Here is a 129,195-nt window from a genome sequence, read left to right on the forward strand (position 1 = left end):
CGCTGCCCGCGGGCGGGGGCGCCCGGGCGGCCGGGACGATGCGCGGTCCCTGGCCCCGGGAGGCGGCCGCCCTGGGGGTGAGTGTTGGGGCGCGCGGGCGGCGCGGGGACGGGGGCACACGGGCAGGGGGCTCGCCTGCCGCGGCTCGGCCTGTTGGTCTGCCCGGGCTCCGCGGCTCCCAGCTGGGGGTGGGGGGCGGACAAGGGCTGGGGCCCGAGGCGACGCGCGATCCCCATTCTGGGGCGAGGGGTGAGGACGTGTGCCCCACATGCTGTGGGCTCGGGGAACCCCCCGAAATCACCAGTGAGCCGTGGAAGGAGGGCACGTTTTGAAAGGCCAGAAAATTCAGCTCCTTTCCCCGCCTCCCACCTCCCCCACCCCTTCCCTTCCAAGCCCGGGGAAAGGCGCAGAACCCGGAGTTATAAAAAGCCATCGCAGGAGAGGAGCGAGGAGGAGGAGGAGGAGGAGGAGGAGGAGGAGGAGGAGGAGCAGCAGCTAGGGGAGGATGGAGCAGGCGGATTCCGAGCACTCCTCGTGCCCCTCCTGCGGTGGGGTAGGGGGCGCAGAGGGAGGGGCGGAACCCCGCAAGAGGCTTGGCTTTGCGTCTTTCGGGCCCACCCAGTCGCCCGAGCGACCTCCCGAGGTGCCCCGGTGATATGTGCAGAGGGGTCGCTCCGGGGCAGAGGGACAGGTGAACACGCTGCCCACGGTGACCTCTGACAGGTGGGCATCTGGAAGTCCCCAGAATCTCCCCGAGATCTTTAAAGATTTAGAAAAAGCAAACCCACTGCCATTCCCCTGCCCCCATCCTGGTTATCTCCAGCAAAGGAAGGTGGAAGATGAGAAGTCATTTTAAAAAGGAAGGAAGGAAGGAACAAAGTTTTTCATGCTGTTCCCCTCCCTCCACATTGCGGGGCCAGGTTCGGGACTCAAACGAGAGACCCACAGGGAAGGGAGTTTCAGCACTCGACGGGGCGGACAGCGCCCCGAGTGGCTAGGTCGCTCCAGGGCCGCGGAAGCCCAGGGTAGGGCTTCCGGGGGTCCAGGGGCTCCTTCTGGGGCTCTCTCCCCGCCCCAAGGGCGGCCCCTCCCTCCATCCATGGGGTGGGGCGGACTTCAGCACCGGCGGGAGGGACAGCGTCCAGCCGTCCTACCCCCTTGAGCCGCTTAAACCTCGAAGGTCAAGGTCTGCGGGGACCCCAGCGGAAAGGCGGGGAGGAGCCATGCCCAGCTCCGGGTTTGCTGACCCGCGTCCGCTTTCGCTTTCTGCCTTGCAGCCGTCGGGATGGAGGTGAGAAGGCGGCCGTGACGCCCGCCCGCGCGAACCCCTGCACCCCAGCAGCCCACAGCGCTCCCTGCCCCCCTCCCCCGCGGCAGAGGGCCTTGCCGTCCAGTGACAGCGGCCTGGGGGGGCAGGGGGGGCGGGGGCGGCCGGACCAGCGATGCCGGCGGGCATGACGAAGCATGGCTCCCGCTCCACCAGCTCGCTGCCGCCCGAGCCCATGGAGATCGTGCGGAGCAAGGCGTGCTCGCGGCGCGTCCGCCTCAACGTCGGGGGGCTGGCGCACGAGGTGCTCTGGCGCACCCTGGACCGCCTGCCCCGCACGCGGCTGGGCAAGCTCCGGGACTGCAACACCCACGACTCGCTGCTGGAGGTGTGCGACGACTACAGCCTCGACGACAACGAGTACTTCTTCGACCGCCACCCGGGCGCCTTCACCTCCATCCTCAACTTCTACCGCACCGGGCGGCTGCACATGATGGAGGAGATGTGCGCGCTGAGCTTCAGCCAGGAGCTGGACTACTGGGGCATCGACGAGATCTACCTGGAGTCCTGCTGCCAGGCCCGCTACCACCAGAAGAAGGAGCAGATGAACGAGGAGCTCAAGCGGGAGGCCGAGACGCTGCGCGAGCGCGAGGGCGAGGAGTTCGACAACACGTGCTGCGCCGAGAAGAGGAAGAAGCTCTGGGACCTGCTGGAGAAGCCCAACTCCTCCGTGGCGGCCAAGGTGAGGCCGGGGTCCGGGGCTGGGGGCCTGGGCGCTCAACCCAGGCCAGGGCCATGACTGGGGACTCCGCGGCATTCGCCACGATGAAGCCCAGTAAGAGAGGGGCTCTGGCCGCGCCCCAGGGGTGAGGACCAACACCCTCTGACTCCTCCTAAGGGCGCGGATGGCCTGACCTTTGATGTTTCAGTGCTGTGTCGGCCCACCTTGTTGGGGGAAGTGATTCACAGGGTTTACAAAGAGCCACAGCCAGAAAGCCGGGGCGGAAGGAAATGGAGCTTGCTGGGCCGGGGCAGAGCTGGGTCTGGTTCCCTGAAGTCCCAAGCCCAGGCTGGAGAGGGCAGCTCTGGGCAACCCCTCTTGCCCCAGGAAGAAATAAAAGCAGCTGCCAGGTGTGTTAGAGGGTGCCGAGATTCTGCCGGGTAGTCTCAGCAGAAGTAAGGAAAACGCGGCAAAGGGACACTGAGGGGTGGGTGGACGATACCGTGCCCGCCGCTGGCGTGGGCCTGTGGACAGGGCTGCTGGCTCTTTCTTCATTTCTGGGTTGGGTGAGTTTCTTCCCGTAGTGGTTTGATGCAGCGTGTAAAGGTGCCTTGGCTGCTGGAGGAGGGGGCTGCCTGGTGACGGTGGAAGTCGAAGGAACTGGGAATGGCGGGGGCAGGGGCAGGAGCCAGGGCAGGGCATGTGGTGACCGGCTGCTGGGCAGCTCATCTGAGTCTGGCGGGGATTCAGGGTGCCTGGAGAATTGGGGCCTGTCCTCATGTGGCCGGCGGGCTGGGCGTAGGGGTAGATGATCACAGTGTGCTCATGACTACGGGGGTCCAGGAGAGAGAGAGGTTGATGGTGAGATCCAGCAGGGTTGGTTTGGGAGAAGATGATGCACTCCTGGGGGGGGGGGCAGGAAAACAGATTCATGGCACAAGGAAAGGGGGAGGGGACGTCCTGCGTTCAGCTGTGACTTATGAGCTGGGGGGCCATCCAGCCTAGGCTCTCAGCCTGGGGTCACTCAGCGCCTCACTGGCCCCTGGTCTGAAGGGGACTGTGTAGGTCCTTTCCCAGGTCTGGCTGCCCCAGGAGACACCGTGGGAGAGGGCGGCCCCTAGGAAGGCGGAAGGAGCCTTGCCCATGGACCCTAAAAAGGACAGGGAGGTTCCCAGACCTGGCTTCCCCCCGGAAGCTGTGGGCGGCCGCTGGCCATAATCCTGCCCCCGGGTTTCGTGTCCAGAAAGCCTCCCTCTGAGCACAGAGGCCCCGGCCCCTAACCGGCTTAGGATCAACAGACTTATTTTGCTATTTCCAGGCCTGACACAGGTCCCACCACTGCACATCCTGGAGGTGCCAGCACGCGCTCCCTCCTCCCCGCTGTCCCAAGACGGGAGATCAAGGGGCAGGAAATGGGCGGTGCCCTCCCTCTTGTGAAGAAGCAGGCAAAGGGCACGTTGGTGTGGCCATCTGGCAGGGCGCAGGCGCTCCGGCTTCAGGAGGCAATGTTTGGGTACAGGCAGCCTCTCCTCTCCCTCGGGTTAATCCGCTCACCACGGGGACGAGCTCTGTGACCTCTCCATGATCCCAGACTGGGCTGTCAGTTCACATTCCTGGCAGATGGACCGTCTAGGATTTTCTGCAGCCAGGGCTGAAGTAAGGAAGGTGGACAGGCTCACTGTCTCTAGTGTAGGTTCCTGACTGCCATTGAGCAAATACCTAACACATAGTGGGGCTCAGAAAGACGAAGTAACTTGCCTAAGGTCACACAGCAGGCTAAGAGGAGTAACCAGAAATTCAAACCCAAGTGTGACTTTGAACACCCTGTTCCTTCCACACGATTAAGTACCTCAGCCTCCTCCCCGGTTTCCCTGCTTCCCCGTTTGCCCCCTGCAAGCCATTCCCCACACAACCACCAAAGTGAACTTTTCAAAATGTAAATTGGATCACATTATTCATCTATTTAAAATCCTCCCGAGGTTTCCCAGCTATTCAGAATAAAATCGAGACTCCGTCACGGCATTCGAGGGCCTATAGAGTCTGCTCCTCGGGACCTTTCTGAGCTCATGTCCTCCATTCTCCTCTAGTCCATTCAATTCTGGTCCCACTGACCTCCTTGCTGTTCCCACCCAGGCCAGGCCTTATCCTACCTCAGGGCCTTTGCACCTGCTGCTCCCGCTGCCTGTGATGCGCTGCCCCAGCCTGTCCCACAGCCAGCTGTTGGCCCTCATTCCCCACTTGAGCAGTGGCCACAGAAGGCCTTTCTTGACTCCTGTCCATCGAGGCCCCTCCCCTCACTCGGCCGCACCATGCTGTGTCTTTCCTGCCTGGGCCTTGTGCACCTTTGAATCGTGTTTGCTTCCCGTGTGTCTGTTTCACACTCACAGGAGTGTGAGCGCCGTGGAGTCCATGCACCGCCTGGTTCCCAGCGGGCGTCGCGGTGCCTGGCCCAGAGGTGCTCCAAAGAGCTGCTCCAAGGAGCTGCCTGGGAGTGAGTGAGTGAGTGAGCGAATGGTGGGGAGTGCACAGATGGCCGCCGCCGTCTCGGGTCTGGGAACCTGCCGACCTCACTGCCCGCCTGTGGGCGAGCGTGTCCTCTGGGCCTTTGGCCTCCACGGTCATCGGCATTTGGCCTGCCTCAGCCCCCCAGGTGGGACGCCTGGCCTGTCACAACAGGGAGGACCACGGCCTTTCTCAGAGGCCACAAAGGGAGACGACAAGTGGGGGGTCATTCCCAGGGGGCTGTGAGGTGCAGACGTGGCCACATGTCCCAGTTGAAGGACAAGGACAGACCCTCTCTCTAGGCCAGCTCCGCCATCTCCCCAGCCTCGGACCTTGGGCGGTTTCTTCAACCCTCTCAGCCCCCCCCCCGCCCCCACCCCCAACCCCCACCTTCCCCTCCCCCACCCACCTTCCCTCCCCCTTCCCCTCCCCCACCTCACCTACCTTCCCCCCACCCCCCACCTGTGAAGTGGAGGCCCAGCTCGCAGCCTCTACACTGTCGAGGTTCAGCTCAGCACCTGGCAGAGCAGGTGGTGTTGGGGTGAGGAGAGCAGAGTCCTTCTGGGCCCGGTGGGCTGGGTGGCCCCAGACCCACTCCTTCTGCCCGCAGGACCAGGAAGGCAGAGCCGAGCGTTAATAATTGATGGGATGTTCTGGCAACTCGAGCAAACAAGAGCACAGGCCTCCGCTGCTCTGTCAGGGGAGCAAAAATCAAAACCCATTAGGCAGAAGGCGGCTTGACTGGTTCCTGTGTGGAGGGGGTCAGCCCCACCCGGTGTCCCTGTAGAGGTGCTGGGCCGCCATTGGACTTGGGCTTTCTGGGAGAACTGTAGGCTTCTCTCGGTGGAGCGAGGGGCACCCCTGGACTGGCCCTGAGTGTCTGCCTTCTCTGGAAGGCCCAGGTTTCTAGAGTAGCTTCTGTTGATGGTGCCGGGCTCGGTCAGGGGACTTCGTGTGCGCTGTCTCACCGAAATCCTTCCAGCGAGCTGATCAGGTGCTTTGTCCAGCAGGGCTGCTCTGGGCTGTAAGTAACAGAATGGAAAAGTCCAGGCGGCTTCCATAGGAAAGAGGAGGTGAACCATCCCATCCCGTGTAGCCCACTTTCCAGGGTGACTGGGGTAGGGCGGAGTTGTTGGCTCCACGATGCCCTCAGGGTTCTAGACTCTACTCCAACCCCTGCCAATGACTTGGTCCTCAGCTGGAAGCCTCACATCACAAGATGGCTGCCCAGTTCTAGTCCTCAAATGGAGACCCAATGATGTCCTACCCAGGAAGAGGGGCATTTTCTCCACTGTTTTTCCTTGGGGGGAGATCTTTCCCCGGAGCATCCTAGCAGACTTTCGTGACAATCCTGTTGACCAGGATCAGGCCGCAGGCTCGTGCTTTAGCTGTAGGGGAAACTGGGAAAGCAGGCCTCGAGCTCTTCCAGGCAAGGGAAGGCAGAGTTTGATCCGTGATGCCAAGACCCTTCTGCAGGAGAGGAAACGGCGGCTCCGGGAGCGGAGGCCACTCGCCCGGCTCGCTCAGCTCAGCGGTCAGTAAACGCTCATCAGAGAGTGCGAGCGGCAAAGCCGGGTGTGTCCACGTCCCTCTGGTCCCCAAGCCTGTGCTCCTGAGCCCTGGAAACTGGGGCAGGGCGTTTAAGCTCCCTGAGCTCATGCCCTGAGCCCCTGCCACCTCGGGGCTGCGGGGACGGGGCACTGAGATTTCAGACGTGAGTGGAACTTGGAACTAGGGAGCGCCTGGGTCGGAACCTCTGTTGTTCTACTTAAAGGTGGGAGTCGTGCTCAGGGACGGTGTCCTGTGGTGGCCTGGGTCCACCCACATCAGCTCTGAGGACAACTCCTCTTCCCAGGAGGGTGACTTTGGACAAGTCCCTCTCCTCCTCTGCGTCTCAGTTTCCTACCCGTGAAGTGGGAATTAGAGAGGCAGCCACTGGGGCCATTTAGAGAAAAAAAGTCCACCTAAAGCCGTTCCCCCGGGGCCTGGCCCTCGGGAGCCCTCGCGGGCCGCAGCGTGCTCGCAGGTCCTCCCCAACTCCTCTTGGCAGCCGACGTGCCCTGGTGCCGACTGTGGGGTCACTGTCCGTGGTCCTTTGGGGTTCTCTGCTTCTTGTAAGGCTGCGGCCTCCTTGGCCTGAGCCGGGGGTTCATGCATGATTCTCAGGAAAAATGAGGGGACCCTGGGGCTCTGAGTCATCCAGCCGAGGCTCTTGCTGGCCCCGCACGTCCCAGATGGCTGTTTGTGTTTGGGGGACGATCTGGCAGACATTCAGAAGGCTGGCTGTGGGTCACCCAGCCCTGGGAGAGATGTAAACGGGAGAGATGACAAACCCGCCCCCAGGGCTGTCCCAAGGGTGACTTGGGATGGCCTGTGGGGGTTTTGAAGCCAGGCTCCATAAACCCATTATGTCATTTGATCAGGGACACCCGGAGGCCCCAGGTGCTTCCGTGACCTACCTGGGTCACATGGCAAATCAGTGAAAGGTCCAGGGCTCGCCCTAGGCCTTTCTGACCCCTAGTACCACCCCACAGAGGCTTAGGGGTCTCCGTCCCCCCAGGACACTTGGCCAGGACGTGCGTTGACAGTTGGTCTCTCAGGGGCTTGGAGAAGCCCCAGCGCCCGGGCAGGAAGCCGTGGAAATGCTTGGGAAGCGAAAAACGGGCCAGGGAGCGGCTCGCCAGAGCTTAATTAACTGGAAGAGAACAAGCACGCATTAGGCACCAACTGCCTACCCAGCCCTGGGTGTCCTGTGCACACTCATGACGTCCTGCGTGGGAGCCCTGAGGTCAGAGCTGGACGGCCCAGGTTCGGGGTTGGCTCTTCTGTTCCCTGACTGCGTGGCTCAGGGGAAACTGTCGCAGCTCCCTGTGCGGCTCCTCAGGCACTGCAGGCCGAGGGTGGTGGCCGGCCCCACAGAGGTAAAGGCCTCAATGTGCACCAAGCCCTGGGAGAGAGCTGGCTTCTCCCAGGACCTCGGGGACTGCAAGGTTGTGTTGTTGTTGTTAATTCTCATTTTATTTGATCCTCCTGACAGTCGTGCAAGATAAACAAGCTCCTTTGCAAAATATGATTATTCTTATAAAACGACACGTGCTATTGCCAGCCTAGAGCCTTCCTCTGGCCACTGCAGTCCAGTCAAGGCAGCGGCCCACTGCCCCCGGCAGCTCCTGACTGACGGAGGAGTGTGTGAGTGCCCCAGCTCCGCCCGGGGGTGCCACCAGGAGGCCGCTCCAGGGTTCCCCAGCAGGACAAGGTTCTCGCTGTCCCCAGCAGTTATGCGCCTGGTGACATGCCCCATTCACCCTCTCCTGCCCGCTCTCCTACCAAGGTTTTCGGGGATCACTTCCCATAGAATCTACTCAGGTCCTTGTGTTAGGATCCGGTTCTGGAAAACCAACCAGTGACCCGTCCCCTGGGCCACGGAGACCTCTTACCCCCGATGTGCTCTCGGGATTGTCTTAAAGGCAGGGGCTGCAGGGCCGGCTGGGCCCCGTCAGCTCGTCTCCTGGTAAACACAGCAGCTGCGACAGCTCGGCTCTGGTCCCGGCCCTGGCCTGGCGCGGTGAGAAGGACGTTCAACGCCACTTTCAATCCAGCTCCCTCAGTCACCCTGGTAGGGAAGGGCATGGTCCTCGTGGCATAGCTGTGGAAACCGAGGCTGGACCAGGGTCACGCGGCTGTGGGGGCTGGCACAGAGCCCACCGGGGACTCCCTGACTTTGACCTCTGGGCTGTGCCAGTGACCTTCAGGAAATGAGATGTCATCTCCTGGACGCAGCCCTAGCGTCCCAGCTTCACGTGGAGAAGTGGGGGAGATGAGAGGTTTGTCAGTGTCCCCCGCCTCAGGAATACCAGAGTATTCCTGGTCCCAGGTCGAGAATGACCTTGTCCCCAAAGACCACCAGATGGGACTACTAGGGACACAGGTTAGCATCAAGCATCGTTTAGTGGATGATGGAGACGATAGGTCCCCTGTCCCTCTGTGGGTGTCATGATTGTGGCGCCTCCGATCAGAGTGGATGTGGCCAGGTGGGGCTCAGGGCAGGCAGCACCCGGCCTCCACATGGGGTGGGTGGGATGGGGGCCAGGACTCGCAGGCCGATATCCAGGGTGCCCATTCTTAAGTTCTGGTGACACAGGTCACAAAGAGGACATGAGGTCGTGTGAGCCCCACACTCAAGAGCTGGGTTAATCCCACCCCCTGGCAATGGGAGCCCCCCGCACCTCACTCCTCTGAGAGTGGGGAGCGGGTGCCATGGGGCCCAGCGTGGAGCCTGCTCCTCCCGGGTGCACCCGGGGCCACCTGGGCCTTGGGAGACTCGCCAGGCCAAGGCCAAATGCCACCCCCAGGGACTCTCCCCAAAATTGTGGCAAAATACAGTGACACGAGATTTGCTGTCCTAATTGCCCTTGAGCGTACGGCCCAGCACCATCACCGGCTCCGGAACCTTCCATCTTACAAAACCGAAGGCCTTGCTCATGGACGACAGCTGCCTGGCCCTCAGCCCGCGGCTTCCGCCTCTGGGAGACGCCTGGGGCCTGACTGTGCTCCTTGGTGGCTTTTCACTTAGCGCAGTGTCCTCAGGGCCTCTGTGCTGCGAGTCCGAGCGTCCCTCACCCACCCCACATCGTGTTGGTCATTTTGGTCACCTGTGGGCCCTTGTGGCTTCCACCTGTTGGGCTGGTGTGACCCATGCTGCTGGGGACACGGGCACACCAGTGGCTCCATGCTTGGGTTCTTCCTGGTGTGTTCCGGGAGTGGCACGTGTGATTCTGTCATTAGTTCTTCGGGGACCCGCCACGCTGTCCCCGCATCCTCGTCAGCAGCCTCCTGCTCACAAGCGGAGTCTCCTGTGCTTTTAATTAGAAACCCGACTGGCGAGGAGCCTCTTCAGCTGCTCGCGGTCCTTTGCGTCTTATTTGTTCTCTGTTGAACCGGCCTCAGTGGGCCTTGCTGTCACTGCGCCTTCACATGTGACCACGTGTCTGAATCACACCTGGTTTCAAACACCAGATCACACGTGGTCTGCAGAGACCTCCTCGAGTTCTTCAGGTGGCTTGGGGCCTGTTGTGTGGCCTTTGAGGCACAGTAGCTTTAGTGTTCTCTGCTCCCCGGGCTGGGGACGGCGCCCGGGCCTCCCAGCCGGACTCAGTTCTGTCAAGTCAGCTCATCGATTTCTCTCTCCTGACCTGAGCCAAGGAATCACGGCCAAAGCCAGTGGTTTGGCTTCCCCCAGGTTCTCTTCTGAGGGTTTTGTAGTTTGGGTCGTACGTCAGGCCTCTGCACCGTGTGAGGAAGGGCTGATTCCATCCTGTGCACGTGGCCATCCCGTTCCCAGGGCCACTTGTCCTGGGTGAGTCTGAGGCATTGGACGGGCCGCGAAGCCCAGCCTGGGAGGACGACCCGGATGGTGAGGTCGGGGGTGCTAGCACAGTGCGGAACCCTGTGCACGGTGCTGGGCAGGCAGGAAGGGGCCATAGCCAGCTGCTGTGGACGTCACTGGTGACCACCCAGCACAGCCTCACCACCTCTCTCCCACCCGTGAAAGCCTGGTGGGGTAAGAGCAGGGAGTGAAGTGTGTGAGTGACAGGTGTCCGGAATGTGGCCGCTTCTCACCACACACCGCTGCCCTGCCGCCCCTCTGCTGCCTGAACCACTGCAGAGGCCGCCTCCCACTGCCATCTCTCCTCCACCCAGCCGCTCACTCTCTTGTCAAAACCTTCCGTGGCTCCGTCTCAGATGCGGAAAAACCAAGTCCTCACCAGCATCTACCCACAGGGCCCGTGGCCCGGCGTGTCCCAGCCCCTTCCCCCCCAGTTTCCCACTCCATCACTTGGTTCCTCCCGTGCTGGTCTCCTCACCTGGTCTCCTCACCGGGGCTCAGGCACACCAGGCACCCTCCTGCCCCAGGGCCTTTGCACAGGCTCCTTCTCTGCCTGGGACTGTTTTCCCACAGAAGCTGCAACACTCGCTTCCCCCATCCATCAAGCCCAGCCCCACTGCCATCTCCTCAGGGGGACACTCCATTTAAAAGACCCCCTGCACTGTCCACTGCCCTCACCTGCTGTTCGTCTTCCTCTGACGGGTTCCTCCACTCTCACCTCTCAGTGCCTGCCGCAGAGTAGGACCCTGGGCAGCGGGACAGCGTGACTGAAGGAGCCACACCGTCCTGGAGGAGACAGAGTGCCACCACCTGACGAGAAGAAGGGGTCTGGTGGCCGCAGGACCTGCCCTGCCATTGCTCGTTCGCTGCTGGAAGCCTGGTCCTCAGCCCACCCTGGAGGCCTGGAGCCTCCACCGGAGCCCAGCTGCCCGGCCCCAGCACCGCCGCATCTGGGGCCCGATGGCCTCCGCGGTGCGCGAGCGTGTTTTGCAGCCTCCCTGGCCTCTGCTCGCTGGATGCTGGTGGAGAGGCCCGCGGGGCCAGGAGGGGCCAGGAGGGGCCAGAGGGCGAGAGCTGCCGGCAGGGCAGGGGGCCGGGGTGGGGTGCTTGTAGAGGCGCAGGGGCCTGGGAGCCCGGCTGTCCCTGGTCCCGGCCGAGGCTCGGCTTCCTCCTCTGTACAGTGGCCTGACGACCCCGGGGCCACGCGGAACTGCAGGAACCAGATGGTCACCGTAACAAAGGCCCGCAGAGTCGGCCACGAGCCATTGGGTTGCGACCAGTTGTGTCCAGGCGTTCAGTGAGCTTTATTATGCTCCTGCTGCATGCTGGGCACTGGGCGGGCAGAGAACAGAGGTGCTAGCGCCCACCGAGCGGCTACTGCAGTCGGGGAGCAGCGAGCAGAGCAGGCCCAGGCAGAGCCGCCGTGCGACTGAGTATTTCTGGATGAAATGACAAGACTGAACCAATCTGTGTATTTTGGGGGGTACCAGGGATTGAACTCGGGGGCTCTCGACCCCTGAGCCAGGTCCCCAGCCCTAGTTTGTGTTTGACTTAGAGCCAGGGTCTCACTGAGCTCCTTAGGACTTGCTAAGTGGCTGAGGCTGCTCTGAACTCGCGACCCTCCTGCCTCAGCCTCCGTCCGAGCCACAGCATTCCAGGCGTGTGCCACCGTGCCTGACCTCAATCAGTATATTTGGGGGCACTTTGGGAAAAGGCTGCAGGGCGGGGACAGTGCTTAGGCAGGGCTTGGCCATGGGGCTCAGGAAAGGCCCCACCCAGAAGGTGCCAGTTAAGCAGAGACCCGTGGGGAGGGAGGGAGGAGGGTGCTCAGACACTTGAGGGGGAGTGTCGTGTGCAGAGAACAGCAGGTGCTAAGGCCCTGGGGTGCCCACGGCCCTCTTGGACATTCAAGTGGCTGTTGTGGCTGGAGCCCTGAGGAAGCAGGAAGTAGGAGCAGGTGAGACCAGAGAGAGGACCTCACGGTCACCACGGAATTCTGACCTCTCCTCTGATCCCTGAGCCTTCACCCTGGCCTCCCTGCCTCCACTTTTCCCCAACCAGTGCCTCCTTGGAGAGCAGCCAGGTGGTCGTGCTGACCATCCCATCCAAAGCCCCTCTGCTGCCCACAGAGCCCCAACTCCTTGCCTGCTCTTCAGGCCCAGCCAAGCCTTCTACCCTCACCTCCTCCCCAGGCCCCAGAGACCACTGTCCTCAACTTTGCAGCCCCTGACTCTCCTTCCTTCCTGAGGGCTGCACCCAACTTCCCAAGCTGATCCCTCCTCTGCCTTGCGCCCCTTTCTTCCTCTCTCTCACCCTCAAGGCCAGGCTTCCCCCCAGCCTCCTCTGGGACACCTTCTTAACCCTCCCTGTGACACCCGCAGCCCCCTCCAGCAGCGTGGACGGCTCCCCCGCTGTGCTCTGGAAGCCTGGCGTTCATACCATTGGGAGGACGGAGAGCAGGCCCGGCCTAGAGGCACCAAGGCTCACAAACCCAGGCTGTGCCGCCCCTTTGTCTGGTTCAAATCCCTGCTCAGCCCCATGGGCGCTGTGTGCTCTTTCAGGAATGACTTAACTTCTCTGGGCTTCAGTTTCCTAACTTATAATTTGGGGAGCTTCACAGCAACCAGGGCTGCTGTATGAAGCACCCGGCGAGTGTCCTCGCGGTCACCACTGCTGCTGTTAAATGTCAGTGGAGGTTTGTTGAGCACAGAAGTGAACAAATGCACTTGACCTTGTGGTGACCCATCGGAGGGATCTCACTACAAGGCAAGGGTCACCCAGGCCCACCCGTTTCCTTCCTGTCTCTACCTGCCTTTTCCCTGTCCCCCTCATGCTCCCTGGGCAGGGACAGGTGGCCTTTCCCTCATCACAGAGAAGAGGCAGAACTGACTTAGACACTTGAGGTGTCCCCGCCCCTCTCAGTTCCACTTTCCTGCAGAGAGCCCTCGTTGTGCTCTGGGGCCGGCGGCCGAACCTGACATTGAGGGTGAGATGTCACCTACAGCGGTCCCACATCTGCCAGGTGACGGACCTGGGACCAAGCAGCTTCTGAGAACAGCCGAGGTGTCCACTGATGGCTCCCCAGGGCCCAGATGATCCTCGGGCCTTGGCCTTGGCCAGCCCTGCCTTGGCATCTCCACAGAGCCAGGTGTACCCAAGAGGCAGCCCAGGGTCCCCGGGCAGCCGCCTGTGGGGAGCAGAGACGCAGGTGGAGGTACGAGGGGTGGCCCAGCCCGCGAGTGCTCTCCGCCGTCAGAACCCCCACTGCCCTGCGGCGAGCAGAGCAGGCCCGGGCAGAGCCGCTGTGCAATAGCGTTTTCAAAATCTTGACCTTTTAGACACATACTAAGTATTTCTGGATGAAATGACAAGACTGAATCAATCTGTGTATTGACGGCTCCAGGACTCCATCTCCTCCCTGTGGACAGGATTGCACATCCTTCATGTCCCTTGAAACAGTGACTGCAACTTGGTTCAGTCCCCTCCCATTCCCAGGGCAATCCTTGCAGCCTCAAAGTAGGCTTCCCCTCCAGGCCTCTCTGGTCCTTCTCCCTTTCTGTGGGTGTGTGCGCCTGTTTCAGGGTCGCCTAGGATTAGTGCGGCCGACGCTAGTGCCAGGCACTTGAGAAGCCTTTGTGTACCTTCTAGGATTCTTCCGCTTGCAGCAGACAGAAATGCAGCTCAAATGGGCTTTTAAAAGCCCTGAGTTAGGTAAGGCTTCAGGCAAGACTGGATCCAGGGGCTGAAATATGTCATCAGGACCTAAGTGCTGCTCTTCTGTGTTGGTTTCTCAGTAGGCTGCGCCAATGTGGTTGGAAAGACGGCCTCTTGCAACCCCAGGCTTCCTTCCTGGGGAGAAGCAGGTCTCTTTCTCAATGGTCTCAGCAAAATCGAGGCTGATTTTCATCGGTCCATCCCTGAACCCGTCATTAGCCAGGTCTGGGTCACATGTCAATGCCAGGAGCTGACATTTTCAAGAGACTGAGAATGGGAAAGAGATGGTTCCTCCAAAGACGGGTTGAAGAGAGAGACGGGGGATAAGTAAATAAGTAACCCACGTCGCCCTGGAGCTCCAGCCTCCAGAAGGAGGTGGGCACTGAACACCAGAGGAGAAGCAAGGTGTGTTGATAGAGAGCAGCAGGCCCCGTCAGAAAGGGCCTCGGGCCGTGTTGGAGGCCTTGGCCGTGAACCTGAACTTGACTTCTGCCCCACACTGCAGAAGTGAGCTTTCCTCTGCAGGCCTCCGTCCACCTCCCCGGTGCCGTCCACACCCCCTCCTGTATTCTGCTTTCTTCTGAGCTGGCGTCATCTCCCCCCATGAAGCAGGACATTTCAGAGGACCGTTCCCTACTGGCGTCTGGATCCTGCAGCGGGTGGGGGCGGGGAGGCAGTTTTATGGGAATGTGCGCGGCTGCTTCCAGATGTGAGGCCCAAAGCCTCACATGCACGATTTCCCAGCCCTGTCCAGGAACTCTGTGCCGATCCGTGTTCTGAAGTCACCTGGGGCCTGGTGCAGAGGAGGGGGACTCCAAGGGACGTGAGAGAGGGAGGGAAGGAGGGCCAAGCAGCTCTGTGTCTCTGGTTTCCGGGGTGCGTGGGAGAGGGCTGGTCTGGGTGCACAATTGGGATGCTGTGGCACGAGATCAGGGGAGACCCATTTCCTCCCCTGTCCTCACCCATGCGGCAGGTGGTACAGGCCGGGCCCAGCGCCCAGGTGCCTGCAGGTCCTTCCTTCTCAAGGTCTGCCCCAGACCTCGCCGCCCCCTTCCCCACTGATGTCCTCCATGGCGGGGACTCTTGGGTCTCTTCACGCACCAAGGCATGGCTGCAGGCCAGACGCTCCCTTGGCCTCCCCCATGGCCATCCCCCCTGGCCATCCCACTCCCCCACACTTTGAGGGACAAATGGCGCATTCTCCACTGGCCAGGAAACTATGCACAGTACCCCGGGGAGTCCCTTGTTCTCTCTCCTCTCCTCCAGGAAGCTGCCCCAAGTCCCCCTTGTAAGAAAGTCCCTTGCTGATCTCTTGCTGAGAGAATTGGCCCATCCCAAGGGGTGTCCACCACAGACTGGGACAGGCCTGGGATGGGGTGTGCGGGGTCCGGGCCGACTTCCCCAGGGCCCCAGCGGCAGGGCCAGCTGACGGAATCTGCAGGACGCCAACGAAAAACGTGCCTCTTGGTCACAAATCAGTGGGCGTCGATGATGGCCACACAGAGTCCCAAGCCAGGGGCTCCCTACTCAGCGGGGGCCTGCGCCCTGGAGCCAGCCCTGCCCTGGATGGCCAGGAGGACCCCTCGGCTCCAGAGAATCCCTCAAAGGAAAAGCAGGTCCCTGCCGAGGGGCACACATGGGGCTTCTGTTAACCCAGCAGGAGGACAGGAGGCCCCGGCAGGCCCCAGGGGGCCAGTTCACACAGCCTCTGCCCCAGAGGGCAGCAGGGAGCAGCAGGTCTGTGGTCAGCTCTCCCAAGTTTTTAATGTTGGGAAGTAATTTTAAAACATTAAACACTCTTGGGGGACATGCCCGGCCCCACATACAGGCTTTGGGGCTTCACTGTTTTGTCTTTCTGTGGCGCTGGGATTAAACCCAGGGCCTTCTGCACGCGAGGCAAGCACTTCACCACGGAGCTACACCCCGCCCCCAGCCCTTCTTATTTTGAGACACAGTCTTGCTAAATTGCTGAGGCTGGCCTCTTAACTCGTGGTCCTCCAGCCTCAGCCTCTCGGGTTGCTGGGATTACAGGCATGTGCCACCATGCCTGGCCCCGGGGCTTCTGGTTTTGATCCCTGCAATAGACTGGAAATGGAGGGGGGATGGTTTCTTGCCTCTGAATCCTTCCACCTGAGGGATGAGAGGGGATGGGGTGTGGGAGTCAGATCAGGTCCTCTGTTAAAGTTCACCAGAGACATAGAAGCAGTAAGAGAGATATGCACATGCGATTTATTGTGAGGAACTATGGGGGCTGAGAAGTCCCCTGGTGTGGGAACCCAGGGCAGCTGGTGGTGTCATTCAGTCCAAGTCCTGAAGTCTGAGCCCCCAGGGACGCCCTGGGTGGAAATCCCCATCCTGGGGCAGGAGGACACCCACATCCCGGCTGCTGGGGCGCAACAGCAACGGGACGGCGCAACCTTCTGGCCAACGTCATCCAGAAGACTCATAGACACTCACAGACCCTGGAGATGTTGGACCTGGACGCCCTGTGGCACGGCCGGGTTGACACAAAATCAGTCCTCACATCCTGGCCCTCTTCTTACACCTGGCCACAGCACAGCCCAGGGTGCAGGTCCCACCCAGCTGGGACAGGTGACATCCCACCCAGCTGGAGGAGGCTCCCAAGCTCAAGGCGGCTCATGCCCTGGTGGATGTCAAGCAAGTCGCAAGTCGGGAAATTCTCAGGTGAATCCGGAACATACCAGCCAATGAGGGGCGGCAGCCACTGACCCAGTGGCCGGAGGAGGGCTGCCTGTTGAGCCAGCAAACTGGGCCGCCTCTGAGCCTGGGAATTCGAGGCTGTGAACTGGGAATGACAAGCTCCGGTGTGGTCCAGAGGACTGCATGGGACAGGGATGTGGAGCACAAAGCCAAGCTCCTGGCACACACACCCTCGTGCCAGGATTCACTGCTGTTTTTTACCATCTCCATCGTCATCGGAGCAACTGGCTTATCCCACAGCAGGAACTGCGGAGGCTTCCCCGTGGACTTCGGTGTTCGCGCCTCGTGGGTCAGGGCAGCGCAGCTCTTCCCAACGGGGACCTTGGGTGTTGGAGACAATCAGTGGACACCAAGGTGCCCGGCCCTGGAGGTCCGGACTGGAATCCTGTGTCAGGTTGGAATTCTGCAGCTTGGTGCGCTGCTGTGCTGTTATGGAACACCACCATTCAAGGTCACAACTCTGGGGTTCGAGGTCAGGACACCGCCATCCTGCCAGGCCCCTCAATCCACAGTTGGCCCAAGGAGTGGGCGGGAGCCTTGCCATTCATGATTGACGCCCCCGCGGGCGACGTCCGAACCTGTCCAGGGCCGCAATTCTGAGGTTCAAAGTCAGGGTGCTTCGTGGTGCTCGGGACCAGAATCCTGGCAGATGCCATCAGATGCCGTGTTGGGGGCTGCGCTCTTGTTCCCTGCTTGTCACCTGGTGAGGCTGGTCCCTCCTGCGGTCGCTGGGCCTCATCACCCCTGCCCCTGGCAGCAGTTCCCGAAGATCAAACCACAGAGGGCTCCCAGACCTCCGCCACTCGGCCAGCCCCTCCTCCCCAGGTGCAGGACCCCGGAGGACCCTGGAGCCGTGCTCTCTGCGCGACGCCTCCCTGGAGCAGGCCGTGGGGGCGGCCCTGCCAACGGTGGGGCCTGGGGAGCTCACCGCAGTCCCCCAGAGAAGGGCAGACGCGTGGGGCAGGGGTCAAAGGGAGATCCCGGGGCTGTGGCTACCGGCTGCGGGAGGGTTGCTGGTGGCTGTGGTCACCACAAATGCACTGTCAGGAGCCAGCGGAGGGGGCGGGAAACCATCTCTCAGCTCTCCACAGTGAGCAAGCTCCGGGCTGTCGCGCAAGGGGTTTGGCAAGAGCCACGGCTGGATCCTTCCGCTGGCACCGGGCTCAGACCCACCCCCACCGCCGCGCCTTCACCGCCTGGTCTTTCCCTGGCTGTCACCGCCTGGGACAGTCTGTGCCTCTCTGGTTCTAGGGCCTCAACCCTGTGCGTCCTCAGCTTCGCAGAGAGGGGCTCCGTCAGGCTGTGCGCTGCCTCCCCGGCGTCCAGAGCCGAGCCGAGCACACAGTGGGTGCTGCTAGGTTCTTGTTTCAGGAATGGCTGGCTCCCCTCTGCAGGGGTCTTCCTATTCCCAGCTCCAGGTCATTTCGGAGTCCATCTCTGATTCCATACAGACATCTTGGGGGTGAGGGAACACAACAGAACAGAGGCAGGAACCCCGCGGTGGCTTCTTGCTGCTCTCAGGAGAACTTCCAAGATCCTTCTCTGGCCAACAAGGTCCTGTAAGAACCAGCACCTCCTCTCCGTCCTCCATTCACATCTCACTTCTGCCTTTCGTTCTCTTAGCTACACTGGAAATTCTCTCAGGCCCTTGGCAGGCTGCTCTGGGTTGTACCCCAGGGCCTTTGCTCATGTGGCCTGGCTGGCTAGAACACCTTGTAGCCACTGGCCTGGCCTCTGTGACATCTCTTACTCATCCTTTAGGGCTCTGCCTAACCACCACTCCCCTGACTTCCCTGAATAGATGCCATCCATTCCCTGCATGATGGCGCTGGTCTGTTTCCTGAGAATTTATCATGAGATGTTCTTGGTTCTGATTTTGGATTCCTAGGTTCGTCACTTTGGATTATCTTCCCTGAACTGGGGGTTCCTCACAAGAGAAGTGCCTTTTGAAACAACCTCAATCGTATGGATGTTTTGTATTTTTGAAACTGCAAAAACCAGGGCAGTGGATTTTTCCATATCCTCATGGCACAAGGCAGCAGGGGGGGGGAATGGACGCTCTCCTTTGGTTTGCCCCGGTGGCTGGTGCTCCAAGTCCTTGGGAGACTGAGGCGGCTCTCACCTCCCTGCTCACCTCCCGCCTCCTGCTCCTGGCTCGGGTTCTGGCCCCACTGATCTCACACGTACCAGTTTCCCTGCCCTGGGCTTTGGCATATGCTTTTCCTCTCTTCTCCACCCACGTGTTTGCCTCCCTGTCCTGGAGCATCCAGATCCAATGCCACCTTCTCCCAGAAGCCTTCCCAACCTCCAAAAAGCTCCAATCCCCCAGATATGGGTTGTCCGGCTTCTGTGTGCCCCTCTAGGCCACCTCTCTTGCTGGCCTCTGTCCCACTGTGACCTGATCTCTGCCTGCCCCTCCCTCTGCGCTGGGAGCGCCCAGGACTGGGGTTTGGTCCCGGGTACCCCTGCCTCTCTGCGCCCAGCACTGCCTACCCCTCATCTACCCCGAGACCTTGTCGAGTGAGTGCACAGATGACTGAATTCGGAGGTTGGTCGAAGTTGGCCAATATGGCGCCCCTCGGGATGGCGAGTGGTGAGCCGGCGGGAATGCCCAGCCGCCACTCCAGCCAGGGGGTCTTCATCCTCTGAAAGGACCTGGCGCCAAGTTCTTTCTTTTTCCTTCCTCCTTTCTCTGCTGGCAGTGCTGGGAGGGAACGCGGGAGCCTGCTGGGCACGTCTGTGCTCTACTGTTGAGCCCACTCCCACCCCTGGGCACCAAGTCCCTTCCCACGGCCAGGTGCCCCCTCTGGCCTCTGTGCTGGTGGCCCCTGCAGCTGTGCGAAGGCCCCCACTTGGGCTGCTTTGTGGGTTCTCTAGAATTTTACCCAAGCACACTTCCCATACGCAGCCTCTAAACCTAGGAAGGAGAACTCCTGAGGGAGATTTTAGATGCCGGATCCCAGAGAAGTCACCAGAACCGTGGTTTAGTTGGAAGCTGTGCCATTTTGCTTGTGGGTGTGTGGGTCAAACCCAGGGCCGTCCTTCCCCCTGGGGCCAGGGACAGACAGGTCTGACCTCCTCCAAGACCTGCCTCCAGACTCCCTCCCCCCACATGAAGGCCAGGGAGGGAACCTCTCTCAGCTCTTCCAGCACAAACCCCAGGTTGGCTCCTGTCTGACACACCTGGGTCCTATGATCACCGGTGGCCAGAGGAGGACAAGAGCTAGGGGACCCGCTTGGGCTCAGGCCACCGTTAGGTCCAATAAATCCCCAAAATAGGATATGGGTAATGCTCGTCTTTAAATTAATTCCTTTATCTTAGTGAAATCAAGCTGTTTCAAAAGGAAATCTGATGTCACAAAGAATTGGTACCGGTTCCCATAAATCCTGCTGTGAAATTCCAGCGGGGCCATGGGGCCTGACACCTGCCCTCTTTGGGTCAAAGACCCATTAGCCTCATCCTGGGACTGCCCCTGGAGGACTGGAGGGGATGGCACCTTCTGGCTCCCAGTCAACGTTGCATCCCCAGGTCACCTACCAGCTGAGGGGCAGGCGAGCATCACTGAGGAGCTTTGGAACTCCTCAGACCCATTAAATCCCAATCTCTGGGGCTGGACCCAGGGTCTGGTGCTTTGCGAAGCTCCCAAGTGATTCCACCGTGTGGCCGAGATTGACAATCCAGACTTCAGAGCCTCAGACGCGTCTCACGTGGACACACGCAGGGCCTCAGCGAGCCCACGGAGCTGCAGGACAGGCCAACTAGGAGGCTGAGGCTCCTTGGGAGGTCAGGGGTGTCACAGAGAGCAGGGGTGTCACAGATTCCTCCAAGGAATCAGCTGAACAGGGCCTGGGGAGGGTGGCTTAACACTCATGAGTTGGAAGGAAACTCGTCCATCTCCAAGTCCAGACGGGTTAGAGTCCTGCATTGAAATTCCACTCACCTGTCCCTCCCCAGCTCAGCCAGCCTCGGTCACCTGAGCCAGCTGTGTGGATTCAGTCCTCTCGGGCTCCCCATTGGTTTCCCCATAGCCGGGCTGTGTGATCTCCAGCAGGGGACCTGTGAGTCTCCTGCAGGGGGACAGCCACAGTCTTCCTAACCAGGCTCCCCAGCCCTGGGTCAGGGCCTCTCAAGCCCCGGGCAGTTCAGATGGCCACCTCCCCCCAAGACCCCAGAGTCGAAGTCCCCACCTGCCTTCCTGACGCAGACCTCAGTCCCTCCTGATGGAGGCGTCCTCAGGAGGCAGTGCAAGCAGGCTGCCTGTGCCTTGGGGTTCACCACAAACCCCCTGCTCCAGGGACCTCCCAGCCGATGCCTTTCAGCAGGTGGGGACAGTGAGGCCCAGAGAGGCCAAGTCCTTTGCCCAAGACAGAGCTGAGCCTGCAGCTCCGAACTGGGTGATCTTGCCCTGACTGTCCACGTGACTGACGCTCCTCAAACCTGACATGTCCAAATAAGCTGGTCTGCCCACTGCAAGCCCGTGCTACCCAGTGCCCCCGTTCAGCATCTCCAGGGGGAGCAGAGGTCAAAACTCAGAGCCGTGCTCGCTCCAGCCCCACTCGCCGTGCCAACCCTGCGCCCTGCCTGCAAGGCCTCCCCGCCTCCCTCCTCCTCTCATCGCCCCATTAACACCCCGACCAGGAGTTGGACGGCTCTTTCTTAAAGAGCCAGAGAGTAAACAATCTAAGTTTGCTGCCCAGAGGCAAACCGAGGCTCCCGCGGAGGGACTTACATAATCCCTGAAAGTGGGACCATCTGAAACCGTGAAATCTGTTCTCGGCTTGCATTTTGGGCAAACAGGTGGCGGCTGCATTTGTCCTGGGAGCCGTAGTTGGCTGATCCCTGTGCCAGGCCAGAATTGTCACCCGGGGGTGATTTTGCCCCCAGGGGACATTTGGCAATGCCTGGAGACAGTTTTGGTTGTCACGACAGAGGCGAGGGTGCTACTGCAACTGGTGGGCAGACGTCCTCCAGGCACTAGTGAGGCCAGCCCCACAACAAAGCGTGTTCCAGCCCCAATTTTAAAATTGTCGCCAGGGCCAAGTTGAGAAGCCCCACTGCAGACCCAGCTGCTGCCCTCACTGCCCTGGACTGTCACAGTCCTGTCCTCGTTGCCACCTGCTTGCACAGTTGTCCCCCCTGAGTCCTTTCCCCCACTTCACGCATTGCTAAAGCAAAATCCATACAGTGTCCACGAGGCCCTGCAGTTGGTCCCGCCCCCCGTCCTCTCTGACCAGGTCTCCCCACCTCCCATCACAAACCTACCTCTGGCCTCTACAGAGGCTGGTCCTGTTGTCATCTGCACGCCTTGTTCTGTCACCGGCTGCTTCCACCTCATCCCCTCCCTGCTGGATTACTCTGTCCCATGGCAACGTTGAGCTCCTACCCCACCCACCCGGCCCCCCCAGAACCTGTGCTCTGAGAGACGGGGTTCTGCTCGTTTCTGGAAGTCTTCCGGCACTGGGATTAAGGGCTGGCACGTAGTAGGTGCTTAGTCAACATCTCCTAATGAGTGCAGGCTGTGTGGCCTTCAGGCTCTGACTCACCACCTCACAGTGCTGAGCTAGTGGTCTGCTCACTGTAGAGTGCTGTGCCCAGGCGGGGGGTGGAGCTGGCCGGGGTGAAGTTGAAGAGTGTTCCTCTCTGGCCCTGCGGGGCTGAGTCTCCAGCGCCTCTTGTAGCCGGGATGGGGGCTGCAGGCCAGGCCTTACCTCCCCAGGACCCTCTGCCTTGTCTGGTCCCCTGGCCTGTCATGCCTCCTTCCCCATCCTCTGTGTCTCAGGTAGGTGAGGCCCCTCGAGGCCACCATGCCTCTCTTCCCCTTGTAACCTCACCTGCCCAGCTCCGTCCTCCAGCCAGCGCGTCCTGTCCTCCATCAGAGGCCCCCAGCGGGCCTGTCAGCCTAGGAAACCTGTTCTGAAGGTCTCCCCTTGGGTCTTGCACAGTCTAGACTCTGCAGATCTCAGAGGCACAGCTCGCGTGGGGCCAGCCAGGTGTGCAAACAGTGGCTTTTGCACTGAATGCCAGGTGCAGTGGCCTGCACGAGGGAGGTGGCAGGCCTTCCCCTTTCCTCCGAGGCTGGCTCCGGCCTGGGGAGGCAGCATTGAATTTGCACAGGAAGGAGGTGCCTGTGGGGTGGACACTGGAGGTGCCTGGTCCGCACCCTGCTCACAGCTGGTGCCGCCACACCCTGGCTGCTCTGAGTCGGCTGCTGAGAGCCCCCAACTGCCCCCACAACTGCCCTGGGCCCCTGGGACCTGCCTGCCCACACTGTCTGCAGCAGCCCTCCTCTCCTCTCCCCAGACGGCCACCAGCCAGCGATTGCCGAGCCAGGGGAGGACACTGACCCTCTTACTTCCCAAATGCTCCACTGTGCACAGTGGTTCCCAGAGCTCCCAGGGTCCAGCAGGAGACCAGACTGCAGCAAGCCTGCGCCCTGGCCGACCCTGCCCTGCCCGCCTGCTTCCCTCCCTCTCTCTCCTAAAGGCACATTCTCAATGACAGAAACCCTCCTGTCCCAGCCTCTGCCCAGGGGCCACCTGCCAGTCATCAAGGGAGGGGAGCAGTGTTTCCAACTGACATCTGTGTCCCAGTGCTGGACCTGACAACTAAGGGTGGCCCTCGGGCTGGGGGGACACTCCCCATGTCACCATCGCGCGGGCTCTCATTGACCCCACACCCAGGAGCACAGACCCCAGGCCCCTATCCACGGTCCCTGTTGGAGGTTTTGCTGCTTCTGCTGACATGGTGGGGACACAGGCCAGAGGGGCTGCGTTCCAAGTGTTTGTTCGTGAAGGGCTTTTAAGGGCTGGCCGGGCCTCCCCCACTGCCGGCTGCCAGGAAGCCTCCCTCCCGGCTGCAGCCCCGCAGGAGCCCTGGCAGGTTGGGCCTCCTGTCCCTCCACCGGCTTTTCTGAGGTTTGGCTTGGCAGCCTCTGCCGGCCCTGGATGGCTTTATGAAGTCGAGTGGCTTGGTGCCAGCTGCCCATTAACATGGCCCCAGGGCTCCCGAACCTTTTGGCTGCTCCTGTCAGGAGGGGGAGAGGTGAGCAGGCAGGGGAGAAAGTCACAGGCTCGCCAGCGCCAAGGTGCCCTGTGACCTTGGGCATGTCACACCCCCTCTAGGGCTTAGGACCCCCAGCTGTAAAGGGGGAGCTGGGCAGAGTGGTTCCTCCCAGCTCCCTCCGACCTATTCACTGGGGGAAACACTGAATGCCAAGGCGTGGGGCACTCGTCAGGGTTCTGGGACATGACTGTCAACAAAAGAGACCAAGTTCCTGCCTCGTGGAATAGAACGTCCCGGTGGAGGATGCAAAGACGGGATCTGGAATCAGAAGATCTGGAGCTCTCACCGCTGACATTTTTAAAATTCATTTTTGAAGTGTCATTTGAGACATAACAGTTGCGCACAGGAAAGGGTAATGGTGGTGCTCCGGTACACGCGTGCACTGCGTACTGGCTCAATCGGGGTGACCAGCATATCCGTCACCCCAAACACCATTTCTCTGAGATGAGAACACTCAAAATCCTCTCTCCTAGCTCTTTTGAAATACACAATATATTTTGTGAACTAATCACCCCGCTGTGCCGTGGCCACTTGAGCCTGATCCTCCCACCCCACTGGAACTTTGTACCCACAACCCACCTCTCCGCACCCCTCCCCGGTCTCTGGTGGCCACACTTCTGCTCTCTGCTCCTAGGAGAACACTTGTAGGTTTCACATAGAGTGACACTGTGCCGTGTCTCTTTCTGTGCCTGGATTGTTTCACTTAGTGTGCCCAGGGTCATCCATGGTGTCACAAATGGCAGGATTCCAATCTTCTTCAGGACTGGACAGTATTCCACTGTGCTCTGGACCAAGCGTCCGTTGGTGGTTCCTTCATGGGTGGCCACTGAGGCTGTGTGCATGGTGCTGCGCAGACCTGATGTGCCACCGTCTCTCAGCCTCTGGCTTCACTGCCTTTGGAGGTGCGCCCCGGAGTGTGGTTGCTGGATCACGGGCAGCTTAATTTCTTATTTTTTGAGGGACCTGCGCTGTTTTCCGGAATGGCTGTGCTGATTCCTGTCCCCAGTGGTGCGCAAGGGCTCCTTTCCCTACATTTCTCCAGTACTTGTTGTTGTCTCTTTCATAACAGCCGTTCTAACCCTGCTGAGCTGGCTGGGCTCGGTCTCTTCCTCTGTAAGATGGGTTATTCTGAGGCACCCATGCATCGGGGATTAAGTGCTCCTGGAAGTAACCACTTCTGACATTTAGTAAGCGCCTACCGTGTTGCAGGCAGGAATGCAGGCGACCACCTCCAGTCTTCACCAGGACGGAGGCCGAGCTGCAATGGGGCATATCCTCACTGCCACTTCTTACTGTGTGTGCTTGGACATGCTGCTGGACTTCTCTGTGCCTCAGGTTCCTTGCCCATTCAGGGGTAACACCTGTGCCTGGACCTGGGGTTGCTGGGAGGACGGAGTGGGTTAGGACTTGCACAGCCTTCACGGCACTCAGTGCTGGGAGGTTACGAGAAGGGCGTTCATCAGGCCTCCCATCAGAGAGGAGAAGGCTGAGGTCTTAATACCTGCCAAAGGTCACCCAGGCAGGGGAGCTCAAGGGAAGTGGAAGGAGCCTCCCGCAGTCTGGACCTGGGGCCAGGGGACGCCCCACCACCCTTAGCCACCTGTCCCAGGGAGGACAGGTCCCCACAATGCAAACTGAGGCCAGGGGACTTACCGTTTGGAATGCCCCCTCCTGAGGGTGTCTGACTGTGCAACGGTGCACATGGGTGTAGGCGCGAGGCTGCGCATGTGTGCTGCACACATCTGAGCGAGTCTGTTCACTGAGCTTCAGGAAGAGGCGAAACTCAACTGCAGGGAGAGGAACCAGAAGAGCAGTTGCCTCTGCCCCTGGGGCAGCGAAGGGCCCCAGGGACCTCTCCAGGTGATGGAAATGCTCTGTACCTTAAATGGGGTGGTGGTTACGCAGGGGCATCCACTTATCCGAAGGCGCTCAACACTGGGAACCTGTATGTTTTAGTTTGTATAAACCACGCCTCGATGTATAAAAGCCCTGGGGAAAATCATCCATGAGAGAGCTCGTTTATTGCTCTGCCGTCGCTCTTGGAGTACTCCGGGGGCCTTCCTGCAAGTGCACTGCACTGATCTGTGCCTATGGTGTCCACAGAGTGCCATGCACATGGGGACCCCGAATCCTCCCTGGGGCTGAGCAGGTAGGCGTAGGGGTGCACATGTGTCCACAGCCCTGGCAGCTGTGTGCCAGCACCAGACTGCTCTGCCAGGGAGTGTTGACTGCCCGCCTTCCACGCACGGGCCGGTGGCTGGACACTAGAGCGCTTGGGCCTGGTGTAGACAGATCAAGCCCTGTTATCAGGAAATAATGGCAGGGGACGACTGCCAGCAGCCTGTTCCAGGGAGGGTGGAGTTGCACGGGCATTGGGCAATTAGCATCTCTAAGGGTGCCTCAGCTGAATGGTGGCTAATTTGCCTCATCAGACAAGCACAGCAGTGGCAGAGTAGAGAATGGCAGGCCTCCCGAGGATTTGTGAATGGGCCCTGCCTTGGCTCCATGTTTTCCCCTGGGGGGAGCTCGCACTTGAAAGAGGGGTAGCCCTCCTTAAGAGTGGGAACAAGTCCTCCCGGCCCCACCATCCCTGCTTCTGACTTCTCTGTCTCCTCTGAGGATGGGTGACCTTGTGAGGTGGGGAAGGTGTAGAGGCTCAGAGAGGATAAGCAACTCATCCAGGGTGAAACAGCGAGTCATCCACCAACTTGGGAATTGGGCTCGGGTTTACAGACCTGCAGATATTGCCTCCTTAACCATGGCTCGCTCACATGCAGCCATCGTGGTTTTTGCCATAGCTTTTCAGCAAGGTACTTTATCTTCTTAGTATTTTTCCCTGAAATGTTCACTTTAAAACGGATTTTTTTTCTTTTTTTGGAACTGGGGGTTGAATTCAGGGCTTCCTACATTCCAGGCAAGCACTTTACCTCTGAGCCATATCCCAGCCCTCTACAGTTTTATTTTGAGACAAGGTCTCACCAAGTTGCCTGGAACTTGCAGTTTTCCTGATTCAGGCTCCCGAGTTGCTGGGGTTACAGGTGAGCGCACCAGCTTCGCTGGTTAAAATTGCATGTTTATTTTAAGAGGAACTTGCCATTTGAAAGCCATTACCTGACACTCACAAACTGAAGCGGGGTGACTTAGCAGCCCTGTCTCCACGCGGAGGAGTCTGAGGTGGTTCCTAGAGGCGGAACTTCAACTTAAAATCGGGACGAGGCTGGCGAGCCAAGTTGAGTTGGTCACCCTAAGTTAGGGCAAGTTGAAAAGCCAACACCAACAGCCCCTGCTCGGGCTAACCTCCCCGCAGGGTCCAGGGTTCGCTCGGATTGGCCGGATCTGGGTCATGTGTCCAAACTGAGCCAATTGATGTTTGCCAAAGGAGTGCGCAGTTCTGATTGGCCAGGCCTGGGTGGGCGGAGACGGAGGCGGGGCCGGCCTCACCTGAGACCCCAGGAGGGAGGGTCCCCTGCTGGCGGGAACCAGCAGAGGACCCCTCAGCCTTGGAAGAGCCATCTCCTCCTGTCCCAGGCCTGGCTCCCGCGCTGCTGCCTCCTGCTCCCTGTGTCCCTTTCCTCTGTGGCCCTCAGTCTCCCCATCTGTGAAGCGGATTGAGCTGAACGACCTCTGAGCACCTTCCAGGCTTGACGTCAGGGGTCCGTCTTTCCTGGGACAATCATGACTGGCTTTCGGTGGTGGCTGTCATATATTGGCTTTCTCTGTCTCCGTAGCCCAGAGCTAAGTGAGAAAGGCCGTTCACAGAGCGCCAAGAAAAGGGGTGCACACCCCTGCCGGCGCTCTCGGGCTCTGTGGTTTTGGATGAGTCATCGCACGTCTCTGAGCCTTGGTTTCTGAACAGTCTTATCTATTTAGAAGGCTCATGATGAAGATTAAAATTGGCCAAAGGTTTGGTCCAGGGGTGGGAGGGTCATCATGTTATGGCAGGGTCAGTGACCTTCTCTGCCATGTCCCCTGGAGTCAGCTTGGTTCTGGGGTTGGGCCCCTCACGGGAGCCCCAGACTGAGCACCTGCAGGCTCCAGGGTCAGGGCACCGTGGCATCCTGCAGGGCAGAGAGCCCCGGGTTCCCCGCCTAAGGCTCAGGGCTCAGTCTTGACCTGTGGCTTTTCCCTGGCAGGTGGGGAGGATGGACTTCCTCAGAACCACTGGGGGCCCCAGCAGAGCAGGGAGGGGCTGGGAAAGGAAAGTGCATGTGAGAGGGATATTGAGATTGCAAGGACCCTGGCACTGGCATGTCCCCAATCTCCTTCTAGTGGAAACTATATTTTACATGGGGGAGGGGCAACGAAGCTCAGATTGAAAGGGTTGGGTCCTGGTGGTGCTGCTCGAAAATGGGGTCCCAGACCTGCCTTGGGGTTGCTACCACTGCCCCTCCCTGTGAGATGATAATGACGCTTTCAGAGGAAGGACTAAAATGTGGTGCACACCTACTATGGGCTGGACTTTCGGCTTCCATCCTTATCATCTAGTCCCTTAGTCCCAGTGGGTTCCCTCGGGGCTCTGGGTTCAGAGATGCACGACATGAGTCCGAGACCCCTGCACCCTGACTAGGGTCGTGCTACGAAGCAGTACAGCAGATGTGACACTGGCTCCAGCCTCCCATCGGGACATCTGCACTCAGTGTGCACCTACTGTGTGCCAGGTGCTTCTGCGTGGCCTGTGGGTCTGCCAGAGGAGGGGCACGTTGTTTCTGGGGGACATCCAGGGTCTCTTCTTGTCACTAGAAACAGTCGGTTTGCACGTCGCCCCTGCGGTGGGGCCTCGGATTCTTCTCTGGTCTCTGTAACCTGCCTCTCCCCTGAACCTTCCCTGCCCAGCAGCTCCGTGCTGGGAGCCCAGAATCTTCCAGGTTCTGGAAGCGGATGAGGCCGTTTTGCTGAGAGCCAGGTCTTGGCTTCTCTGGGCGCAGGGCTCAGGCCGCCCAGCTGCCCCTGCGGCCCTCCCAGCGCTGGTTCTGTGCCAGTGTTTGGGCTGCCGCAGGCCTGGCCAGGCTCGGCTCGAAAAAGGAATTCTTTCTGTCTCCGCATAGTTCTCGGTCCAATTCCCAAAATGGGAAGTGGCCAGGGAGGGCCTCCCCGCCCCCACTCGAGCCAGCTGAGGAGGGAGGGGGGGAGCCTGGCAGAGCTGGAGGGAGGAGGGCCAGCAAGGGACACTGCCCGTCCCCCATGCACACACGTGCCCACGCACGACACCACCTCCTCTTCTCTGGCCCTGTGGCCTGCGGGGAGGCTGGGCACCTGGGAGGGAGAAGGAGGTGGCTCCAGGGTCCCCGTGGGTGGCCTGCAGAGGAAAAAGGGACAGGGACACGAGTGACCCCAGCCCCCGCCAACACTTTGTTCTGGCCTGGGGGCCTGCGGGGAGTGTCAGACCCCAGGTATCCCCGGCTCTGGCCCCTCACAGTGGCTGGTCACCATCTGTCAGCCTGGATGTCAGTTGTGGTGACCAGCTGTGTCACTGGCCAGGGAGCAGGATGGGTCTGAGGGACACTGTCTGGCAGTGTGACTGTCCACCACGAGGCAGGCGACTGGCTGACTAGATGGCTGGCTGCGTCTGTCTGTCTGCCTGTCTGAGTGGCAGGACATAACGGATGGGACTACACTGTCACTGTCACTGTCCTCTGACTCTCTCTCTGGAGGGCCCGCTGGCCCTCCATCTACCTGGCACATGAGCTAACCAGTGAGGTACGGAGCAGATGGCCTTTCTGTCCCTCTCCTGTGTGCATGCCTGTCTGTCCATCTGTCTGGGAGTCTAACGGGAGGAGGGACAAGCTGCCTGTCTCCATGTCTGTCTGGCTGACGTCTGTGGGTCTGTCCTCCAGTGCTTGGCTGGCTATAATCAGGTGATTGGCCAAGCAGGTCTGTCCCTCTCTGGCTGACTGTCCCTCTCTGGCTGACTGTCCTGCTGTCTCCAAAGCTGGCTGACCAGGTCTGACAGCCTGTTTGTCCTGCTGGTGCCTGTCAGGTCTGACTAGTACATGATGACAAAGGCCTGTCTGTCCATCTCCCCTGACTGACTGGCCATCCATCTGTCTGCTGGCTGTCTGACCAGGTCCCTACAAATGCTGGGTGACTTGCTGGACCTGCTGCATCCAAGAATGACGTGGTGGCTGGCTGGTGGTCCCCACCTCCTGCCCCATAAATGGCTTACTGGATGTGTGTCCCTTGACTCCCTGAACTGGGCCTCAGTCTGGAGGTCAGCAGGGCCTGAGGGATGCACAGCTGGAGCCCCTGCCCAGCCTCCCCTCCAGAGTCCCTGTCAGGCCCAGCAGGTCGACCTTCCCCTCCCAGGGTGGGAGGAAGCTAGAGAAGGCCTCAGTCTCCTCCGTCACATTGTCCTCCCTGCGTGGTGGAGGTTGAGTGTCCCCTGCCACCCTCCCTGTTCTCTGGGGCCTTAGGCGACACTGCTCTTTGGGGGGACCACGGGACACTGTCAACACATCAGGTCCTGTCTGGGGCCTACCCTCCTGGGAGGCACCGCCGGGCACTATTTCAAAGTCTCCACAGCCGCTGCTCGGACGTGGGCAGATCCCCAGGACAGGGTGACCTGGGCAGCCTGCTGTTCCCCACAGCCCCAGGAGGGAGGCCAGCTGGGAGGGTGAGGTGCTTTGTCCTGGGATGGCACAGTCCCTTTTGCAGGGACACTTCCTCCCGCTAATGACCTCTGCCCAGCTGCTGGCTGGCTGATGTTGGCCGGCCCCACTTACGGACAGAATTCTGCGGTTTTATTGCAGGAGTGATGTGCGTTGGGCAGGGAGGGCTGGGCGGAGTCGGTGGCCTCGGGTGGAAAGAGGCCTCTTGAGTTTGGCTCCATCTGAATCAGATCCCCATCTTTCTTGGGGTGCCCTAGGTGCCCCATCAGCCCTGGGAGGTGGCAGGCTGGACCACCCTGCACAGGCCAGCAGAATGACTGATCCAAGCTCTGGGACAGGTGGGAAGGGGGCATTCTGGGAGTTCCCTGAGCCCTGGGTAGGGGGCAGCAGTGTTCAGAGACAGCTGGGCCTCAGAGGCCAGGGTCAGGCTAGAGCCTGTCCAGGGTTAGGACTAGAGTCAGAGACCACTGTGACCAAGGCCGTGGCTCAGTCTAGGCCTGGGTGACAGTTGATCCTGCGGTCAGGACCAGGGATGAGAGACTGGGCTCGCTCATGCCCAAGATCAGGATCCGTCTGTGTGTGGGGCCAGGGACCCTGCAGTGTGCAGCCAGAGTCAGGATCATGTGCTGAGGGTCAGAGCCGCTTCTTGAAAAGCATCGTGGCTCAGTCTGAGACCAAGCTTAGTATGTGACCAGCATCCGGTGACCCAGTCTGTGACCAGGACCAGGGATCAATGTGTGACCAGGGCTTAGCCTAGACCAGGGTCATAAAGGAAGCTGTGGCCAGGGTCAAGGTTTCACATGACCAGGGTGCATGCAAGTCCTTCAGGGGCTGCAGCTCGAGTCAGTCTGGACACGGGGACGGTAAGTAGCCCAGAGTCCCCTGCTCCAGAGGTGTGCTAGGGTAGCAGTTCTCAGCTGGGGTGATTTTGATATGTCTAGGACATATTTATTTGTCAGGACCAGGGAGCGTCTCTTGAGCAGAGGCCAGTGCACTGGACAACCCACAAATGAATGATCTGACCCAAAGTGTCCACAGGGTCAGATTGCAGCCTGGAGGCTCGGACCCTGCTCCAGATCCCTGGACCAAGTGCTGGCCCCCTCCTACTGGCTGAGGGACGCTGGGCAAGTCGTCTGACCTCTCTGTGCCTGTTTCTTGTCTGTGGGACGGGGAGGTGAGTTGCCCTTCCCTCTGGGTTAGCCCTGGTGCACCTTGGAGAGCACGCAGCACCTCCGCCACCCTCGGCCTTCGCCCCTGCCCCTGAAGTCAGAGCCGGAAGCTGTTCTGCAGACAGACCTGCCGCGGCTGCTCACCGCTCCCGCAGCCAGGGCTTCCCCAGGGAGTGTGACCTCAGTCCACAGATAGAAATAGAAGCCCCCTGGACGCTGCTGACCTCCGCCTGGTTGGGAATGGAGGAAAATCTGCTGTTTCCATTTGGGGGTCTGAAGGACAGTTCCCGGGAGACGTGCTGGTTTTCAAGAAGCCGGGCATGAAGGGTCTCACAGGCCAGTGACTCTGAGCCTGTCACTTAACAGATGGGGACACCGAGGTCCAGGGGACAGGACCTGCTCCTATAGTGAGACAGCGCAGCCCCACCCGAGCCCTCCCCAGGCTCTGGCCAGCGCGTGAGGCCAATGGCTCTTTCCTCCTTGCTGAGGGGCTCTGGAGTCCAGCCCTCCAGGGAGGTGACGTCCTATAACAGTCTTCACAGCCTCAACGTCAGGCAGTGCCCCTGATCCCTACAGTACCCCTGGTCAGGCCGCGTCCAGTGCTCTGAGCCTCAGCAAAATGGACACTTATCTTGTTGTCAAAGGGACCAGGGGCCGGGCATGGTGGCATACACCTATAATCCCAGGGGCTCAGGAAGCTGAGGCAAAGTTCAAGGTCAGCCTCAGCAACTTAGTGAGGCCCAAGCGACTCAGTGCCTGGTGCTGGGGGAACCAGGTTGGCCAACCCTCTCTGCAGGCAGCTTGACAGCATCTAAGAACATCCCAGGACATCCGCCCTCTCCCTTGGCAGCTCTACCCCTCCAGTGCACAGTGACAGGCGCAGCCGCTGTTCTTGGCGGCCGTGTGGCTGTAGCATGGGGTTGGGAACCTTCCATGCCTTTGCCCAGAGGGCACAGGTCGAAGGCTGGGTGGGCACAGGGTGCCCATGGTGGAGCATTTGCGGTAGCTCTGTGCGTCTTGACTTGTAGCAACTTCGAAAATATATCATTAAGACGTAAGATCCTGAAGGGTGGGTGTGGGGTGCACCACCATTTCTGTGGGAAAGGAGGAATATAGATAAATGTAAACGTATTTAGTCACAGTGCATCTGTCAGAAGGCCTGCAGCTGCGAGGACCAGAGAGCCCAACAGAGAGCTGAACAAACACGCGTCCACGGCCAGGCAGCCCAGGGCTGATGGCCCCGCCTTCCTCCTGCCCACATCCCCATTCCAAGTGTGTGGCTCTGGTCCTCATGGTCTGGAGATGGATGCTTTACCTCCAGGCATCACATCCACATCCCTTAAAGGGAAGTGGGGGAGGAGAACAAAAGGAAAATACAATTTTCTTCTCTTCCAAGCACTTTGACTGTTGGGGAATGGAAAGGAATTCCCTCCCGAGACGTCCACACACATCCCTTTGGACGGAGCGGAGCCACAAGCCAGTTCCTAGTGTCCAGGGAACCTGGGAACACGAGTGGTCTCACTGGGCACTTTGCCACCTGAACACATGGAGTTCTACTGGGAGGAGGTGGCCGAGGTGGTCGTGGGCAGACCCCTGGCTGAGGCTGCTGTTCTGAGCCTGCTGTCGAGAGTCCATGAGAAACTGGGAACAGGGGTCACCTCTGGGGGGGGGGTGCAGGAGGAGACCCTCCTCTTCCCCGCGGCCCCTCCTGTGGTCTTGGTTGCTCAAGCTGCTTGCGTGGCTCACCTTCCAGAAATAGCATCATCTGTGGGACAGTGCAGTTTTACAGGGGGCGCTGCGTGCCACGGCCCGGAACGTGTGGTGCCCATGAACCTGCCTTCGTCCGGTTGTCCCTGGCTTCTGGTCAGGTGCGGCAGGACTGCCCTCCGCCCCGGCCAGGCTCCCGCACGTCTGTACCTTTCTGTTTTGTGTTCCCCGGGTGTGGGGAGGACCAGCTGGGGCAGGGGACAGCACCCCGGTGCCCAGAGGTGCCAGGAAGGGCCCCTGGAGATGGGAGAGGCTGTGGGTGCCGGCGGGAGGGGCTGACGGTTTTCAGAAAGGCCGTGACCTCCCGAGTGTCCCTGTCCACTGATCATGACACGGCCACCCGGGAATGAGGGCCAGTGCCCGGCCCCTCCACATGTCAGGGACGCCCTTCCTGCATTGACCCGCGGAGGGGCTTCCAAGTTGCCCACCGCACGCGCCAGGGGCTGGGTCCGCGTGGGATCAAAGCCCCCGTCCTCACAGAGCTCCCCCTCCAGAGGGGCGACAGTGGCTGCGGCTGAGCACCATGGAACAGAGCTCAGGAAGGAGTGGGCAGTGAGGGAAGGTGGAGAGCTGAGTGACAGGGGTGGCACATTTAGGTGACACCAGGAATAGCACAGTCCTCTCTGTCTCAGAGAAGGCCAGTCATGCCCCTCCCCCCACTTCTTGGTCCTCAAATATAAACTAGAAAAATAAGGAGCCATATGCATGGGCGCAGGGGTAGGTTTCAGGGATGAAATCAGCAAGTGCAAAGGTCCTGGGGTGGACTCTACACACCTCAAGGAGGTAGGTGTGCTGGCTTGTGGAGGCAGGAGCACCGAGCTGTGGTGGAGCCAGGTTCTCCACGGGTCTCAGGACTCCCAGCCCAGGAGCTGCACGCTCCCTTCTGCTCTGTGTGCGGCCCACGCTCCAGAGACAGCATCAAAGAGTTGGGGTCCCTGTCCAGAAGCTGAGCCAGGTAGCACATGCCACCCACCTTGGCCCTGTGGAGTTCCAGCTCTGCCTGTCTCCTGGCTGCGTGGCCCGGGGCCAATGACTTCACCTCTCTGCCTCATCCCCTCACCTGCCCAAAGGGACAGCAGCAGGACTCACCGCAGAAGGCTGCTGTGGGGACTGAAGTGGGTCAAGACGACACTGTGCGTAGAGCAGGCCCAGGGAGTGCTTCGGGGGTCTGGCTTTTGTCGTTCTGGTCTGGCTCCTGGCTGTGGTTTTGGAAGTTGGCAGGAGGGGCATTGTGGGCCCTCCCCTGGGGGTTCTGGAGGAGCAGGGCAGAGGGCTGGACCGAGCCCACCCCAGTGCCCCTGGCAAGGTCGAGGGCACCTGCCCTGCACCGAGCACCAGGAGCCACTTTTTCTGAAGCTCTGCCGTCACCATGTTGGCATCCAGCTTGACTTTTGAACCCGGCGCCCTCCATTCTGACTGCACCTGGTTCTGGAAGGATGAGGCCGACGGGGGCAGGGCCCAGGGCTGCCTTCCCCTGCTGGGGTCTAGAGCCTCCTGGGGGCCAGGAAGGGAGAGCGGCCAGCGCGGGTTCTCCCCCCTCCGAGGTTTCCCAGGACCCTCAGCTCCGTCCCTGGGACCCCGGGACTCCTGGAGAGGGAGGGAGCCGCCCAGACTGAGCACCACTGTGTCTGAAGCCCCTCTGACTTTCACACTAGCCGCCGGGGAGCCTGCCTCGCAAAGAACTCGGACTCCATCAGGCTGATGGCTTCAGGTCCCCTGGCTGGTGGCAGGGAGGAGCCAGGAGGAGGGGGAGGGAGGAGGGGAGGGGAGGGGGAGGGGGGCAGCCCGTAGAAACATTGCCCCAGGATGCATTTCTTGGGCTCTGGGCACTTCTGTTTTCCTCCATAAAAAAATTTGAGACCTGATATTTTATGTGTCATTGGCGGAAAGACGAATAGAGTGATTTACATATTATAACGTTTTTCGTCCTAAAAGTTCTGATTATAAAAGGAAAAAAAGCCTGGGGAGGGCGGAGGAAGGCCTGGGGCGGGGCTGTGGGCGCAGGGAGAGGCCTCCCTGGAGGAGGAGGGACGAATCCAAACCCCAGGGGCAGGGGCTCAGCTGGTGCCCTCGACCCTGCGCTGCCCCATCCCTCCTGCGCCTGCGCCTGCGGGGACAGCAGCTCCTGGTCTGCAGCCCTCCTTGTGGGGAGTCGGGGACCCTGCGGCCACACCTCGCCACCGCCTACTGCCCTAGATCACTGCCCCAGTCACACACTGGACCTGTCCTTTCGGATTCAGCGGTCACTTGGTGGCCACACTGGCACGGGGCCAGCCGCACTGATGCAGAAGCCCGTCATTCCAGGGCCTGACACCCACGCAGGGGATTGCCTCGTTAATACCTGCGGCCCGGCTCTCCCGGCCGGCCTGGGTGTCACCTGGTGTCCCCCCTCTGCCTCTTTCCTCAGTGCAGCCTCTGAGGGTCGCAGCCGTCGCCAGGGGCCATCGCAGGAGCCCTTCCTCCCCCGGGGACGCTCTGGAATCGCGGGGTGCAGGGGCTGCTGGGCACCGGGAGGTGGGCGGAGGAGGGCAGGGGGGTCGGGGAGGGTGTGCGGGTGCCCAGGAAAGAGCCCGTCTCGGCGCCCACGCCTCGGGCCGTCCCCAAACACGTTCTGGTCCTTTTATATAAAGACCATCCAACCGGCCCCTCCCAACGCCCCGCTCGGGTCGCCCAACGAAGGGGGTGCTAGGCGTCTGAGCTGGGGGCCAGGCTGCGGGGGACCAGTCACACGTCCCCTCCTCGCTCTTGGGGTTCGGGGTGCCAGGAGCTGTGGCTGCCGGGACTGAGAAGAGAGGGGCTTGTCCTGCCTCTCCCGGGCTCAGGGAACAGATGCGCCACAGGGCCTCTTGTTGCCATGACAACCAAGGGGCGTCCTTCCCAGGGAGGGGGCGTGTCCTGCCTGTGTTCCCTGGTGGCCTTGCCCACTTACTGGGTCCCACCCGCAACGGCCTGGGCCCGACTCCTGCGCACGCAGGAGTGATGTGACCAGGAGGTCACTGGGCTGAAACTGGACACTTGTACTGACCAAAGGGGCAGCCGCTGCCCAGCTCCCGGGAATGGCTGCCAAGCAGAAAACTGGGCACCGAACTGCCAGACCTTCTGGTCACCTAGGGAGAGACGTGGATGACAGACCCGCTGGGCCAATTATTTTATTCTTGGCAAAGAATGTGAAAAGGAACTTTTTAAAAGAACTGTGTGCGTCAAACAAAACCTGTTTGACAGGCCAGTTGGGTTGGCCGCCCGTCTGAGTGGGGCACCTGATTCACAGAATGGCGGCCCCACTGTGCACCATTGGGGGGTCCTGAGACAGTGAATCCAGGAGGCAGTTTACAAGGAGGGGAGGTGGGAGGAGCCCAGAGTCCCAAAATAGACTTGGGATCCTAACTGGACCCGCTGGCTGCATCCTGTCTCTGAGGGTGGTGGGGATCTGCCGTCCATGTCAGCCGTGGGTCAGGAAAGGCCATGGGGTCTGGCCCAGCCTCAGTACCCTGGGCTCTTCTCTCCCCTGCTCTGAGCCTCAGTCTCCCCTGCTGTAGCACTGAACCAAGCGTCCCCGGGGCCTGTCCCCCTCCTGTGCTTATTCCACAGTCATCATCCCCAGCATTCACTCTGGGTGACGCCCTGGAGTGCCAGGTGGGGTTTCACTGTCAAGAGAGAGTTCTCCTCCACCGTGTCACTTCTGCAGCAGTGGGTGGAGCGGCTGGTGACAGGTGTCCCTGCCCCCGCGGGGCTCACGTCACTGGGAGAGGCAGAGAAGACAGGGGCGTCCTCGCCGCTCATCCCCACGGCCCGGAGGCTGCCCCCTTTACCTGGATGGGTGCAGCCTGAGCTGCTTCACCCTCCAGGGTCCCTCCCAAGCAACTTGCCACCCCCTCGGCCTGGGGCACCCCGGACAGGGTTTGCGTCTGACTGGCGCCATTGCCACGTGGGTGATTCCCCATTGCAGAGGGTTGTTCTGTGCACCGGGGATGAATAGCAGCGTCCCCGGCCTCTTCCCACATGTCCATAGTGTCCCATACCTGCAGATGCACAATTGTAACAACCACAAAAGCCTCAGAGAGTCCCCTGGAGGGCAAAATACCTCCTTGTTGAGAACTGCTGGTCTGAGACCATCATGGTGAACTCTTTTGCCAAGTGATGACCCAGCTGTGGACGTGATGCCACCATCAAGTCTGCTCGGGAATTTCTGGGAGGTTTTTGTCCATCTTAGAAAACCGTTGGAGGAGGAAAGGATGTTTTTCCTTCCCTTGAATGTGGCCATGTCCACACCTGATGGCTAGAGCAGTGGCAACCATCTTGTGTCCATGAGGTGAGCCAGCTTAGGAATGGAGCCAAGCCTTTAAGGACGCTGGAGTAAGTGGACAGGGAACTTGGATACAGGACTGTTCACTATGAGGGATGACAAATGCCCTGATTGCCTGAACCTCTCTTAGTCAGCATTTTCTACTTTGTGAACCAAGAAACTTGCTAAATGAAAAATTGTAGATCATACTTCAGAGTTTACCTCAGAGTCACCTTGTTCAGAGAGGCTCCCCTGCCTCACGGCAGAAATTGGGTCCCTCTAGTTTTGAACCATCTCTCTCAGTTTCTGGAGGTACTTTGTGTCTCCTGAGGCCATTTTCCTCCACCAGACTCCTCCGCGAGGGCGACGCCTTGTTTTGTCTTTTCTCCCACGGTGGCCGATTCCCGCTGCGCAGAGTGGGCTTTCAATCAAGGTTCGTTCTATTAATAAACGAATGAGGTCAATGGAGAGGGGCAGGGACAGGGACGGGCAAGTCGATGAACCTGTGGCAGGATGGATGGAGGGAGGGACCAGGATCCCTGGCAGGTGGAGCCCTAAGAAAACGATCCACTTTGTTCAAGTGAAGGCTGGTGAGGTGGGGAGCGTCCTCACATCAAAGGGCGGGGGTGGTGCGCTGGCTGCAGCCCCCGCCAGGATGGTGAAGGGGAGGCTGGGATTTTGTGGTACAGATGGGGAATTTAGGGTTAGCAGAAGCCAAGGAACTTGCCTAGGGCCCCTCAGAAAGTGGACCCTGGCCAGGACTTGGGAATTCCCAGGTACCATAATGTAGGTAAGAGAGCCAAGAGCTGTGTGGTCTTGGGCAAGTCACTCTATCTCTTTGAGCCTCAATTTCCTTAAGGGAGGTGATAATTGCACCTCCAGTTCAGCAAGACTGTGGCATGGCTTCAGTGAGATAATATGAGCAGGACACTGGGACAGACTGGGGCCTGGTCACCACACTGGGTTCCTGCCTTGTCTCTGAGGTGGGGCGGGCTGCCTGGGGGAGGTGACCTGCGACCCTCAGCTCTGTAGGAACAAGCCCTCGGGTTGACGTCCCTCGGAGACATCAGGCAGGCAGCAGGGGCCCATCCATGTTCCTCATTTCTGTGTCCCCCTCCTGAGATTCCCTTGCTATGGAAACGCTTCTCTTGGTGTCTTGTAAAATGGCCTGGTTGGGATATAACTCCGTGCCGTGACATTCGTACATCAAATGTACAACTCAGGGGCTTTAGTGTGGGCTCGCAAGATCGCGTGGCCGTCCCTGTGTCTACGTTTTTTAACATCTTCATCCCCCAAAAGAAATGCCGTCCCCGTGAGCAGCCACCCCCTTCCCACTCCTGCAGCCCCTGGCCCTCGCCTCCGACCTGCCCCTGGACGTCCCTCCCCTGGACACTTGTCCTAGATGGAGTGGCACGGTGTGGCCCTGTGGGTGGCAGGCACGGGGCGAGGTTCCTTGTGATGGGTGAACGGCACCTCCTGCGAGACGCCCGCCGTTCTGTTCATCCTTCTTCCGATCGTGGACTTTTGAGTCCTTTCGACGTCTTGGTCACTGCACAGGGTGCTGCCGTGGGCAGTGCTGGGTGCTTTTGTGCAGGACGAGGATTTTCAACTCACTTGGGTGTAGACCGGGAAGCGGGCTGCGGGGTCGATTGCATGGGTCTAGCATTTTGAGGACTTGTTCTTCTTCGCCTCCTCCACCCCCAGATTCTGTAGAACAACTGACCTCAGAGTGTCCTGGGAACCAAGCCTTCTGCTTCTCATCTGGGCATTGTTTTGGGGGGTCTCTTCCTCTACGGAGTCTAAGGGTGTCACAGATTCGAGTCCTGCTTCTACCATTCCAAGCTGTGTGATCTGCATAGGCAGTGAAACCTCTCTGGTCCCCATGTCCTCACCTGCAAAGTGGGACAAAGCGGTTGCTGGCTAAAGACAGTCAAGACAGTCAAATCGAGGGGACGAGGGAGAATTCTTTGTAAAGGCGACAAGTGGCAGGAGAGCAGTTGGTCTTTCCTCTCTCACGGGCTCTTCCAGGGCATGTAATTTAGCAGGTACTACGTCATCGAGACAGGTCATGAGGGGGACCGACGCAGATGACATTCCTACACACGGGTCTCCCGTCATAGATGCTCCTCAATCCTGAGCACCCACACCTCCCCCAGGCCTCAGCCTTACCCCCTGTCAAGTGGGTGGGCTGGGTCCAACCCGGTGCAGGTTCTCCAAAGTGTCCACCCGGCTCCCGCAGTCCAGGCTGCATCTCCAGGGGACATGCGGGTGGCCTCCCCAAGAGCTCGGAGCAGGCAGAGGCTGGGCTGGGAAAGACGGCGGCTGGGCTGGGCTGTGGCTGCATGAGCTGCCCCCCGGCCCCACATCTCCCCGAACCGGGTGACGACCCCTGCCCCACGCAGCTCCTGGCCAATGGGCATGTGTCCATGGCTGGCTCTTCCCCGATGGAGCCCAGCCCGGGGGTCCAGGCCCGGCCGCCGGGCCACAGCTGAGAGAGGGTGTGTGTTTCTCCCAGAGAACAGAGACGTAGGCAGAGCCCAGAATAGACCAGAAGAACACCCCCTCTGCTTCCCCCGGAAGGGTGGCTGAGTGATCCTCGGCAGGGGACCCGCACATCTGTAGTAAAGACACTGCTATTAGGAGCCCCGGGTGGGGGTGCTGGGAGACACCGCCCCCCACCCCGTGTGCTCCTCGGCCTGGCTTTGACTCCACCCTGAGCCAGACCTGGTGTCAAATATGTCCCCACTGCCAACTCCATCCGTGTTCCTTTCCCTCCCCCAGAGCCCTCTGTGGCTCCCCTCTACCCTCAGAACAAAGCGGAAGTGACCAGCCAGGCCTTCAGGGCCCTCCGGGTTCTGGCCCTGGAGGACTGGCTGGTCACTTCCCACTGTGACTATGATTCCCAGTTCCAGAGCTCGTCCCACATGAACGTCTCTGCATCTGGGCCTTTGTCACCCAGTTCTTTCACACGGAGGCCTGGACTCATCTAGAAACTCAGTTCTAACTGACTGAAGGAGAAAGAGGGGGTCATCGATTGGCTCATGTGACTGAAAAGTTCAAGGGCAATAGCTTCAGGCCTGGCTGAATCCAGGTGCTCAGACTGCGTTCTGAGGTTTCCGTTCTTCTTGCCTGTGGCCCTCTCCCCCTCCTATTGACGCTTCTCTCAGATGCCCCCCGCCAAGTGGCAGCCAGGATGGCCCCCGGCAGCCCCAGGCTGGCATCCAAACAGCACAGCTCAGCGGGCACCAGGGGTTCTGGAGGAGTCCCGCGGCGGGCATGCCTTGGTCTTGGTCTGGGGTGTGCCGTGTGACACAAGTGACCAAGGCTGTGGCCACGAATGAAAGCTCCGATCAGGCCGGTCAGGGCCACATGCTCCCGTCTGGAGGCGCTCCCTGGGGACCGAGGAGGGAAGGTTCTGGAGGAAAGCCGAGGGGCTGTTTCAGATGCAGGACGAGTAGCCACTGGGCCACATGGCGCCTGCAGACCGGCCACATTCTGCCGATGACGGCCTTCAGCCACCTCGGGGTTCCTCTGGGTGAACCCCTTCGGCACACCTGGGGACGACGCGAGGGTTTGGCCTGGGCCTGGGTCCCAGAGGTACGAGGGTCAGCGGAGGCTGAGGACCTTGCTCTGCCTTGCTTGCTTCCCACCTGTGTGTCCATGGCTGGGCTCTCGTTGAGCACTTGACCACGTGTGTGACCGCGTTGGGTCTGCACACTGACCCTGAGATGCAGGTCCCATGCGCGGGGGCGGCAGCCGCTAGTCCGTGAGATGAGCCAGCAGCGCACCCTCTCCTGGCCCTGAGCACCGTGTCCTCCTCCCTCCATCTCCAAGAAGACAGACACCCTCAGGACCAGGCTGGACATGGGGTGGAGGCACAGAGGCTCCCAAGGCTGGCCGAGGCCACCAAAATGAACACAGAGGGCCCTGGGGCCTCGGGCCGGCCGGCTGCTGTCACACGGGTGGAAACATGTAGCCTGATCTTCCAAATTTCAAGATCAGTTGGAATCTGACAGGATGGTAAAGTCCAACCTCCAAGGGATACATCTTAGCCACTGCCTTAACGTTTTGGAAACTGTTTCAAACCAGAGGAGTCTGCGGCCGGGCCACCTCCAGGTCACCGGTTTTCAGTTCTGTCCTTGCTGTGAATAGAGGAGGGTGGGGTGCGTGTGTGGCCTTCCCCCTGAGGCTGAATCGGTGCCTCCTCCCCGGTGGGCTGGGTGGCCTTTCTCTGAGAAGGTGACATTTGAGCAGGGACCTACAGGGAGTGAGGGGGTCGGGCTATGGCTGCCGGGGCAGACAGAAGAGCAGGTGTGACATCCTGAAGCAGGTCGGTGCCTGGTGTGACAGGACCAGCCCCAAGCGAGTGTGAGGACCGGGGACAGCGGGGGTGGGGGCTGAGGACAGAGGTGACGGTGTGGGGCTCTGCACAGGGGCAAAGGTCTAGTTTAGCTCAGGGCGAGCGACGGGAGCAGAGATGAATGAGCCGAGGGGGCGGGAGAATGGGGCTCTGCTTCATGGAATATTCATGTGGCCGTGGGCGAGTGGGTGTGGCGCTTGGTACAGGCTCCATCCTTCAGAATTCTTCTGGAAAGTGACCTGGGCTTGGCATTCCCAGGTGGCTCCGGTCTTGGGTGTTAGGGTGCTTCCTCGGCCCCCAGATGGAAGGGGTCTCTGACAGGCAGGCAGGCCGAGGCTTCCAGGAGTGGCTCGCCGAATGCCATCTCCAGGGTCCTCACCCCGCCACGCCGGGGACCCCAGGCCTCCCCAGGAGACCCTGGGCTGGAGGGTGACCCCGTGAGTCCGCCCCTCGTCCGCCCTGGGCGCTGGACACCGCCACAGTGGCCTGCGCCTGTCCTCGGCCGCACTCTGCCCCTGAGCCTGGTCCCGCCTTGCTTAGGTGCTGGCGACCCAGCTGCTGGCAAGCGACTCGGTGGGGTTGCCATGGCGACCCTTGGGCACAGGTTCCAGAGATGCTCCGCATCCTCCCCAGCCTGCCGTGGCTGATGCTGGGGAGAGCGTGACTCACCGTTAAATATATGGCGGTCGTCCCAAATTGGCTGCTCGGCCCCAGCGGCCGGATGTGGGGACAGGCAGCCTCTGGGCGCAGGTTTGGGAGGCAGAGAGGACCGCCTTCCGCGGACCTTTGGGCCGGGCCCAGCTGCTGCCTTCCTAGCTGTGCCCCGCTCCTGTCCCTCCTGTCCCTCCCGGGGTCTCCTGCTTTTCCGGATCGGCCTGGGTTTGGACCTCAGCTCTGTGGCTTGCTGACTGTGGGGTCTTGGATAAGAACGTCTCTCTCTGGGCCTCAGCGTCCTCATCTGCACAGTGGGGTGATATGAACACTGACAGGAGGACCCCGAGGGGCCTGAGGTTTGGCCCCGTTTGCAGCCTCACGGGTGGACAGAGGACGGAGCCTCCTGGGTCAGGACGGGGGACTTCAGGACCCAGCAGCCCTCTGCCCCAGGTTCATGAGAGCGATGCCGAGCACCCCGGGTGGACACTGCACACAGCGGGTTCATTCAGCTGGGGACCCCAGAGCCGAGGAGTTCCCGATTTTATAAGGGGGACACTGGGAAAGCTGCCCAGCCTCTGTCCCAGAGGGAGACATTATCTTTCCAATTCTGGCTGAGAAGCAATCTGCCTCCGCCCTCTGGAGATGCTCCCTCCGTCTCCGCGGCCATTGCTGGTCTGCCGTCTGTGGAAGGTAGTCCAGGCAAAGCTCTGGAAGACATTCAGACTTTGAGAGACACCAGGGATTGTCCCCTAGCACCACATCACAGGCCTCTGGGAGGAGGAGGAGCAGAGGGCGTCTGAGACATGAAGGGCCTTACCTGGTGCCTGGTGCAGGACCTGCACTTCGTGGCTGTTAGCAGCGGTCACTGTCACCCTGTTGGACAGGTGGGAAGTCAGAGGTCTTCTGCTCCTGGATTTGCCCAGTGAGGGGACCAGACGATCACAGCTCTGTCCCTTCCAACCAGGATGTGTCCACTCACCACCCACGCTCCGCGATGCTTCCCCCCACCCCGGCTCACGTCCACTCCCTACCTCCCTGTCCCTTGTCCTCGGTCCATTCTTTCGACAGCTTTGCGCAGGTGTCATTTCCATGCCACCAAACTCATCCCTTTGAAGTGCAGGATTCAATGACTTTTAGCGAATTTACAGAGTCATGCAGCCATTGCCGCGGCCCAGTTTCAGAATGTTTCCAAAAGACACCGCCAGCCTGTGTGCCTCGGTCCCTCCCCCTGCCCGGGGGCCACGGGGTCTCCGCTCTCCATCCAAGGCTTGGCCTTCTCTGGAAGTTTCACGCACGTGGATCATACAGCATGAGGCCTTTGGGCTCTGTCTGCGCTGGCTCAGTGTTGGGGACCCACCACGGTGTAGCGTGTGCTTCACTGGGTTATTGTGGAGCTCGGTCCACGGTTCAGACAGGCCACAGGGTCACCTCTCACCTTCACTAGTTTCTGACAAAACGTCCCCACCCAGCCCTGATGCAGGCTCTTGGTGTGCGGCCAAGCCCGCGGTGGCAGTGACTGTTACTGCCCAGATCATATGATTGGCAGGCCTTTTGGGAGTTCTAGTAACTTAAAATAAAATCTAGGGACAGTCTGACAGGCAGTTTTAAAGATTTTTAAAACCACGTGACAAACCCAGTTCCCTGAAAAGCAAAGAGCCAGGCTGAGGCAACTTCCAGAAAAAGAGGTGTGCACAGAGATTTCACAGACTGGACCGCCACCCCCCTCCATCCACAAGGAGGAGGAGAGCAGCGGCCCGGGGCCTTCCGGCACTTTCCTTGGGAACAAACATCTCCTTTGACATTCCAAATAGGACTAGATCAGTCCGTGCTCCTTGGGAAATATTGAAAATTCTGAATTGAGAAAAAAAAAATCTGCCCTCCCCCTCTGCCCCCTGCCCCTCCCCCTCCCCTGGCTGGAGGAGCTGCAGGTGCTCTGTGTGATGGACAGAGGACACTGGAATGGGGAGCAGGCCCGTCCTGTTTGTGGCTATTCTAGCTGAAGGGGCTGGGGAGACCCAGGGACAGTCAGCAGTGAGGCTTTCTGACCTGATTTCTTAGCCTCCTTCAATAACCCCCAGGTCTCTGTTATTATTAAAGTCCTACTTATGGATTTTGGGTCCCTGCAGGGCCCAAGAAATTCCTTCCAAGTAGGGAAGATGTTCTGTTCATTATTGCTGTATAACATCCCCCCCCCCCCCAAAAAAAAAAAAAACAATCCTTAGTGGTTTAAAACATCTGCACATGGATTTGCAATGCAGGCAGGAGCTTGGAGAGCTGGTCATCTGGGCCCTGAGGCGGTGCTGGTGGGTGGGGCCAGCTCCCAGGCTGTCAGTTCCTCTCAGCAGGTGGCTTGAGCTTCCTCACAGCATGGTGTCTGGGCTCCAGGAGGAATCCTGAGCAAGAAACAGGAAGTACACTTGCCAGTTCCCCAGGTGTGCCTTTGAGAGCAAACCGCCAGCGCCTCTGGAGATCTTCCAGAAACACACTGTCAGTGTGCCCTAGCCCCGGCCTTGACTCTGGTGCTGCCTGACCACCACCTTTGCTGATGGTGCCTGGGATCCCTGTCCTGCTGGGCCCTGGCCAGTGGGCATATGCTATTCACAGGGTTTTCCTAGCAGCAAATTGAAGATGCCAGTGTCCATTGAGGTTCTTCTCTTGAATTTGGGGTGAGAAGATCAGAGAGTGAGAAGATCAGACTGACTCCTTCTCTGGGTGACTCTGGGACATTGGGCAAGGCACTTCACTTCTCTGAGCCTCAGTTTCCTTTTCTAACAGGCAGGGATACTGCCCAAGGATATTGTGAAGACTAAATAAGATGGCATGTGTAATGCCCATAATAGCTGCTCAGTTAACTATCATTATCATGAATGATCACTTTCTGCATCATAATATGGTAGGTGTGTTTGGTTTGGGCTTTTTTGAAATCGGGAGCCAACCCTAAGAAAAGTCAACTTTGAACAAGATCGTCTTTGCTGTTTACAAGGAAATAATCTCTGGTTTCTTTCTGCTTCCCTGTAAACCATGTATTTGGACCAAGATTTCAGTCTACAAATTTTCCTTCGAGCTCCAAAAGTTCTCGTTGTGTTTGTTTAACTGCCTCCAGGAAACAGAGTGTTCTTTGCCTCCAACCTCAAAATACACTGACTAACAGGCGTTGTCACTGCAGTCACCTGGCCAAGAGGCCAACAGATTCACTGCTCCACCACAGAGAGAGGCTGGGTTTGCCTGGGGAGGGGGTGGGCAGGGAGAGACACCCAGGAGGCATCGGATCCCAGGGCCTTGAGGAGTCCAAGACCTAGAGGCCGTCTGTTGGTTCTTCAGCAGATCTTTAGTATCTGCTGTTCGCTGGACCCTTGCTAAGCTTTGAGAATAGAACAATCAAGAAAAGGACCAAGTTCCAGGCTTACGAAGCTTGCACTCTACAAGGGAGGGGAACAGACCCAAATACAGTTAAATATAAGCTTCTGCCCATAGACCTAATGTCATGAGGACAGGGACAGGCGTTGACTTGGGGGAAACACCACTGATACAGAGAGGTCAGGGAAAGCCGTTCTAGGGATGTGACAAGGGATCAGAGACCAAAGGAAGTGAGGAAAGGAGACAGGTGTGTCTATGGGGTAGAGTGTTGGGGCAGAGGGACCAGCAAGTGCAAAGGCCCTGGGGCTGGAGCAAGTGTCCCACTTCCAGGAGCAGGAGGCGGGGCGGCTGCAGGGGGAGCATGAGGGGGGTTGATATGAGACCTGGCCAGGAGGGGCCAGGCCGAGCAGGGCCTCATGGGCCATTGTCAAGCCTCTGGCTTTTGCCCTGAGTCATCAGGAGACATGAGTGTGTTCTGGGGTTCTAACAGGACCCCTCTGGATGGACGTGGGGAGTGGATGGGGTTCTCCTGTAGGGTCCAGGACTAAAGCAGGAAGACAACGAGGGGCAGCTGGACCCCTCCCAGAAGGAAAGGACAGTGGCCAGGTCCAGCCTGTCTGTGCAGTGCCGAGAGGTGGCATGTTGCAGGTGGCTCTTGAGACAACCTGGCACTTCTTGCATTAGGCATCCGAGCACCTGGGCTGGTGGCTGCAGGGACCTTTCATCATCCGGCTCAGCGGGACCGGGGTCTCGAGCTGCCTGGCCTCTGCCCAGGGCTCTGCCCACCTGGGGAAAGGCCTGTCCCGCTCACACGCCGGCTCTGGGCCCTTCTGCAGCCAGCCCAGGTGTGGCTCGGGAGCGCTCTGGGGGCCCTGACTCTGCTGGCACTGCCCAGCCCCGTGACCCCAGACAAGGCCTTCTCCGCCCGGGAGCCAGCTCTGCCATCTGTGAAATGGGAGCCATGAAGCCACCTGTGCCTTCATGGGGTCGTCGTGGGAAGCAAGTGGCTGCAGGCTGTCATGCGCTCTGGGGACAGAGCCGCGGAGCTCACGCATGAGGAGGAGCAGACGCACGGTGAATGGCACCTGCTGGCCGCTGGGAAACTGTGACGTGAGCCAGACCAGGCCACCACCATGGCCACCAGGAGCAGGAGGGGCCCTGCAGGGGAAAGGGCTGTTTCCTGGCTGCATTCAGCAGGAGCCAAATTCCCAGGGGCAGCCCTGGCCCCGCCTCTGTGCCCTGTGAACTTGTCACTGTCCCCTGGGAGCCACTGAACGTGGGACTGTGGGCAGCCGATCCTCCCGAGAACTGGGCTTTTCTGCCCTGGTCATGGAAAGCGCGGAGTCTCTCCTGCCTCCCTGGGAGACCTGGGACAGGCCTCCGTCAAGAGAGGCCTGGAGACTGCTATTTTCGGAGACTCCTGGAATCTCAGTTCCTGTAGAAACATCGGCATCAAAAATGTAGACGCCCTGGACGCTGTGGACGTTGGAAGCCCCAAGTGGAACAAATCCATGCTTTGCACGCGCCCCATGGACAACGACGGGGGACACATGTGAGGCCCCAGGAAGCCGCAGATGGAGGCTGCTCACTCCTGTGTCCCTGTTTCCATCCGTGGCGTCCCCGGGAGTGACTCGGGAGGATGCGAGAGCAGCCTTGTGGCTCCAACAGTCTCTTTATATCGCCATCACTGTGTCCCTGTTTGTGTACGTGACCCATTTAGAGAAAAGGTCACAATTCTAAAAATACTGGGCGGCCAGGTTTCGAATGGGTCATACATTCTCCTACCATGAAAGTCAAGTGATCGAGGGACCAAGTGAAAAGCCCTCTCCCCTGCCCCAGCCCCCGTCCGCCTCCCCAGGGCAGACCTGTCACTGGTCTTGTGATCCCTCCCGCAAATCTCGTATCCTCATGTAACTGAATCCACCCGAGCATGTGTCCTTCCTCCTGGTGTGAGTGGAGGGGAGCTCACGGCCACTCGGTTTTTGTTGATGGCATACCTCAGGATCGTTCCCAGGGATTGTCCCCTGTTCACGCGCATGGCGCCGCCTCCCTTCTCCTTTACAGCTGCGTACTATTCCGTTGCGTGGATGGCCTACCGTTGAACTCCCTTTCCCTTGAGGACAAACACTGAGGGGATCTCCGACACTTTAACCTAACAAACAGAGCCACAGTGAATGATCTCATTCCTGTATCATGAAGACTCTGGCCTCAGATCCTTAGGGATCGAGAGGACTGGGTGATATGAGAACCCCTTTGCCTACCCCTTCCTGGAAGCTGAGCCTTGATGGTGGATGGGGGAAGAGCACTCAAGGCCAAGGGAACTGCCGTGCCAAGGCCCTGGGGTAGAAATGAACTTGGGGCATTAGGGGGACAGCAAGAAGGCCACCGTGGCTGCAGTGGGGTGTGTGAGGGAGAGAAGCAGGACATGGGGTTACAGAGGCCTTTGGGACAGGTGGGTCACGCGTAGGTGGGAGCAGGTGAAGAAGGCAGTCATTTTTGATAAGTGAAACAGCACTGTTGGAAGACACAGGCCCCGCCTCCCTCACTCCCGGTGGCTGGAAAGTCTGGCAGCGCCTCCCTTCCTGGATCCCCCAGATCTTTCTCTGTGTCCCCACAGAGAGGAAGCAGCCCTGTGCCCTGGGACAGAGCAGACTCAGCCCCAGCCCTGCAGGGCTTCAGTGAACTTGGTTCCCGTACCCAGCTGGTCTGGGCCCATCACGTCTTTGAAGAGTGGGGCTGACAGGCTCTGTGCCTGGAATCTTCCTACCGGGGGCACCTGCTGCCCTCTGCTCCCCTCAGTCTCCACGTGGTCAGCCCTCGGCATCAGCTCTGCGGTCACCAGCTCAGGCCACCAGGCCTCCTTCCTGTTCCCTGCTTCCTGCCCACCCACCTGCCTAAAGCCTGAAGCCGGACGGGGGGACCCTGCCCCGCACCTGCCGGCCACGGCCCAGGCCCTGGGTGAAGGTTCCAGCAGCCCCTGCCTGTCAGGTGGTGCAGGCGCCACAGGCCCCCTGGGGGGTTCCCTGGGTTCTCCTTTCACTGGTGCTAGGCCCTGGCTTCCTTCAGGTCCCCTCTGAGGCACTGACCTGGGTGTCATCTGTCCCCTCCTCTGAGCCCTGAGCTGGGGAGGGTGTTCCCAGGAATTAGCCCAGCAAGAGGAGGGGGGCAGGGAGCACGCAGCCCCCAGAACCCACGGACTGGCCCGGAGGGGGCGTGGGGAGGCCGGGCCGTGGGCGGGGACAGTTAGCGGGACTCGGGTCCTGCAGGCCCTCAGGCCTCGGTGGGAGTCCGTCTTCTCCAAAGGCACCGGGAGCCTTGGCTCTAAGGCAGAGGAGAGCCAAGATTAGCTCTTGTGGGGGACCCTTGGGACTTTCTGGGAGGAGGGGTCAGGGGAGGCAGAGGCCGAGCCAAGCTGAAGAGAAACAGGCTCTTCCCCAAGACAGACCCGCTCCCCGGCCCGCGGCCCCCCTTCTCCGTCTCTCCTCCTTCCCCCTTTCTTGTCCGCACTCCTCTTTCTCCTCCAGGGCGCTTCCCACCGAGCCACATCCCAGCCCTTTCTATTTTTATTTAGAGACGGGGTCTCGGGGTCTCGCTAAATTGCTCGCGTCCTCACTAAACTGCCGAGGCTGGCCTTGAACCTGTGGCCCTCCGGCCTCAGACTCCCCGGCTGCTGGGACGACAGGGTGCTCCCTGCTCTCTGCTCCCCGCTCCCCCCCACGCCGGCGTCCTCACACTCACCCCCCCTCCCCCGGAACCCAGTTGCAATCCATCCTCCCCACTCTGGCTGGCCCTGGCGCCCTCCCGCCTGGCCCAGCTCGTTATTTTAGTTAAACTCTGGGATCTGTTTGACTAACCTGACATCTTGCTTAGGGAAACCAAAAGAGGAGTTGTGGAGGATCGTGGAGAGACGCCATCTGCCCAGGAAGGGGCCTGCGCCCAGCCTGCACTTAAAGGGGCCAGGAGCCCAGCTAAGCTGCGGGTCAGGGGCTCAACTGTGGGCCACCCCCGACCTGTGCAGAGAGCTCTTCCCTGTGGGGTGTGGTGAGGTTTGAGTGAATCAGTGCATTAAAACCCAGGATCATAAAGACAACTTGGAGGGTTGCAGACACCATCAGGAAAATGTGCACCCACACACACGCAGGGTGGCCGGGAGCCGTGTCCTTGCCCTGGTCCCTGGAAAGCTTCTACAAAGGCACTTAGAACGTACACCATAGGTGCTCAAAATAGGTTGCTGATGTTTTCCTGCAAGAGCAAGAGAAGCTGTCCTGCCTGCTCTCTGGCAGGGTTGGTGGCTTTCGTCGCACTTTACCCACAAGGACAAGGGCTCAGAGGGCAGAGCTGGTGTGCCCGCCTGGGCGAGGCCCCCACTCCGGTCCGGAACAGTCACCGGCTGCCCAGGGCAAGGGCCGGGCAGGACTCAGGCGAGGCTGGCAGGGGCCCCGGGGCTGGGCCACCCTTGTCCAGGTAACCTTCCTCATGGCCCTGCAGTTACCAAGGGGAACCCCAGAGAGGAGAGAGCTGAGCTTCCCAGAAGCCTGAGGGTCTAGAGGAGGTCACTGTGGGGCAGAGGAAAGTGAGGCGGCTGGCACAGGCCGTGAGCAGAGGACCATGGGTTCCGCCGACTTCAGGGCCATTAGGAGGCTTCTGTGAGGCCATTTCCAAGAACTAGAGCTGGCTGAGGGGCAGGGCTGTGTGGCTGGGGCCAGTTCCTCCCCGCTCTGGATCTCAGTGTCCACATCTGTACCCTGGGCATGGTGGCTCCGAGGATCTTTAGGGGCCACCCCACTCCAATGTCCCCAAAATACTCCCATGAGTCTGTGCTTCTGGTTCTAAGCATTTCCTTCTTCCCCACTGGGGCAGGCTTTATGTATTCATCACCAAGTAAACCTTCATTGAGCACCCACTGTGTGCCAGGGTCCCGGAGATGCTTAGTGGGTGTAGGCAGACATAGTCCCTGCCTCCTCAGGAAAGCTACACTCAAGTTTGGGAGATAGTTAACATGTCAAGAAAGACATGCCTGGGTCCTTTGGAAACCCCAAAGGTGGTCGTGGGATAAGTGAGGGAAAAGGGAGTATTTTACTGGGGTGGCCCAGAAGGCCTGCAGGGTGATGTTTGAGCTGAAACCTGAGGATGGGGAGGAAGGAGACCTGCAGAGGCCTGGGGCGGAGCCTCGTGTCAGAGGGACCTGCGGGGCAAGGCCCTGGGGTGGAGCCAGTTGGGGTGGGGGAGAGCGGTAGGGGGTCAGGGGCTGAGACAGCATGGGTCTGAGTGGAGGTGTGGGGGGTACGGGGACACCAGTGAGGGCCACTGCGGTTATTCTTGTGGGATACATGGGTGACCTGGGCCAGCGTGATGGGGTGGGGAGAAGTGGTCGACTCTGGGTCTGTTTTGAAGATGGGGCCCCCAGGTCGTGCTGGTAGAAAGAGGAAGCGAGCAGGTTTCTGAGCTTTATGTCCTGAGGGTCCAGGAGGATGGCAGGGCCTTTTGCCCAAACAGGAGAAACCTGGTAAGAGCGGGTGGCAGGGCTCAGAGCGGCCTGGACTGGGGGGTCTGAAAAGCCGGGCGAGACCAGCGTCAGTCCCCACTTCTCCCACCCGCCAGGCCCAGAAAGCCAGACCGCGGATGGAGGGGGCCTACCTGGGGCAGAGATTAGTTCTCAAGGTCCAGTTCTGTCTGCCTGTGGCCATCTGGGTCACCTGGACAGCAGGTCCTCACCCCTCTGAGCCCGTCACACCTGTTGCATCCGGTCCTTTTCTGTCCTCTGAACCTTGCTGGCCCTCAGGAGGGAAGTCAGAACACCCCTCTTCCACAGGCCCCTCTGAATCCTAAGCCTTCCAACCTCTGCCAAGATCCCCCCACCCACCCTCGCAGAGCCAGGCCTCCGCACACTTTCACGTCCATCCCCAGGCCCGAGGGGACCTCGGGTTCCCACTTAGAATAACGGGACCCGCGTTCCCAATGCCGTCGATCCTCGCCTTCCGATCCCCTCTGCTCTCTGGAGGCAGAGATTATCCTCTCTGTTTTAGTGACGCGGAAGTCAAGCTCCAGGGAGGGAAGTGGGCGTCTCGGGGCCAGTGTCGTGGCAGAGTGGGCGCGCCATGCTTCCTGTCCTGGGTGTGGGCAGTGCAGTACTTAGCCTGCTTCAGGGGTGCTGGGCTTCCTGAGGACACAGGTTGAGGACACATCCCCAGAATCTGGCACGAGCTTCCCATAAACACTTGCCAAATGGACGGAAGGACAGTTGGACAGATGGATGCAGGGTGTTTGGATGGATGGGTCAGTGGGAGGGTGGAGACATGGGTGATAGACAGCATGATGGAGGGAGGGAGGAGGAAGGAGGGAGGAGGGAGGGAGGGAGGGAGGGAGGGAGTGGGAAGGCGAGGTCAGAGTCTGAGAGAACTTCCAGCTGGGAAGTAGGCAGAAGGTCTCTTTCTCTTTGGGGAAGCCCAGCTGCCTGCTCCTCCTGCCACATGGCCACTCCTAGCAGCAGGGCAGGCTGGGAAATCTCCCCTCTGGGCAGCCACGTGCCGCCAGCATCTGGGTCTCCACCTGGGAGAACAGGGGAGGACCCCCGCAGGGCTGCACTGGCCCACCTCTCCTCCAGCCTCCTTTTCACCCTGCGGGGCTCTTTGTGGCTCTTCGTGGCTCTTCCCGCCACCTGGCAATTCCTGTCCTGGTCTCCACCTCCCCCACTAGGGAGGAGATCTGCCGCTGGCTGTGTGGCCACCAGCAGAGCCCGCAGAGCACAGGACGAGGCACCTGAGGGCCCGCGCCCTGCGGGGAAGCGTTCCCGGGTTGTTTGGCTTTGCTTTAGACAACATTTGAGCACACCCTGGAGGAGACGACAAGACGCGGCTGTCATCGCAGATGCTGCAGTGCCAGGAAGGTGGCACAATTTAGCCAAATGTCACTTAGGGGATGTTATGTCAAAATCATGCATTACGAATACCAAACGCGACAGACGGAGGGGAGCGCTGGGGTTTGGGAGGCTGGAGGTCCTCAGGGAGGTGCGGCAGGAAGGCCAGATCCCCAGGCAAGGTCCCCACAGCAGCTGGGACCAGCGCAGGAAGAGGACTGCAGAGGTTGCCGGGCTGCAGCTCAGGAGGCTGAGGGGCCTGGCGGCTTCAGTCCCTGCCCAGCCGGGGCCATCCCAGGCCATCAAACTGGCCCCTCCCCCATCTCCCCCAGGCCATCAAACTGGCCCCTCCCCCATCTCCCCCAGCCCATCAAACTGGCCCCTCCCACTTGGCTCACGGGGCAGCAGAAGCAGATGAAGCTACTGGTTCTTGAAACGGGGTGGACAGTCGGCCTCTGTGAATTCTGCATCCTCAGAGTCAACCAATCATGGAGCAGAAGTATTTGAAGAAACCGTCCGTGCTGAACACACACAGACCTTTCTTTCGTGCCCTGCCCACTGAGCCGTGCCGCGAGTCGCCACCTCCACAGCATGTGCACGTGTCAGGGATGCCTGTCATCTAGGGATGCCTAAGGGTGCAGGAGGCCGCATGTGGGTCCTGCTACACACCACCCACCTTGTATAAGGGACCTGACCACCCAGCACATGGCCTCTGGGGGTCCTGGGGCCGCCCCTGTGGAGGCTGAGGGACCACCGTGCACGTTGGAGTGCGAGTAGTGGCCACCAGGCTCTGCTTGGAGAGGGCTCCAAACCCGGCTCGCAGGAGCCCCAGCCTCAGGCCACTTCTCCTGACAGTGACACAATGGCCCACAAAGTCTCCAGTGTTTACTGCTCCTGCCAGGGAACCTTGCACGGACCCTGGTCCCTCAGAGCAGGGCCGTCAGAACACTCCAACTTCCTCAGCCACCAGATTTGGCATGTATGAAGCAACCAGGGGCCAAATCCAGTGTCCACCTTGTCAGCAGATGCCACCTACGAGCGGTCTTTGGATCTCAAGTGGTTGGAAACATCAGAGGGAAACTATTATTTCATGACATCTGCAGAAGATGAAATTAAAATTTCAGGATCCTCAAAGGTTCATGGGCACGTGGCCAGGTCTACGTGTCTGTGGCTGACTTCGTGCCACCGTACAGTTGGCTGGTTGTGACAGAGACCATACGGCCCACGGAGGCTAAAATATTGACTGTCAGCTCTCTACGAAAATCAGCTGTTGGTCCCTGATCCAGAGGGCATCACTGCTGGGCAGCTGTCCTTGTGAGTGACCCTTCTTCTTACTCGGGCCCTGGGAGGGAGGGCAGACGGGGGGCAGGACCAGACTGCATCTATGAAGCCCAACTGTGGCCCAGGCACCTTGCATTTGTCATCTTCTTTACCGCGTTTCAAGGTAGATGTGACTGTCCCTATTTTGTGGGTGAGGAAACTGAGGCCCTAACAGAGACTTGCCCAAGATCCCAAAGCTGGGTAAGTGGCAGAGTGAGATTTGAACCCAGGGCTTTGGGGTCCCACCCTCTGCTCTTCCCTCTCTCACACACCACGCCCACCACGTGTGTCCAGGCTGCCTGCCACGCGTGGCCACATGCAAATCCCCCTTCTCCTCGGCCCCAGTGAACGCTACCGCGTTGTCAGGCGCGCGCCCTCAGGTGGAAGCAGTGTGGCCTGACGGTGGACGCAGGTCATGCTGGCCGTCAACCCCTGGAGCTGCCTGTCACCAGCAGCGTGAGCTCCACTAGGAGCAGCTCACTGTGGTCCTGAGCCAAACCCAGCCTTCTCCTGAGGCGCACCCTTGCATGTCGGGGGTCAGCATGTCCACCAATTGGCACCCCGTAGGGCAGGGAAGTTTCTCCAAGGAGCAGGGCTGTCCCGTGCCTCGCAGGTCACCGGGTCACCTACCTCGGCTACTCACGGCCTGTGGTACCCTCTGTCCTCCTCCCTCGGAAATCCCCAGAACGGTCCTGCCCACGAGCTGACCCCTTGGCCTCCCTGGGCTGAGCTGTCAGCGGCTGGTCTGTCCCTCTCTGACCCCATTGTTGGCTTATTTACACGGTCACTGTTGGCCCTCCCACACCAAGATCCCTCCCTGCCACTCTGCACACCCTGGGGACCCTCCTTTCAAGTCAAGGAGTCAACACAAACACAAATAGATCCCCAAGAGGTTCCCGGGCCCTGGCTGGGTCCACTGTGATTGTCTCACAGACACCCTGATGGCCTTAGCTCTCACGCATGGTGACAGCCAGGAGAGGTGGCTGCTGAGGCTGCCTGTCTCCTGGCCCTGATGGGCAACTCCGTGTGACAAAGCCCATTGCTTGACCCCTTTCACTTAAGAAGGGAGGGGGAGGGGAGGGGGCCTTTCCTGATCTCCCCTGTCCTTCCACCTGCCCCGCGCCTCCCCACCCACCCCCGCGGTACCATCTACCTGCCTACTGCCCGGAGAAGGCCACACGTGACAGGAAGTGTGTGACTCCTTGGCCTCTGAGCTTCCAGGTCTCAAGTCCTCACAATGGAATTGAGGGATTGCAGAAGTGAGTGACCAGCATTCCTCTCTCGTGGTCTCGTTTGAAAGCAAAGTCACCAGGACGTGGCTCCTCAGTGTGGTTCCCGTCTTCCCTCGCCTGCAGGCCAGGGCTTCTCCTCCCCACTCCTGATGAGGAAACCGAGGCTCGGAGAGGGCCCCGACTTGCCCAAGGTGACCCGTGGTCAGGGGCAGGACTGGAGTTGGCCCAGGTCGGCTGCCCAGGGCCACCCTGTTAGAGTTGTCCTGCCACAAAGCCACTGTGCTCCTCTCAAGGGAGAAATGGCTGTTCATCCTGTTTTCTACGAGAATGTTTCCAAAGAGGCCTCTAGAAGTGTGTGACGGAGCCGGCGAATCACGACTTCAGCGCTTAATATGGAAGTCGGGATCCCAGCACTTGGCCAGCCGTCCACCGCCTGGCCCTCGTGAAAGGCCTGTCTTCCGCGCTACAAATCACGGCTCCCTGAGGCCGAGACCTAACCAGCCCCGTCAAGGCCTGGTGAGCTGAGGTGGGGGACACGGACTCCCCAGCTCTTCTCAGGCTGGCAAGAGACAGGCGCCGTCTCTTTTGTGGCCTTGGGTTCAAACCCCGGCTCTGTCACTCAGGACTGGGACAGCTGGACAAGGCAAGGGAGGCACTTGTCTGGGACACAAAAATCCAAGATGGGACTAGTGTTTCCTCTTGCCGCAGGCCCTCCCGCAGTCAGCTTGCCTGTCACTGACCCCGTCCTTCACTGAAAACTTAGAAGCCACCTTCATCACCCACTGTTCCCACTGTGCTGACGGCGAACCCGAGGCCTCCTGCGTGCCCAGCAAGTGCTCGCCACCGGGCCACGCCCCAGCCCCTCACGGCTTTCTTTGCGCTGTTTGATTTTTCTTTTAATTGCATTAAGGTATGACAGGGAGTCCTGACCTGGGACGGTTTAACTTGTGACTGGACAGTGGTGTAAAAGGGACCCGCGTGCACTCAGTAGAAACCGTACTTCAGACTTGGAGTTCTGGTCTTCGCCAGGGTAGTGACGGGTGGCACGGGATGATCGTCTGCGACCCTGTCCAGCCACAGCCCCGTGATGCGGTGGGAGGCGCCAGGTGCCCCCCGGTGCTGTGTGCGCTGCTCGCTGGGATGCCCCGTGGGTGAGGCGCGGTGCCCTTGGACACCCCGTGTTTCCAACTCAGGCGCCACCCCTGGTGTGCGGGCTGCGTCCACCTGGAGGACCCCTTTCAGCAGCTCCTGAGGTTCTGCGACCTTCACTTTTTTTCACTCCAGTCCTCGCTTCACTGCCCCCTGCCAGCCTCCGAGTCCCTCCTTAGCTGCCGTCTTCCTGACTGTAAAAGGGGGGTCCTCACAGTGCCCACCTCATTGAGCTGCTGGACCTCAGGTCTCTGGCAGATGGTGGTCACCCAATAATGGCCACCACTGTGGGGGAAGAGAAGCCCGGGCACTGGTGGCGCTGGGGCAGGACAGGCCCTTGTGATGCAGGTCCGTGCAGCTCAGGATGTGGCTTATTCCCGGCTCACACCCACTGAACGCCAGCATCCCAGACACCGTCACCGTGACAACCAGAAACGCCTGCCCTCCCCCTCACTTCCTGAATTTCTCCAGGGGACAGTGCCATCACCACTGAGCTAGAGTACAGCCTTTTGAGTCACACAAGCCTGGGCTCAAATCCAAGTTGCCACTCAGCTGTGTGACCTTGGGCATGTCCCCCAACCTCTCTGAGCCCTGTGTTTTCTTATTTGCAAAAGCCCAATTACCTCTCCCAGGGGTGACTTTGGTGTTGGGTGTTCAGCTTGTGGTAGCTGCTACTGTTATTATTACTGTTATTATTATGTTGTTTGTATTCAAAAGCAATAAGCTTTATTTGGAGCCGAGCTCTCTTGTGGCCATTTTGGGTGAAGGGACCCACTACCGAACGGCAGAGACTGTGAAGGGGTGAGGCCAGTCTAGTCTGCAAATGTGTGTTTGGGACTGCATTAGCATATTGTAACTAGTCGCCAACATTAACAAATCCAGGGTGCGCGCGCGCACACACACACACACACACACACACACAAGATTTATTTGTTGCTATTAAAAAGTTAGAAAGCCAGGGCACAGGGCCACCTGGGACTACTGGAGAGGTGGTCTGCCACCCCTTCCCGGTCACGTCCAGCCTGCTCTGCCCTCCACCCCTGCAGCCTGGAGTTCCAGGGCCTGGCTGGTGGGAGAGACAGGATGGTCCACGCCCCTGAGGACACGCCCATGGGCAGCGCTGGGCCTGGTTGTCAGGGAAAGTCCTGGAGGGCCGCGGAGGGCTGAGAGCGTCAAGCTTTTTGTTTGTTGCTCAATCTCGCAAGCTCCTTGCAAACCGAAAGAGCCAGAAAATGTTCACGGGTAGAGAAGGAGGCTGTGAGGAGGCCCAGCTGGAACAGAAACCTGGAGGCTGGAGTGGCCCCTCATCCTCCGGGCAGAGAGACCAGGGGCTGGGGAGTGGAGTCGGTGAAGGTGCCAGGTCAGGAGACCTAACTCCAGGCCTGGCCGAGCTCCCGTCCTTCCCCCTGAATAGATAATAGGAAGGAGCTGGCCCAGGCGGGCGTTGTGCTCAGAAATGCGAGGTTGTCTTCTCCGTTAATTCCCAATGGGGCAGTACACAGTAGGTGCTCCAACAGTGCTGATTTTTCATCAGAGCCCTGCAGCACTTTGACCCAGCCCAGGACTGTTCCTGAAGGCGGGGCTGGGGACGGTGCCAGGGGAGGTGCCAGTGGTGCCTGCCTGGGCTCCTGCAAACGCAGGCAAGAAAGAGGGGGCCGAGGGCTCCAGCTCCTGGGTGCAGCCGGGCTCCCACCGGAGGCTAGGGGACAGGGACAGGGGTCCCTGGACTGGCTCAAATGTGCTCTCCAACGTGGGGATCAAGTGGCAGCACCTATCCATGGCTGCTGGCCCAAGGCTTCATGCACTTGAGGGACCAGTCAACACAAGGGAGGGCGGGGGGCAGGGCAGAGGTGGCGATGGAGGGGAGGGCGCTGGGTGACGGGCAGTTTGCTGGAAGATGGATGAACCCAAGAACAAAGATGGGTGGAGAAGGGAGGAGGGGAGAGGGGAGAAGGGGAAAGAGGGAGGGGAATGTGCGGACCCGGGAAAGGACGGATGGACGGACAGATGGACAGGTGAAAAGAAGAGAGGAAGAGAATGGATGGAAAACTGGGCGGGAGAGAGGGATGGAGAGGAGGGGAGGAGGGAGGAGGGAGGAGGGAGGAGGCAGGCGGGTAGGCCTCGCCCCGCCTCTGAGCAGCAGCCCAACAAGCACTTAGTCGTGCCCTCTGTGTGCCAGCCAGGTGCCAGGACAGCCGGGACCCTCCCTGCCAAGGAATTCCCTGGTCAGAGGGCTCGAGGTCGATCTGTTGCCCGACGCACTCAGTAAGAGGTGACATCCTTCGTGCAGGACCGGGGAGGGGAGAGCGCCTGGCCAGGTGTGCAGCGGAGCCTGGAAGGGGCTCTTGACATGTGACAGAGCCACCCACCTGGCAGCTCAGGAGGGCAGACGAGTGGAGACCAGCGCTGCTGGGAGCCAGCGGGGTTGCTCCCGCCAGTCCCCCTGCTGAAGGCGTTCAGTGGTGGCCCTCAGGACACAGGGGCAGGGGCTTCGAGTGGCGGGGCCTGGCTCCAGGCTGCGTCCGTGGCCTTTGCAAGCCTGGCTTCCTAGCCCCAGGGTGGACCTGACAGTCCCCGCGTGCCCCTCAAGGCAGTGGTGAGGTCCCCAGGGGACAGGACAGATAGGAAAACTGGGCGTGGCCTCAAAGGGAAAGCGGATGTCAATAGCCGGGTCCTCCTGAGGACATCATTACAGTCACAACAGTGGCCCAGGCGTCTGGTGGTTGGTTGTGGAGGCCACAGTGTTGCTCCTGGCAGTGATGGAAGTCTTAAAGAAAGCGGTGGCCCTGTGGCCATGACCAGAAGGGTCGGTCAGTGGTGGCAGGAGCCTAATGTTGCTGGGAGCGGGAGAGGCCCTGACCTCGGTTCCCAGGGACAGGAGTCCAGCCCCAGCTGGCTCAGGCTGGATGAGGAGGGAGCCTGCTGGCTCTGGGCACTGTGGCCAGCCCTGGTCACTGCAGCTCCTCTCCCTGGGTCTGCTCCTGCTCTCCCAGGGTGGGCTTCCCCTCGGCCTGACGCCCAGACAGACAGTCGGCCTGCAAAGAGAGCCTCCCTCCCAGGAGCCACCGCCAAGGTCCAGGACTCGTTCTCATTGGCTCATCTTGTGTCACATGCCCATTCCCCAGCCAATCACTATGGCTAGGAGAGAGGACCTATGCTGATTGGACCAGGCTGGTCACACCACCACTCCAGGAAAGGGGTCAGGGTGGGTTATCAAAAGAGGAGGAAAGAGTTGTGCAGCAGAGTGGCCCAGTAGGTAAGCTGCAGAGGTAGGGCCAGGTAAAGGTGATGTGGGTCAAAGGGACTGGTGCTTGGTAGATGCTCAATAATTAATTTTTCCCTTCCTGTGGAGAATAGGGAACAGCCATAGGTTGGAAAATAGAGCAGCCTTAGGGTCAAATCCTGGCTGTGCTGCAGGTTAGCTGTGTGGCCTCAGGCGTGGTACTTGACATCTCTGTGTCTCAGTTTTCCTATTTGAAAATGGGATGACAAAATGGATTGTTTCAGATGCTAAATGATTAATTGCATGTGAAGTACTTGGAAGGGAGCCTGGCACATAGTGAGTGTTCAGTAAACCTTAGGTATTATTTATGAAATGGAATAGTACCAACTCCTGTGACTCAGGAGATTAAAGTCTCCCTCGGTCTGGGTGCTCCTAATCTTCAGAGGCTCCACCTTCTCCTTGGATCTCAGGTCAAACGTCACCTCCTATATTAGTCTTTTTTTTTTCTCTTGTCACTATAACAAAATTTCCAAGAAAAGAGGTTTATTTAGCTCACCATGTTGGAAGCTGAGGGTCCCCACGGCTCAGCTGCCTGACCTCATGGCACATGGCGCCAGAGGCAGGAGGTGCGCAGGAGGGTCACGTCCCCAGGAAACCAGAGGCTCGGGTAGGGAGCAGGCTAGTGCTTTTATGGGAACCGTCACACAGGAACTAATTGAAGGGACCCCTAGCAAGACCCCAATCCCTCCCCCAGGCCCGCCCCCAGTTTGCTAAGAGCCTCCCCGCCGGGCCCCGCCTCCCCGCCGGGCCCCGCCTCCCCGCCAGGCCCCGCCCCCTCGACCAGTCGCAGGGAGGACCAGACTTCCAGCACCAGCTGCCTGAAGGGTGGACAGGCATCAGGACCGTGGCCCCTCAGAGCCCCCGGCCCCTCCCCGCTGCACACTGACGACGGCCTGCGCCCAGGCGCCAGCCAGCAACCCGCCGCCCCTGGGACCCTAGGCGACCTTGCTAACGCACCTCTTTCCGCCCTGTCCGCTGCTGCCCCACCCACGTGGACGGGGGGGCGCCGACCTGTCCTGGCCATCACTGTGTCCTCAGAATCTGGACGGTGCCGGCACTCGGTTTGGGTTCCGGAGACGTTGAGTGCATGGGTGGCTGGATGAGCCGGTGCCTGACGTCCACATTTCCTTCCCTGACAGTTTCTGGGCAGCGTCGCCCGTCAAGGAGGATTCTGTGTCGGAGACCAGGGCTGGGAGAGGTGGCGGGCACCAGGCCACAGCACGGGGCAGGGTGGCGAGATACCTGCGAGAGCCCCCACCCTGCCCAAGGCAGGGCTCCCTTTGCCCTCTGTCCCGGCTCCAAGGGGGCCTCAGCGCTGATGGCCTGAGGCTCAGGTCACCCCAGCCAAGGTCAGGCTAAAGCCGGAGGACCGGATGGATTAAGCCTCCCTACGCATGCATCCGCTGCTTAGCCAGGATTAGGGCGGGCACCATGCCGCCTGTAGCCAGGCCCAAGACCCTCCCCGAGAGTGGACCCTAGGCCAGCTCTCGGACCTCCACCCTGGGGGGACCTCAAGACCCCCCAGAGATGCAACCCAGGGCCGGGACAAAGTAGCTGTGGCCCCTCTGTTTTCCTCACCGCGTATCAAATGTCCACGGGGTGCCCAGCCCTGAGCAGGGCACTCAAGGGTCTCAATCAGTCCTTCAGTGTGGCTGTGTAAGGGTCATTTATTTATGTTTAAAATTCAGTTCCCTTGTAGTTATTGAGCACCTACTGTGTGCAGGGGGATACAGAAGTTACGAAGATGGTCCAGACCGGCAGGAAGGGAGTAAATACATCTGTTCTGATGCTCCTCAGCCCCTAGAACAGGGGACACGGAAGGAGGGCCAGGGCAGCCATGGACGGCAGGAAGAGCTCCTTGGAGCACACACTAGTCCCAGGAAGGAGGTTCATGCCCATAACTCATGGCTGCTGGTGGGGCGCCCCACTGTCTGGAGAGAGTGGAATGCAGGCCGTCTGTGAAGCACTGAAGGAAGGGGCTGCTTTTCCCCAAAAGCCTTCCATAGCTCCCGCTGCCTGCAGGTCTCCTCCAGACCCCTCAGCTAGAGTTCACAGTTGTCCCCATCTGGCCCCAGGATCTGGCCCCAGGCACTCCTCCGTGTCATCCCCATCTCAGGCAGTGCCCACTACCCTGATCGCTCAGGACAATCCCTGGGGTCCCCCTCAACTCCTCTTCCCTTCACCCTACATAGCTGCATCATGAGCAGGTCAGTTGGTCTTGCCTCCAGAGTAAGTCTTGAACTTGTCTTCTGAGTCTCAACAGCCTCCATCTGGCAGACACCTCCTGGCCCTCCACAGGTTGAGTCCTGCTTCTGTTCCAACCCCACTACAGGTTCCTAAATGCAGCTGGAGGATCGAAAACCTACATCAAGCCATGCTGCTACTTTGCCAAGACCCTCCGTGGCTTCCAGGGCCCTCAGAATAGAAGTCTGTCTCATCCAATTGTGGGCCCGCCTCCTTCTCCCTCCTGCCTCATCTCTGACATGCTCCACTTTCCTCTCTGTCTCCAGGTGTGCAGCTCTCCTTGCTCTTTCTCTATGTCTTCCCTGTCTCAGGACCTTTGCACTTGCTGTTATCTCTTCCTGGAACACCTTTCCCAGGGTCTTACCATGCCTGGTTCCTCTGCATTCCTCACACATCACCTTCTTGGAGAGGCTCTCCCAGGCCACATGAGCTTAAGTAGCTCCGTCTTATTGAGGTGTGGCGGGATGGGTGGTGGAGAAGGGGAGGCGGCTTCCCAGCAGTCTAGAAGCGGCAGAGATGGGGAGGAAGCGCAGTGGGACCCCAGAGAATCAGCAGCGCACTTCCCTGCAGATGGGAAGCGGGCCACGTGGGGGGTGAGGGGCTGCCCGCAGGCAGGGAGCACCCAGGACCCAGGCCAGGCCAGCCGTCCTAAAGGTCCCACGACTGTTTCTCTGCACTGTTTGATCTCTTCCCTCGTCCGTCGCTGGCCGCTCTCCTGATGATTTATTCCTGGGCTTAGAGGCCCAGAGCCCTGCAGAGGCCACACAGGCCTCAAGCTCTGTGCCCAGGCCGCAAATCAGACTTGAACAGCTCAGGCCTGGGCTCCCCACCCGTCTGGGGCTTCCACGAAGGAATATGGACCGTCCGTGCCAAGGCTCAACCGGCATCTAGAGCTCATTTGCCTGTCCACAACCTAAAAAAGTTCCCAGCTCTGTCCCGGGAGCTCCTACCTGTCTGCCTGCTTCCTCCTTCCATTTCACCCCAGGGGAAACCGAGGCCCAGAGAGGTGACGTGATGTGCCAGAGGCTACCCAGGTGGCAAGAGCCAGGACTGGAACCCAGCTCTGGCCGATGTCTGAGTTTGCAGGGCAGACCCCACCATCCATCTCCAACGTGCAGGAGCGTGGGGGAGTTCCAGTGCCCACAGGAGCCTTGGTGTCCCCCGAGCCATTGTCTGTGCAATCTCTAAGCATTCACCCCGAGGGGTGCCAGGGCTCTGGACCCTTCCCTGGAAACCCCAGGTGGCAGCCAGGACCCTTGGGTGACATTTTTTGGGGGGAGTGGGACTTTCAGGAATTTAGTTTAAATGCTAATCTGGCTCACTCTATTTTTGAACCCTGAGCCTTAGTTCCTGCTCCAACCAGACCCCAAGACAGGCTGGGAGAGTTAAAGTGTGGGAGGTTCCAGAAGAATCTAGAATCTGACCCACAGCCTGGAGCTCGGGGAGGGTCCACCAAATGCCATCTCTTCCAGTCCTCCACTCTGCCACCCCGTGGTCTATCCATGAAGGGAATTGCCGCAGTCCGGCTGCAGCAAAATAGGGAATAGCATTTGTGGAAGACTTACTGGGTGCCAGGCACCTACTATGTGAGACTCCATGTGGTTCGACCACTTCCTGGCTGTGTGACCCTAGGTGAGTCACTCTATGACTCTGAGCTATCTTACCTGTAAAATTAAGGTGATAACTCTGTTAGCCAGATCCCTTTATGTTTGTAAGCATCAAAAACCCGACCCAGGGCACAACCAGAGACATGAAAAATTGTGCTCTATACGTGCAATATGAATTGAAATGCACTCTGCTGTTATATATAACAAATTAGAATTTTTTAAAAAACCAACCCAAACCAGCCTGATTTTAAAATTCATTGGTTCATGTTATTGTAAAGCCCAAGGAAGTTGGTTTCAGGAATGGCTGGATTCAGATGCTCAAACAGCGTCATCAGAAATCTGCCTTTGACTCTTGGCAAAGACCCTCTGCTTCATCTACTTTTGTGGGAAGATTATTTCCAGAAGGCCAGAGATGACCCTCAGTCCCTGCAGGCTGACATCCCGTCAGCTCAGTAGCCTCTGCTGAGAGATAGCTCCTCTTTCCCAGTGATTCCAAAAAAAAGTAACAGGATGAGTCACGCCCACCCTTCTCAACGCACCCCTGACCCCGCTCGCCCACCCAGGGCCAAGCAGGCCTGAGTTCAAGTCTAGCTCTCCTGGGTGGCTCTGGGCACAGTATTTAGTTGCTGCAAGCTCCCTCCTGGGTGTGGTGGGTAATGCCACAGGACGCTGCTCACAGAAGGCGCTGGGCAAGGGTGGCTTTGCTCCTGCCAGCCTTCCCTGAGCCACACTGGGCTGACGGTGGCTCCCACCTCCAAGCTGGTGCACCCGCAGCCACCTCTGCCCAGAACACCCCTCCCCCAGCTCTCCCCACTGGAATCCCATCAGCCTCCATGCCCAGCCTCCATGTCCAGAGGCTCCTTCCTCAGGCAGCCTCGCTACTTTGTGTGTTGTGGCGCTCCCCACTGCAACCCAGGAATTAGGGGAGTGTCTGTCTTTGGGGGCTGGCACAGGAGTGAATGAGACGGTCATTTGACACAGTTGGCGCGGTGCCTGCAGAGTGGGAAACCAATGAGTGTGAGCTGTCATGCTCGCCTCAGGATCGGCAGCCGTTCAGCTGCTGATTCAGGCTTGCATTTCCTCCTAGCGCTGCGGAGAAGATGGAGGTTCCATAACGTTGTGTTTGACGGTCCTCGCCAGCCACGGCTTCTAAGCCCCTCCATCCATCCACCCGTCAGTCCACCCATCCTTCCATCTGTCCACTCATCCGGCCGACCATCAGCCATCCTTGAACCATCCCTGAACCATTCATTTATCAAATGGACCCATATTTGCGAAGTGCCCACCCACACCAGGCTCCGGGCTGGGCAGTGAGGATCCAACCCTCCTGCAGTCCCCAGCTCCCAGATCGGTGGGAAGGCCCCAAAGAACTGGGTGGAGGAGACACTGCAGATTTGACACATCAAAGTGGGGAAATGTGGTTTTAAAATCAGGCTGGCTTGGGTTGGGTTTCTTTTTTTTTAATTCTAATTTGTTATATATAACAGCAGAGTGCATTTCAATTCATATTGTACATATAGAGCACAATTTTTCATGTCTCTGGTTGTGCACTGGGTTGGGTTATTGATGCTTACAAATATTAAGGGATCTGGCTAACAGAATTATCACCTTAGTTTTACAGGTAAGATAGCTCAGAGTCATAGAGTGACTCACCTAGGGTCACACAGCCAGGTTGTTTTGAACTGGGTGGTCAGGGACAGCCCCTCCACAGAGAGAAAGACCTGTCAAAGAAAAATCTGGTAGGAGAACATTCCAGGCAGAGAAAGAGCACGTGCCAAGGACCTGAGGCAGGAGGGAGCTGGGCATGTGGAGGGGCAGGGTGACTGGAAGGGCTGCCTGTGTGGAAGGTGGCAGGGGAGGCGAGACCTGAGAGACCGTCAGAGGCCAGGTCAGCAGGGCTGTGGGTGCCTCGTGTAAGTGCGGGTTTCCCGTGGAGCCTCGGGGGCGTTCAGAGGAGTGACAAGGCTTAGTTCCTACCTTTAAGAGATGGCCCTGGCGGGCAGTAAAAGGCCGAGTCTCCCCGCCCTCCTCCCGGAGCTCCCACTTCAGTCTGCAGGAAGCTGGGAAGGCTTTTTTGAGGAGGTGACATATCGACTGAGTCCTAAAATAAGTAAGAAACCAAACTGTGGGGGGGCTGGGGGCGGGGGCGGTGGTGGAAAGGAGCTGCCCGGGCCCAGGCCCAGTGAACCAGGGGGTGCCGGGGAGCGCGAGGAGCCCAGGTGGGGGGCAAGGAGGGGAGCAGAGGGGACTGGGGAGACCGAGCCACGACACTAGGGATGGACGCAGGGCGTCCTGTGCAGGGCGTGGAGGGGTCCCTGACGGCCGCCCGTCGCCTCTTCCCCGAGGCCGCCCTCGCTGGCCCTCGCTCCTCCCCCAGGGCCTCTCCGCTCGCTGTCCCCTCTGCCCAGGACGCTGTGCCAGGCCCCACCCCGTCGCCTCCTCGCACTCGGACCTGACGCCCCAGGGGGCTGAGAGTCCTGGTGAGCCCCCGAAACTGCGGCTCAGAGAGGTGGAGACACTCGTCCAGGAGCTCAGAGCCGGGAAATGGGGATGCTGGGGTTGGAAGACGGGATGAACCGCAGCTCAGGTCTTGACCACGCGGTCCAGCGCCGCCGCCTGCCAGGTGGCCTCACTGATCTTCAAATTCCACTCCCCGGGTTGGACCAGTGGACGGTGGACAAGGCTCATCTCGGAGGCGGGGATGGGGACGCTCCACGGAGGAGACTCTTCCCGAGATCACTTTGACCCCCTTTTGGCGGGCGTGGTGTGAGGCCGGGGAGGTGGCCATTGTGTCCACCCTGTGCCATGGGAGGCCTGGTACCCCGGTGAGGCCTGGTCCCGTCCCCTGGGGCTGGCTCACTGCCCCGGCCCGGCCATCCAGCCTTCCCTGGGGGGAGAGCTGGGTGGAAACCAGAGGATGGAATCTAATCCGACTCTGGGATGTTCTAGAATGGGCTGCGGCAAAGCCACCCCTGGACCCCGCGCAGCAGTCTGTGGGAGCAGGGCTCCCCGGCTCTCGGGCCCCTGGGCCCCTTAGTGGCACCCGCCTCCTGCAGGCACGGCCATGGGCCCAGGGACACAGGCAGCCCTGCAGGACACCCAGCCCCCCAGAGCACCAGGGAGAAGCGGGGACCGGCCACCCGGGAGTCCAGGGCCTCTTCGCCCCAGGCTGCAGGTGCTGCAGGTCCACTCCTACGGGCTGCCCTCCCCACGCTGGCTCGGGGCTGATGACGTCAGTGAGACTCAATGCCTTACTTTATGTTGAAAAGCAGAAATGCCAGCAGTGTTTTCCGCACCCGGTGTATCGCGGTGTGCGCACACCCACGCAGGGACCCTCTCCTTGCCTGTTGTGCAGTGTTTTCTAGGTTCCAAAGCACTGGCTGGGTCCCCATGAGGGAGGCGGATCTCACCGGGCGGGGGGCAGGAAGTGGTCACTTCTGGGCTCAGGCATGAGTCCTCCATGGTGATCCTTCCCCTGCTTGGCCACCTATCAAGATGGGAGGGCCACTAGACCTCGGAGTCACCAGTTGGAAAGAATCCAATGCTGGAGACCCAGCCCGACCCTCAGTGGATACTGCATGAGAAAGACCAGAGACGGGAAGACACTTGCCTGAGGGTGCCCAGCCAGAACTGAGGAATAGGTTTCCTGAAGACTCACCTGCACCTTTCTTCCCAGTGTGAATCTCTACTCAGACTAATCTGCTACAAGAGAAAGATCCACCCTTAAGTCCCCCAAATGCCTCTTTCTTGGTGTATGTTGGGCATTGCCCAGCAAATCTGGCTCTTGTCAGGTCTGGCCACTCACAGCGCCGTCACTTTGACGTTAGCCAGAGGCAGCGTCTTTCTGAGGCCCGTAGTAAACTCCCCTGAGCCAGCCCAGCCACCTTGGCCAAGCTTCCGGAAGCCAGCACCCCTCCCCGACCTGCCGGACCAGAGGCCAGGGCTGTCTGTGGCAGGGGACGAGACCTCATGGCGTGGCACTCCCAGCTCCTCGGGGTTACTCAGCCCCCTGCTCTCTGCAGCAGGGATGGGTCCCCGCCATTCATCACCTTGACACCCACAGTCTCCCTGGCTGCTCACGCCCTCCGCACACAGGGACGTGGCAGGAAGGACTTGCCCCTTCAGAAGCAGCCCCCCTCGCCCTGCCCTCTGCAGGGAACAGGGCGGGCCCTCCTCCTCCCCACGAGGATCGTCCTCAGGTGGGCAGGAGGCCGTGACGGGTCCAGCTCCCCCAAATTCCTGCCTTTGGCAAAGCTCACGGGAACTCACTTGGCCTGTTAGGAAGACAGTGCCCAACCCGGTGCCCATGAGGAAGAGTCGGTCACCTCAGGAAGAGGGTTCCATGGGGCATAAATGAAAGATCCTAACCCAGCCCGGCGTAGGCTCCCCGGTAATCTCAGAGACAAGGGAGGCTGAGGCAGGAGGATCCCAAGTTCCAAGCCAGCCTCAGCAACTTAGCAAAACCCAGCCCCAAAATAAAAAAATAAAAAGGGTTGGGGTTGCCAAGTGGTAAAGTGCCCCTGAGTTCAATCCCCAGAGCCAAAACAAAACAGGAAGCCAGACCCTGGACGCTGGAATAAGAAAGCGCCTTGGAGTCTGAAAGCTGCAGGTTTAAACTCTTCTACGTGTTTACCTTGCGCTTTTGTTCTCCGAGCCTCAGTTTACCCAGTTGTAAACGGGGTGACCTGCAGGATTGTGAACAGGGAGGAATGGGGTCCTTTGTTCCATTCACGTCTCCTGAGCATCTGCTGCAGGTGCTGACGATTCTGGATTTGGAGAACGTCAGGCTCAACCCGGCCCTCGAGTTGCTTAGTCTAGGGAGGTGGACGTAATGTAAGACCGCAGTGTAGACGGTGCCGTGGGGAGCAGGGCCCGAGAGCCCAAGACGGGGGATCCGAGTTGGTCAGGAAGGGAGGCTTCCCTGAGGAGGTGGGCCCCGAGCTGAGGTAGGAAGGAGGAGCTCACCAGGCAGCGGGAGGGAAGAGCACCCGGGCAGAGGGAAGGGCCTGGGCAGGCTCCAAGCAGGACGAGTCCTGGGGTCCACGCGGGGCAAAGGATGCTGGCGGCCGGGGTGAGCGGGGAGAGGAGCTGGGGCGGGGTTAGTCTGTCGGTAACCACCTGTAGCCCAAGAGGGTTGCTCCTGCCCAGGCCACCACATCTGCCTCCCAGCCAGCAAGAAGGGGAGGGAGAAAGGCTTGATCATCTCTGCTCACCTTCTCCTGCTGAGCTTGATCACGTGACCACAGTGAGCTGCAAGGGAAGCTGGGAAATGTGGTCTTTTTTCTGGGCAGCCCTGTGTCCCTGAGGCTCTGTGATGGTAGAACAGGATAGATACGGGGGTGTCCAGAGGACTTGGCCACCGTGGGCCAGAGAGGCCGTGGGAGACCAGGAAGAAGCCTGTTGCAGTGGTCCTGGTGGGAGGGGCTGGTGGCTTGGGACAGACGGTGGTGCAAGTGGAGAGACTGGGCCAGATGCAGGGACGTTTGTGAACAGGCGGTGACCAGGCTGGGCCACAGGCTGTTTGTAGGGAACAAAGGAAGAGATGGGATGTGGCAAGAGGACCCCTGAGTCCCTGGCTTGTGCCGTCTTGTCTGGAAGGTTCTTCACATGTGTTAGGAGGTCAGCAAGTGGCTGTCGCCCTCACTATTGCTTCAGGCCGGTCCAGGGTCACAAGCCCAGGACCTGCAGGTAAGGCAAGGCCTGGACCCCTGGGGTGGGGGCCTGTGTGGGCCCCAGGGGCAGCTGCTCTGGAGCGCCCACCCGTGGTCGCCCCTGGGGAGGCAGGTCAGGTGAGAGGGCTTCTGGTTTTCCCAAGGGAACCCAAACACCTGGCTCTATGTGAAATCTCCCCATTTTGAAACTAGGGCAAGTAGGTAAAAGTGAATTTCTGGGCTCTGCAGGTCACAGGGGCGGGGTCCTCGGCAGGGCCCACTCCCTTCCGCCTCTGGGCCTCCTTCTCCTGGGGAAGGCCCTACACGGGCCCCTGGGTTCTGTCCCTGTGTGCCCAGCGGTCCCTGCGGCTCCTGACTCCAGTTCCCCCCCCCCCCCCCGTCATGGCCCCCACCTGGGCGGAGGGGGACAACCCCCGCCCCCAGTCCCCTAATCGGATCTGGCCAGTGACCCTTCTAATTAAAACTCCCCAACAGTAATCCCCCTTTAAAGCCGGGAAGCGGAAGCTCCATAAAAGGACGGAAGGTCTTGAAGGTCCGGAACCTCCTCCTCCTCCTCTGCCCTCGAGTAGCTCCTGGGGAGACCGCGGGCCTGAGCTCAGGCCCCGCCCACTGCTGGCAAGCCGCGTGCCCCTAAAACGTCACTGCGTCACTCGTGCTCCAAGCCTCGGCATTCATTTTCTTGTTCCTTAATCTATGGACTATTTGGGGAGCTCCCGCTCTGGCTCTGTCCCCAGCGGGGGGACACAGGCCATTCCCGAGCAGCAGCTGGCCCTGTGGTGGGAGGTGCCCGGGCTCTGGGAGACCCGGGGAGGAGCGGACTCAGGCCACCCTGAGGACCAGAGTGTTCCTGGGGCTCATCAGCGGCCTCCACGCTGGGGCTTGAATGGGCACCAGGGTCAGCCAGGTGTGCGAGGTGGGGCATCTGGAGGTGAGTGGCTGACTGCGGAGCATCTTGGGGCAGTAAGCGGTTTCGCCAGGATTCAGTGTGGAGTCTGCAGTGGGCGGAATGATCTGGAGAGAGAGGAAGGTCATCTGGACAGAACGTCCCAATCCCTTCTCGTGCCTCATCAGGCCCTCTCTGGCCTCCTCTCCTCCCCCTCTCCCCCTCACCACGCAGCCCCAGCCACAGTGACTTTCTTATGTTGCTCAATATGCCAAGCCCATTCCCACCCCAGGGCCTTTGCATGTGTGGTGCCTGCTGCCTGGGATGACACTTACTCCCTCTCATCCTTCAGTCTCAGCAACAGGCACGTCCTGGGAGAGTCCTCCCTGACCGTTCTCACCCTGGGAGAGTCCTCACGTGGACACCTGGTGTTTCTCTCCTGGAGCCCCTGTTTTGCTTTCCTGGGTCACGTGCACACGTAACACTGTCTGACATCACCCTGCTCCTGGACTGGCTTATTTTTTCTTCTACCTCTCTACCTTCCAGCCACAGGAAGATAGTCTTTCTTATTAATGCTGCAACCCTACCAATGGCGTAGCACTTAGTAAGTGCTCAATAAACACATGCTAACCAACAGGGAGGGACTGGAGCTCTGTCCAAGAGCGTCCAGGGCAGGCTTCACCAGACCCGCGGCTTGCTCAGGTGTGCGGCCGCCCGAGCGGTGGTGGGGATTAAAGGCGATGGGATTCCCTTTGTAAAAACAACTTCCTATAGTTCTATTGAGGCACATTTTACATTCCACATAATTCACCCATTTCCAACGTACGGTTCAATGACTTTTCATCAATGTACCCAGCTGTGCCGCCGTCATCCTAAGTCAGTTTTAGGACATTCTCATTATCCCGGGGAAATCCCTCCTGTCCGTTAGCGGCAAATCCCTCACCCGCCCTGCAGCCACCAATCCCTGGGGTGTCCTCGCAGCCCTGCCTCAGCTGGACACTCATGGAGATGGCATCGGGTGGGAGTGGCCCTCCTGGCTGGCTTCTGTTCCACCCGCCCGTCTCCTGGATGCAGTGCGTGAGTGCTTCTCATGCATGGAGAATGTTGCCCTGTGACAGGCCACGCCGAGTTTGTCCCCTCGCCAGTCAGTCGGAGGACACCGGGCTGCTCTGCGACGGGGGAGCGTGCAGCTGGGGGGAGCAGGCCCTGAGAGTCCCCGTGGCCGGGGTTCCAGGTGACTCACAGTCTTGACACCATGGCTGGTGTGCTGTGGCCACGTCCCCTCCCTTCTCTGCTGGACTCCCGTCCTTGCCTCCTCCACGTAGCTGGCACAACAGGGCAGCACGGGGACCCACAGTGTGGCAGCGGCAGTTAGGACCAGGGGCCTGGCTCCCAGCCCTCACCTGACCCTGAGGACGCCCAGCTGCCATCTCTGTCCTGGACACCAAAGCCCCTCCCCACAGGGAGGGAATCTGGGGACAGCGCCCTGTCCCTGGGGCTCCAGCCTGCGTTCCCTAGGGGCCTGGAATCCCACCAGACCCCGCTGGGCTCCCATCCCAGGAAAACTGAAGCCCTGTTAGGGCCTGAGCTGAGCCAGGAGGACTCCCTGGTGACAGCTGGTCCCCATGCTCCGTCCCAGGGAGTGGATCACTCCGTCCTGGGTTTAAGAGATGCTCAGAGGACGCCTCTGCCTCAGCCAGCTGTGAGGGGCCCGCAGACGCAGACCTAGGGCTGGCCTTCTAGAAGCAACCATCCAGGTGGGGTTGGGGCTAACAGCAACCTGAATCATGATTTAATAACACTGCCTGTCACGTGGCCACTTGAGAGGTAGGAAATGCAGGTTCAGAGAGGGCAAGGGACTTGTCCAAGACCACACAGCTGCAAAGACTCAAACCCAAGTCCCAAACCAGCTTATGACTAAATGTAGGCTGTGGAGCCGGGAAAACAAGAGCCGCTGAGCCTCGGGCGGCCCTGAGGCCTTGTGAACTCACCAGGTGCTCACTGCAATGGCGCCATGATCCCCCATTTTACAGGTGGGGAAACTGAGGCACGGAGGGCGTAACTGACCCGTGGAAGCTCCCTGGGCAGGGAGTGTGGCCCCGACTCTATGGGCTTCAGTGGGTCTGGAAGAGGAAGACGTTCTGCTGCCCAGAGGGCTTGGCACGGAGCCCCCGCTGCGTGGCTGCACTTCCCACAGGATGCAGGGCACAGAGCTGGGGCCTGGGGGCCCTGAGCCCCAACGAGACCCCCCAGCAGGCCTCCTGGGCATCTGGGCTGCGGAGAGGGCGGGAGGACGCATTCTCAGGTTCCAAGGGGGGGGGCTGCCTTAGAAAAACAGGCTCCAAGATGCGACAATGAGCTGGGTGCATAATTCATGCGTCTGTCACAGAACATCAGTCCTGGGCCTTCCCCGAGTGACCTGGGGTTAGAAACTGGAGCAGGCTCCCCGCAGCCTCGGAGGAAAACAGGTCCTCCCGTGTCTTAAAGGGACACGCTCTGCTCCCGGAGTCCGCGCCTTGCACACAGGCGCCCCCTTCCAGGAGTCAGAGACGGGAGCAGCTCCCAAAGGGCTCAGCCGAAGGCCACTGGCTGCCCACAAGACCCGACCCCCTCTGTGCCCAGCCAGTGCCAACAGCTCTACACGCCCCCACGCTGCCACCTGTGAGGGGCTGCCCCTGGCACGTCCCAGGATCCCTGGGCCTTGGTACTCTCGGCTTTTCAGGCCTGTGCTTCTGGGCATCGGTGGATATCGCACAGCACCCTGAGCCACCGGCCCAGGTCAGTAGCACCCTGCCCCCAGCTGTGACAACCGAAAGTTTCTGCAGAAATTGCTAGGTGTCCCCTGGGGGTCAAAATCGTTCCCAGCTGAGAATCATGGGATGCAGCCTTCCGATGCTCCAGGTCACCCAGCCAAGGAGGTCAGAACTGGGGCCAGCCGCAGGGCCCGCTCCCCTGCCCTCTGCTCGGGAGCTCCAGAGTCTGCCACCATAAGTTTATTCCAGGGACTACTCATTCATTTTGATGGGTATTTAGTGCATGAATCAATAGCATGAAAAATCAGCCATTTGCATATATATGCATACTATTAAGGCTAAAGTACCGCCTGGAAGGTAGATGGGGGTCTTGTTTTGTTTTGCTATTCACCTTCACCTTTAGGGAAAGAGTGGTCCACGGAGCGGAAGGGCACACGCAGTGAGGTACCCCGACAGGGACGATCTGTTTAGAGGCGCGCATATTCGTAAGGAAAACTATGCACAAAAGCAAAAGGAAAAGAAACTCCTTACAGCAATTGCCTCTGGGGTGGAGGGGGGACACCAGGGGGTATCAGCGTCACTGCTACCGGCTCCTATCCCCAACTTGGTGGTGGCTTCATTAGTGTCAGACGCTACATGTGAAGCGGCGCTGCTCTCGTATGTAACAAAGATTTCATTTTACAGTGATCACAAATTTTTTTCTTCCAATGGATGCAAATCAGGACACTAGGACTCAAAAGCTCGTTGTTCTGAAAACAGAGGACACTTTGGGGGTAACTGTAGCGAGAGTGCAAAAGCGGGGGAGGCCCGAGGCTGGGGGAGCGCCCCGGCAGCGCACCCCACCTTCAGAGCCAGCTGTTCTGCGCAGGCGCAGAGCTCCGCCCGGGGCATCCCTAACCCAGGCAGGGACGTCCCCTTCCAGGTGGAGGGCTGAAGCCTGGCCCTGGCCTTCCCACTTGCGCCTCCGTGGACTTGTGCGATTAACCTCTGTCGTGGGTCAGTGCCTGAGCAGGCTCTGGGCGCCGAGGTAAACCTCAGAACCAGCTCACGTCCCCAGTGCCCACAGGTTCTTGGCAGCAGCAGGGACGTGTGTGGTGAGTGTCCCCAGGTATGGCAAATGATGCCGGCCCTGAGGACGGAGGGGCCGTCCCTGCCTAGGGAAAGCAGGGGCGACCTCAGAGGGGAGGAGCCTGGGCTGGGTTTTAAATGATGGGTCCGACGGAATTCCCCGACAGAGGCCAGAGGCCCCGGCTCGCAGAACCTACCCACAGAGGCACGTGGCAAGGCTTGGGGAAAGGGGTCAGAGGCAACAGGAAGCCATGCATCCTTCCTGGGGCCAGAGACCTCATGCTCACCCACGCTGGGACAGGTTTACGTACAGGGTACAGCAGGCCACTCAGAGGCCACTCAGAGGCTGGCAGTGGGGGCCAATGCACCGCTCACGCGGGGACGCGTCTGTCCACACAGCAGCTCTCTGGGGCATGTATGGTTGTGACCATCCCATTTTGCAGATGAGAAAACTGAGGCTTTTCGAGGTTAAATAGCTTGTCCAAGGTAAGGAAGTGGCAGAGCTGGGGCTTGGGAAGCCAAGGTAGGCAGGCACCAGTCCCCGTGCTCCTAACTGCTGCCCACCCGGCCTCTTACGTTGCTCCCGTGGCCCCACTGCCCCTCCTCTGCCTCTTGCCTTCCTTCTCTGGTGTCTCTGGAAGAAGGTTGGGCTTTCTCCAATTTTTTGTGCCCTCCCTGACCCCTGCAGCTTGGGACACACTTGCTTGGGGCATGGGCTTCTCCTGACGCTGGTTCAGTTCTAGATTCTACCTGACTATCCTGTCCAAAGGTCACCCTTCTGTCACTCACACCCCTCCCACATCCCCGAGTACAGATTCTCAGAGACAGGTTGGCTGAGCCCTGGGTACTGGCCGGCTCAGCCTGGATCCTCTGCCACCCTGGGCTGACCAGCGCTAGGCAGGAGGAAGCAGCCAAGCCTGGCAGCAGGGCCCGTCCCTTCAGTTGGTCAAGGGAGGGTGACTCTCCAAAAAGAGGGCGGGTGAGCGGCCCAGGAGGCATGCTCAGGGTTTGGGTCTTGCCCAAGAGTCCTGGAGACTCACTCAGCCGAGAAGTAATGTGACTGAATTTGTATTTTTTAAAAAAGACCCCAGAGCAGTCCCTCCCACCACCCACAGCCTGGATTCCATTTCCATTCCCACAAACATCCACTGAGACTCCTTTGGACCAAACACTCTTCTTTTGTGTGTGTGTGAATGTAGGAACCAGAGATTGATCCCAGGGGCACTCGACCACTGAGCCACATCCCAGTCCTTTTTTTATTTTTTATTTTGAGACAGGGTCTTACTAAGTTGCTGAGGCTGGCTTTGAACTTGCCATCCTCCTGCCTCAGCCTCCTGAGCCACTGGGATTATAGGTGTGTGCCACTATAACAGTCCCAAGCCCTGTTCTTGCTGCAGGGGATACAGTGGCCGTTAAGACAAGGTCCTTAGTCCCAGCAGTTCATAGTCCAACCAAGAGTTAATAATGTGGATCCAGGATGTCTGGCCTCCTTGAAAACCACCTGCTAAATTTCATGTTTGAGCATCTTTCTAGCCAAGGGGTCTTTTGCTTTTGTCTGACCTTTAACCTAGCCTTGAGAGCTCATGCTCTGGGGTCAGACTGACCTGGGTTAAAATTCCGTCTCTGCCACTTGCTAGATGCCACTTTCTAGTTTCCCCATTTGGTCAATGGAGTGAATATTATTTAATTGGGTTACTGTACAAATGGGGACAGTATCACGTGGCAAGTGTCTGACACACGCACCCACAAAGGGCAACTCCCAGTATCATTAGCACCAGGCCGCACAAGCAGCGCCCACCCAGGAATCCCATAAACCACCTGTCTAGCTCAGGAGCCAGGTCCAGACCACTGCCTATTTTTAAATAAAGTTTTATTGAAACACGACTGTGCGCATTTGTCTCTGTGCTGTCCCAGCTGCTCTCATGCCACACCTGCAGAGTCCAGTGGTGGCCAGAGAGGAGGCAGGGGTGGCCCCTGGTGTCCTGGTCAGCTGAGGTCCTTTCAGACCTCTGGCTCTCCATTTTCACACCCGGAGGATAAATGGACTTGAGTGAGTCCTCTTTCGGGCTCAAGACTCGATCATTAAGTGACAAGCGGGTGGGGAAAGCTCGCAGGCCCTGCAGACACCAGGGTCACCGTGACCTTCGGTCGTGCTAACTCGCTCCTCCCTTCTCCTCGCAGATCCTGGCCATCATCTCCATCATGTTCATCGTCCTCTCCACCATCGCCCTGTCCCTCAACACGCTGCCTGAGCTGCAGAGCCTCGATGAGTTTGGCCAGAGCACGGACAACCCGCAGCTGGCCCACGTGGAGGCCGTGTGCATCGCGTGGTTCACCATGGAGTACCTGCTCCGCTTCCTGTCCTCGCCCAAGAAGTGGAAGTTCTTCAAGGGCCCCCTCAACGCCATCGACCTGCTGGCCATCCTGCCCTACTACGTCACCATCTTCCTCACCGAGTCCAACAAGAGCGTGCTGCAGTTCCAGAACGTGCGCCGCGTGGTCCAGATCTTCCGCATCATGCGCATTCTCCGCATCCTGAAGCTCGCGCGCCACTCCACCGGCCTCCAGTCCCTGGGCTTCACCCTGCGCCGGAGCTACAACGAGCTGGGCCTGCTCATCCTCTTCCTCGCCATGGGCATCATGATCTTCTCCAGCCTCGTCTTCTTTGCTGAGAAGGACGAGGACGACACCAAGTTCAAAAGCATCCCGGCCTCTTTCTGGTGGGCCACCATCACCATGACGACTGTCGGGTACGGAGACATCTATCCCAAGACTCTCCTGGGGAAGATAGTGGGGGGACTTTGCTGCATCGCCGGGGTCCTGGTGATCGCTCTTCCCATCCCCATCATCGTCAACAACTTCTCCGAGTTCTACAAGGAGCAGAAGAGGCAGGAGAAAGCCATCAAGCGAAGAGAGGCTCTGGAGAGGGCCAAGAGGAATGGCAGCATCGTATCCATGAACATGAAGGATGCTTTTGCCAGGAGCATTGAGATGATGGACATCGTGATTGAGAAAAATGGAGATAAGAAGGATAAACTCCAAGACAACCACTTGTCTCCCAACAAGTGGAAATGGACAAAGAGGACACTGTCCGAAACCAGCTCCAGTAAGTCCTTTGAAACCAAGGAGCAGGGATCCCCTGAGAAGGCCAGATCGTCTTCTAGTCCTCAGCACCTGAATGTCCAGCAGCTGGAAGACATGTACAATAAGATGGCCAAGACCCAGTCCCAACCCATCCTCACTACCAAGGAGTCTGCAACACAGAGCAAACCAAAGGAAGAACTTGAAATGGAGAGTATCCCCAGCCCTGTAGCCCCTCTGCCCACGCGCACGGAAGGGGTCATTGACATGCGCAGCATGTCGAGCATCGACAGCTTCATCAGCTGTGCCACAGACTTCCCCGAGGCCACCAGGTTCTCCCACAGTCCTCTGGCTTCACTGCCCATCAAGGCTGGGGGCAGCATGGCTCCAGAGGTGGGCTGGCGGGGAGTCCTGGGGGCCAGCGGGGGCCGGCTGGGGGAGGCCAACTCCACCCCCGACGGCAGCCACTCCTCGAGCTTCCTCATCGAGAGCCCCAAGAGCTCCATGAAGACCAACAACCCCCTGAAGCTCCGAGCACTCAAAGTCAACTTCATGGAGGGGGACCCCAGTCCCCTGCTCCCCGTTCTGGGGATGTACCCCGACCCTCTTAGGAACAGGGGGGGCGCTGCAGCCGCTGTCGCAGGACTGGAGCGCGCCACCCTCCTGGACAAGCCCGTGCTGAGCCCAGAGTCCTCCGTCTACACCACGGCAAGTGCTAGGACGCCCCCCAGGTCGCCCGAGAAACCCACAGCAATAGCATTCAGCTTCGAAGCCGGCGTCCACCAGTACATCGACGCCGACACGGACGACGAGGGGCAGCTGCTCTACAGCGTGGACTCCAGCCCTCCCAGGAGCCTCCACGGGGGCACCAGTCCCAAGCTCAGCCTGGGCCCCAGAGCGGACAAGAACCACCTCGAGAGCTCCCCGGTGCCTACCTCCCCCAAGTTCCTTCCGCAGAACTGCCTTTACCCCGCGGAGGCGCTGACTGGAAGGGGCCCCGGGGCCCAGGAGAAGTGCAAACTCGAGAACCACCTCTCCCCCGACGTCCGGGTGCTGCCCGGGGGAGGGGCCCTGGGGAGCAGCAAGGATCAGAGCTTGTGAACTGGCCGCGGAGGCCAGCGTGCAGGTGGGGCCCAGGGGGGAGGGCGGCTGGCTGCTGCCGCAGAGCTCTCCCGGGTGGACTCGGGACAGAGAGTCTCTGCAAAGCCCCCAGGGACTCCAGAGAAGGTCCCCTAAGACCCGGAGAGCCAGGACAGGCCCGTCAGCATGAAACCGGCCATGCCGGGGAGGACAGCGGCTCCCTGTACCAACCCTGCTGCCCTCTGTGGGAGATGACAGGAGCTCACAGCCGCCACCACCGCAGCGCCACCTAACTGAGGCCACCCACTCCCCGCTCTTCTCTCGAGGCTGTCTGTCACGGCCTCCGAGGGCAAGTGTCCATCGCCCCGGCTTCCGCGGGAGGAGAAACTAGAACCAGTGGCTGTTGAAAGAGTGGGTTGGCCGATTTGGTATGGGGTGTGGCGGGCCACCTCCAGGCCCACCTGCCCGTCACCTCCTGGATTGTCACCTCCTGGATGGATCCGCTGTTGGAAGGCTACTGAGAAAGCCTGTGTCGCCGGAAAGTCTCCGCGCCGCAAGTCCAGATCCCGGCGCAGACCTCACTCAAAAGACTTCACGGACTTCAGTGTCCCGTCGAGCCTGAGGTTTTGTGTTGAGATGTCATCAGGGTGAGTGGCACCATTTGTACTCAATTTTAATTGCCCCCAGCAATCTGGGAAGGGTTCAGAAGGAGGAACTCAGAGCTTTGGCCTAGGGATATAGGAGGAAGATGCTTCTGTGCTCGCTAGGGTAGACTGGAAAGATATGCAAGTGTCAAATATGCAAAAGAAATAGCTACTCAAAGAGACCGTGTGCTACCGAAGAACAGCATCAAATCCAATTTCTTTTTTTCTTTTCTTTCTTTTTTTTACCTGCAAAAATGCAAGGGAAAGAACACCCTCATTGAAATGCCTCATCCGGACTCCTGAATGCCTCCTGCTACAGCGGGGAGATCGCCTACTATGATAGAAAGTTCTTTTTGTTTCCTGTTATATTCAAGCTAAAAAAAAAAAATGTTAATAAAAAGCACTTTATGTTTTTCAAAAATAGTTCTACCAGGGACAGTGTCCACATCTTGCACTTTAAACAAGCACTATTTCCGGGGGCCACTTGCTGACCCTGTGGTTGGGTTGTGGCCACATGCCCATTCTGGCCACGGTGGGTACCACTGTCGGCCACACCAGAGTCTGTGGCTCCTTCCCTGCCCCTCTGGAGGCTCCTCCCCGCACCCCTCAGGGGGCAGGAGGGGCCAGGGCCTCCCCCAGACTCGAGTACAGGAGACGGGCGCACCTCAGAAGGTCGCAGCGACGGTTGGGCACCGGGTGTTCCACTCCGCTCTCTCTGTCCACCAGCCTTGGGTGTGTTTCAGTGTCTGTCCTGAAAGCTCAGCTGTCCCTCCTGCGGCCACCATGCAGACGGTGCAGACACAAGCAATAAGTCTCCGTGCGCATCCTGAGCGCTCTGCTCTGTTTCTTGCTGTTGGTCCTCTGTCCTAGCTTGATGACCTGGCGTTGTCCTGCCTGCTTTTAGTCCCATGGCGTGGCATTGTTGGCTGTCCCTCAGCGCAGTGACGTTGGGTTGGACCACTGTGGTGTCCGTCTGTCTGTCAGTAACGATGCTGTGTTCCAGTCTGCCCGTCTGCAGCACACGATAGTGCCATGTGGTTCTCTTAATGTGACGTTGGTGGGTGCTGTCCCAGGTCCAGTGGTGTGCTTCTGCCTGTCCTCGGTACAGTGCCAGACATGTGTCTTCCTGGTGGCTCGCCTGTCCTTCACTGGCTGGTCTGCCCACTGTACAACGGCATCACCTACCTGTCAGTACACAAGTATCACAGGGTTGTCCTGCCTGCTCTCCACTCAATGGCACGAGATTGGCCACCTGTCACACATATGATCATGTAGGATCATTTCCCACTCAAAAATACGTGTTCTCTGCTGTACAAGAACCAATTCAGACCACTTCTCAGCATCCCCAGGGACTGTGGATCCTCCCGAAAGGGAACAGTCCTGTTATCTGCTGATTTAACAAGGAAAAAAAGAACTCAGTTCTTCCTAGGGGTCTTCAGAGCATTCGCACAGCAAGCGCATAGGTCCTGGGGCAGGACAGTGTGAGGCCACCTGGGGCAGGACAGTGTGAGGCCACCCTATGTCGGTTGGCACATTGGAGGCAGGAAAGAGCAGCGCTTCCGAATCCTTCCTGGGTGTACCTCCGGGGCTGGGCCTGTTGAGGACGACTGGGGGACAGTCCTGGCCGGCATCTTTGTGTCTCTCTCGTTTCCATCACGTTTCTGTCCACCATCAGCACAAATGTGAAAATTCAGGGAAAACAATCAAATGCTTTTTGATAAAAGTAAATAGTTGTGATTTCTGATTCAGATATTTTTAGAGCTGATGCTATCTATAAAAAAAAATCAGTACCACTAACAATAATATAGTCTATTTTACATATCAGGAGAGCAAACATGTTTAAATATAGCCATATATTGCAAGAGGGAACTCACCACCCCTTCTTTAAACCAAGGCATTTCATGTTGGTTGAAGCAGATGAGGAGTGCACAGATTGGAAAGACCCTTCCTTCCTTCCGTCCTTCCGTCCTTCCTCCCTCCCCCCCCCGCCTTTTTTTTAACTAATAACCAATTGGTGCAACTCTCCTTGTAACCAAAGGCCCTTTCTGTCTTGTGTCACGCTGGACCTGGCCCCTCCTCCCTCGTGTGTGTTGTCTGACCTTAAAGTAGCATTTTATTGAGTCACTTTTGAAGGACGAATTCAGAAGTATCATTAAGAACCTACCTTTTCAGGCTGCATAGCCAGAGTCCTATATAGAGTTCTTATAGAAACAGAATCACTGAAATTCAGCATATACTATGCTTAGAGAGTACTCCATTGCAGTTTGGGTTCTCCCCTCCTTGACTCTGTGTGTGTTGTGGGAACACAGCTTCTACCCTGTGCTCAACTCAAAATAGAGTATCGTGACATTCCCCAGCCTTCCCCACCCCCCTCTGCCAAACAAAGGACATACCCAGATTCTGCACATGCATACGCCGACCTGAACCAGTGTACCCGTGCGGCCACGCACTGGGAAATCTACCCAAGGGTCCCCACTGGGAAGCGGAACTTGACGGACGGCCTTGGTAGTGAAGAGGAGAGCCGTGGTTTGGGGCAGCTGAAGAGGACTGGGGCCTGCCATCGGTCGCCATGTGTCGATGAACCCATCAGACACAGGAAGCAGGTGGACCCAAGCAGGCAAGACCGGCGGCTGGAGTTCAATGAAACTCACCATGAATCCAACTGAGCTGAACTTCCACCATCACCAGAAAGGGCTAGGGACCAGGCCACTGCATGCTCTGGTCACACCGGGAGGGTCTGGCCACCTGGGGGAGAGGAGGGCCAGCCCCGGAGGAGCCGCTCATTGGCCTTCTCCTCTTTGGGCAAAAGAGAAGAAGAGGTCTGTGGTGCCGTAGATGTCTCAGTGCCTTCTTTAGGAATTCTATCTTAAGCACACTTTTAAGGGGAAAGAAAAAGGAGAGAGAACACTTGTTCCCGGGAGGCCCCTGTCTCTAGAAAGATCGGGCACCAAGAGGGAAGAAGAAGAAGGAAGAGCAACAGAATCCTGAGGAGCCCTGTCCTTCCGACCGCTCAGCCTGCCCCCACGGCGGCTGGTGACACAAACTCCTTCCTGCGGTTCCCCAGTGTCCTCCGTGTCTCGGGACCCACAGCCTCGTCTCTGCCTTCCTCCTGATACGACCCGCTTTTCTAAGGGAAAACAAAACAGTGTTCTCTTCTGTAAAACCGAAATGTGCTGTTGATATTTGTAACATTGTATATTTCTGTCCTGCTCCGAGGTGACTGGGATGTCTAGTCCATGAACAAGCAGATGTTTAAAATTCACCACCGACGAGGGTCTCTGAAGCCAGATCCCCAGACCCCCACCCGCTTCCTCCCTCATTTCTCTGCCGACTAGACTCAAGCACCGTAACCCCAGGTTTTCCAGCCTCCATCAAAGGTGGCCACAGCAAAAGTTCCTCGCCTTCGGGGAGTTTAAAATGATTGTTTTTTGTAACTTCAAACTTGGCAGAAGAAAGAAGGGGCATTCCTGAATCCCCAGAAGGACAAGAAAGCTCCCCACCCCAAGCGGGTGTTTCCTCACCTGCCACCGCTTATGTGACTTTCATGTCACCCAGCGGGATGACCCAACCCAGCCCTGGCCACATCCAGAAATAAGAGTCAACCTCGGCGCACCTTCGTGGTTCTCCTGGCTCTAAAAGCATCTGATGTGTGACTATGTCACAGAATGACCACACATCTCAGAGTAGTCTATTTTTCTGTTCAGATAAAAAAATATATATATGTATATGTATTTTTAGCAAATTTATAATAGGGCAATTGAGTCTAATTTCTTCTTTTGCAATACAGAGTGGTATCTTAGGAGTCTCATGGTTGGATATTATCCTAGCTGATATTTTCTGATCTTTTTCATTTCCTCCCAGAGTCCTTTGGGCTTTTTTCTTTTCTTCCCGTGGATGCTGATTCTCTGGAGGTGGGAAGACTTGGGGTCTGACTTCCTGCCTGTAGGCCTTTCCGGGCACTAGGAAATGTCTGTCTCTTACCTCATTCCATCTTTGTGTTTCTCCTACTCGTTGTTCTCTAGAACCCAGGGCTCAGATGCAGGAGCGAGAGGAGGGGAGTCGGTAACATTGACCCTCAAAGTCAGCCCTGAGCTGACTCAGGGCTGAGCTCCTACCCCCACCCTCCAGGAATCTGAAAGGTCTGTTTTTTTCCTCCCCCCAAATCTTGGAACCAAAAGCCTCATGCAAGCAAACTCGTCCCTGGCTTCTCTGAGGTCCAGACCACTCCCAAGTCCATCTCGGTCAGACTGCTCCCACGACCAGTGTCCAGCTCCCGGTACCACCAACCAGACCTGAAGACCAGAGCGTGTTCAGGTTTCTCTGAACCACAGAAAACCATGCTGGGCCCCAGATCTCCTCCACTTTGCATCAGCCCCTCATTTCAATCCACTTCTAACTGAGAAACAGTGGTCACACACCCTTGCAGCCAAGAGACAAGAAGAGATGGCCCCCAAATCTGCTCTTTCCTCTCCCCTGGCCTTTCCACCTGCCTGGCTGGATTAGTCTCAAGGGCAGCAGTACTTTTCCAGCTTCTGCCTGTCCGAGCCTGAAGAGGCTTTGCACTGTCCTGATAACTAGTTCCACGAGGCAGTTTTTACCATGGGTGGGCAGAGGACAGCTCACTGAGCAGGACCTTCAGCAGAAGGTGATTCTCTGCCCACGGGCTCATGCAGGACCATGAAGAAGGCCCTCTGATCATTCAGGCTTTAGTGTCCCACCTGCCTTCCTGTCTCTGGGCTCTGCCCAGAATAGAGATCTGAGCCAAACCAAGACCCCCAGATAGCAGTGACCCAGCCCCTAGCATGGATCCCCAGAGGAAGCCAACACAAATAGGAATTTGTGCCTCTGGTTTATGCTCCTATTTGGAATCCCCCCCGCCCCACAAAATCCCTGGCAATCTGGAATAAATACAAATAAGATAAAATAAAGCTGACAAGATTTTTTTAACTTTTGCCTCAGAACAACAAAATTACCTCTCAGTCGTTTCCTGGGTTCGGTACCCAGATAGGCAAACCCCCTGGCCCTGGCCGTCTTCACTGGGAAAGAGGGTGCTGTCTGTGTTTCTGTCCACCATCCCCGATGTGCTCTGAGCTTGGAATTTCTCCTGAACTTTCCAAAATGGCATCTTGGAGAACTGAAATGGAAAAGGGCTCTGTTAATTGAGAGAACCCTCCTCTTCACCCGGGAGCCTAACTCTCTTCTTGCCTGCCACGTTCCTGAAAAGATCCCCAAAGGCTGGCCGGGGGGTTGGAGGTGGGACATTGACCGGAAGAAGAGACCACCCAGCTGCCAGATGGCTGCATGCGGGACTCCGACGGGTTCTCTTGCATGAGAGGGACAGGGCAGTCAGTTCCAGCTCAAATTAAGGAAGCCCTTCTGCTAGGCCGGTTGTCTGCTCAGACCCCAAGGCCACCCTGGTCATGAGCCCCCTGCCCTGCAGGTGTTTATAGGGAGGCAAGATGGGACGTGAACTGGGTGACACACAGGGGCCCTGGCATTGCGTGGGAATCAGACTGAGCGATCAAGGCTATTTTGTTTCTCGGTGTGTGTGTGTGTGTGTGTGTGTGCACGCGCGCACGCAGGTGACTTGGATATTCTGGGCACAGGCTTTCCGTGGAGGCGCAGGGCATGGAACACAGGGAGGACGAACTCAGTTTCTAGAACTTGGAGCCATCATAGAGGGTGCCCAAGAAGGAAGGGGACTCTGTTCCCTGCCTGTTCCCGGTCTCCGGCAATTTTAATGACCATGTCAGTCACCCGTCCAGCCCATCCCCAGTGGCCTAACAGGAGCCACCCTGGGAAGGGATTCACACGACCCTCTCTGATGCCAGCCGCAGAGCCGTCTGTGAAGTCCTCCTCTCAGGCTGGCTGTCTCATGGTGCTTCTGCCCTGTGCCCAGTGATCTCTCTCCCACCCACCAACCAGCCACCCACTGCCCAGGCAATAACAACGGCACCCAAAAGGGCTTTTATTTTCTGGCAAGTACAATAGGAGATCCCTCCCTTTCCAGACCTGGGAAATCTCTCCCCGTGAAGTAAACCCAGCAAGGCGAACCGGAGACAGGCGACCCAGATCCCGTTTTAACAGCAAAAGGATGTCAGCTGCCGCCAAGCAGAGGGCCTCTCCCACATCCCTTCCCAAATGGGCCTTCCCCAAACAGAACATAGGAGGGCAGTCCAGAAAGACCCGCCCTCGTTGTGTGGGGTGGGCTTGGGGAGGTGGGACTTCATCTGCAGGTAAGCCCGGCTCCAGGTGGCACTGGGGTTTTTATAAGGTGAGGCCGGCGCTGGGGGTCCGGCTCTGCGGGAGAGCACTTGCCTAGCACACAGGAGGCCCTAGGTTCCCTCCCCTGCACTCGCATTTAAAGAAAAAGAAAAGAAAGAAAGAAAAGATAATAAGGAGAAGTGGCTGATGTGTGTGGCTGGGCCCACTGCAGCTGCCTTCTCCCAAACTAAATCAAACAAAAGCCAGCCTCCAGGATCTTACCCTGGAGGATAAGGTGAGAGCCTCTGCCCTGCAGAAACTGCTCGAGGCTGCAGTACCTGACCAGTTCAGGAAATGCAGGAAACCCCCTGCTGTGTTCCTCTTGGACTCCCAGGGCTTGGCAGGGACCACCCCACACTGGCTGCCTCCTGGGCGAAGCTGGATTAGAGAGAAGCAGCACAGGAGAAGGGGTCCGGGTCCCCTACAGCGTGGCTCTTGGCCCCTAGGTTTAGGGCCTTCTGAGACCCTGAATGAGCTTGGTATCCAAGAGCAGGGTGAGCCTGGGTGCGTGTGCAGGTAGCTGGCCCCTTGGCTCTCCAGACCTTTCTTGACCTCAGTCCAAGGTCAAGGGCGGGGATCCCCATTTTCTGTTCCAGGATCTCAGGGTTGTGTGCCAGCATGTGCCCTTGGCATACAGTGGCCATCCAGCCTGTTTTTGGAGAGTGAATGTGTGAAGGATGGGCCTGGGTGGATGACTGGCAGGTGGGCGAGGGCAGGGGGAGGGTGTTACCTGGCTGGATGCTGCCAACCGAGGGAAGGAGACTCAGGAGCCCCCCTCGCTGAAGCCCATAACACCCCACCAATGCCACCTGTTCTTCGCCTCCATCTGGGCTCACAATGACATCCAAATTTGACAGTTGTAGTCCCCAAGCCGATTAGGGCCACAGTCCTTTAGAGCCTCCCTCCCCCGAGAGCCCAGGAGGTGGCTCAACCTCCTTCCTGTCTTCCCGCCCTGCAGTTTCCAGCCTCTGGTTTAGTGGAGCTGTCGCTCGTCTCTGGGGAGACCATGGTTTTCCCGCTAAACCAAGGGTCCAGTGTGGGCTTTCCCTTGGTCCGGGGCTTGCGGGTAGGAACAGAGGGGCCACCACCTGGAACTGTATTGCACTGCTGAGCCGCGGAGGCTGCCTGTCCTCCAGCTTCAGAGCCCATGGTCTCCTCTTTCCTGAGCCTCAAAGCCCCCCATGACAGCATGTGCCCCCAATCCAACAGCTGAGACCCTGTGTCCCTCCAGAAACCGTGGTGTGAGGTTGGGGTTTTCCTTCCTGCAAAGCCATCTGATTGCCCCGCCCTTGATGGGGCCAAGCCAATCACACAGCCATAAACAACCAACGTCCTCAGCCCCTCTCTCTGGGGTCGAGCCTGTGGGTCTGTTCATCTCTCATCAGTTTATGTCTAGTCCTTCCTGTCACGGGGACGGTGAGCACGGGCCCCCGTGCCTGTGTGCTCCCTCCCCCTCCTCCCTCCCTCTCTCTCTCTCTCTCTCTCTTACACACACACAGAAACCAAACAACGGAAATCCCAGTGTCTTTTTATGCATGTGGTGAGATGAAATTGTGATCCTTGTGTGACCTCCAGCTGCTGCCCTGTCTTGTAAAATATGTCCAGATGTTTAAGAATTTCCAAGCAAATGGTCCCTTAACCAAGTCTGCCGAGTTCAATAAAAGGTATGGAGAAAACAAACTCGGTGGTGCTGGTTTGTCTTTGTGGAGGGTACGGGGGGGGGGCAGGGTGGGAAAGGCCATAAGAAGGCTGGGGACCTAAAGGGGCACACGTATGTTTTCTCTTTCCCCCGAAGAGGGAGGGTGTGAAAATGCAGAGCAGTGGCAACCCCCACCCTGGGGGACTGTGTCCAGGCCTTGAAGCCCCACTGTGGTCACACGGCCCTCGGCAACTGTGGCTCTCAGAAAAATGTCTCACGACAGAAGGCAGAGGCTCAAATGCTGACAGGAGACGGGCAGGTGACATAGTGAGTAAAGTAGCCTCCTGTGAGACACTGGGGCGGCAGCGAGTGAGGAGCCTGGACAGGCGCACCCCGAGGAAGCAGGACCCCTCCCTCTGGCCGTGAGCGCGCAGGGCGGCGCTGGATCTTTTGAAGAGAAGCCAGAGATCTGGATTTTCATGGGAAATATCCCAACTTATAAATGTCACCTAGGAATCCCGGGCTTTTAGCCGTACACTGACCAGATGAGCACAAGGCTCGAGGACTTCAGTCTTCGTCTCTTGGTGCTGTGTAACAAGTCACCCCAACGCCCAGCAGGCGGAAGGGGTTGTCACCTCATTCGTGGTGTGTGTAGGACAGGGGCTCAGGATCACCTGCAGCGGGTGGTCCTGGTCGGGGTCTGCCCAGAGGTCTCAGTCCTCTGCTCATCTGGGCCCTGGCGCCTCTGCACTTGGGCCCAGGAGCCTCGCTGCTCTCTGGCTGCGGGCAGGAGGCCTGTGCTGCTCACCCCGCGGATCTCAGTGCAGGGCTCCTGCGTGTCCTGATGGCCCAGCAGCTAGCTTCCTTGAGAGAGTGGCCCAAGGAGACCTCAAGCAGGAAGCCACAGAGCCTTTTGTGACGGTCTCAGAAATCAGACACCCTCACTTCCTCCAAACTCTCCTCCTCAACAGGGAGATACGGAGTCCAGGTCACACTCAGGCGGGTAGAAACCCACCTCTGCAGGGAAAAGTGCCAAAGATTGGGGGGAGGGGCATTTTTTAAAAATTAATTAAGGACTTAATTGTGCAGTGCTGGAGATCTAACCCAGGGCCTCACGAAGCCAGGTGAGAGCTTGCCAGGCCTGGGGACATGTTTGTAAACTACTCATCCTGAAGCCCTGTTTAGCAGAGGGTAGTTTTCCAACCGCAGAATGTCACAGCCCAGGAAAATTTCCCATTGGGTTTGGGCAAGTGTTACTAGCATTTTATTTTTCTACGTAAAGATGGTAATAATAATAATAATAACCTGCTATCATCACCTTGTGAAACAAAGAACATTTCAAATCCCCAAAGTGGATTATCTCAGAATAAGAGACAATCCTTTAAAAGCAAAATTACATTATCAGGAGCTGTAATCCCAGTGACTCAGGAGGCTAAGGCAGGAGGATCACGAATTAGAGGCCAACCTCAGCAATTTAGTGAGGCTCTGAGCAATTCAGCAAGACTCTGTCTCAAAATAAAAAAATGAAAGGGCTGAGATGTGGCTCAGTGGTGACCCTGAGTTCAATGCCCAGTGCCCAAAAACAAAACAAAAAATTTTTTTTGTTGAAGTTTTTAATAGATCAGAGTTTCTCAGCTCAGCCCAATCAACGTTTACGGCAGCACATTCTCTGGGGGGTGTCCCATGCACTGTGCACTGCTCCACAGCATACGACGGGGCCTCTACCGGAGGCAGATGGCACCTCCGTGAAGCTGCAACAATCAAAAATGTTTCTGGACATTGCCAGCTGTCCCTTGAGGGATAAAATCACCTCCAGTTGAAAAATACTGGAGGAGGTACACAGTGCAAGGTCTAAAAGGTTCAGTGAGGAGCAGAATGTCCCTCAGACCTCTGGACCCCAGTCTCCCCTCCTGGAGGCAGTGACCAAGCCAGTTTCTCCTGTGCCCCTGAGATGGTTTATGCAAACACACATTCACACACACACTCACACACTCTCTCACACACACTCTCACACACACACACTCTCACACACACTCACACACACTCATACACACTCACACACTCTCTCACACACTCTCTCACACTCTCTAACACACACACACACTCACAGACCTATGCAGGTTGTTTGGTTTGGGTCTGCTCCACACAAATAGTCACGCGTAGACAGTCCCGCACCCTGCTGCTTTCCCTTATCTACCCTGGAAATCTTCCTATTGAAGGCCGAGCCTCCTCTTTCTTCCCTAAGCCACCCCAGCTGCTCTCCGGCACGTGGTCAGTGCTGATCTCCGGCTGCTGTTCAGGCTGCTTCTGAACTTTGCTCCAACCAACAGCGCAGAAGTGGGTGGCCAGCGGCAGTTCCGGGGGCCCTGCTGCCAACGCTCTGGATCCTGCACCTCTCACCACCCAGCCCACCCTCGGCCGCGCGGCCGCGCTGGTCTGTTGCCTGATTAAAGCAGCAGCCTCCGGAAGAGGCTCCCGGTTTCTGCCCTGGATCCCTTCCAAGCTCTTCTCAACACAGTGGCGAGAGGGGTCCCTTCAAACTGTCACTCTGATCATGTCACTTCACCACCAAAACCTTCCCATCACGTGCTGAATGAGATCCAAAGTCCTTGGCGCAGGGCACAAGGTGACACACCCACTGGCCGGGGTGGCCTCTTCACCTCACCTCCCTGATCTCACCCGGAGGCTCTGCTTGGCCATCGCCCACCTCCTCAAACAGCCCAGCCTGGACCCACCAATGAGGCCGCCCCCTCAGCTCCTGCCTTACAATGCTCCTCCCCCCGCCCGGCTGCCTGTCCATTTCCCACAACGTGGGGCAGGGCGCTCACTGCGCCCCAGGGCCTTTCCCTGCCTGGTCCTTCTACTTGGCCTGGAAGTGCTTCCCAGGCCACCCACACAACGCACAGCTGCACCGACCTCAGGGGCCCCCTGATTACAGCCTTTCACCTGGCAGTCCTACTTATCCTAGCAACCACACACTCACACTCCGCTCCTGTCTTTGCTTTTTCTTTCTCCATGACACTTATCACCTCCTGACACACTGTATTTAATGATTTTGTTTATTATTTATCTCCCTCCAATGAGACGAAAATTCCACAAGATCAAGGATTTTTATTGGTTCTGTTCACTGTTATCTTTCTAGTTCCTGGAAGGACACCAGCATAGAGTAGATGCTCAATAAATAATTTGTTGAGTCTAAAACAGATGCCTGCCTAATAGAGTTATTTCATACTGTGTGTGTATTTCTTTTAAGAAAGATCCTCGGAAGTCAAATTGCTGGGTAAAGGGTTTATATGCCATCTGCAATCTTGGGAGCTATGGTACCAGGGCCACCCGCTGTAGAGGCAGCACTGTGCATACCCCCAGCAGCTTGCGATGAGGCCTGTGGGCCAAGCTCATGGCTTCTCTGAAACCCTCCTCACCTTGTGCTTCATGTCTCTCATTCCTGCGTGGACTGGAGACGTCTTCACCAGGGGACCACAGCGTGCCTTCCGATGGTATTTCAGAGCCTCCAACCACAGGCCGGGTGCCCACAGCCACCTCGGACACACAGGCGGGTGCTCTTGGATGAGCACACTCGGGTCCAGACCCCTACCACTGGCCACAGGCTCCCCTGAGGTTGGCAGCTGAAGAGGAGCCAGGGCCACGTCCTGGGCCCCTCATCAAGCACCAGCTCCACCAGGAGCAGGAGGCTTTCCCAGGACTTCCAGGCCTGCACAGGAGGGTGCAGAAGAACCTCGTGGTCCCCAGCAACACCCTCCCTAGGCCTTAACACATCCTGTACCTTCTGTCCGTCACAGAGCTCAGGCGCGTGATTCTGACACGGCCGAGACACCTTCCCTCCCTCCCTCCTTCCTTTTCCTCCCCTTCTTCAGCCCTCCCTGCCCCCCACCCCGTCCACAGGCACTTACTGGGCACTTACTGTGTAAAAGGCCCTTTGCTGGGTACAGGGAGACCGAGCTGAACTGGGAAAGCCCCTGCCCAGTTATTAGGTGATAATTAAGAAGGAGGTCGCACTCATTGGCTCCAGATCCAGGCCAGGGGCTTCAGAGAACCCCTGACACACGCACAATCAGGGGCACCAGGGCACCCAGGATCTCCTGTGCCCGGGTGTCGCCAAGCCCCTCCTGTGTCCCCTCCTGCAGGCTTCACAAAACCTCCAGGAGGACTTGAGGACCACACCGCACAGCCAGGGAACTGAGGCGGAGGACAGGACTCGCATCCACAGTTCTCCAGCCGGGAAGCCATAGAACGAGGATCCTAACCCAAATCTGTATGATTTTACCCAAGGACAGCCTCTGCCTCACCAGTGTGACACTCATGAGGCCGAAGGGTGGCAGTTCAAGGCACCTGGAAGCCACAGTCCTGACTCCCCCAGGTCTCTGCCTCTGAACCTCAGTGACCCGTCTGCAGAATGGGACAGGGGACTCTGGTCAGCTATAGGAGGGCCAGGAAGAGGGCGAGGAGCCTGTCAGGCGGGTGCCCAAGTCCAGGGCCAGCTCCTGGCTTTGTTTGGAAATGTGTTCATCATGATTGCTGGCGTTAGTTTTCATTTTTAAATATTGCAGTCAGATCCTCTTCACTGTGATGACTGAGGTTTGGCCCCCTGAATCCTGCTTATTTCAATATCTGGGGGATGAGCACGGAGCAGAGCCAGCCCCCTCTTCCTCGAGAGGCCCACCTCCTCGCGGGGGACACTGCCAACAAACAGCCTCAAAGACGGGAGAGTTCTGAGCAGAAAAATAAAATCAGTAAAGAGACCAAGAGAGACATAGGCTAAAAATAGGGCCATCTCACAAGAGCTGGTGCAAAGATCTAAAGAGACACTGTGTGCCCAGGGTCCAGTGGGCGCTGGCACAGTAAGGGCTGCAGAAACACTGGACATGGCTGTGACTCCCGAGCCAGGCTAAAAGGGCACACACAGGCCGCAAGCTCCAGAGCTGTCCCCTTGAAGCTTTCAGCTTGGGGCCAAATTTCCAAAATTGTGTGGGGCTCATAGGGACAGAGGCGCTCCTTTTTTTTTTTTTTTTTGTACCAGGGATTGAACCCAGGGGTGCTTGACCACTGAGTCACATCCCCAGTTTGTTTCATTTTTTTATTTTGAGACAGGGTCCCACTAGGTTGATGAGGCTGGTCTCCAATTTGTGATCCTCTTCCTCAGCTTCCCAAGCCACTGGGATTACAGCCATGTGCCACCACACCCGGCTGGGACAGGGGTTCTTAAACTTTGTGTGCAGTGGACCCCTTGGAAGTCTGGTGAGACATACACACAACCCCAGACCTTTTCTCAAGATAATATTTTTAGGTGCATAAAATACATAGGTTTACAGAGGAAACCTATTCTCTTGAAAGGCTGTTATTAGAGTATTTGTAAACGTGTAAGTGAGTAATAATACACGTACCTCTTCATTAATAAACTCAGTAGTAAGACCGAGCAGGGGGTCTAGGGACTACCTCCATTGGGAGGCGTCAGGGAGCGTCAGTGCTGTGTGCAGCTGTCCCCAGGACCACAGGGAAATGCAGACCAGCTGGATGTCTTTGTGCTGATGTTACTGCGACTGCTCTTGCCACTATGATTCACTCATAGCACTCATACCTGAAGGAAGTCCTGCATTTCAGCAAGAGGCCGGTGACAGTGAAGATCAGAGTTTTGTCCTATCCAAGTTCATAGAACCAGATTACGAACTTGTGCATTCGAGGGCTTTGAAATCAATTTCATGGGTTGCAACTCGCACTTTTTAAATGACTGAATGAAAAAATAGAGTGGAATGGAAGAGAAGAAAACCAGCATGCATTGCTCAATTTAAAAAAAGGTCAGCACAGATTCTTGATACTTTCATTACAATCGTGTGTGTGCGCACGCGCGCAAGCCAGTGTTACACCTTCCTGCCACTCACGGTCAAAACTACTGAAGAAACCACAGCCCCACTCCCAGCTCCTACCAGCCTTGGCCCCCGTCTGCCCTCCTGTGCATGCAGGCACACGAGACCCAAGTTCAAAAAAGGCCATGTCGTCAGCGGCTGCACAGCCGCCCTCCTCGTCAGGGAGAGGAGCAGGTGTGGCGATGCCCGTGGCCTGAGCTCATGGTCTGTTTGGGGACCAGCTCCTCTTGTCCGCCACATGGCCCCACAGCAAATATTGGGAGAGCTGTTTGTGCAGAGCCAGCTGGCGGTGTGTCTGGAGGGCCAGCCTGCAAAGGTGGGGGCTGGTGACCGCCCCTGAGAGGGCATTGCAGGAACCGGCCGGCACACCATCTGGGCTTTTTCTTTTCTTTCTTTCTTTTTTATTTTCTTGTGTTTCTTTTTTTTTTTTTGGGGTTTTTTTTTTGTTGTTTGTTTTTTTGTTTTGTTTTGTTTTTGGTCCTGGGGTTTGAACTCAGGGGCACTCAGCCGCTGAGCCACACCCCCAGCCCTATTTTATATTTTATTTAGAAACAGGTTCTCACTGAGTTGCTTAGGGCCTTACTTTTGCTGAGGCTGGCTTTGAACTCTCGATCCTCCTGCCTCAGCCTCCTGAGTCACTGGGATCACAGGCCACTGCACCCCGCTGGGCTTTTTCTATAAACACATGCAATCGGCTTATTCCCATCCCTGGCCTTTGCAGCAGGGACCCAGGGGGAGGAGTCTGCAATGACAAAAACAAAACTCCTGAAGAACTCTGCTCCCCAGTCTCCCAAGTGGAAAAGGGCACCGCACTGCAGACAGGAGGAGAAGGCTCCAGTGATACCGTAGTCAGATGCGGGGGCTATGAGCCCCGAGCTGATCAGCAGGATGTTGCTAAAGAGGAAAGAGTCCTAAGGAAGGATTTCAAGTTGCTCTCAGCCCAGGGTTTCAGACAGAATCTTTGGGATCCGAAGCACCTGAGTTCAAATTCTGTCCACACCGTTTCCTTGCTGTGTGGCCTGGGGCAGTCATTTCCCTTCTCTGAATCTTGGTGAGCAATAAGGGAGCCGTTGTTTGTTTCCACGGCAGACCAGGGTGTCATTCTGTTCCTTCAGGAGGAACTGCTCCCAGGCTGAGTGCCTTGCAGGCCAGTGGTCACAGAGAACACAAAGCCACACTGGTGGACACTCATCGATCACTCACTGTGCGCCGGGCACTGCTCCCAGCCCTTCACCTCATGGGCTAACTCTGCAGACACAACTTAGGCAAGCACCATCAGAAGTGTCACAATGAAATGACCATCCTCAGCCCCGTGAACTCACCATCACCCTTAGCTTACTGACAAGAACCTGTATAGTTTACCTACCGCTGTGTATCACATTACTCTGACACTAAGCAGCTTGAAACAATAAACATTTATTATCTCACACAGTTTCTGTGACTCAGGAATTTGGGAGTGTCTTACCTGGACGGTTCTGGGACAGACTTCCATGAAGCTGCAGTCAAGGTGTGGGCCGGGGCTGAGGTTCCCTGAGGCTGACTGGCGAACTCAAAGTGGCCCCCTGGTATGGTTGGACGGTTGGTGTGGAGGGCGGGCTGGAGGCCTCCATTCACCACCTGACTCTCCACAGAGCTTCTTTTTATTTATTAGTTGTAATTGGACATAATGCCTTTATTTATTTATTTTTGTGGTGCTGAGGCTCAAACCCAGGGCCTCTCACTCACCAGGTGAGCACTGAGGCACCACCCCAGCCCTCCACAGAGCTTCTTGAGTGTCCTTACAATATGGCTGCTGGCTTCCCCCAGAGTGAGTGATCCCAGAGGCTAACAGAAGCCACAATATCTTCCCCCTCCCAGTATTTTTTTGGGGGAGAGGGGGTAACCAAGAATTGAAGTCAGGGACACTCAACCACTGAGCCACATCCCCAGCCCTATTTTGTATTTTGTATTTAGAGACAGGGTCTCACTGAGTTGTTTAGCACCTCACTGTTTCTGAGTCTGGCTCTGAACCCATGATCCTCCTGCCTCAGCCTCCCAAACTGCTGGGATTACAGGTGTGTGCCATGATGCCCAGCCCAATATTTTTGTTATGGTCAAATACATATAAAATTTTCCATCAGAAACATTTTTGTTTGTTTTTTGTTTTGTTTTCGTTTGTGGGTTTTTTTCTTTTAATTTGTTCTAATTAGTTATACGTGACAGTAAAAAGCATTTGGACACATTGTTCAGAACATTTTTATCAGCCTCATCATAAACTCCGCACCATTAAACAGCAGCTCTAGGCTCCCTCTCCCCCTCCCCCTCCTCACTCCTCCCCCTCCCCCTTCCCCTTTCCCCCCTCCCCCTTTCCCCTTTCCCTCCTCCCTCCCCCACCCCCCAACCCTGGCAACCACCACTTGCTTTCTGTCCCCACCAGCTGGACTGCTCCAGGCGCCCTCCTGAGTGGGCCGTGGGCCTCTGTCCCTGTGTGACTGACCCGCCTCACCAACAGCAGGTCCTCTGGAGTCCTCCCGGCTGTGCCATGTGTCCCAACAGTCTTCCTTCTAAAGGCTGAATAACAATCCATTGTCGCAATGTCTTTTTTATTAGTCAGCCTTGGGAGTCACACCAACTGTCCCTTCTAAAATAGCCCATGGGTCTCACAGGTCGGGGATCACATAGAGGGGTGAGGACTGGGGGACGAGCCTCACCGGGCTGTCTTTGGAGCCAGTAACCACAGGACTGAGCCCGAGAGGTTGAGTAACTCACCTAAGGTCCCACGGCAGGCAAAGGACACACCAGAACTTGAGCTGGTCCACATGGCACCGGCGCTATGCGCCATTCCTGGGCGTGGCTTCCACAGCGAAGGGAGAAGCCCCTGGTCAGGGGACCCTGTCGGCCTGGAGTCTGGGGTCTGACACTAAAGCACCACGTGACCTCGAGCAGGCACCACCCCCTCCAGCCTCAGCCCCCATGGGCAGACAAGGAGAGATAACTACCTACTTGAATAAAGACAAAAGAACATCACAGAAAGTTCAGTCCACAAACACAAAGAATTTGCCTTCTTCTAAGTGCTGAAAATGCTTATTTACAAGATGATAATTTCACATGGTGCCCAACTGAAGAGGACCTGCGAGGCGCGTCCCCTCTCCACTGCCCTTGGCCACCAGTTCTGTCCGAGGCAGCCACTGTTTCTGGGGTCTGGTTGAGACATCTTCTTCCTTTATTCCCTTAAGACAACCAAACTCCCAAGAACCTGCTGTCACCGCGTCTGTTGGATTAAACGGCTCACGGAGAGCCCCTGTCCCGGCTGCCCGGCCTGCCCGTCCCCTGGCAGCCCTGCACGGCTGGTGTTGGGAGGCACGGTCCAGCTGTCTGGTTGTCCACCATCCAGCCACATTGGTGACCTGGGGAAAGGTCTTTGTCCCGGGCTGGGAGAAGGCTTGGAGCCGAGTCAGGGAAAGTGCTAGAACTTCAACCCAGGCCCAGAGCCTGAGCACTGCATTACTCCAGTGGGCTCTTGCAACACCAAGAGAGCCTCAAATGACAGTGACACAACAGCCCAGCGATGACGGATAGCACTGTCTCTCGAGGGAATAATGTGTATTACTGAAAACTTTAACTCTGGGCGGGTGGAGATACTAAAAATTATTAAGCTATATGTAAAGTTAAAATAAATGACTTCTAAGCACATCCAAGGCACCATGTCCTCCAGGGGGCCTTTCTCATCCCTTCCCCCATATAATGCTGAATCCATGCTTCCTGCTGGCTCCTAAGCCTTCAGAGCCCACCCACCCCCCACCATATCACAGCCTTCCTGGCACCAGGCTCTAACTTCCTGTGGCTTCTGTGAGCCGTTTAACCCAACAGACATGGGTGACAGATGGCCCAAGCTCAAATCCTGGCCCTTCTATTCTCTAGCTGTGGGACCCCAGGCAAGTTACTTCACCTCTCTGTGCTTCATGAACTGAAACAAGTAACAGTTGCAAGGTTTGCACTTAGGATTAAATGGGCTGTCTTCTATAAAACCCTGTCACATTTGGTAAGTGTTAGTAACTGTAGCTTGTCCCTCTGCACCAGTGTGAGCTCCAGATAGATAACAATCTCGCTTGTCCTGACCTGTGCTCCAGGCGCCCAGCTCCAGCCTCAGGAGCCTCCCAGGGGCTGCACTCCAGAAGGCTTTGCCGAGTGGACCCAGGTGCTCACTCCACGAACACTTGTCGAGCACATTCTCTGGGCCAGATCCTAGGGTTTTATATTCTCAGCAGGAAGTTGGCCAACAGATAAACAGGCAAATAAGTAAAAGGAGAACAGGCTACCTCTCAGCACCAAGAAGAACATGAAACCAGTGGTGTGGCAGAGAATAACTCCAGAGTGACAATCAGGGAAGACCTGCCTGAGGAGGCAACTGTGAGACAAGACCTGATTGACAGGAAGGAGCTTGCTATTAGGAAAGTATGAAGAACAGCCTTTCAGACAGTGGGCATAGCAAGTGCAAAGGCCCGGTGGCAGGAGGCTCACGGGAGGCTGGCTTGGCTGAGGAGTGAGAAGAGAGGTGGGCAAGAGGTGGGCGAAGCCAGCAGGGGCCCTTACATAGCACCTCCTCAGGCAGGGTGAACACCCAGGGCAGCAGGCAGCCAGCAGAGGATTTGAGCCAGGGAGCCACACTGTCCTCACATCCAGAGTCCCAGCCTGGAGAGAGGGAATCTGCTCCTCCCGAAGCTCAGCCTGAGCGGCTCAGCCCAGGAGCCATCCGTCCCTGTCTCAGCCTCCTCTGCAGTCAGACTCCAGACCCCATTAATATAAATGAGGCTCTTCGCTGACTCGATTTCCAAATGAGCCCAGACGTTCAAGATCTCGATTCCAGGAAATGTGAAATTTATGTAACAAACGTTAAAACAGAAACTGGGCAGGCAGCTCCTTAAGTGCCAGCTTCCTGGGTGAGTGAGTCAGGCCCTGCTTGAGTCTGGCAGAAGACAGATGAAGTGCCACCAAGGTCCATGGGAGCCTGGTGGCAGCAGAGACCCAGGCCACCATCCTTCTCCAAAGGAAGCGCAATGGTGGCAAGAGTGGGGAGAGCCGCCAAGCGCCTCACCTGCACACGCCGCCACGTGACCCTCGGCGGGGCAGACACTGCCATGTTCCTCGGGTTACAGGAGGGGACACTGACCAAGGCACACAGCAGAACAGGGGCCACGATGGGCTCAGGAGGACTCTGCAGAGCTGCCTGCCCAGAGCCCGGCCACGTGGAGTGCAGGAAGTCCTCTCAGTCAGAGGGACCTGGTTTCACGTTCAAGCTCCAAGGACATCAAGGAAACCTCTGTGTGATCTTGGACAAATCCACAGCCCCCTCCTCACAGGATTCATCCCTGAAGGAAAGGAGGTGACGTGCGAAGAGGCCAAACACGGCGTCCCTGCCCGCTCAAGCTGGTTAAAACGTAATGATTATAAATATCATAGAACTGGAAAGTCTTAAAGATTTCAGGTACAGCTGGATCCAGGGGACACTAAAGATGGCAGAAGGGCTCAGTTTCCTCTTTCCCAGTTGCAATGGACCTTAACAAGGGCAACGACATTCCTACAGCGAGAAATATTCTGGAGTAAATGTTATGGAAAGAGGGAAGCTTCCAACACGGAAGCCAAGTCCCAGGGTTCACTCTGATTGGACCAATGTGGGTCACGTGGTGCATCCCTTGCCTCTGCTGATTGGGCTAGCTGGGCCACGCCCCCGGGGGGCCTGGAGACCGCTGGGAAGGCCCAGGCTGAGCCCTCGGACTGCGGAGAGGGAGGCTCCCCGCAGGGAAATCGGTGCTGCCACCCGAACAGCAGGGCTGTGCCAGGCCAGCGTGAGCGCCAGACGGTGCTGCTGGCACACAGTAGGCCCTCCTCAGACATACGCGCATTTGAATGAGCAAACGTCTACGCAGAGAAGGTTGTTAGGAGGGAACGGAGTAATGTATGCCGAGTCCCTGGCACATAGTCAGCGCGGAATAAATCTGGTCTGAAAAAATCTGGTCTGAAAGGAACGAAGTGTCCCCCGCTCGGGTTTGCCCCGTGGTCAGGGAAGGCCCCGGCTCAGCCAGGCCCCGCACCTGCGCTCCTCCCCTCCCCGGCAGGGCCAGGGCAAAGGGAGCCGGACACCCGCCTGGGACGCACGATCACCAAAGGCACCAAAAAGCTGAGAAATCGAGGTCTATCACATTTTAATGCAATATTTTGAGAAATCGATATTAATGCAAAATCCAAGGTGAACAACACATCCACATTTTAAATAAAGACGTGCGCACGGCCCCATCTGCAGACCGCTGACGTGCTCACGCCCAGGAGCGCGGTTCACAGACACGCTGATGTGGGTGGACTTACATGCAGGTCGCACACTCCACAGGGTCCCCTGCACCGCAAGCTCCTGAATGGCTCCCTCTAACTGGCACAGGTCCAGGCTCTGTGGTTGAAGGGAGCAGCCACGTGCGTGCACAAACACACGCATCACCACCCAAGCACCACGAACAGTGCACACGCAGACACCCAGAGAGAACCGGGTGATCGAGTCACATACTTGCTCATGTTCCTGCCTCAGGGCCTTGGAACTTGCTGTTCCCCTCTGCCTGGAGGGCCCTTTCACCTCAGCCATGTAGCTCAGAGGTCACTTTCTCAGTATGTCTTTCCCTGCACACTCGCATCCCCCATCGCCTTCTAAAACCGCAACACACTCCCCCCACACAGCCGTTACCCCTGCCCTGCCCTGTGTTTCTCCACATCTGACCTCAAGTGGTCCTTTTTATCGTATTTAATGTGTGCTTACCCCACTAGAAAATCAGCTCCACAGGGACAGGGAGGTCTGTCCACTTCATTTACTGCTGTATCCCCAGCCTCTAGAACAGTGCCCAGCACACAGTGGGTGCTCAATAAATATTCGTTGCATGGATGAAAGAAGCCAGGTGAGTAGAGATCCCTGAGAATGTAATTCACCAGACCCAGCAGGAAGGCACCGGGAGCCCAATGTAAGTCCATGTCAAGACTCAAGGAACAATACAAGGGGCGTCCTCAGTGCTGCTGAGGTAGTGCCTCCTTCAGCCCCATGAGGTGCTATCACTGCTCTGCAACTGACATGGGAGGAAACTAAGGCACTGAGAGGTTAATTCACTTGCTCAAGATGTCACAGCGCAGAAGTGGCAAAGCGGAGATTCAAACCCAGCCCTACTCACCGCCCCCCCCCCCCCCCCCCCCCCCCCCCCGCCACACAGCCTGGACCACACACACACACACACACACACATACACACACACATACACACACAAATAGCACCACCAGCCCTCCCAGTCCTGAGCAACCCTAAGAAATAACTCCCTTCCCCCAGTTGAGTGTGCGGGGTCCCCTCCCTTCTGCTACTGCCCCCCACAGTGTCCTTGCTGCATCCCAGCCAAAGTGCAACCTGCTTCCCTGGTGACGCAGGAATCTGTGGGCTGTCCAGTTGTCATGGTGACGGCCGCCAGCCCCAGCAAACAGTCTCACCTCCCGGCTGCCAGGCTGCCTGGCTCTCCACCCTCAGAAGCTCTTCCCGGCCTCACGGCACAATGGACCCCTCTGGGTGGCCGATGAGCTAATGTCCTCATGTCCACCCTGCTCCCTCCTGCAGGGGTGGGGCGAGGACAGCATGCTGGGAAGCAGAGAACCAGAGTCCCTGGGTCCCTCCTGTCCCTCCCTGCCATGTGCCCTTCCTTCTCCATGTCTCAGGTCTCTGGTCCCTCTCTGCAGGGTGGGGCTGAGCAGGTAGTGAGTTCAAGTTCCTCCTTCCTTTCTTCAGTCATTCAACAAATAATTCTGGAGCAGCTACCATGAGCCAGGCAACGGTGCAGGTGCTGGACATAGAGCAGTGACCAAGAGAGACGAGGCTCCTGGCAGACAGAGAAGCTCTGGGAAGAAAATAAAGTAGGCGAATGCCCACTGACAGGTGACAGGCTACTCTTCTTAGGTGGCAGGGCAGGCTTCTCCGAGGAAGGAACATTTGAGCTGGACAGAGTGAAAAGACAGCTAAGCAAAGAGGAAGGAAAGAGGAGTTCTGAGAAGCAAGGGTGAGCCTAGCCCACACCTGTCATCCCAGCCACTTGGGAGGCTGAGGCAGGAGGATCGCAAGCTTAAGAACAACTTGGGAAACTCAGCAAGACCCTATCTCAAAAGAAAACTAAAATGGGACACCGTTGTAGCTCAATGGTAGAGCATTTGCCTAGCATGTGTGAGGCCCTGGGTTCCAACCCCAGCACAGAAAGAAGAAGAAAGAGGAGGAGGTAAAGAAGAAGTGTAGCCTTTGCAAAGGCCCTGAGGTGGGTTGACTTGGCCTATTTAAGGGGTAGAAGACCTCTCCCTAAAAATGATGCTTTGCACTGTGCGCTGCAGGGGTAGGAAGAGAAAGTGAGCATTGCCAGGGGATGTTACACAAGACGGCAGGAGGAGGAGGCTACAGTCAGCTACTACAGGTCCAGCCTCCAGCTCCTGGAGGGGCCAGCCTTGGACTTCACCCTCACCAGGAGACAGTGAAAGAATAGCAAAGACAACACAGTGTGTTCTAGATACCTGACGTGTATTCCTAGTTTAACCCTCAAAGCCCTCCGGCTGGTATCATCGCCACATTTGACAGGTAGAAAACCAGGGAGCCGCTGTCCAAGTCTAGTGCCTGCCGAGTGACAGAGCCCAACAGCTCCCCGGCTGCAAAGCCCACGGCCCAGCCACCGTGCTCTGTAGATGAACAGAGGGACTTGGTCCAAGTCTCTAGGGATGGTGGGAACAGCGGAAGATTCCCTGTGAAGGGCACCAGCCCTGACCCATTGCGGCAGCATTGGAGGACGCAGACTCTCATCGATGGCAAAATGAACTCATTGTCACACACACACACACACACACACACACACACACAGAGCTAGATGTTACATGCACTCCCCTGATTTGAAATGTTGGCTTGATGGTTATTTTCAATATCTGACAATCAAATAAGACGGGCTCTGAGCAGATGAAAACGTGGGGTCTCTTGTTCAGAAACCAAGAGTTTCAGGCTGTGGCAGCTGAACACGTCCAACGCAGGGCCCTTCTGGGCATGGGCCCTGCATAAGTGCTCAGGTTGCGTGTGCACGAAGCCAGCTCTGCCTCTAACGCGGGCGCGTCCTAAATGCTCGTCGAATCACATGGACGGGAAGGGAGAAGGGTGGAAAGTGACGGGGGGCCTGGCTGGGTATCGGCAGAGCTTTGTAAACTAGCTGACACTGGTAAAGCACGTTCCCTGGGCAGGCGCCCCGCGGATGGCCCGACGCACTTGAACTTGGTGCCAGCCCTGTAAGACATTGCCGTTAGGATGGTCGCTTCTGAGAAGCTGGATGAGCCCTCGGAGATCATCACTGTCACATGGGGAAACTGAGGCTCCATCTCCCTCGCTCATCCATGGAGCATGGAGCATGGTGGGTGGGGGCGTGGGCTTTGGAGCTGGGGGAGGTGAGGTCGTCAGGTCATAGCTGAGGGAAGTGGCCTGGGGTGGCAGGGCTGAGGCAGGGAGGGAGCGGGAGAGCCAGGCAAATGGAGGAGAAGCTCCCGGGCCTGTTTCCCACGCGGGGCTGTGCTCAGGTGTCTGCCAAGACCATGTGGAATCTGGGGAGGCCCCCGCACCCCGGAGAGGGGCCTGTGGCATTTCTGAATCACAGTACCATCCGCCCCAGCTTGGCTGCTCTCCGGCGATCCAATTACTAAATGTAGCCGCATTCTTTAAAAATGTCTTTCCTCTTATGTAATGCAACAGTGACAAACGCCAAGCAGATGGTGCTTTGACAAGCTTGATACAAGTTGATTAGGAGCTCATCTTTCAAAATTAATGTATGGGCATTTGAACGCGCTCAGTCGGCCGCAGACTCCACCCAGAATCCAGATGGGACAAACCGCTCCAGGGACTGGCCGGCTCCCCTCCTCCCCCGCCAGGCTTTGAAGTGAGCATTGGGGGACGTTGATAGGCAGGTCAGGGGGACCCGTGAGCATGGTCCCCTGGCTTGGAGCAGGAGAAGAAGTACAGGGCCTCCCCAAGGCTGGACTGCGCAGCCTCCTGTCCGTTTACCAGGACCTTTTCCTCCCCACTAACTTTTACCCTGTCTTCAAGAGAGCGACGTCCCTCCCTGCCCTCGTCCCTCCCTGCCTTCTGTAGGGAAGCAAGTTAGTCACCAACCATGTCAGCTGCGCCAGAGAGCTGCTCCCCCCACCCCTCCCAGGGCTCCGATGAGATCATTGCATTTGGAGCCAACTCTAGACGAGGATCTCGGATGTGAAGGAAACCTCCCAGGCCCTTCCCTCCACCCCCACAGGCTGCACCCTCAGGATGGGCAGGAACAGGGGCCAGGCGGGGCCGGTCAGCTCCCGGGTTTGTGAAGACCACATGTGCCCGAGCCCAGCTGGGAGCGGTCATGCCCGGAGGCTGGGCTGCAGGCTGGAGGAAGTGTGTGGGCCTCCAAGGGTCAGGCCTGGAACAGCCCTCAGACATCGTCACTGCCCATGGGGGAAAGGGCTCAGGGCTCAGGGAAGGTGGCCCACTCATGATCACACAGCAAGCTGGTGCAAAGCCGGGTGGGTGGACGGCAGCCCCTCCACCTGGCATGACGAGGAAGCCCAGGGTCTGGAAGTGCCCAGTCCCCGTCCTGCAGCTTCTGACGCCAGCCTCCAGTTTTCCCCGGGGTGTCATCCCTCCTCACTCTTGGCGCTTGTGGTTCAAGGGGACCACCCTCCCCCACTTTCCTGACTCCAGGGCCAGCCAATCAGAGCTCACTCACCCCACTCCTCACCCCACCACTGGTTCAGGAATATGAACCAGGGATATGGGAAGAGGTAAGCCAGGTCCGTAAGCAGCAACCCCAGGACCTTAGCTAAGGCTGAGGCCATTGGAAGATGCCTTCTTCCCCTTAGTGGAGACAGACTGGGAGGAAGATGGCCTGGAGATGCTGGCAGCCACTGAATGCCACCACAAGGTACCTACCTAAGAACAAAGCTGACACAGGAGAGCATGACCAAAAGAAAGTGACTCCCAGCTTCAACTTTTAAATCCCTGTATCCAGCTGTACCTGACTGCAGCCTTACCCTGAATATTTCGATTGCATGAATCAATTAATCTTGCCCCACACACGGTTTTCTTGAGATGGGGTCTCACTCTGTTGCCCAGGCTGGGCTCTAACTCTTGATCTCCACCCTTCAGCCTCCAGAGAAACTGGGATTATAGACTCTTGCCACCACCCCTGGCTATAAATTCCCCCTTTGCCTAAAATAAGTGAGTTCCATCACTCACCTCCCCCCAAGAGCCTCGACTAATGTAAAGACTTGAGATCCTTCGTGTGGGGCGAGCCTCCAAAACAGCTCCCAACTGCAGCCCCAACCTGCTGATCTTTTAGTTTAAGTACCAGGTGGATGAAGACACCGTCCTCTCCCCGACAGATTCCCTGCGCGAGCGCCAGCTGCACATCCCAGAGCCCTGCGCCCGAGGGCTGGCCCCCAGTGAGCTGCTGCCCATCACAGCATCCGCCTTCCCGTTGGGCCCACAGCTCCCACCCAGCCCCCACGCTGCCTATCACGAGAGTCCATGTGTCTTTCTGGGCCTCCGTCTCCTTATCTATAAATGGGACAGATCACCTACTGCGCAAGGTCCTTGAGGGCATTAAAACAGAGACCACGATTTAGGGGCTGCAAAAGTGACAGCTACCAGATCCTCCAAACTGTCTGCACAGAGCCCGGCAGTCTCCCAGCCCTTCAGCCTGCCAGGGACAAAGGCCCAGGCCAGGGAAAGGGCTTGGGGGGCTGTCCCACAGCCCCTTGCTGGCCCCCAGGTTTGCCCGCTCCTCCATCCCCTCCATCGCCCCAGCTCCCCAACTCGGAACAGGACACACGGGTGCTGCCAAAATGCCACTCGGTGACTCACCCCACAGCCAGACAGTGGGAACAGTGTGATTGTCCCAGGAGAGCCCTAGAGGCCTGATTTAGGAAGGAGGATCGAGTGGCAGCCTTTGGGCCAGTTTCTGCCCAGGCCCAAGGACAGCTGGTCATGCACCCCGCCCAGCCCCGGGCAGGGAAGTCTGGGTCAGTGTGCCCAGGGCCAAAGCGGGCACTGAACCTCTGCTCGTGGCAGGGTACTCAGGAAGCAGGAGTCCTGAGGGAGGCTGGTCTGGGAGGCCCAGGGCCCAGCACAGACCCGCTCCAGGGCGGAGGCACCCCGCAAGCCTTCTCCACCTGAAAGACGCCCGTCCTGGAGAATCTCGAATCCTGTGGCCCCATTTATATAAAGTGCCCAGAAGCAGCAAATCCATAAAAACAGAAAAAAATTAGTCATCATTTAGGGCTGGAGGGGTCAGAGGAACGAAGAGTAACAGCTAATGGGGACAGGGTTTTTTTTTTTTTTTTTTTTTTTGAGAGGGACTAAAAATGCTCTAAAATTAGACTCTGGTGATGGTTGTACAAGCCTTCGGATATCCTAAAATGACTGACTGGTATACTTACAGTAGGTGGATGGGGTGGCAAGTGAATCCTATCTCAATAAAGCTGTCAAAAAAATACAGCTGTCCAGGCGCAGTGGCCCACACCTGTAATCCCAGCAGCTCGGGAGGCTGAGGCAGGAGGATCACAAGTTCAAAGCCAGCCTCAGCTACAGCGAGGCACTATCAGTGAGACCCTGTCTCTAAGTAAAATACAAAGTAGGGCTGGAGATGCGGCTCAGCGGCCAAGTGCCCCGAGTTCGGTACCAAAAAAAAAAAAATATATATACATTTGACACTCAAGGGGAGAAAATTAACTGCCTTTGACTCTTGTAACTCTTCTGGGTTGTCCATAAGCACCCCTTCCCTTGGCCCCTCTCCAGCACTGGCGGTTTGTGTAAGTGAGAAGAGAACAGGCGTCATGCTGGGCAACACCAACTAACCCAGGTCTGCTGGGTTTCTCGTGTTGATCTTTCTGATTGTTCTCTTCTCATGGCAACCGATCGTTCACGTATTCATTTGACATATTCCTTGAGCATGCTTGTGTGCCAGGCACCGTCTTAGGCCCAGGGACGCACAAATCAACGAACACCTCTTGTCCCTGGGGATCTGACATGTTGGTGCAGGGAACCCAAGCAGTTGGTGTAGCTCGTGGTTCAAATCCTGGCCCAGCCATTCACTAGCTGTTAACCCCAGGCAAGTGGCTCAACCTCTCAGGCCTCAGTTTCCTCAGAATTGCAGCCAACTCGGTAACCCATCAGGTGATACGTCAAGAGAAGTGCTTGCCACACCAACAGGCTTAATAAATGTTGACTGCTGTTGTTCATTGTCATTTATAACTGTCATCAAATATTTCCTTCTTAAACATGTGTATTCAAGTTTCCTTTTAAAATAGATTTATTTAAGTATAAAAAGGAGGTGGAAAGTCAATTCTAAAAACTAAGCCTACAGTAAGGAGCATAGAGCACAGATCACAAGAGCAGGCTGAGGAGGTGCCATCTGGAAGCCTGGGCTGAGGGAGACGTTCTCAGGGACGCGTCCACCAGCTCTGACTCTGGCCCAGCCGCCCTGCGGGATCCCAGGCCTGGGGTTCCCACCATCCCATCCAGAATGGGACACTGCGGGGCAGGCACAGCCCTGGAGCTGCCCGGCCTCTCCCAGGTCCCTTGGCACCCAGGGTGGCCAGCCACTTGCCACAGCACTGGCTGGTTCTGCAAAATATGGGCCGGCTCACAAGTCAAGATGGCGCCTGGCAGCTCAGTGTCACCAACTCCCTGGGCACCAGCGACCTTCACTCTCAGGGCCCTCCCCAGTGGTTATGGAGAGCGCAACCCAGGCTGGACTCGCTATTAGAGACGCATGATTGCATTAGCTCTTTCTTCTTGTTTGAAAAGAAATTAAAATTAAAGCATCTTTGAGCGTCCTGCAGGTGTGGGCCCTGGGCTGCTGGAGAGGTTGGCCTTGGAATGGCCACAAGCTGCTCAGCCCTGAGGACACACAGGGCGATCCCAGGCAAGTTCCTCAGCCTCTCGGTGCCTCCTTTTCCTCCTCTGCTGGGGGACAACACAGCATAATGGCCAAGAGCACAGGCTCCGTGATCACGTAAGGACGTGGCGCAGTTCCTAGGAGCTTCCATCTCCTCCATGGAAAATGAATCTAAAGCGGAGTCCAGAGTCAGGGCGCTCGCCTGTAATCCCAGCTGCTCGGGAGGCTGAGGCAGGAAGATGGTAAGTTCAAAGCCAGCCTCAGCAATGGCGATGCGGTGAGATCCTTTCTCTAAATAAAACACAAAAAAGGGTGGGGATGTGGCTCAGTGGCCGAGTAGTTCAATCCCTGGTACCAAAAACAAAAAAGAATCTAAAGCGGCAAATGTGAATGTGGGGTGACCTGCAGACTCCACAGGGAGCTCAGCAGCCGGGTCCTCAAGGGCGCATCCTGCAGGGTCTCATTTACAGGAATTTCAAAGTGAAATTCCACTCGGAGGCAAGTAAAGCTACCAGGGAAACAGGACCCTAAGAGCAAGGCTGTGAGTCCCTCTGCAGAGGAGGAGGTTAAGGGGGACCTGGGGTACGGGGGCTCAGCTGCTGTCCCTGGCTGGTGGCGACCTCGCTGCATCTCCTCCCCAAGCATCCACTGACCTGTTCCTAGACACTTCAGCCAATTTTCTGTAGAAATAATTTAAATCTTTTTTTTTTTTTAAAAAAAAAGGCAAAATAAGGCCAAGGCATAGCTCAGAGGTAGAGTGCTCAAAAAAATTCATAATAATGAGGCAAAATAATAACAATAATAAAAAAAAAAAAACCTCCAACTGAGCACCTATCATGCGCCAGCCACTGTGGTCAGCTTCTAAGCACGGCATCCACACGGAAGAGGCGCTTCACAGAGGGTAGCATTTAGGTACTATTATTGCCATCATCATTACATACACTCAAGTTCGTGACCCTTGTCCCAGAAGGGTGTGGGGGCCTTCATGAGAAGATTCTCAAAGAACCTGGCACACAGTAGGCGAGCAGCTCACAGGCCATGTTTCTTCTGCTTGGCCCCAAACTCAGAGACTCTTCTTGGGCTCCAAAACCCTTCTGCAATGAGCGGCTGGCGGGCTGAGCCCTCTGGGGACCGTGCCCTTGGTGCCCACTCTCACCAGCTGCCCGCTCAACCCATTCTGATCTGCCCCCTTGCCCGGCCTCCTGGTGAGCTCAGGCTCCTCAGAGCTCCCAGCGCCTGTTGCTGCACCTGGCCCAGCCCGGCTGGCTCTCCCTTCTGCTCCTTCCCATCCCTGGTGGAGACGGGTCCCTGTGACCGTCCTCGAAGCCTCACCAAGAACCCAGTCCCATGTCACAGAAGTGCATCCAAAAACAGAAATTTGGGATTAATCAGAGTCTTAGAGCTGAAAAGGCTTATCCAAAGATGGACGGACAAACTGAGGCTCTAAGAAGGGGCCACCCTCCCAAAGAATGAACTGGTAGTTGTAGAATCTCAGGCCTGCAACAGGTAGTGGGGGAGAGGCTGGAGGGAGGCTGGAGGGAGCGCAGGAGGACTTCTGTGGTGTGACAATGCTCTCTGACAGTTATTCACTGAGCACCTACTATACGCCAGGTCCATCACACCTAGTACATCTCATTTCCACAAGTATCATTATCCCTTTTCTATGGATCAGACATAGAAGCTCCCACTACTGAGTACCTGCAAGGGGTCCTGCTGGGCACAGGGCTCAGGAGCCCGCCCACAATCCTATGTGAAGGACTTGCCTGAAGTCACACAGCTGGGTGACATGTGCAGCCAGACCCAATTGTCCCCTGTCCAGAAGCCTTTTAGGTAATTCGATTCACATCAAAAGGTTGAAAACAACAAAAAACTCCGCTCTAGTTTTATGAACATTGTAGAGGGCTTAGCGCGGGTCAGACAGGCCCTGTTCTAAGCACTTTCTACAAAAGCCTACACAGCCCATGTCTCATTTCTCTCCTTATTAGATTGCCCACTCCACAAAGGCAGAGATTTTTGTTTTCTACTATGTTCAACTCCTAGAACTCCACCTGACTCAATAAAATTTGTTGAACAAATCATTTGATCCAATGGACCAGGGAAACCCTGGGAGGTAGGCACCACCCCGGTTTACAGATAGGAAATCAACAAGGATCTGAGTAACAGATCATAGCTGATAAGGGCAGGGCCCACCATGGACACTCCTGAATTGAAAAGACCCCTTAAGACCCTTATTCACTCCACAGCATTTTACAAAAGGTCCTATTTTATAGGAAGATTTGCTGTGAGATTATTTAAAAGGGAAATTCCTAATTCCAAGGTATCTGAAATAAGACCCAGTCTGCCAAAATGTTCCTTCTCCCCAACTTTGTCTACAAGTTCAGCAGCTGTCCATAGCGCCCCCTGCCGGAGGACGACCGCTTGGCAAGGACGCGCGGCGGCTCTGTGTGGCGCTGCTGCCCCCTGGTGGCTGCAGCCTCGGGGAGGCCCGAGGAGCCGTGCAGGCAGCAGGAAACCTGTTCCTGTCCCGGGACGGGACCCTGTCGTCGGCCAGGAGCGTGTGGTCTTCCCGACACTTGCCCTTCAGGTGGCTTGTTGGGGGAAGTCGTGACCTGGCCCTGTGGGGACAATCACCGGGCGCCTGGTCCTGGCCCACACCTGTCACTAGAGCGGCCGATGGTGGGAGCTGACCAATCAGAGGCCCCGCATCTCCCCGGCCACGGCGATTGGCTCAGGGATGGGCCCGGATGCAAGCAGGACCAATCAGAGGCTCCTTCCTGACGACGGACCGAGAGGGCCTGCACCTCGTCCCCAAGATGACCACTGCAGGGACGGCGCCTGCCGGAGAAGGAAGGCAAGCCACCGAGTGAGAGAAAGAGGGAGGGCACGTCCCGGCGTCGTTACGGACGCCCTGGCTCCAGCCCCGCCTGAAGTCACTGTTTCAAATTCCCCTCCCAGGCACCACACCACGCGGCTCCTTTCCACCCGAGGCAGCCTGGGCTGACATTCTGTCCCGTGCAATCAAGAGAGACCTACTGCGTTCTGCGGGCCCCTCCACCGCTGCCGCCTCGGGTCACCTTGTTCTCTCCATTGGGGTTTACCGAGTAGGACCGGGGCCAGGCAGCCTGGCCTCATCTCCACTACCCTGTCTGCCGCGTGCTGGTGACACCCTACAATCCCCCCTTCACCAGGTAACAGGGCCACCCACACCCTCACCTGGACCCCTGCAGCTGCCTCATCAGTGGCCTCCCTGACTTCCTCTCTGCAAACTGATCACCAAATAGCATCCAAAGGGATCCCTGAAAACCTCAGTCAGATCATGCTCCTCCTCTGTTCAAAACCCTGCTGTGATCCATCTCATGAAAGTGCCCAAGGCCTTACCACAACCTACAGCGCCCCCCCCCCCCAACACCTTATCTTCCTGACCTAATTTCTCCCTGCTCTCCAGCAGTCCTGGTCCTTCTGCCGATCCATGAACACACCAGGCCTGCCCTGCCTCGGGACCTTTGCACTAACTGTTCCCTCTTCCTGACACGATCTTCCTCCAGGTCTTCATTCAAATGTCATCTTCTCAGTAAGGATGTCCCTGGCATCCCCACCCACTTCCCTGCTTTATTTTTCTCCATTGCACTTAGCAGTATCTGACCCATTATCATGAGACTGTCCACTCTGTGGTGGCAAGTATTGCTGTTTTTTTTTTTGTTGTTTCTTGCTGTGTCACAAAGGCCCAGCACAATGCCTGTCACACAGTACTCACTCTAGTGTTGAAAGAAGGGGTGAATGAATGAAGTCAAAGAGGCCAATTATTGCAGAATTTGAAATCAATGTTAGTGAGGTGCAGATGTAACAGGGTAGTACGTGGGGAGATGGTGGAGTGATGAAAGTGAGGGACATGTAGTGACAGAAATTTAGTTCAAGGAAAAATGTTTATGAATTCTAGTTTGAAACTCGGGATTTGCTGGCTTCACTTATCCAACTACTCCTGCTCCTGGGGAATACTTCACTTTTCCCACTCTTGCCGTAGCTGCCCGTGGTTATCAGAGCAAGGATTGCAGTAGAAAGCAGAGTTAGGTGATACAGTGCCCCAGGATGTGGCCACATAGGGACACCAGGGCTTCATATCCCTGGTATCTGAGTCACTTATGTGATCAGAGTCTCTGAGGAGTCCACGAGATCTAAGAACTGGTTGGTGACCCCGTGGGTACCCTTTGCACGGGGCTGGAAGCAGGAGCATACTTATCTCTGAGACTCCAGGCCTGGTGCATAGTGAGTCTCAAAAAAGTCTTTTGAATGAGTGATATGGTGAACGAACAGGTGAGTGATCAGGAAAGAGGAGATAAAAAGAGTCAAAGACTAGATGGATGGATGGATGGATGGATGGGTGGGTGGATGGGTGGATGAGTGGATATGTGGATGGATGGGTGAATGGATGGGTGGATGGTGGATGTGTGGGTGGATGGATGGATGGGTGGATGTGTGCATGGATGGGTGGGTGGATGTGTAGATGGGTTAGTGGATGGGTAGATGGATGAATGGATGGATGGATGGATGGGTGGGTGGATGGGTGGATGAGTGGATATGTGGATGGATGGATAGGTGGGTGGGTGGGTGGATGGTTGGTTGAGTGGGTGGGAGAATGGAAGGGTGGATGATTGGATGGTTGGTTGAGTGGGTGGGAGAATGGAAGGGTGGATGATTGGATGGATGGGTGGATGGTTGGTTGAGTGAATGGGTGGGTGTATGGATGACTGAAACGATGGAAGATTTAAAAGAAAGAAGAATGGATGATGCTGAAGGGATACATGGAGGGTAGAGGGCAAAGAAAGGGGAGTTGGGAGGACAGAGATGAGTAGGAGACTGGATGGTGAAGAGATGATGAATGGCCAGGAGGAATGGAGAAGTGACAGGTGGATGACAGCTGATTGGATAAAAGAAGTGGATGGATGGATGGATGGATAGAAGAAGGAAGGGAGGGAAATGGCTAGACAGGTGGATGGATGAAAAGATGAGTGAGCAAATGGGAAGATGGAGAGAATAGGAGGCCCTGGGTTCAACCCCAGCACCCCCACACACACACACACACATAAAGTAATAGTATCCCCCCATAGGGTAGCCTGGGCCTCCAACTAGATATGACATATCAAGGATTTGCTCCCAGCATACAGCAGTTGCTCAATAAACACTAGCTAAGGCTTATAGCAGTGAAAATGACCCATAGCTACACTTCCCACAATATGGAGTTGCTCCTTTTCCCAGTAGGAAAAGGAGGCACACCACCAATGTGATGCAGTTTCTATACAGTTCAAAAACCTGCCAGGCGTGGTGATGCACACCTGAAATCTCAGCGACTCGGGAGGCTGAGGAAGGAGGATCACAAGTTTGAGGGCAGCCTCAGCAACTTAGCAAGGCCCTAAGCAACTTAGTGAGACCCTGTCTCAAAATAAAAAATTAAAAGGGCTGGGGTTTAAGCCCTTTCTGGGTCTAAACTCCAGTACCCCCAAAAAAACCTTGCAAAACAGAACTATAGAGTGGTATAGAAAATACATAACTATATACAGTCAACCCCACTGTTTGCAGATTCTCTATTTGCTAATTCACCTATTTGCTAAAAATTATTTGTAACCCAAATCAATACTTGAAGTACTTTTTCAGTTACTTACTGACAAACACAGAGCAGGCAAAACTTTCAAGTTGTCCAACAGGCACACCCCCAGCTGAAGTCAAACAAGGCCCTGCTCTGTCTCCTCCAGCCTCATTCAGAGATGACCACATGATGGAGACGGCAAGGGTGGAGCCTGGGGTCAGGGGGATGGACCTAGTGGGGCATCTCGGGCATCCCTTAACATTTACCCCTCTGAAGGATTATAGACCTCCCAGCAAGCCTTAAGATTGCAATCCAGGAAGGATACGTGTGCACCTGTTTCCTCTGGAAGTCGGTTCAGCATTCATTCAGGGTTTTTAGACTAGAGCACCATGAATCGCAAGAATGGCCTGCAAGTGTGTGTTGATATATTGATATGCACACAAATATGATAGGAAATACAAATGCCTAATTCAGTGTGTGTGACCTCTGAGGAGAGCGGCGAGGAAGGGGTGGGAGGAAAACCAGCTCCAGGGGCCTTTGTCAAGGTTTGTTTCCGCGCCTCCCTCGTAAAAATAAGGCAGGTGCTAGGGATCCGTGTCCTTGAGATCCTCCACACAGTGGGACATTCCTGATGATGGGGCCCCTGGCCCTTCTGGTCCACATTCCAAGTCCACAGTCCCCAGTCAGGACTGGAGACATCAGGGAAAGGCAGGCTGGCAGAACCACAGAACAACTCGGAACCAGAAACACGAGGTCCGCCTCCAGGAATCTCACACCAGCTGCCAGACACGTCCTGGTCAGCAAGGTGGAATGTGGGGAGGGCTTGCATCCAGGACCTGGGGTCACTGCGCTGCAAAACCGGACAGCCTTGCTTCTGGCATCTGAAAGTTTTGTGTAAATTCCAAGAGGTTTAAAATTTGGGCGTGGAGCAAGCCATCTTTCAACCTACCCATCCTGGCAGAGTTGAAGCACTCAGAGGAGGGAAGGAAGGAAGGGAAGGAGGGAGGGAGGGAGGAAAAGGAGAGGACGGCTCCCAGGGCTCCCACTGGCCAAGCGCGTGTGTCCAAGCGGTGTCTGCCCCCCACACACGCCAGAATGCTGGTGCAGGGTCCCTGTCGCCAAGCACAGTGTTGAGCAGTGGATCCCTGAGGGACAAAATCTTGCTTCACAGCGAAGAATGCCAACAGAGGCTGACATCGCCCAAAGGCACTGCCAGGTGGCGCTGTTCCCACATCAAGCCTGCCCAGTTTTTCTCTGAGGAAATTCTAGTGCAACAGAAAAGGGGACAAGGGGCGGTGTGGCAGCTGCTCCTGAAACCCTGGAGACCCAGATGACATCGTGCCTGCTGAGCTGGCAGTGGCCAGACCGAGTTTCCCCATTCTCCTTAGACGCGCTCTGCCGCGCCCCACAGGCCCAGCTCACCAGGACGTGCCTTTATCAGCGGTCCAGGCTGATAAAGTCCTCTGAACCTCACTGCGCGGCCCCCTGGAGGTCCACCCTCCTCACTGTCTACCCAAAGGACTTTTCTAGAATACAGTTCTGACCTGTCACCTGAATTCCTTTGGTGGTGCCTTTTTTGATTTTTGTGGATCACAGATTAAGAACTTCCAGCCCTAGTGGCTGAAACCCAGATGCTCCTGAGACTTGCTCAAGTGTCAGCAGCCCTCCTATTTAACAGTTTACCCTCTCATCCCCTCCAGCCTGCTTCGAGGGGAGGTGAAAAATGACTTTTCCTCAGGGTATAGTCACAAGATCCTGGCTTGGCCTCACCCAGATCAGCGGGGGCAGGTGCCAAAGGAGCAAAACAGGAAGATAAAGCTCTCAGGCTCCCAGGCCCATCAGTCCTGATTCCATAGAAAGGGGACTGAGGGAGAGGGAGAGCTGATAGCACCGTGTGGCTCTGCAGGCCTGATCCCCCTGCCTGGTCCTGGACCCCAGGTCCCAGGCTGTGGCAGCAGAGTCCCAGTGCGTGGGGCCAAACTGGGGCTTCAGCTCCTCAGCCCTGGTCTCCTCATGGAAGCAGACAAAAGTTGGGGGGTTTTGTTTTGTTTTTGGTGCCAGGGATTGAACCCAGGAGCACTCAACCACTGAGCCACATCTCCAGCCTTTTTTTTAGATAGACAGGGTCTCACTAAGTTGCTGAGGCTGGCTTTGAACTCACCAACCTCCTACCTCAGCCTCCAGAGCCCTTGGATTACAGGTGTGTGCCACCACACCTGGCAGACCAAAAGTTTTTCCAAGACGTTTCTTGCCCAAATTCAATCAGAAGGAAGTCTCATTTGCTATGATTTGGGAAGAAAACACACTCAAAATCACTCTTTCCTGGCGCTGCAGCCTGGACTCCCACCACTCTGAGAAGGCACGCAGCAGACCCTGTCCCTCTGGATCGCTGAGGGGGCCCATGTCCTGCCTGCTCTCCTCCCGCCTCCTAAAGGAACCTCCAGCTATCTGGGTCTCAGGGTAGAGGTGCCAATCACTGGCTCTCCTCCCTGACATAGAACTGGGTCATATCCACTTTACAAGGGGACAGAGTTCAGACATTTGTCTCTGTGGAATTTAAAAAGGACCCTCCCTACTAACGACTCAACTAGAAGATCCCCCTAATTTCAGATTCCAGTGGGTGGGTACTGAGGGACTTTTACAAGAAATGCCTGGACCCACCCGAGTCCCAGGGCCACAGGACGCCTCTACCTGCCCGTCTGCTTCACGCCTCCCTGATCTTGCCTCCGCTCTCCTCGCCCCTCCGCCCTCCCCAAACCCTCCCAAGCATCTGCCCTTTTCTGGCTCCTGACCACCTTCCCCGTTTGCCTCACGACCCTCAACCCCTCCTGCAAAGTAGCGCGTGCGTCCCCTCCTCCCTCTGACTCCGCGGTGCCCACCAGTCGGGGTCTGTGTTGCCCACGCTCGCCCCTGAGCTCCGGGGCTCAAGCGATCCTCCCACTTCAGCCTCCAAGTAGCTGGAACCTCAGGCTCGCGCCCCCGCGCCCCAGCCAGTGATTTATAAGTATGTCCTATACGGTGTTCAGGTCATGCCTAGCCTTAAAGAAGCTATTAGCGAATTGTCTGGAATTCAAGTTCAACTGGCCGTCCTGTATTTTTTATGCCCTAAATCTGGCAGCTTATCCCTCTCCAGGTTCTCCCATCCCCCAGTCTCTCAAGCTTCACAAGGTCCCCCTGGTGAAGCGGCCTGTGCCCTCTTCCCTGCGCTTACTGCTCTTGGCTCCGGCGCCCTCTGTGCCCCCCACTTCTGTTCCAGCCCCAGCGCCTTGCGCCCGTGCTGGACTCCGCCCCCTCCAAGTCCCGCGCGCAGTCCTCGCGCCCCAAACGCCCTCAATTCTCCACCTTCTCATTCCCGAGACCCGCTCGCCCAGATTCCTGCCCCGCGCCTCTTTCTCGGACGGCCACGCTTTCCTCCTAAGCGTCGGTAACCCGCTGGCCGGCGCGCTCTCCGACGGGTCCCCTCTGTCCCCGGCTGGCGCGCCGCTTCCACGCCCGGATCCCCGGCTGCGCAGCTCCCTCGCCGCCGCCCCTGCCCCTGCCCCTCCCCGCCTCGGCTCCCTCTGCGCCCCCGGGCACACCAGCGCGTCGTCTGCTCGGCAGTCCCGCGCGGAGCCGCACGCCTAGTCGCGGAAGTAACGCGGGGGCCCTTGGGCGACTAAGGTCGGGTCGCGGCCAGCGCAGCACGGTCCTTAATGGGCGAGAGAGCGGCCGGCGGCACCCTCTCCCAGGCCACCGCCGCCACTGCGGCCAGGACGAACTCCAGAAGCAGGATCCGCGCCACGCGCCACGCGCCGCGGGACCATGGCCGAGGTCAGGCTGTGCATCCGGACCTCCAGGAGGACCGACCCTACGGGGCCCTCGCTGAGCCAGGGCGGAGGCTCCCCCCGGCCGACCCCTCCCGACCCACCTCCTACCCTTCACGGGGCTGAGAGCCACCACGTTCGTCCTATCCAAACTTCGCAGAACTCCTTGTGGTGACAAAATGCGAAGACAAAGATAATAGTCTCCATAACTTCGTAGGACCCTCATTGCCCCCTAGTCCCGGAAGACAGAGGGACACAGGGGTCATCCCAAAACATTCTAGAAATATATTCATAAGGCAACGTATTTGTAGAAAACCAAAGTGCGTTGTTGTAGCAGTAACAGTAACACCACTGTAGTATAATAGCCACTGTTCTCTAATGATAGCAATACTACAAGAGTCACTGCTACTATTAATGAAATAGGAACAATAGCCACGACAATCTTCAGGTACAAGCCAGGAGCCAGGCTGTGTACTAGACTCTAATGTCATTACTGTCGCCCAAACCTGAGTCACCTGCATTTTTGCCACATTCCTACCATCTTAACTATCTTTTCCTGGATATTTCTCTTTTAGTGGACTCACTTTTTAAACTTCAAATAATTTAGGATTGCTTTAACTATAAGAGAATGAGAAAACAAGCCACAGAAAATATCTGCCAAAAAAAAAAAAGCACATCTGATGAAGGACTGCTATCCAAAATAGACCAAGACATGCAGAGCCCAACAAGAAAACAAACAGCCTGATTTATACATGGGCAAAGGAACTAAACAGACACCTCACCAAAGACGACGTACAGATGGCAACTAAGCATTTGAAAAGATGTTCATCATCATATGTCATTAGGGAATTGCAAATTGAAACAACCAGCTACCACTTCCTAACTTATTAGAATGGTTAAAATCCAAAAAACGGTGGCAACACCAACTGTTGGCAAGATGTGTAGCAACAGGAACTCTTGGTCATTGCTGATGGGAATGTAAAATGGTGCAGCCACTATGGAAGACAGTTGGGCAGCTTCTTACAGAACTAAACGTCCTCTTGCCATACGAAACAGCCAGCCTGCTCCTTGGCATTTACGCAGAGGAGTCACAAGCTTGTGTGCCTTCAGACGTTCACACCCAAATGTTTATAGCAGCTTTATTCATGATCACCAAAACATGCAAGCAGAAAAGATGTCCCCAGTAGGCAAAACAAACGGTGGCACATCTACCCAATGGGAGAGGAGCGCTAAAAGAAATAAACCATCAAGCCATAAAAAGACATCGAGGAAACTTAAGTACTGATTACTGTAAGAAAACAATCTGGGGCTGGGGCTGTGGCTCAGCGGTAGAGCACTCGCCTGGCATGTGCAAGGCCCTGGGTTCGATCCTCAGCACCACATAAAAATAAATAAGATAAAGGTATTGTGTCCAACTAAAACTAAAAAATAAAGTAATTTTAAAAAGAAAGAAAACAATCTGAGTCGGGCACAACGGTGCACACCTGCAATCCCAGCTCTCAGAAAGCTGAGGCCAGAGGATCTCCAAGTTCAAGTCAGTCAGGGCAACTTAGCAAGACCCTGTGTCAAATGAAACATGAAAAGAGCTGGGGATGTTGGCTTAGCCTGAGAGCCTGGGTTTGATTCCCAGCACTGGAGTGCAGTGACACTCTTCTGTTTGATGCTATAATGATTGACACCTGTCATTACACATTGTCAAAACCCATAGAATGTCAAGGGACAACACCAAGAGTGAACCTAGTGTCAAGTGTGGACTTTGGGTGCTAACAAAGTGTCCATGTAGCCTCATGGATATAACAAAAGTATCACTTTGGGGAGGGGTATCGATGGTGGGGAGGATGGGGGATGGGGGGCAGGGGCTATGAGGACTCTGTACTTTCTGCTCAATTTTACCATGAACTTAAAACTGCTATTAAAAAGATTTTCTATTTTCAGCCAGGTGCGGTGGTGCACACCTGTGATCTCAGAAGCTTCAGAAGCTGAGGCAGGGGGATTGCAAGTTCAAAACCAGCCTCAGCAATGGCAAGGCCCTAAGCAACTCAGTGAGACCCTGTCTCTAAATAAAATACAAACTAGAGCTAGGGATGTGGCTCAGTGGTTAGGTGTCCCTGAGTTCATTCCCTGATACCAAAAGAGAAGAGAAAAAAAAAAAAAAAGACTGTCTATTTTTAAAAAGAAAAGGAAGAAAGATAATTATCATCATAAACGGAAAGCCTGCAATATTTTTTATAAACCAAGGGAGACAGAAGGTTGGTAGAAGGCAAGAGGATGATGCTCAATGTGAGCAAAACCCTCATGTGTTGGGGCAAAAATCAATAGTTAATATCTAAATCTGTTAAATCAACAAATGGCCACATAGGCTCCAGGGAAATAACTAGAAGAAACAGCTACAAAGGGCCAGAGCGGTGGCCATGACAATTGTGCCTATGAAGAAGCTCAATTCCCTGGTAAGTTACTTTCGAGTGTAGAAGTGCAGACACATTGTTCCACCAGCCCAGTCCTGGAGACCTAAAAAGTTGATCTGTATTTGAAGGAGAACTGGAAAAGAAATGGAAATGGGGAGGGGGGGCCTTGAGCATGAAGCTGGCAAAAGAGGACATCAAGTGCAGTCTCTTTGGAGTATAGAGTGTCAACATCAAAATTACAAAAGCATGTACCTTTTGATTCAGGAATCCTTATGAACGGGAGGTTCATGTTCTAGAAAAGGTGAGTCCAAGGTTTCGTGCTGCTCTGCTGTGATATCAAAAAGTTTGGAGTCCATCTCGGGAGCTGGCCGAGGAGTGAGGGTCCATCTCTGCACTGGAATATTATGAGCCCCTGAACATAATAAAGAAGCTCTCTATGCAGTGATCAGGAAGACCTCTACAATGTATTACTAGGTGACAAAGCAAGGGGCATGATGCCATCTGTTTATCGTCTCAGGCTGTTTATATTAGGCACTGATTTCTGCGCAGCCTGTGTCTGGAAGGAGATGCAAGGTCGCCCTTCAAGGCGGGGACCAGGGTAGGATGCTAGAGATGGAGGGAGAAGATCCAGCTTTTCTCTCTTTAACTTTGGTGGCTTTTGACATTTTAATCACATGCTTTGTATTATCTCTTCAAATAAATGTGGAAAAAAATGGTAAGTCATTGCCTCTGGAAAACTGAACAGGGAGTGGGAAGAAAGGGGTGGCTGCTTTTAATAGAGAGAGAGCACATATTAAAACGCAGTTTACAAATAAAGATTTACAAATGTTTCCAGAGAGAGGTCCCAGCAACATGGAGGCCAAGTGAGGACACAGTTAGGACCTCCTAACTGTGGTGTGTGCCCGAGACACAGCCCTGCAGTCTCCTATGAAGTCCTCAGCCTCCTTCATCTGGTTTCTCTCTTTCCTGCCAGATTTGAAACATCCAAGTGACTGGTGACCCAGTTCCCAAAAAACCTCCCTTACTGTCCTTTGCAAGGGCCCTGGGGGCTGCGAGCACTTGGCAGATGCAACATCTCCAGACACAAGGAGAAACTTATCCTCCTGCCCACTGGACGGGGATGATGGACACACCCAAGTGTGCAGCACCCTGTCTCCGTGGACCTGGGCTGAGAGGGCTGTGCTCCGGGTGGCGGCAGGGTCCCTTCAGTCTCCTTCACTGTTCATTTCTGTGTCCTCATCTCCTGCTGTGTAGGAGCCGCCCCAGACCTCAGAGGCTTAAAACAAGAGCTTCTCGTCATCTCAGTGTGCTGAGGGTTGACAGGGCTCTACTGGGGGGGTCCTCACTTCAGGGTCCCCCACGCAGTTGCTGTGGTAAAGTGGCTGCCGCTGAGGTCCTCCCAAGGCTGGACTGGGTGTCCAAATGCTTTCCATTGCTGGGAGCGTGCGTGGGGGAGCACCTGCCTGGGAGCCAGGCACTGGAAGCAGCTCAGAAAGAGGCCATCTTTTCTCAGTTTAAACGAGGATGCAGTGCTTGAGGCTTGAATGGGATCATAGCAAAAGACTAATTCACACGGCACTTTGAGTTCCTTTCTTCATAACCACTATGGCCACATGAGGGCATGGAAGGCAGCATTGAGCACATCTGTAAGAACTCTTACTACTCTGCAAGGATTCTGGCTCTGGATACCTACAGGGCAGCGCTCCTCTGGGGAGCAAATCCTGGAGGGTAACAGGCGCCCTGTTATCCACATTTGGAGTATTCTATAGTTTCTCCCTGGAACGAGCAAGATGACTAATACATGCTCAGTGCCTAGCTGCTATGGTAATGTCCTCTCAAGGAGGCTCTCTCTACTAGAGTCTTGTCAGCCTCGACCTTAATCTCAGACCCTCAGCCTCTGGGAATAGAGGCGCTCTCTTAGACAACACCAGTGTGTCTTTGGGCCTAAGCCTGCCCACATAACAGTCACTTTATACAATGAGCAGTATGTACTAATGACGTCGATGACCTAATGTGACATAAATAAAGCTGGCAGCTCAGATGAGCCGCTTTTACTTTGCCCCTGCACCTTGCTTGCTTCTGTCTCTCTTTGTTTTTCTTTACATTATTCAATAATAAGAAAGCAAATAACTCAATAAGGGAAAGAAAACAGAAGATGAATGGATGCTTCACAAAAGAATATATTAAAAAATTGGGCTGGGGTTATAGCTCCGTGGTGGAGCATTTGCCCGGCATGCACAGTGCCTGGGTTTGATCCCTAACAAGGAAAAGACGAAGAAAAAAGAAGGAGGAGAAGGAGAAGGTGAAGGAGATGTGAATGGTCGATAAGCTCAGAAGAGACATCCACCAGCTAGTCATAGGGAAAATGCAAGTGAAAATCACAATGAGACAGCACGTCACACCCATTAGGACACTTTTAATTAGACTGATCATAGCAGCGCCAGAGAGGATGTGGAGCCCATGGAACTCACTCACAGCTGATGCCATGCAGAATGTGTCAAACCACTTTGGAAACCAGCCTGGCAGTTTCTTGAAGAGTTAAAAATGTATGTTTCATGTGATATGACCCAACCACTATACCAGACCCAACCACTGTACCCAGGGGTGTCTGCCCAAGAGAAACTATAACATTTTTCCATGCAAAGGTTTGTATACAAATGTTCAAAGCAGCTTTATCTGTAATCCCCACCCTACCCCACTTCACTCCCAGAAAAAAAAAAAAAGAGCTGGTGATATAGCTCAGTTGGTAGAGTGCTTGTCTTGCACACACAAGGTCCTGGGTTCAATCGCCAGCACCACATACACACACACACACACACACACTCAAAAAAGAAAAAAACCTAGAAGCAAACTAAAAAGTTCATCAACAGATAAAATAACAGACAAATTACAGCATATCCATACCATGGAGTACTACTCAGCAATGGAAAGGAACAAACTGTTGATATCGACAACATGCATGGCTCTCAAAATCATGATGTGAGTGAAAGAGGCAAGGTTAAGATATGCACATGCATGTGTTGCCTGATTCTATTTATATAAAATCTACAAGGTGCAAACTAATTGGTAGTGACAGAAGTAGTTACATAGAGGAGGGGCTGTGGGAGGGAGGAAGGGATGTAAAGGGATACAAGGAAACTGGGGGTGCTGCTGCAGGGGTTTTCTATTCTGATTGCGATGATGATTTCCTGAATGGATCTACACAAAAATAATCAAATTACACTCTTCAAATACGTGCTATCGGCTGGGGCTGGGGCTCAGTGGTAGCACACTTACCTGGCATGTGTGAGGCACTGGATTTGAACCTTAGCACCACATATAAATAAATAAAGATCAAAAAAAAAATTTTAAATGTGCTATGTCGTGTGCTTCACTGACACTTTAATGAAGTTGGGGGGAAACTGAATCAAAATTAAAAAACAGCCAGGCACGGTGGCGCACACCACCCAGCAGCTCCGGAGGCTGAGGCAGAAGGATGGAGACTTCAAAGCCAGCCTCAGCAACTTAGCAAGGCCCAAAGCAATTCAGTGAGACCCCGTCTCTAAATAAAACACACATTAGAGTTGGGGATGCGGCTCAGTGGTTGAGTGCCCCTGAGTTCAATCACAAGTACCAAAAATTAAAAAAAAGGAAAGGGTCCAGTTTTTGCCCCCAAGCCTCAGCCCATTGCTCAGGAGGACTGCCGCATGCCTCCAAACTGACCAGATCATTCTTCCAAACACAGACACCTCCTGGCTTTGAGCCCAGGGTCTCGGGAACAAATTCCCATCTGGAAACAATGAAAAATGCGAAGGCTCAGACAAGGACTTTATTTACACATTCTGTCTACATTCCGAGAGGGCCACAGACACAAGACTGCCCAGGAAGATAATGGAGTCATTAATCTCTGTCCAAGCAGGGCGCCCCCTGCCAGCTTCCCATTTGGACAGTTAAACCAGCCGCAGCCCAGTGTCAGTCTCCATGGTGTCTGCCCGCAGAGGAGGAGGGCACTTCTGGACGCTGCACATGGCTGCTCCAGAGAGGCAAACCCCTGGCGACTTTGGGACAAGCAGGCTGAGCCGTGCATGAGTCCTCCTCAGTCCTGACTGCTTAGTAAGGAGACCCGAGGCTCAGGCGAACATGGCCCTCCTGGGCAAGTCCTGGCTGGAGCAGATGCCTGACTTCCGACTGGTGAGAGGGCCCATTTGGGGACACTTGTTTCTCTAACTTGACCCTAAATCTTAGCTCTTTGAATGCTGCCGGGTTATCTGGCTCACAGCTAGTCCCTGTTCCCCCACTTCCTTTTTCCTCACAACAAGAACTGAGAAGTCTCAGGAGATTGCACTGTCTCCCACCCTAGACGGTACACCTGGCCTAGGCTTCCCACGCAGAGCCCAGTCCAGCAGCCACAGAAGCCCTGGGAGTGTGTGGGCAGAAGCTCAGGGACCCCAGCCTAGACCTGCTGCATCTTCACCCTCACAAGACCCCTGAAGATCTGCGTGTTCTTTCACAAGTTGAGCAGGGAAAATGCCTGCAGAGTTTTTACGGTACCAACATCTGGAATCCTCCACCAGAGCTGTTGCTTGATGGATCCAGAATATATCTAGACTTCAGTGTTTTTGAAGGTGGAGTGCATACAGTGTGTGAACTTTCAGAAGACCCCTTGCTATTTTTTTACACATATATGTTCATTAACCACCACCCAGGCAAAGGCATAGAATGTTACTAAGACCCCAGAAGTTCTCTCTTGCCCCATCAAGGTAGGATGACAAACGACCCGGTTTGCCCAGGACTGGTGGGGGTGGGGGTTGGCGGGAGAAGGTTCTGGGACAGAGGACCTTCAGTATCAAGAAAGGTCCCCGGCAAACCAAAACAAGTCGGTCACAGTACTTCAAGGTCTGGACCCTGTTGGGGGTGTCAGAGTCACCTGGAGACCTTGCTAAACCAGATGGCTTCGCCTCAGCCTTAGAATGTCTAATTCAGTAGGTCTGAGGTGCAGCCCGGGAATCTGCACTTCTAGCAAGTCTCCCAGGGGATGCTGTGCTGCTGGCCCCACCGACTACTGACTTTCTCAGAGATGAGAGGAGGCCGAGAGGAGTAAATTCACTTGCCTGAGGTCACCCAGCCCAAAAGTACAGGCAAGTACCAAAAAATGTTTCCCCCAAGCACTAGGGATTGAACCCACTGAGCTGTATCTTCAACCTTTTTTAATTTTATTGTTATTTTGAGACAAGGTCTCACTAAAGTTGCTGAGGCTGGCCTCAAAATTGTGACCCTCCTGCCTCAGCCTCCCAAGTAGCTGGAGTTGCAGGCTTTCCTCCTCATGCCCAGCCCATTGTAAATGTTTGTAAATGAGGGTGTTGAGTCAGTTAATGCCTGACTTGGGCCTTGGATCAAGATCCCAAAATGTTCAATGTGGAACAGCCACTTTTTCTGGCTGCCTTCCCGGTGCTTAAGAGACAGATGCCTGATACAACTAGTTTTCCAGCTGCCTTTGGATAAAGCCCAGCCCCTGGTGCATATGGCACCCTTGGACCTACAGGCAAATATTATTTCCACATTTTCTACCAAATGCTGAGCTGGCTGCACTGGTAAATGATGAAGTTTAGGTTGGAGCTGGGTGCAGCCCTTTCAATGGATGCTTAGCTTTCCAGCTCAATTTTCCTTCTTGACAGAGAAGTCTGGGAAATTGGAGCCCCATGATTTAGAGATCAGCAAAATTCTTCCTGAGCAAAGGAAACCTGTTGAGCCAGGTGTGATGGCACACGCCTGTAATCCCAGCGATTTAGGAGGCTGAGGCAGAAGGAGCAGGAGTTCAAAGCCAGCCTCAGCAACTTAGTGAGGCCCTAGGCAACTCCCTGAGACCCTGTCTCTAAATACAATACAAAAAAAGGCTGGGGAAGTGGCTCAGTGGTTAAGCACCCCTGGGCTCAAGCTCCAATTCAAAAAAAGGAAACTTCTTGAATGTTTATGGAGAAATGTTTGGGGTTTAAAGTTTTGGTTCCACCTTAACAAATCCAGGTCCAGATAAGCGCGTGTTTGATGTTGGTTATGTGCATCAAGTTCATCATGGACAAGTTCCTCAACAGCTGAAGTAGAATGCAGGACAGAGTTCTGTGCGACTTCACCAAGTTCACTTCCATCTCAAAGCCTTTGTCCGCCCTTCCTTCCTTCCTTCCTTCCTTCCTTCCTTCCTTCCAACCTTCCTCCCTTCTTTATTTTTGGTACCGGGGATTGAACTCAGGGGCACTCAACCACTGAGCCTCATCCCCAGCCCTATTTTGTATTTTATTTAGAGACAGGGTCTCACTGAGTTGCTTAGCGTCTTGCTTTTGCTGAGGCTGGCTTTGAACTGGTGATCCTCCTGCCTCAGCCTCCCCAGCCACTGGGATTACATTACAGGTGAATGCCACCATGCCCGGCGGCTTTGCACTTTCTGTTCCCACTCCCAATGCTCTTTCCTTTCGGATTTTCACATGCCCAACTCTCCCATCATTCACGTCTTGTCTTACATGTCGCATCCTTGGAGGCCTGCCCTGAGTATTTATAAGCAAAATGGTTCCGGGTCATTTTCCTTCCCATCTCCCCATTTTATTTCCTTGATATCATTTACTATTGTCTGAAGTATCACCTCTCTGTATTTGCTTCCTTGTCGACTGCCTGGCTTCCCAACTAGAATGAAAGCCTGAGGTCAGGAGCCTCGTATTTCCCGACTCTGTCTGTTGAAAGGCCTAGGAGCAGCAACACCCCTGGGACCACGAGCTCACCTTGCATGGAGATCTTGGTTTCTCCAGAAAAAGGAACCAGGGCTCCTTGGAGAGATGACTGACTCCAAACCTGGAATAAGGAAAGTGCAGGGATCCCGTTAACACCAGCCCTGCCGGGACTTGGAGATCAAGTGCCTCCTGACATCCTGGGCTGGGAAGGGCCCAACAGCACTTCCGTGCATCCAGGCCCCAAAGTGCAAAACCTGAATTCATTCATAGGGAAACAGCAGGCCACATGAAACCTAAACAGAGGGACATTCTACAAAAATCCTAGCCAACACTAAGTGTCCCGATCATGAAAGGCAAATAAAGACCAAAGACAACTAACCATGACAAGTGCTCCTTGACTGCCTCTTGGTTCATAAAAGGATATTAATCGAAAAATCAGCAAAATTTGAACAAAGGCTATGGAATAGATCAGTGCTTGTTAAAATATAGCCTCTAGCCAGGTGTGGTGGCACACGCCTGTAATCCCAGAGGCTCAGGACGCTGAGGCAGGAAGACTGGAAGTTCAAAACCAGCCTCAACTCTGGTGAGGAGCTAAGCAACTCAGTGAGACGCTGTCTCTAAATAAAATACAAAATAGGGCTGGGGATGTGGCTCAGTGACAGAGTGCCCCTGGGTTCAATCGGCGGTACCAAAATAAATAAGTAAATAAATAACGTCTACAAGGTCAAAAGAATTTTCATAAAGACAATAAGATGTCATCGACCTTTCTCACTGTGTTGACATTGGCACCAGTGGTACAAAAGCAGTTTGTGTGGGCTGGGGATGTGGCTCAAGCCGTAGGGCGCTCGCCTAGCATGCGTGCGGCCTGGGTTCGATCCTCAGCACCACATACAAACAGGGATGTTGTGTCTGCCAAAAACTAAAAAATAAATATTAAAAAATTCTCTCTCTCTTTAAAAAAAAAAAAAAAGCAGTGTGTGTGGCGATGGGGGGTGGGATGGGTCAGGGTGGCCGCACCAAACCATACTAGTGATCACTGCAGATAGGTATCTGAGCACGACGCACCAATCATTATGGCAACCCTATGAGATAGATGCCAGCAGCATTTAGACCATTTTGTATAAGAGAATATATGCAGATAAAGCAGTTTTCCCAAATCCACCCAGCTAGTAAATGGCAGAGCCAGAACCACTAATGTGCACACGAGACTTGAGAATTAGTCACTTTCTTTTATTGCCACAACAACACTGTGATTTAGGGATCACCATGCCCAGGAACCATGTGCCACCTTGATCACCACACAGTGCTATTTAAAGGTTCAGGATAAAAATATCATTTAAATAACCCGGCGCCCCTGGAGGGGTGCTTTCTTTAGCATTTTTTTTAGGTTAGGGGCCATTCACCCTGGAGCTGTTTTCTTATGTATCAAGAGCACTTTTAAGACCTTAGAACTGTGGAGAATTTTACATCAGATAAAATGTGTTGCATGGAAAAATAAATAAGCGGGTGAGCACTTTTCAAAACCTCATTTGAATCCGCCACCTGGCCGGCTTCTCAGTAATAATCAGCACACTAGGAGATGTTCACCAGGGGCAAATTCTCAGCCAATGACTGTTTGCATAATCAAGAACTTGGCATGTTAAAGAGCATGATCTAAAAGCAGGAGGGAGGGAGAAGAAAAACCACAATTATTCTCAGTGCATCTAAAGAAGAAAAAGGGAGAGAACTCGATTTTTCTACTTTTTCCAGATTAAACAATAATAACAATGCCCTGGGGGTAGGCAGCAGCCCATGGAAAAATGGAATCAGCACCCATCAAGCCGCCAACTCCGGTGTCTCCTGTTATTCTAGCAGCTGATGACAGCGATGGCTGTAAATTGCCAAATGGGGGTGGGGCTCAGCAGTAGAGCACTCACCTAGCACAAGCAAGGCCCTGGGTTTGATCCTCTGCACCCATAAAAATAAATAAATAAAAACAAAGGTATTGTGTACTACTAAAAGAAATAAATATTTTTAAAAAAGAATTATCTTTTTTTTATAGATGATATGAAAAGTGTATTTGTGTAAAGAACTACTGAGACTTTACAGGTGATGCAAATTAAAGCAGGTGATACAAATTCTTTTTTCCCCCTTAAAAGCCATCAGCTAATAGAGCTAAACATACAGAGCTGACCTGCCCTCAGGTGAACTCATTAAGGAAACTCCGATGCAATGTTTGTCATGGAAAGTTGCCTTTTCTGTCAGTGCTGTGGTGGCTACTGCTCCTTCTATCTTACCAGTTTACGGTTGCCCTTGCATTTTTAAATTTGTTATAAAATGTACATAACCCATAGTTTAGCCATTTTTAACAGTACATCTTGGGCTGGGGCTGGGGTTGTGGATCAGTGGTGGAGCAATTGCCTCGCACGTGTAAGGCACTGGGTTAGATCCTCAGCATCACATAAAGAAATAAAACAAAGATATTATGTCCATCTACAACTAAAAATTTTTTTTTTCTAAAAGAAAGAAAAGAGTACATCTCAATAAAGTTTAGTATGTTCACCTTCCTATGTAATCAGTCTCTAAACAAGCACCCTAACTCCCACTGAGCCACACCCGGCCTTCTCCAGAACTTCATCTGCAAAACTAAAACTGTACATCCAGGAAACACCTCTCTAAGTCTCCTTTCACCTGTCCCTGGCAACTACCCTTCTGCTTTCTGGGTCTAGAAGTCTAACCACACTAGAGACCCCATAAGAGCAGAACCACGCAGTATTGTTCCTTTGTGACTTGCTACGCCAGAAAACAAGGACACTCTCAAAAACTAATGGTATCGCCTAAAAGGAAACAGGAGCCAGCCTGAAAGGGTCTCTACAGGCCAAAGTTGTGGCCATTTGAGCACCAAAAAAGGACAATGATAAATTAAGGTATGGGTTTAGAAGTCAGGACCTGGGAGGAGGAAGGTTGGCTGTGTGTGCCCTGGGAGGTGGGTGGGTAGGGGCAGGTTCTAAATTCCAATCTGCACAGTTGTCACATGGCATGTTCTCTGTGGGAATTCACTGAGCTGAATGACCTGTCCTTTTCTATGTGCCTGTTATGCTCCAACCCAAAGATTAATTTAGAGCAGGGGATGGAGCTCCGCAGTAGGGTACATGCTTAGCACATACGAAGCCCTGGATTCAACCCCCATCACCAAAATGAAGATTAATTTTTAAAGAGGAATAATTCTAATGGATCAAAGCACATTCAATTAACAAAAGTCCATGAGTAGATAATACTCAAAACTGAGAAAGCCGGGGGGTGGGGGGACCAAGGGCTGGGGTGCAGCTCGGTGGTAGAGCGCTTGCCCAGCATGCAGGAAGCCCTGGGCTCTATTTCCATTGCAGAAAATAAGTTAAATTTTAGAACGAACTTCATGTGTCCCCATTGAGGCTGATCACAAAGTGCCTTACTTTGGAAAGTGGCACCAAAGGGGAGAGAGAGGTTCAGTATCCCTCCTGCCTTTGCCGCAGGAACCGTGTCTCGCAGTCACCCAGCAGCGTGCATAAAGAGAGGCCTCGATTACAGAGAATATCAGCTGAAGACGGAGCTGGTCACGTTACAGCAGCCCTCATGGTGCCTCAGTTTCCCGCCCGGGGACTAGCAGGTGGGGTATGTGGAGTTGCTGCGACACTGCTGAGTAGCCAGTCCCCCTGCAATCAGATGGAATAACACCTAAAAAGCCCCTTTCTCCCAGATCAGTATTCTCAAAATCAAAAATAAAAAGGGCTGGGATGTGGCTCAGAGGTTACGCACTGCCGGGTTTAATCCCCAGGACCAATAAATAGATAGATAAATGCACCAGGATGCCATAGGACATGCGGTGTTGTCCACCACACTTTCTTGCCAAAATATTTAACTGGACTCCACCAAGACTTTAGAGCAAACACCCAACCTCCAGGAGCTGCAGGACGAGGAGGAAGCAGGAAAGACCCGGGGCCGGGGGTGGGGGGACAATCAGATGGACCAGAAAATGAAAGCATGCCCCGGACAAGCCCATGTTGTGAGGGAAGGGATTGAAGGTGCTAGAGTAGCGGGCACCAGGGACACAGTGAGAGCGTGGGGTGCAAGTCCTTGTCAACTGCACAGAACTCTGGGGGACAATGGGAAATTTTATTAACATGGGAAAATGAAGACGGTAATGGAGAGCAGGTTACAACAGCGTTACAGTGTAATGCCACTTTGGAAAAAAGACATATGGGATACAGAAACGCTAGAGAAATATCTAGAAAGATATGCAATAACATTTAACAGTGGCATCTCTGAGTCGCTATATATATTTTTTTCTTTCTGTATTTCTGACTTTCTACCATGCACATATTCTGATTGGGCAATGATGAAAGTATTTTTAACTTTTTGTTTTGGAGTAATTATAGATTTACAAGGAGTTGCAAAAAGAATACAGAGAATATCGCGTACCCTTAACCCAGCTGCCCCCAAGAGTGGCATCTTATATAACTGTAGTACGGTATGAAACTAAAGGGAATAGTAATTAGACGTGATGCTGTTTAATGAGATTCAG

At 56.6% G+C, this 129,195-nt stretch overlaps 1 protein-coding gene and 1 long non-coding RNA gene across 4 annotated transcripts; one reads left to right on the plus strand and one right to left on the minus strand.

The window, feature by feature from the left end:
• Positions 1 to 1,297: 1,297 nt before the first annotated feature.
• Kcnb1 (potassium voltage-gated channel subfamily B member 1) lies at positions 1,298 to 86,384 on the plus strand. Its single transcript, XM_046433815.2, has 2 exons — positions 1,298 to 2,009; positions 75,817 to 86,384. Exons 1-2 carry the CDS (start codon positions 1,443 to 1,445, stop codon positions 77,815 to 77,817), a joined length of 2,568 nt encoding a protein of 855 aa, XP_046289771.1. The 5' UTR covers positions 1,298 to 1,442; the 3' UTR covers positions 77,818 to 86,384.
• Positions 18,910 to 22,342, minus strand: LOC124085821 (uncharacterized). Of its 3 annotated transcripts, XR_006849588.2 has the most exons (4): positions 22,144 to 22,342; positions 21,575 to 21,920; positions 19,850 to 20,379; positions 18,910 to 19,015 (listed from the first exon to the last, which is right to left on the minus strand). It is a non-coding gene; the product is annotated as an uncharacterized LOC124085821 (long non-coding RNA). The 3 variants fall into 3 exon arrangements; XR_006849590.2 differs by lacking the exon at positions 21,575 to 21,920 and having other exon boundaries at positions 22,144 to 22,336; XR_009225811.1 differs by lacking the exons at positions 21,575 to 21,920; positions 22,144 to 22,342 and adding an exon at positions 20,500 to 21,543.
• Positions 86,385 to 129,195: the final 42,811 nt, after the last annotated feature.

This window comes from Marmota monax, unplaced genomic scaffold (assembly GCF_021218885.2).
Source record: "Marmota monax isolate L192 unplaced genomic scaffold, Marmota_monax_Labrador192_F-V1.1 WCK01_AAM20220418_F8-fsc00014, whole genome shotgun sequence".
In the NCBI taxonomy this organism is placed as follows: Eukaryota; Metazoa; Chordata; class Mammalia; order Rodentia; family Sciuridae; genus Marmota; species Marmota monax.

Bases quoted from the DNA above. Each gene is read 5' to 3' on its own strand.
- Kcnb1 (XM_046433815.2), top strand. From the start codon at position 1,443: ATGCCGGCGGGCATGACGAAGCATGGCTCCCGCTCCACCAGCTCGCTG. The intron at 2,010-75,816 runs GTGAGGCCGGGG...TTCTCCTCGCAG, and splicing joins ACTCCTCCGTGGCGGCCAAG to ATCCTGGCCATCATCTCCAT.